The sequence below is a fragment of the Lynx rufus genome, unplaced genomic scaffold (assembly GCF_022079265.1).
Source record: "Lynx rufus isolate CCGP_SWC_20201006 ecotype Redwood Valley unplaced genomic scaffold, mLynRuf1.p SCAF_12, whole genome shotgun sequence".
Lineage (NCBI taxonomy): Eukaryota > Metazoa > Chordata > Mammalia > Carnivora > Felidae > Lynx > Lynx rufus.
Genome location: NW_025814826.1, coordinates 13,637,198 through 13,781,376, shown reverse-complemented (window position 1 = coordinate 13,781,376; position 144,179 = coordinate 13,637,198). Strand labels below are relative to the sequence as shown.

General features: G+C 41.4%; 1 protein-coding gene and 1 long non-coding RNA gene across 2 annotated transcripts; one reads left to right on the top strand and one right to left on the bottom strand.

The window, feature by feature from the left end:
- Nucleotides 1-26,611: 26,611 nt before the first annotated feature.
- RAB2A (RAB2A, member RAS oncogene family) lies at nt 26,612-113,330 on the bottom strand. Its single transcript, XM_047073972.1, has 8 exons — nt 113,055-113,330; nt 80,730-80,801; nt 70,692-70,759; nt 59,657-59,739; nt 59,177-59,269; nt 50,830-50,941; nt 30,012-30,080; nt 26,612-27,940 (listed from the first exon to the last, which is right to left on the bottom strand). Exons 1-8 carry the CDS (start codon nt 113,098-113,100, stop codon nt 27,845-27,847), a joined length of 639 nt encoding a protein of 212 aa, XP_046929928.1. The 5' UTR covers nt 113,101-113,330; the 3' UTR covers nt 26,612-27,844.
- A 207-nt stretch (nt 113,331-113,537) lies between these two features.
- On the top strand, nt 113,538-120,083 carry LOC124507403 (uncharacterized). Its single transcript, XR_006961026.1, has 3 exons — nt 113,538-113,965; nt 114,546-114,611; nt 119,564-120,083. It is a non-coding gene; the product is annotated as an uncharacterized LOC124507403 (long non-coding RNA).
- Nucleotides 120,084-144,179: the final 24,096 nt, after the last annotated feature.

The window sequence follows — 144,179 nt, the reverse complement described above, 5'->3', positions numbered from 1 at the left end:
AGCAGATCTCTCATCATAATAGTCTTTCCTTCCACTGTCATTATTGGGGCATTAGGTTCAGCTCAGTTTTAAAGTTTCAGAGTCTGGGCTCAAAATGAACATTTCTGCCTGTTTGCATTGAACAGCGAGCCACTGTTCCAGAATTTCACTTCACAAACCACACACACTATCGCTGCTAAAAGAGATTTATAGTTAATTGTGACAAAACCATCAGAATGGTTTAAGTAAAATTTATTGTCTCGTTTTTTAAAAACGTTAACTCTTATGGTGAAACTTGCGGTTAAGAGAGGAGGAATTCAACGCTGAGAAACACAGCAATGCAAAATAAATCCCTCAGTAGATCCCTAAGGCTACCCTAACTTTTAGTCTCCCCGCTGATCATTGTGCATTCTTAAAGGGTAACTGGGCTCCGACCAGGATTGCCTGGGACCATGTTGGGAACTGGGAACAATAGTGAGCAGGGCGCAGCCCCCGCCCTGAAGAGCTGACGCGGGATGCAACACACAGACAGCACAGCCGCGCAGGGCTCTGGGCGCCCTGAGAAGGCAGGGGTGCACTTGGTCCCTCACTTTGGGGTTAGGAGGTGAGGGAAGGGAATGAAGCCACCTCCCAAGAAAGGAGGAGACCGGGGCCGTGTTGCAGAAGCTAGAGAGGACTCTCACCTTAGAGAACTGGAAGCAATTCCGGGAGGCTGGGACTCGGGGCAAGGGTGGGAGGAGTGGCCGGGGGGTTAAAGATCCAGCTGGAGATGAAGAGGGCAGACAGGATTGGGAGGGCCTCGCAGGGCGAAGTTAAGGAGGGAGGACTTGTTCCGAAGGCAGAGGAGAGCCCCTAAGAGATTTCAGCCAGAACACGATCGGATTGACCTTACCACAAAGTGTCTGTCTGGTGGTGGCAGTGTCGCGATGGGGGAGGGGCACAGCCCGGGGCCGAAAGACTAGTGAGCAGAAAACGACGGTTCTCCAGGTGGAAGACGCTGGGGGCCTGCACGGAGGAAGTGAGAGCGCGGCAGGAGCGACCGCAGACGACCCGAAGCACGGAAGTAAACGGGCCCCGGGACTTGATGCCTGCGGGGTGGGGCGGGGGGCTGACGGCCAAGTAAAGCGGTTGCTAAGATGGGAGACGCGGGAAGTGTGCAGGAAAGGTGCGGAGCTCGGTTTAGGACACAGATTGTTAAGATTTCTGTGGCACCCTAGTTAAATATGCCCGGACCTCGGACCAGGGCGGGGGCTGCGAGGGGACCAGACGGCGTCCGGAGGGCGCACAGAGGGGAAGGCGCCCCAGGACAGCTCCCCAGGGGTCCCCACCCCACAACCGGACAACTGCTTACAGGCCACTTTTCGTCCAATGTACGCTGCGAGACGGGGAGGGGAGCTCACTGCTCTCGTCTTCCAGGTGAGAAAAAGGAGACTTTGGGCTGGGGCTGGTTCAGGGTCACCTTCCGGTGGGTCTCGACCTCGCGTCTCCCGGCCAATCCCGCCCCTACTCTCCCCTGAAAGGATTGACCCTAAAAAGTAGCTCACATCCGATTGCCGAAACATAGTCTTTCTCAAATTTTCCCTCGAGTGGATCCCATACGAGGAATTTTCATTTTGAATGCCTTTTGTTCTTTTTCTCCCAGTCCTCATACAATGTTAAATGGTCAACTCTTCCCCTTCTAACAAATATCACCAGACACTACAAATATGTAAAGAAATAATAAATAAATAAATCGCAAAGAGGCAAACGTTGGAACCTATCTCCGCCCGCAAGCACACAACTTCTCGAAGTTCGCTGAGCTGCATAAATAAACCTTGACAGATTCCGGCTTTACGCCTATTAACTGGGCACGTCCATCCCGCGTCCTCCCGGCTCGAGGACGTGCCGAGTCGCTCCCCCCGCCCCGTCCCTCCCGCCCCCGCCCCCCTCCGGCCGCACCACCTGCTCCCGGCGCCTCCCCCGCTCCTCCCGCTGGCCCGCCCGCGCCGGTTCTCACGCGCGAGCCGCGGCCCTCCCCGCCGCTCCCGTCCCTTTCACTTCCTCGGTGCTCCGGCTTCGGAGCCGGACTGCAGCGCGCCCTGCTTCCCAGCCCCGCCCGCACTCCCGCTTTTCCCCGCCCGCCCCGCGGCGCCGCGCCCCCCACGAAGCTCTCCCTCCCGCGCCGGCCCCCCGCGAGGCCTTCAGGGGCGGTCCCTGGCCGGCCGGCGCTGATTGGCCGTCTCCCCGGCGCCCCGCCCCCGTGCACGCGCAGGAGGTGGGGCGGGCCCGAGGCGGGCGCGCGCGCGCGCGCGCGCGCGCGGCGCGGCCCCGCGGGCGAAGCGTCCGTGACCCGCGTGCCGGCCTCGGCGTCCGGGCCCCCGCGTCTGCGAGGCGGGGGCGGGCGGTGGCGGGGTGCACTGGGGCTGGGGATTCACGTGGCCCCTCAGGCTCCCCGCCCCGCCCCCCCCCCCCTTGTCCCGGCAGCGCTCCCTGCTCGCAGCCAGTCGGGCGTCCCGCGGGGACTGGGAGCTGCCCGAGGGGCCGTCGTCGTCGCCAGCCCGGTAGCCCGGATGTCGCTGCCCCCCGCGGCGGGGCGGCCGACGCTTCTCTCGGCCCCGGGAGGAGGCTCGTCTTAAAGGGACAGCGCCGAGTTCGTGCCGGAGGGGGCGGGGCGTCCTGCCCTCCGTGCGCGACCTGTGTCCCGCGGGGACGCCGCGGCGCCCGCGCCCCGGGCCCCCTGCTCCGGGCGGGGCGCACTTGGGGCGCGGCACGCCCTGCCCCGGGATGGCCGCAGATGGCCGCCCAGAGGCCGGGTTTTCTCGGGCCCGAGCCGTGGCCGGTGGCGCCGCGCGGGGCCGGGAGGCGCCGGCCTGTGATTGGCCGAGGCCGCCGTGAATGCAGGACATTGTCTGGTCGCAGCCGTCTCTGTCCCTGCCCGCCGCCCTTCCACCGCCCGAGAAGGGTGCGGAACGAGGGCCCAGGTTCTCAAGGTGCCCCCGGCCAGGGAGTGCCTCCAGGGGTGGAAGCACCTAACTTTTCCGGGATCGTGGATTCTGGGAATGGCAAGAGGTGCTGTTTGAAAATACATCATTCTCAACAAGGAAATAAAATCGTCGTGTTTGATACAAGGGTTTCCTTTAAGATTAAAAATATTAGGGTCATTGAAAAGGGCCAGCTGGTAGAAAATCGGGTTAGTTTTGTGTTCCAGGGCCTTTTAATTAGGATCTATGATAATTCGTCTGAATATCCTTCATAAAATTTTAAGCTGTATATCCATACATACATATTCATGTTTCTATGAAATAACCTTGTTGTGGTCAGTACAGCCTCTCTGGGTCTTAGTTTACATACTTGTAAAAAAGACACGCTCGACTGGTAGCTTTCCAAGTTTGTTTCTATTGTTAAAATAACTCTGATTCTGACTCTAGACTTAAAACCCTGGTATGTCCCGTGTGTGGGATCACATCTCAAGGTCTTGGAATAGAAGAGATCTTTTAAAGAGCCACGGAGGAGATTTAGGTTCTCAGATCTAAATGAATATATGTGGGAGTTATTTAAGTGGAGTTGTAATCTTTCAGTGTGTAATTTTGGAGGAAAGGAAAGTGAGAGCAGTAGAGAAGTGTATGCAGATGAATCAGTTACCAATCCATGTGAAGAGCAGGATTTTCTTTCATCCCGAAGAAGTTTCCTAGGTAATGGAATATTATAATAAAGAATAACCATCTTTCTTATTTTGTTCCCACTATCAAAGGAGTAGAAAGATGGCAAAGGAAAGAAGACACATATGAATGAAGAGATCACAATTAGAAATGTTTGTTGAGTTCTGAATGTAACTGAATTATATTTGCTTTTTAAAAAGCTGGATAGGAAAAATTATTGTAGAGTTAAAAGCAGTCTTGTGTTAATACAGATTGTGTGTGTGTGTGTGTGTGCGCGCGCGCGCGTGTTTAAAAATCTATTTAATTTTTTTTAAGTTTTTATGTTAAATTCCAGTTAGTTAACATATAGTGTTATATTAGTTTCAGGTGCACAATGTAGTCATTCAACATTTCCATACATCACCCGTACAGATTATATTTTGTAGCATCAGTTTAATGCTGTCTTCAAAATTAAAAAAAAAAAATCAATGATTTCATTTAATTGAACAATCAACAAGAATTAGAGACTTGGAAATGACAAACGAAGGAAGGAAAACATCCAGAAAACGAGATGAATCTAACGGACATGATTCACTGCAAGAGACATGACCTCATTTCTTATTAGAGGGATTTCCACTAAACCAGATTTGATGTTAAATAAATTTATTTTACAGACTTTCCTCAAAATTATACTAATTTAATATGAGGGTTTTGTGTGAGTCTGTGTGTGTGTGTGTGTGTGTGTGTGTGTGGTCATTGTTGTTTTGTGGTAGGAAAAAAAGAAGAGACACAGTGAAAATTTTAAAACATTGTTGCAGCTTCCTCAGTGGCAACTGTTCCAGGTCCTCAACCTCACCCATCACAAAATAGGAATAAAAAAGCAGAAATCGTCAGCAAAAACATTCTAGCTGTCACCAGAACTGAAACACAAATAGTTGCGTGGATGTCTGTGAGTGATACAAATTGACCTTTGATTATTTAAACTTCTAGCATTGAAATTGTTAATTTCTAGGGGCACCTGGGTGGCTTAGTCGGCTAAGTGTCCCACTTGCAAGCAGGCCATGATCTCGCAGTTCGTGAGTTCGAGCCCGGCGTCGGGCTCTGTGCAGACAGCTCAGAGCCTGGAGCCTGCTTCGGATTCTGTGTCTCCCTCTCTCGCTGCCCCTCCCCTGCTCCCGCTGTGTCTCTCCATCTCAAAAATAAATAACCATTTAAAAAATAAAAAATAAATTGTTGATCTCTATAATTAAACTGAATTTACTTAAAAATTATTGAATAAATGATTAACATTTAGGGATTAAGCTGAGTGAAATAAGCTGTTTATAATCAACACAAGCAGCAGGTTATATAATATAGTCTATAAGGTATGAAATGACTAGCCAACTAAGTTTGAGACTTTTCCAGCAAGTCTTTTCCTTAGGACTTTTGCTTTGGTATTCTCTATATAATTATAGACCAACCTATAGAGAGTCATAATATTTACAGAACACTTGGTATATGCCAAACAGTGTTTTCACTATCTTCTTAGATGCTCATGAAAACCCTAGGGGGCGGTGACATTATTATCCCCATTTTACAGATGCAGAAGGTTAGGTAGCTTGCCCAAAGTCCGACAGTTGGGGTGCAGTGCTGGGAATCGGGCCTAGAATCCTGCCTGACTCTGCTCAGAGCCGTGTGGCTGTGTGTTCTCAATTGCTCACTAAGCGGACCTAGTCATTTCTGAGGATACGATTATTAACTCATTTTTGATCAGATTTTTTTCAAAAGTCATGCATTTAACTATGTTAGCCCTTTCATCCATTTATATTTCAGGTAACCCTGTGGATACAAGCGTGCCATCTGTGTGTGGTTTGCTGCAGAAAAGTGAAGCATGCCTAGCATCTTGAAGAGAGGCACCCCCTCAAATCTGCACCTCTGTTCTCTTTCAAACAGACACGGACACGGGCAGTAGCACATGGGAAAGTCTCTCACCCTCTGCTTTTCCGTGTTTTCTCTTTCTCTTCTTTCTTTGTCTTTTTTCAGGCGCACGGCTTCGTAGCACCCCTAAAATCCCCACTGGCCGTGCTTGCTGTGTCTAATTGGTGTCGGTCCCGGAAGAGGTGCTGGGGTACTCAATCATCCAGTTATTGGCTGAATGCTGACAAGTCAGTTCTTCAGAAGACGGACAAGAGCGGAGGAACCAAGGATGCATGGCAGGAATTTGGGGATTCGGTAGCATAAAACTGAGAGAAAGGGCCATATCTTCAAGACGCCCCCCCCCCACCTTTCTTCTTCAGTCTGTGCCTTTGGCTGAGAAGTGGTACATCCTTAATGAGAGTCGAGGGTAAAGGGTCTCTGCCCCTCCCGTTTTCCTTGGCCTCTTTAGGCCTGCTTCTACAGGTAGTAGCCAGTGCTGGGCCCATCTGTGGCTCTGCCAAAGACAGGGGAAAAGGGACAGTCAGCCTCAAATCAGTCCCTGTCATTGCTTATTCACAGTGCCCGTATCAGGAGGGTTAAGAAATCAGAAATAAAATTATTCTGAAGGGGATCGTTTTCGACTCATTAATCCGTGTGATTTCTGATGCTCATTATCACTGAAAATTGAGTTGGCTAAGTCTGTTTAACTTCTGTGATTAAGGATCAGAGTTAGGATTTGAGGTTCCGGGGACTGAGAGGGATAAAAGGATTGTGTTCAGCCGTCCTCCGCCCCCACCCACCCCACAGCCAGCACCCAGTGCTCTTTGTCCTTGGCCAACAAGTGCCTCTCCATCTCCAGTAAAACACTGACAGGGAGGCTGACAGAGCAGCCTGGGGGACGGGACAGCATCGGGCCAGCCCTATCCACCATGTCCCACTGCCATCAGGGGACACGACAGGTGCACCTGCAATCAGAGTGTTAATACCTAAGGGGCCAGTCGGGGCAGGGAAGATGGCTCCGCAGACCTGACTGAAGACTGGCCTCATTAGCCAGTGGTTGTCTTTTTATTATTCTGTTTTTACAATGTCCCATAACTAAGCTCTTGCCATCTGATATTTGTCAAGGCTAAATATTTAACCATCTTACAAAAGTGTGACACTACTTTAAATCTAACCGGAAGCACCTACTCATTTGTCTTCCTAGTTCTTCACACTCGACAGGTGGCCACCCTCTCTTCCTGGGTTCCAGCACACGACCGGTTCCGGCGTGTGCCATCTTTCTTTAACCCCTCAGCCTGGGGGGGGGGGTGATGGCTTCCCACGGCGGCTGTCCCCCGAAGCCTTACCTCGCTGATTCTTTTCACTCTGCCCACACTTCTTAAGAGTCTTTTCCAAAGTCCCAGGGAATGTGCCTTGCCTTTCCTCCTTTGATGGTGCCTGCCCCAGACATCCATCATGGCCCGGCTCCTACCCACACCTCCAGATTCATCTGTGGCCTTTCCCTTCTGCATGTTTTTACTCTCACACAACCAACTATCCCCCCCCCACCCCTCCCCACACACACTTTGCCCCCAGAGTATGCTGTTCTTTATGTCAGAAATACTCTCTCAAGACTTCCTCAGTTCCTTCCACGTGGGCTGCCTCTGTTATTGCCTTTACAAGGGCTTTGCCCTAAAACTGGAAGTTCCTTGAGGTCGGAGAGCATGTCTTATGCATCCGCACACATAGGTGCTTAGCACAGTGACGAACACACGGGAGAACGTGATGAAAGAACGGTCAATACAAACTGAAAACGTTTCATTTCCTCTGTTGACTCTTTTTCCAGATCGGCTGTCTAGCTTTTCAAAATTTCATCAATTCAAAATTGAAGCTTCATTCATTTCAATCTTGTCAATATTTATGTAGATGAAATTATACCCTTTCATTAACATTTCCATGATAGCATGCTTTTGCTACACTGTATAAACAGATATGCCCTCAAAACTTGAGTACATTAATATTTCTAATTCAGCTGTTTACAATTTAAGGTAAGTTGATTTCTTGGTTAGTGCTGAAGGTTTTCGTGTTGTATAACATTTTTTAGGTTATGTATTTTATGTATTTTGCCTTAAGAAAAGTAGTCCTATGTTGTCCTCTACTGCATAAGTAGATTGAACTGAGAAGTATCACTTTACTGTTTTTCGCCTGTAAACACAAAAACAACGACGATGATGTCACAGTCATATTCTTTTCAAGGCAACTGCATCGTCTGTGTGTTTTCGGGAGTGAGAGGAGGGGAAGGACCAGGTTCTCCTCTGTCCTTTCCCCGTGTTTCTCTCTAGCTGTCGCAGAGACGTTTTCTATAATTGGTTTTCCACGTTTGCCAAGAGTCTGTTTCCTCTTAACATTCAACATGTTTAACAGAAGTCTTGTAATAGTTCCAAAAATAATAAAGTTGGTCCCAGGCATAAAAATGATCCATACACAACACGTTTGGTTGTTTTTTTTTTTTTTTTTTTTTTTTGGTCATGGCTTTGTTTGTTAAGTTCTTTTTAATAATTTTTAGTGTCAAATCACGTGGCAGTAATAAAAAGGTTTTCTTCACAGTAATAAAGCCCACTGAAGAAATACAATCATTGGCTTGTGCAGAGGGCAAGAGTGACCTGCACAAGGAGCTCCCCCCCCCGGAGGGCGTGGCCACGTCAATGTCACGCACTTCTGGTTTTGATGGAAGGGGGAGGTTCCGGTGAAATTTAACTCTGTGTCCTCAGAAGGAACGGAAGCTTAATTCGAGGTACATGCTTCTGATATATTGGTAAGGCTCTTCTCAGTCTGATGAAATGTATTTCTCACATTGTCAAATGCTAACGTAAAATACGCTTTATCCCCTCCCCGTCACTCCTAGAAGGTGGCTACGGTGTCCCAAAATAACTTTCTCTGCTTTAATAGATATTTGACAAGTGAAAAGATGTAGTTTTCCTCTAACAGTGGTAATTTGTAATTATAATAATAATAATTATTATTATAGCATCTTTTAATTTTTTTAATTTTCAATTTTATTTATTTATTTATTTTTACTTCTTTATTTTGAAAGAGACGGAGACAGTGTGAGGAGGGGAGGGGCAGAGAGAGGCGGAGGGAGAGAATCCCAAGCAGGCTCTGCACTCTCAGCACAGAGCCTGATGCGGAGCTCAAGCTCATGAGACTGCGTCATTATGACCTAAGGCGAAACTGAGAGTCAGTTGCTGAACCGACTGAGACACCCAGGCGCCCCAATTATAGCATCTTTCAATGTTTAGGGCATCTGGACTTGGAAAGAGCTTTAAAACCCCGGAGAGAAATCAGAGGCGCTGGCAAACCGGCGGCTGTGGAGCTGACAACAAAATCTCTTACGATTTCGTGCAAGGCCTTTTAACCGTTTCTTCGTCTCAGGATGAATTCAAGTCCAAAAGATAAGACCAGGGAAATAAAAATAAACAACCCTGAGAAGGGATATCGCCCCCTGCATCACTGTTTGAGAGCGTGTCCCAGAGCTGGCAGTGTTTTCCCCTGATTCACACCCGGGTCTGGGAAACCCGTTTCGTGCTTGTCCCGGGTCCCCTTCTCTCTTCTGAAGGAGCCCAGTCTTTCCCACGGGACCTGGATGGGCCGTGAGCTCAAGGTGTTCAGGGGACCAAGGGCAACCCCGATGTGAGAAACCTGACTTAGAGCACCCCCAAATGAAGATAAACCGAGAGTGCCACACCTGGTGAAGTGGGAACCCCTTACGTATTCTATATTTTACCCCCTTGTGTATTAATTTTGGGATAGATTTCCGGGAAACAGAAAGATTTGGGGGGAGGTGTGCAGATAAAAAAGTACTTCCCTCCAGGGCTGGATCAAGACGCCTAGTTCAAATTATGTTATCACCTTCGTGGTAGAAACAGAACAAAACAACAGTGTGGGGGGTGCAATTGTCACCCAGTGGGGAAGTATTGCATTTAGAATCAATCTGTACTCGCTTCCTAGGGCTGCCGCAAGCAAGTACCACAGACTGGCCGGCTTAAAGGAGAGGGTGTCCCCTGGTTCTGGAGGCCGGAAGTCTGAAACTCAGGTATGGGCAGGGCCACGCTCCCTCTGAGCCTCTGGGGACAACCCTTCCTTGCCTCTTCCTAGCTTCTGTGGCTCCTGCTTGGCTTGAAGCTGCCCGGCCCAGTCTCCGCCTTGGGGGCCACAATGCGCTCTCCCGGGGGCCCGTCTCCTCAATGGATTAAGCTCCCTCTCCTCCAACTCCAGTACGACCTCACCTGCAACGATGTCATTTCCAAATAAGGCCACATTCCGCCAGACCTGGGGATCCTGAGATGAGGAAGAGGTGGCCTTTGGAGGAGGTCCAAGTCAGGGGGAGAGGGCAGAGGAGTAGGAGGGGCTCACAGGGTGTCTTCCAACCACATACCCGGCTACCCCCAACTCCGATTTTGAGTGCATGGCCCTGGAACCTGGGTTTGGAACCAATCCCAGACATTCCGACCCGGGCAGCCTCACCTGTAATCCACTGCCATAGGTGGCAAGACCCCAGGAGGGCTCCACCCCTCCCAGCCTGACCAGAGCAGCCCCCCCATGTGGGCTGCGTGTGTGTGTGTGTGTGTAAGAATTAACCTACTTATGGGGCGCCTAGGTGGCTCAGTCGGTTGGGCGTCCAGCTTCGGCTCAGGTCATGATCTCCTGGTTCGTGGGTTCGAGCCTTGCGTCGGGCTCTGTGCTGACAGCTAGGAGCCTGGAGCCTGCTTGGGATTCCGGTGTCTCCCTCTCTCTGCCCCTCCCCCCTTCATGCTCTGTCTCTCTCTGTCTCAAAAATAAATGAACATTAAAAAAAAATTTTTTTTTTTAAAGAATTAACCTAGCTGTGGAGAAAGCAATCAGGAAGTTGTTGTTAGAGTACAGTGACAGGTGACAAAAGCCTTTAACGGTGTCATGACAGCCATTTTTACTGTTGTGAAGTCTATAACACTGACCTCAAGCATTTCAGACCAGAGCTGTTCATTCATTCACCAAATATTTCGGTGCCAAGTCGTACTCCATGCTTTGGGATCGGGGGGGGGGGGTTTGCTCTTAATTTGAAAGCACCAAATTCAACAAATTTAGGAAATCAACAGATTACAATTAAATTTTTTTTATTTTGCCAATTATGGACATTTTAAAAATTGCCATCCTAACGGCAAGGACTTCAATTATTTTTGGGGGGGGGGACTTCAATTATTTTAAATTTGTCTTTATTTATTTCTGAATTGGTAATCCCAAAAGGTACAAAGGATGACAGGGCAAAGTAAATGTCTTTCCCACAAAGGCGACTGCTGTTACTTGAGAAAAGCCATTTTAACACCAAAAAAAGTAAAAAGGACAGAATCTCGGAGGAAAAGAGAGCCTTTTCCAAAAGAGAACAGGTAATGGAAAAATATGAGTCTATATTTTTCCTTTTTTTATTCCTCCATTAATTTTTTCCAAGTATCTTCAACACTTTTTTGTTGTTGTTTAATGAATGAAGCATCGTTCCAGGTGTGAGGCATACATCAGAGAACGAAACACTGAACAAACCGTCCCCTGCCCTCTTGAACTTAGGGGAACTGCGGGAACTGAGTCTGAAATCGGGACACAGAAGTCCAGGCAAATGAACAGGGAGAAGCCAACAGAAGCGGAAGTCCTCTGGGCACCAGGGGGGACCAAGGTGGACGTGCCTTTAGTCCCAGCCACCTAGCCATGCCCAGGACTGATCAGAGGCCTGGCCAGCCGGCCCGGCAGAAGGACTTCCCGTCCGGGTGTCATCGGGACTCCAGAGGCCGAGTCTGACAATCGAATTCGGTCCAGACGTGAGCAAAAGTGTAAGAGGTGTGGGGAGGCGAAGGGGATCTTGAGGAACAGAGAGGAGCGTGATTTTAATTTTTTGACGGGGTTTCTGTTCATGCAAAGAAACCAGCTAAATCTGTTTGCCATTTATTTGCAGGCTTCGTTCTTCATTCTTCCAGCATCTGAACACGCCTCCGAACCGAGGGGGCGCCTGAGCCGTGGTAAATGACTGGGGCTCTGCCTCTGGCTCTCCTATCAGGACATCCGGTGGGAAGCATAAACTGCAATCTTTACACTTTTTTTTTTTTAATTAATAGACTTTTCAAAGTAGTTTGAGGTGTAGATAAAAGTTTTGGTATGTGCTCTCATGCGTCCCAATTTCCCCTGTTACTAACATTTTTCATTGGTTGATGATTTGTTATAATCGATGAATCCATATTGATGCGTGATTATTAACTAAAGTCAACAGCTTACATAAGGCCTCGCTCTTTGTGGCGCACCTTCTGTGGGTTTTGACAAATGTATCATGACACGTATCCACCCCGTAGTATCACACAGAAAAATTTCGCTGCCCTAAAAATCCCTTGTGCTCTGCCGGTTCAGTCCTCCCTCCCGCTTAACCTCCGGCGACCAATGACCTTTTTTTTTTTTTTTTTTTTTTTTGTATGTGTATTTTATTTTTGAGAAAGAGAGAGAGCATGAGTGGGGTAGGGGAAGAGAGAAAGGGAGGCAGAGGATCTGAAAAAGTAGAGAGTCCAATGCAGGGCTCAAAGCCACAGTGAGATCATGACCTGAGTGGAAGTCAGATGCCCAACCGACCGAGCCCCCCGGGCACCCTGACCATTGATCTCACCGTCTCCACAGTTTTTGCCTTTTCCAGAATGTCATATAGTTGGGACCATACAATGTGTGGCCTTTCCGGATTGTCTTCTTTAACTCAGTGGTACGAATTTAAGGCTTCTACATGTCTTTTTGTGCTTAATAGCTCATTTCTCTCTAGGGCTATTTTCCATTCTCTGGATGGACCACATTTGTGGTTCGATTCATCCATTAAAGGGCATCTTGGTTGCTTCTAAGTTTTGGCAATCGTGAACAAGGCTGCTATAGATTTTTGTGCGCAGGTTTTTGTGTAAACAAATTTTCACCTCACATGGGAAACCACTAATGAGAGTTGCTATAGGATCGTATGATAACAGTATGTTTAACGCTTATATTTTTCTCTTAAGAAACTCTTACCTTTATGTAAAATTTTGAATGCAGGAAAAAAAATGCAGCGTAACATTTTGTCTTACAATACTAGGTCGCATGCAACTTATTTCTTGATAGGAGTCCGTCAGTTTGGGAATCTGTAATTCACATCACAACACAAAGCTACGAAAACTTTTTAACACAACTTCTTGGGCATTTGACTTTAAAACACAGACTTTATTTTTTAGAGCACTTTTAAGTTCACAACAAATTTGACGGTCCCATACCCCTCCCCCACATTTGTTTTTTAATGCTGTCGTTTATAAAAATATAGTTGCACGTATATTTGTTAATTAAAATGGTGATTTAAAAAAAAAAACAACACCTACAACTTTTAAAATTCAGGAGCAACAGCAACTCACAGAAACCGGGATAAGCCATGCACACTTGTGTAATGGAAACATCATTTCTCCTGCCTCCCACCCCCTGCCTTGGTCATCACTCAGTTCACGTGTAAACTTGGTGACATCATTTTTTCCAGGCTTTGCAAGCATATTTACACTGAAGTAGGATTTTCTGCTTTTGTCATTATTTTCACAAAAAATGGGATCTTACCATAAATATTGTTCTGTAGCCTAAATTTTTTTCTTTATATTATGGATTTTTCAGCTTAGTGCATAAAAACTTTTTTTTTAAGTTTCTTTTTTTTTTAACTTTTTTAAAAATTTATTTTGAGAGCGAGAGAGAGAGAGAGCACATGTGCACAAGCTGGGGACAGGCAGAGAGAGAGGAAGAGAGAGAGAGAATCTCAAGCAGGCTCTGCATTGTCAGCACAGAGCCCCATGTGGGGCTCGAACTCATGAACTATGAGATCATGACCTCAACTGAAATCAAGAGTCAATCGCTTAACTGACTGAGCCACTCAGATGTCCCGTATTTCTTTTTTGTTTTTTAAGTTTTTATTTATTTTTGAGAGAGAGAGAGAGAGAACGAGATCAAGTGTGCATATGCGGGGGAGGGGCAGAGAGAGAGGGAGAAACAGAATCCCAAGCAGGCTCCATGTTGTCAGCTCAGAGCTGGACTCAGGGGTTGATCTCACGACCCTATGAGATCATGACCTGAGCCAAAATCAAGAATTGGACACTTAACCCACAGAGCCACCCAGGTGCCCCCTTTGTGTTTTTTTTTTTTTTTTAAGATTTTCTTTTTAAATAATCTCTATGCCCAACATGAAGCTCCAATTCGCAACCCCTAGATTGAGAGTTACATGTTGTACTGACTGAGCCAGCCAGGTACCCCAAAACCTTATTTTTTAAATGGCCTGTAATATATTCCCTAACTTATCCCTTTTCCTAGTGTGGAAATGCAAGCAATTTTGCTTTAAAAATCACGTTTAGGTAAATATTCTACATATTCACCTTTATATATTTATGCTATAATTTTTGTAGGAGAGAGTCAGAAGAATAAAATTGTTATCATCTGGTCATTTTACACACACACAAACACACACACACTCATATATATGATTTCCCCATTTTAAATCCTTCAACATTTTATGAACAAGTAGATCCTTAATCCTGGATGTTATGAAGCATTTTTATTTTTTGCCCATTTGACGGACAAAAGTGGTATCTCTTTGTTTCAACTTATATTTGACTGATCTTGGCCATCTTTTCATATGCTTGGAAACTATCTGTATTTCTTCTTTTGTGAATTGTCTGTTCATACCGTTTGCTGATTTTTTCTATTAATATAATTTTCATTAATACAAATACTATATTAATGTAATATTATTATTTAAAAATTCAACCAGTATAGAAGATAAAATTAAAGATAAAATTCTCCTTCCAGAAACTAGTTATCATAGTCCAAAGTTGGGAGGTATTTCTCTACATAATTTCGTATTTCTCTACATAATTTCCTCTGTGTGTGGGATACATACGTTTATAATGTGCATATGTGTGTATATATGCATATGATTGTAATATGTATATTATTCTGCATCACACTTTTTAGTTAACAATATGTTTTGCATAGATTTATATATTAGTTTTACTAAATAATATATTATATACATATACATATATCTGATTTATATTGCCATTGTTTAGTATCCCACAATCTTTTTTCTTTTTTTCCTTCTTATTAACTGAACAAGCATATACTGCTAACTGTTCATGAAGCACTCTTCTGGTGTTTCATAAAAATCAGGCCATTTCATCAATGATCTCATGGAGTATTACTGGTATCCCCACTTTTATCAAGGAAACTAGGTTACAGAAAGGTTAAGTACTTGCTCAAGATCGCACTGCTAGTCAGTTGCAGAATAGATTAAAATTTTACTTGAAAATTCCCATATCGATAGGCTTGAGGTGTTCCCAATTTTTTGCTCTTTCGCATTGTGCTACAAGAAACAGCCCAGGGACCCAGCAGGAAGCTTGAGGAAGGGAAGGGCAGGCAGTCAGGCCCAGGGGGCTGAGAAGCTTGGAAGGAGGCACCAAAACAGGCCGGAGAAAGAAGGGCTAGGGCACTACACAGGCGGCCTGCAGAAAGAACACGTCTGTACAGCTTTTCTAACGAAGGAGTAGACCATGGAGCCAATCAAGTGCAATTTGTCTTGAGGACAAGGTTCAAAGAAACCAACAAGAGCCAGCCTGCTGGGAAGAATACTATGTGGAAAACGTGATTATTAAGCCACAAGCAAGGACTCCAGTAGTCATTATTTTTCAATAATTTGGACGCTCCATATGAAAGAATATCACATGGTGTTATCAAGTAGCATATTAATATGATGTTACTGTATTTACTTGGCAAATAGTAGTTGCTGAATGTTCACTCATATTGAATTGGATCAAACGCATACAGAGGGAATATTTGCTGTTTATTTTTGGATGACATTTTATAGCTAAAAGAAGAGAAAGGCTATTTGTTAGGGCAAAGAATTAAGCGATGTGTAGAAGAGAAAATAAGCGGTTGAAAAGTAAAAGTAGACTAGAAATGATAAAAAATTAGTAGAAATTGCGCAGTGCCTTAGATTGGTCAAATAGCAAAATGGGCAGAAATTTCCTCCCTAAATTGCACTGAATTTGAAAATTCAGAAGTGAGATTAATTTTAGGTTTTGAAAACGAATTGAGCTCCTCAAAATTCTATTTCTAGAATGAATATCATTACCTTAAAAGTCCTTGTTAGGGGGCACCTGGGTGGCTCAGTCGGTTAAGTGTCCAACTTCGGCTCAGGTCGTGATCTCATGAGTTCATGAGTTCGAGCCCCACATGAGGTTCTCTGCTGTCAGTGAGGAGCTTACCTCCAATCCTCTCTCTGCCCCTCCCCTGCTCGTGCTCTCTGTCTCAAAAATAAATAAACATTAAAAAAAAAAGTCCTTGTTGCACAGATAGACATATATTTTTCCTGGATGGGAACATTAAATATCACAACAATATCAACTTTTCCCCAAATTAAACTATACATTAAACCCAAGTTTCAAAAATTCCAATAGAATTTTGGGTGTTCTGAGGGGTGGTGGTAACAGAAATGTAGAAATCTGTGACACAATAAAAATATCAGAAACAGGCCCGAAAATGCACAAATTTTGCCATCTGAAATTAAAGCATTTCAATGCAATGAGGGGGAAAAGGACTTACTAAGTGCCACTGAAACACAAGATTTGAGAACGGCCCATCAAGTTGCCAAAAAAAATTTTTTTAATAAAAATTTTCATTGCTGGTAATCCAGGACAGAAAACCGAATGCGATCAAGGTCTAGGTGGAATATAAAATGGTGCATTTCTGGAGGAAATTACATACGTAGAATCTTTAAAAATGCCTATCCTTTATGAACAAGTACTTCTACTTCTAAGAATATATTCTAAAGAGATCATTGCTTATGTGTCCAAAGATTTAGCTGTAAGAATGTTAACTGAGCCTTTCGTGTGTGTGTGTGTGTGTGTGTGTGTGTGAGAGAGAGAGAGGGGGAGAGAGAGAGAGCACGCGCGCACGCACACACATATGCATGAGTGGGGGAGGGACAGAGGGAGAGAGAGACAGAGACAGAGACAGAGAGACAGAAGGGGAGAGAGAATCCCAAGCAGGCTCCGTGCCCAGCTCGGCCCGACCCAGGGCTTGATCTTACAACCGTGAGATCATGACCTGAGCTGAAATCAAGACTCGGTCGCTTAACCAACTGAGCCACCCAGGCGCCCCTTAACTGAGTTTGGGTTATTGTGCCGCAATTATTTACAGAGCTAGTCATCAGAAGGAGATGAGTAGATACATTTTAGCACATCCACACAATGAAGTACTACACGGGATTAAAAAATTAGGGAGGAAATCAGTGAGGTAACATTTAATTCACCTTGTGCCAAGTAAACGCCTAAGAACTTCACTCGTCACGGTGTATTTCACCCTCCGCGCCACCCTACGAGGCGGGGCGATTATTACTTCCGTTTTATAGATGCGGAACCCGGATGAGGGGCTCCAATCCCTGCTGGCAAGTGGCAGAGCCAATGTGTGAACTGGACAGCGAGGCCCCTGGGCTACACTCCCGATCACGACGACTAAGGAGATTATGTAACAACACCGGACCATTTATTGGAAAACAAGCGATGGGCACAGTGTGACTTCCTTTTCACAAGAGGGCACGCGTGTGTGCAATCAGAGAAAGAAGCTGGACAGCAATACAGCAAGGTGCTGAGTTGTTTTCTCTGGGTGCTAAGATGCTAGGTCATTTGAGCGGATGCTTCTGGTGCCCTGGTCCCCACCCCCAGATCATCACCTGGAGTCTTTGATCCCAGGCCACAGGTCTCCGCGCGACTCTGCCTCATGGCCTGTCTGGTGGTGTCCAGGGAAGGCTGCATTGCCAGGGAGCTGATGTCCCCAGAGCAACTCCCACCAGTGACAGAAGTCACCTTTTGCTGGGGTGCATCCTTGTCAGTTTTTTTTTGGGGGGGGCTCCGTGGGAATGAGCCCCGGGGTACCCAGAGCAGTAAGACTCCCAGCACACCTTCGTTAGCTTCCTCTCCTCCTCTCCCCGTCTCACTTCTTCATGCCCTCTCTGTGCTCCTGGGAGCATTGTCCCCCAAAATTACTTGCACCCAAATCTTGTCTCAGAGTTGGCTTCACGGGGAACCACACTTGGAGAGTACTTTTAATTCTTCACCTTTTCTTTATGTTTTCTGCAGCAAACCCTGCATTTTAACAAGTTATAAAGGAAGACCTTTTTTTTTTTTTTTTTTTTTTTTGTAGAAAACGAATGTGAGTGGAGAGGGGCAGAGGGAGGGAGGGAGAAAGCCGGGGTGGGGGGGGGGCGGGAGAGAGAGAGAGAGAGAAAGAGAGAGAGAATCTTAAGTAGACTCCATGCACTGACAGCACGGAGCCCAACACAGGGCTCGATCCCACGACCCAGGATCATGACCTGAGCCGAAATTAAGAGTCGGACGCACAACTGAGTCACCCAGGTGCTCTGACAACTTTTTTTAAAGGAACTTACTGGACTTCTGGGTAAACAAGGTGCATTGAACACATGCCTTTATCTCCTTCCCCCAAATCTTGATAAATACCATTAAAGGAATAAAATTTACAAACACACAAGGGAAACAAGGCAAAGGGATTGGCAGTAAGAAGTGCCAATATTACGTGGACTTGGCAGAGTGTGATGTCCATGACCGGTGAGCTGAGGTCACCACAGAAGGTGGGCTGCAGGTGTGGGGCCGGCCTCCGCATCGCCTCTCAACACTGCCCCACCGGGGGTCCAGCCTCCACGCGTCCTCCCATGAGAGCTGGAGGTTGACCGTGGACGCAGGCACCAACGAGGGGTGAAGGCAGGACTGAGAACTCTGGGGAGTAGCTTGTGAGGTGGGGAAAGGCAGGACGAAGGGATGGTTGCTTTTATTATGAGCCTGCCATACTATTCGACTTTTTGGAAACTATGTGCATATACAATTTTAGTCATTTTTTGAATGCTTATTTATTTTTGAGAGACAGTGAGAGCACAGGGGAGGTGCAGAGAGGGGGGGGGGGAGACAGAGGATCTGAAGCAGGCTCCACACTGACAGCAGAGAGCCTGATCTGGGGCTGGAACTCAGGAACCATGAGATCATGACCTGAACCGAAGTCAGACGCTTAACCGACAGAGCCACCCAGGTGCCTTTGGGTAATTTTTAAACAAAACACCGAAAGGATGTTTTTGTTATTTAAATGTGGGAAAATCAGAGCTAGGCTGTGGACACGTACTCTTGGATAGCGAGTCTGATACACGTACACGTACACACTTATTCGTGGCGGCAGCGGCCCTGATTGTCGAAAGGCGGAAACAGGCCAGATGTCCATCAGTGACGGAAGGGGCAAGCGAAGCGTGGTAGTCCCGTGCAGTGGAGTGTTAAGGCAGGAAAAGGAATGAAGTGCCGATATCCACTACGACGTGTAGGGACCTGGAAAACATGCTGAAATAAAAAAAACCAGCCACAGAAGGCCACCTGTCGTATGAGGACATTTATATGCGACGTCCAGAACAGGGAGATCCATAGAGAGAGAACACAGATTCATGGTCACCAGGGGCTGGGCGGAGGGGCTAATGGGAAGTTAACTGCGGAATAGGTCGAGGGTCTCCTTTGGGGTTTTGAAACTAGAAAGACGGGGTGGTTGTATAGACTGTGAATGTACTAAATACTACTGAAATGTTCACCTTAAGATGGCTCATTTTATGTGTTGTGAATGTCACTTCAGTTTAAAAGAAAGAAAGAGGGGCACCTACCTGGGAGGCTCAGTCGGTGTTTAAAAAAAAAAAATCTTTTTTAAGTTTATTTATTTATTTGAGAGACAGCATGAGCAGGGGAGGGGCAGGGAGAGGGGAGGAGAGAGAGAATCCCAAGCGGGCTCCGCACTGCCAGCACAGAACCCGATGCGCGGCTCGAACTCCCGAAACCACGAGCTCACGACCTGAGCCGAAAACGAGAGTCGGACGCTTAGCCAACACTGGACGCGGTGTTCAGGCTCCCTGAAGGGAAAGAAGGGGGGGCAGCCGGGAGGCTCGGTCGGTAAAGCGTGGGACTCTCGATTTCAGCTCAGGTCATGACCTCGCGGCTCATGAAATCAAGCCCCGCAACGGGCTCTGCGCGGACAGCACAGAGCCTGCTTGAGATTCTCTCCCTCCCTGCCTCTGCTCCTGCCCCACTTGTGCGTGCTCTCTTTTCAAAATAAAGACGTCAACTTTTTTAAAAACGCAAGCAAGCGAGCCAAAAGTATTCAGGCTGAGAAAGAAGTGGGAAGGCAAGGAGAACTAGGGAGCACGGCAGCACGGCACATGCTAATTTCCTAATTTCATCAGGCAGACGGGTGACGTTGCCTGGCAGGATGAGCCCAGGCCCTCAGGCCCTCAGACCAGCCAACCCCACGGAGACATACACGTGCCGCCAAGTCATGGAGCCTCAGGTGGCGAAGGGCCCGGGTTCCCGTAGGTCTTTTTTTTTTTTTTTTTTAAGTTTATTCATTTATTTTGAGAGACTAAGAGACAGCATGTGGCGGTGGGAGGGGGAGAGAGAGAATTCCAAGCAGACGCCATATCATCAGTTCGAGGAGCCCGACACAGCCCGAACTCGTGAACCTGAGATCATGACCTGAGCCAAAATCAAGAGTTTGATGCCCAACCCACTGAGCCACTCAGGCGCCCTGCAGAGGGTCTCGATTAGTAAGATATTCAGAATTAGAAAGAGGATTACTCCATTTGCTGAGTTTTTCTCTAGATTTAGTAGACCCAGAGGAACATAAGGAACATTAAGGGACCATTCTTTAACATCTCTTTGCACCTAGCTTGTTCATGTCCTGTGGGGCATTCCCCAAATCCCAGCTTCGTCATAAACACATACTGGGCTGCTTAAAGAGCTGAGTGCTTTCTTACTCTCTAAATCCATAATCCACAGCCGCATTTGTTATGCTCTGAATTGTGTCCCCTCCTCACCTCCCAAATTCGTATGTTGAAATCCTAAACCCCAGGACAGCAAACTGTGACCTTTTCTGGAGATAGAATCTTTACAGAGGAAATCCAGTTAAATTGAGGTCACAGGGGTGGGCCCTAATCCAGTATGTCTGGTGTCCTTATAAGAAGGGGAAATCTGGATACAAAGACACACATAATGGGAAGATGATGCGAAGAGACACGAGGACAGATGGCCGTCTCCAAGCCAAGGAGGGAGGCCCAGAGCAGACTCTCCCTCACAGCCCTCAGAAGGGACCAACCCGGCTGATACCTTGGTTTCAGATTTCTAACCACCAGAACGGTGAGACCATACATTTGTTGTTTGAACCACACAGTTTTGTTTTGTTTTTTTAAGTAATCTCATCCAACGTGGGGCTCGAACTCACAACCCCAAGATCAAGAGTCACACGCTCCACTGACAGAACCAGCCAGGGGCCCCTAAACCACCGTTTTTCATACTTTGTTATGACAACCCTAGCAAACGAATACACCATTGTATAATAGTCCTCGCTTTTCATCCCTAATATGCCCAGTCTGCATAAATACTTTCCCCGTCGTGCAGTGGCCGGTCGCATGTAAGAACCTCCCTGTCCTTTTAGACTGTAAGTTTTTAATAGGACAAGTCCTAGGAAGAGAGAACTCTGTGGCCACAGCCCCCGACAGAACCGTCTATGATGACAGTCCTCAATGAGTACTTTAATAGTACTAACTGCAAAGAGGATGTTGGGATATCAGTGCTTTATCAGAATTGCCCCCTGCTTGAGGGAAAGGTACAAAATGGAGTCTGGGGCACCTGCATGGCTCAGTTGGTTGAACGTCCAACTTCGGTTCACGATTCATGCGTTCGAGCCCCACGTCGGGCTCTGTGCCGACAGCTCAGAGCCTGGAGCCTGCTTCGGATTCTGTGTCTCCCTCTCTCTCTCTCTGAAAAATAAACCTTAAAAAAAATTAAAAATAAGCAAATAAAAAAGACGCACTGGAGTCTGGCTAACTTGTATGCCAGCCGCTCCCAAGTCATGCCCGGGCACATGTGACAAGACGTCGCAGGGGGGCTGACTTTGTGGCCATCTCCCAAGTTCCTGTACACGTGAATTCTCCTGGGGACCGGAAAGTGGCCATTTTGCGCAAAATTGTCAAATGTAAGACTGCAGCGGCCTGCTCTTTGGTGACTGGCTCTCCCTCCGGCTAGGGGCTTTCACTCTGTCCTCAATGCTCGCTAGCAACGCTCAGGTTCTCTTAAACGATTTCGGGAGCCCAACCCCCAAATGCAGCCCTCTTGGTCAGCTGCCACCCACTGTCGTTTCTAGAACTTGGGCACTGTCCCCACTTGGATCTCATTGTCCCAGTCCTCAAATCACACCTCTACACCTTGGACACCCGCTTCAATTTTAAGCTGAATTCTGGGGTAAGTAATGATGAAAATTCTATCTTTAATGTCATATCGAGAAAGACCTATGTGTTGTATCTATGATCTTTCATGAAATCTCCATGTACGAATATCTCACATTCCGAATGGTGTCTGGATGTGTCCTGTAACAAAGGGCCACACGCTGGGTGGCTTAAAAAAGAAACTCAACTCTCTCACAGTTCTGGAGGCTAGACCAGCTCCAAGTCAAGATGTCAGCAGGGCTGTGCTCCCTCTGAAACCTGGACAAGAATCCTTCTTTGCCTCATCCTGGCTTCCAGTGGTTTGGTGGCAGTCTTAGGCATTTGAGGCTGAGGTTTGTGGCTGCGTGACTCCCATCTCCGCCCTCGTCACACGATCTTCTCCTTGTGTGTCTCTGTCTTCGAATGGCTACTGTCTTCTTCTAAGGACACCGGTCATACCGACTTCATCTTAACTGATTAGACTGGAAACAGTCCTATTTCCAGATAAAGACAAATTCTGAGGTGCGGAGACTTCAGCATATGCTCTGGGGGGTGGGCACAATTCAACCCAGTTGAAGGGGACCAGGTAAACATCACACATTTAAGTCTTAAGGGCAGCTCACAAAGCAGCATTTTTGTTTCATGAGACAAAATCTTATTTACAAGAAGTACAGAAAACACATAAGCATAGTTTCAAAACTGTCAGGCAAATTTCCACATAACCCCTGTTCAGGTTATGAAACAGAATCATGCTAGTAGCAGAGAACCCCTCTGTGCACCCCTCCTCCGTCAGAACCCTCCAGGGTCCACCCAGCCTCCGACACTGAATTCAGTGGTCATGTTTCCTGGTCTCCTTCAATCTGTGACGGTTTCTCATTCTTTTATCTTTCATGACCTTGATATTTTGGAAGAGTTACTGGTCACTTATTTTGTAGAACGTTCCTCAATTTGGATTTGTCTGAGGTTTCCTAATGATTGGGTTGAGGTTATGCATTTTTGGCAAGAATCTCGCAGAACTGTGCCCTTCTCAGCGCCTCCCATCAGTTGGTACACGATGTCCTCACATCTTATTGACCATTTGATGAAGGTGGCATCAAGTTGGCCAACCATCAAGTTAGTATTTTTCCTTTTGTGAGAAGATCTTGTGGGGATACACTGAGCCTGTGTACATATCCTGTTTCTTGTCATGCTTTTGCCCACTACATTTAGCATCAAGGATTCCTATCTTTAACAGTTACTCTGTTTTAGAGGATCTTCTGTTCACATTATGCCTTCTAGCTCTAGTTGGTATTCTACCATAAAGAAAAGCTACCTCTTCCCCTCATTATTGATGTCTATTCCATGGTTTATAATCCATTACTAGCACGAGTTGTTTCTTCAAATCGTTCCAGATTTGGCCATCGGAAGAATTAAATTGGCTCTGGAGTCCTTTTTCATGTTCCCCTTTCCATCCCCGTGATTTTACGAGCACTCTCTTACTTTTTTGGCATCACAGATATTCCGGGTTTGTTTTAGAGTTTCCCTCCTCCAGCCCTGGAATCAACTATTTCCCCTAGGAGGACCAGTTCCCTTTATAGGATAATGGTATTTAGAAACCAGTATCTCAATACTTGGTGTGCTCACTGCTGCGGGGTGGGGGGGGGGGGGTCTTTACTTTTAGACCCTCCTCTCAATAGACAAAACTAGGAAAGGTGTATATCTATTCTATCTCTATATCTCTATGCACCTGTACATATACAAACCATGAGTTCCTAACATCTTCAACTTCAACACCACAGGGTTCGGTCTAGTCTTTCCCAACTTTTATTTATATAGAGTCAAATCCTGTTTTCCAAAGTTGCCGGCTGTATGCTAGTTTTCTCTCCTATTCCCCTTCAGTGTGGTACTGTCACTCATCTGTAATATAGGCAGGTTCATTCATTACTTTGTATTTCGAGTTCCCTGAACATGGTTGATTTTAATTATTTTTGGAGTATTAGAAACATTACTATGGCTCTGAGTCAAGAGCTAAACAAAAATGTTTACTGAAAGAGGGGTCACTTGTCCTGAATACCTCATTCCCAATCCTTACTTTCCACACTAAACCCACTAGTAACCAGTCTCATTAGTTTCTAGTTTATTCTCCCTTCCCCTCCCCACCCCCCCCCCCCCTTAAGTTCATTTATTTTGAGAGAGAGTGCACATGTGACCGGGCCAGGGGTAGAGAGGGAGAGAGAATTCCAGGCAGGCTCCACACTAGGAGTGCAGAGCCCGACACAGGGCTTGAACCCATGAACTGTGAGATCATGACTTGAGCCAAAATCAAGAGTTGGACGCTTAACCAACTGAGCCACCCGGGCCCCCCCATGCGTATTTTCTTATATTGCCTTCTTTATCACATGATGGTAACCTGTAGACACTCTTGCACTTTGTGTTTCTGGCCTCGTAGGTCCTGGAAATGACATCAATTCATAGACCTCTTCTCATACTTTTTTACATCTGTAGGACTCCCTTTGCATGGAAGTGTCATGCTTTACTCAATCACTGTGTTTAGACATTAAGGTCACCTCCAAGTATTTTGCAGTTACAACCAACGTTGCAGTGAGCAACTCTGTGCATATGTGCTTTTGCATTGTTGGAAGGTATCATCAGGGTATTTTCCTAGAACTGACACTGCTGGGTCAACAAGTGCGTGTGTTCTTGGTTTTATTAGTTTATGGCCAAGTTCCTCTCCAGAAAGGCAGGACGAGTTTGCACTTCACCAGCAACATCTGAGTTTCACCAATGGAATGTGTTGTCAAATTTTTCTTAACTTCTGCCAGTCTCCAACCTCATAGGTGAGAAATGGTATCTGTTTTAATTTGAATTTCTCTACATTTGAATTTTTAAATTATATTTTAGGGACATTTAAAAATATTTTTAAAACTTTTTTTTTTTTTTGCATTTTCTAGGATTTTAAGTTTATTTATTTTGAGAGAGAGACAGACAGAGAGAGACAGAGAGAGAATGCAGGGGAAGGGAAGAGAGTGACGGAGACAGAGAATACTGTATATATGCACGGGCCCTTTGAAGTTTCCCATCGTGACTTCAACCAAGTAAGTACTCTTATCTAGTAAATACCAATACAATACGAGATACTCTACTATGGGACTAGGTTCTATTTTCATTTGAACACCAAAGCACATGTAAATTCTTATTCCCAAGAAACACAGGCTAGGTATATCTGTTGGACTCTCTGTATAGTCAATTGTTATTTATTATAAAGCAGGGTTTTCTTTGCATTATTGTCATTTATTTATTATATTTCATTATTTTATTATTGACTGTAATCAAACCCTATGCTGTCAACCTTAGTACTGAGCTTCGATACGGTTTAACTAGCTGTAAGAGAATGAATATTTAATATGTTCCAAAGCCAGACATAATTCATTGTTTGAATGATTAGACACATTTTGGGATCATTTACCTTCCCACCCTCTTGACTGTTAGAAGATAAATAGGGACTATTTTATCCTGCTAACAGGCTATTTTAAAATTAAAAACAACCTGTGTATGAAGATCGAGTTCAGCTCCCATGTTGTTTGAATTATATTATCAAATTACATGCTACTTTTTCACAAAGCTGCTCCTGATTCAGTTGTCTTTGATTCGGAAGACAGATAGTAACACTGCCTTTATGAAGATGAAGTCCAAAGGTAACTTTGGAATGTTACCTGTTAAGACATTGAAAGTTGTTATTTATTTTGTTAGTGACTGATTTTCTAGCTCTTGAATGTATCCGCAGATGCTGCAAAAGTTGATCAAAGATCAATTAAAGACTCAATGATGGTATTAAACATTCCATGACAGGGGCCAACATCACATGTTCATGACAGGGATAAGAAAATGAGCAAAGAGTAGAAACCAGACACTGACACTGCTCTTGTCAACTGATGCGGAGGGATTTGTCGCATGTATTTCTGAAGGGCAGATGAGATTCGCAGAGAAAGTAGTAACGAATTATAGAAGTCTACTACTCACCCCTGCTGCCCAAGACTAAAGCCGACTAAGGTTGCTGCGGTAGGGGCCGTAGGAGGGCTCCGTGTTTCCTTAGGGTATGAAAATACATGTGCTCATCTGCTGTTGTTTTTACCAGGAGTTTCCCCTCTTACGCTTAGGGGACACAGCGTGGAAAAGAAACACGTTAAGCTTTTGGAAAAGTTAACAACGGCTTAAAAACAGCAGTTTCCAAAGACGCATCCCCTTCCTGGCGTAGAGCATAACAAGCCTGTGTTGCCCCGACTTCTTCTACTCATCACTGAGGAGCGTGAATTGTTAAGAGCAGTACATTTGAGTTGTGCACGTTAAGGAAAGACAAGTTGATAATAACAATACTCGGGAAACTTGGTTTTCTCTCACCTGTCCCTCTGGCTTCCAGGAGCTAGTGAAAACAAACCTAAGATAACATTAGGTGATTTCCCGCAAGAGTGATGTCAGACCTTTGACAGAGTATTGCTGAATCTTCAGGGAACACCTGCGGAGAGTTGCTGAAGTAAGTGAATTCAAAGTAGGTTCATACTCAGAACTTCTTTATTAACCCTTCTTATAGTTTGTATGCGCTTTTGTGCTCACCGAGAAGTAGGAAATACTTCCTTCCATCGTCAGCAACCAAAAGAATTTCAGTATTGAAGAGGGTGATCACATTTAAGCAAAATTTTTACAAAGGGTGTTAAACATGCTGACCCTTTAAAAGATCTGCTTTTTAAATAAGCGTAAAAGCTGTGGACTACAAAAAGACATTAAAAAATGATGTGGTCATAATAAAAAAGAACACTTTTATACATAGGATTTTATTTTGCACTGCTGTAACAATTTCATTATAGACCAAGGGAGAGAGAGAAAAAAAAAAAAAAAGGATAAAAACCACCACACTGAGTAAATTACTAAAGCTTTTCTACTTTCAACAGGATTTTCCATCTGGTAGATTTATTGTCGTATCCCCTTCAAAACCGACAAGATGCTTACCATATTTTAAAGATTATAGGTTGCCACTGAAAGAAAAATTTTACACAGTCACTGTACATCAAGGTTGAAAAACTGTCCTGCATGAAAAATATACTTAGAAATCATGGGAATAAAAGCAAAAGAAAACATTATTGTGTTGAAGGAAAGATTAAAGTCCTCACAATGCGCCATCTAAATGTGGACATTCATTCTTCTTGGAGTCGCTCAGGTGTAGGGAGTTCGTGCTTCTGCCCAGTTCACTCATTATACTGTGTTTTTACCCAACAGTATTCATTAAGGCAAACAAATCCTTTTCTGAAGAGATCTTAAAGAAACAGTGGACATACAGCAAACTTTTGGCATTAAAACAGGTTAACGCACACATAGCCTTTAGTAAATGTACATTAAGCATATTTTCTTGGACTAGTGACAAGAAAGGATGAACATGCTTGTTAACAATGTCAAAAAGTTTAAAATTCAGTGTCCGAGCAATTCCTAACAATGCTTCTGTAGCTTTAAGCTCTAAACAGTATAGAATTTATGCAAATGCATTAAAGAATTCAAGCTTGGCAAATTACACCCAAGCAGGTTAAACTGTATGTACAGAAAGTAAATGATAAATACAGAATTAAAGGAGTCCTGGTTTTCCTTATAGCCTTGAAAACTGACAAACTTCTTGAGGACAGTTCTGTAATATTAAACATTAGGTCACCACGGGTGTTGGGAAACCTAACCACACAAACTGATTTAAAATGCTCAAGATGACTCTGTAGTGTTTAATACAGTTCAGTTCATAGGTAAGGGCACAAGACAACATTTAACAAAAATAATCACATCAATTGACCTAGAAATCAAATGCAAATAGATATGAATACAATCTCCAAAATCTGTCTTTTTAAGTGAACATTAACCATTTATTCAAAGTTATACAAGAATTTGAAGGATTAAAGTCTCCTGTGACATAAAGCCATTTCAAACAGTTTCATGTCGCAGCTGAGCAGGAGGACAGAGTGAAAGAGGAAGTGAGTAGCCGCATTGGGGCAGCGAGACAGTAAACAGGGACTCAACAGCAGCCGCCCCCGGCCTGCTGTCCTCCCTGATTGCCCGCGTGTGTGGCACTGGTAGCAGCGTGCTGAGGGCCAATTTTAATGCCGTTTGCCTGAAATAAAAGGGGAAAGGGATTAAAAAAAAAAAAAAGTTAACGGGATCCAACCAGATAATACGGTTTAACTAAATTTAAAGAACCCCGTGGAATTCCCAAGGACATGATTTTACCCAACAACTCAGAAAAACAATACAGATGAAGCAGATTTTCGCAACACTGGAAGGAGTGTCTCCCAGGGGCTGGGGATGTTCCTTCCTTTTAAAAATAATCCTGTGGAAATGTTTCTGAAAAGAATTCCTCATCACACCAGGTACTTAGGAGTAAAGGGGAACCAGGCAGCACTGCCCTTCAGGGCATTCTCACGATGGAGAAACCGTCTGAGAGCAGGTCTGCCGGTAACCTTTGAGAGAGAAACGCAGGCAGAGTCTGCGCGGCTCCACGATACAACGTAAGGCCTTTTCTCTGGACGGCATTTCTGTTCCGTGTTGAGTCAGCTGTACGGGCTAAGGGCATATGAGTGTTCTGTGTCATCAATAATTTCTATGATCCCCAAAGACATGGCAGCTTGCCAAGAAGCCACACACAGAGTAGTTCTTTCATTCATCAAACTCACACTTCTGTCTTAACCCACACTCCCTCAAGTGGGTTTTACCTAAAAATACAACACTTTGAGCAAAGTAATACGGTAGCTTCAGAAATTAAGCTCTTAAGGAAACTTGACGTCACAGTAAATCTCAGATTTATAGTGCTTGGCAGTTGTTCTGCAACGGTAGTGGCCTTGGGGTTTCTGGCACTAGCTCAGTATTGACAGCAGCTGATGTGGTTTCTTTTCGCTCTTTTGACTCCTCTTTAATAAAAAGCATGCCCTATGGCTCATTGGTTTTGCCCCCTCTGGGCTGGTAGCAGCTTCTTGAGGAATCAAGGAGTCAGACTTGGCACCGGGCCAAATAAATCGCACGGCCTGTTGGCTCCTGACAGCACATTACAATCAAAGCTGCGGCAGGCACAGCAAAGCAGTCAGCTACTATATGAAACCAGGCAGAAACAGTGAGCGTGCCCTTTGAAACAGAGGCCCAGTGGCTGTTCAGTTTCTACGGCATTAGTCTCCGCACGGTGTCGTCTTTAAATTAACTCAAAATCTACTGCCGCGTAAGCTCAGAAGATAGGATTGAGAAAACATACTCCTCCGAATTAAAAGAAATGAGAAAATCGAGTACTTTCTGGAAACCTCAGGCAAACGGTCGTCTGTTTTAGCAAAGAATATGGAGGCAAATAATGAAGAGCCTCGTTCATGTACAGGCCAAGAGCCACACGTGCAGTAAAGGATTTCTAACACAAAGCTTTCCTAATTGCAACTGTAGGAGGAGTAAGGGCTTTTCTCTTGGAAGCACGAAGTCTTACCATGGGAATGGCAAAAATATTTATGTAAGACTAAATAATACACTACATATTCACATAAACATTCTGAAATAAGTAAGAATAAATGCATAGTGGGGATTTAGGTCAGAACGATGCCCTTCGGTAAACACTCTGGATTGTATGCTTCGAGGCTTTGTATTTTATCCTAATCATATTCATCAAAACTGGCTCAAAATAATTCTACAAAAAGGACAAAAACAAAACCAAAAACAACGCTAATTGCCAATTACATATATTAGTCTCATGAAAACATACGATACTATACAGGGAGTAATTTCCAAACTAGATATGTCCCTCTTTCATACTAGACAACAGAGAGAGCATCTTGCATTAGTAGCATAGTATGGGCATTTACACACTAGAAAATGATTCCCCAAAGCAGATGACACCAGATGGACGTGTGGATGAAAGTGGAATTTCTCCTCTCTTTGGAGGATTTATCTTATTTTGCATTGCTTGCAATAAATGGATAGGGTTACTTATTTTAATCCATCTTCAGAAAGTGATGCTCTATTAGAACATAAACATTTACCCATTAGAAACATATAACAAATTTTTGGTTAGATGATCATAAACTTAGTGTGTTAACTGACGTCATAAATTCATTTTAGGAATTAAAAAGAATAGAAAATCATGAATCTATGTAGTAACTAAAATTCAATTCTAAATTAATATTAGCCAATAACACACACACACACACACATACCTCATTATTAATGTCAAAGACTCCTTCTTGGATTTTTTCATAAATTTCTTTCGCTGTATTAATAAATGCCTGAAATATAAAGTAGAGAAACTGATTCCAATTATATAAAACCACAACAGTAAAACATTATATAAAAACTCTGTAGAATATCATGATGTTCCATACAAGAAAATCAACCAATGTAATACACCATATTAACCAATAGAATAAAAGAGAAAACCCATATGATCACTTCAAAAGAGGCAGAAGCCGCATTTAACAAAACCTAACAACCTTTCATGATAAAAACACTCAACAGAATAGGACCACAAGGGGATTTCCTCAACCTGATAAATAGCATCTATGAAAAATTCACAGCTAACATCACAGCAAGTGGTGAAGACTGAACATTTTCCTAAAGATCAAGATCAACCACAAGGCAAGGATGTATATGAATGTTCATTATTTGTAACAACAGCCGAAAAGTGGAAACAACACAGATGTTAGTCCACTGATGAATGAAAACCAAAATGTGGTATAACCTTATAATACAGTATTACTCGGCCTTCAAAAAAAAATGAAGTACTGATTCATACTACAGTGTAGATGAACCTTGAAGACATCATGCTAAGTAAAAGCAGCTGCATATAAAAGACCACGCATGGTAGGATTCCATTTACTGAAATGTCCAGAAGAAGTCAACCCATGGAGAGAAAAAGTAGATTCTTGGGATTAGGAGAAATGGAGAGTGACTGCTAATGCATACGGGGTTTCTTTTGGGGTGATAAAAATGTTCTGGAATCAGACAGTAGTGATGGTTATGCCACTCTGTGAATACACTAAAACCCACTGAATCGTACCCTGAAAAAGGGCATATTTTATGGTGTATGAACTATATCCCAAAAGAAAAATTCATCCCTGGGGGACGGGCAGGGGATGTGCTGCAGAAATACCATAACATGAGAAGAGCACACATGAGGAAAAGACGTCAGCGAGGATGAACTCCAAAGGCTTCCATGTTGAAACGAGCTTACTTTCAGAGGCCACTGTTCCATACAGGATCGTTTTTGTCAGGACAATGTATTACTTAACACACAGTTTAAGAGGGAAAGAATCGGGGCGCCTGGGTGGCGCAGTCGGTTAAGCGTCCGACTTCAGCCAGGTCACGATCTCGCGGTCCGTGAGTTCAAGCCCCGCGTCGGGCTCTGGGCTGATGGCTCGGAGCCGGGAGCCTGTTTCCGATTCTGTGTCTCCCTCTCTCTCTGCCCCTCCCCCGTTCATGCTCTGTCTCTCTCTGTCCCAAAAATAAAATAAAAACGTTGAAAAAAAAAATTAAAAAAAAAAAAAAGAGGGAAAGAATCAACGGAAACTTACGATAAAGAGATAAAAAGCTGTTCAACTTTTATGCCACACTGAATAAAGTTTCACCCTTTTTCCACATAGCAACTACTAAGTTGACAAAAAAAATCAGTGTTAAAATACTAAACCAAATTAAGCCTCTAAATACCAAAATTAACCCATAAGCATTCTATATTTATATAAAATATTAAGCAGTCAGTAGAGCATGTGACTGACCCTTGATCTGGGGCTTGTGAGTTCTAGCCCCACGCTGGGGGTAGAGATTACTTAAAAAATAACTAACTATGGGGCGCCTGGGTGGCTCAGTCGGTTGAGCGTCCGACTTCGGCTCAGGTCATGATCTCACGGCTCGTGAGTTCGAGCCCCACGTCGGGCTCTGTGCTGACAGCTCAGAGCCTGGAGCCTGCTTCGGGTTCTGTGTCTCCCTCACTCTCTCTCTGCCCCTCCCCTGCTCACCCTCTGTCTTTTTCTCTCTCAAAAATAAACATTAAAAAAAATAACTAAAATAAAAAATAAATATTAAGGCATTTTACATAAATATTGCCAATGCTACAGAAGGGGTTTATAAACTCACGTTCTAACCAATCCGACCTGAGAGGTCACAGATCATAGTATTAATATTATAAACCAGGTCCTCTTCAGTGGGCAGTCTATGAAAATCCACAAAACCAGGCTATTCTCCACTAGCACTGATACAGATTTAATTCCAAATTTAAAAAGTAAACAGGTTCATGGAGAGGAACCAATCATACCTTTCGTCTTTTCTACACTGGAAACATCTGACTGCTGAACTTGCCACCGGAGCTTTTGTTTCCTAATTAACAGGACTGATATGTTTTCACCTTTAAAGGCCTTACAGCTCCCCAGAGTAATCAATCTACTGCGGCTCAATTACTGCACCAAGAACACACCAGTCAGCGAAGGAGACGTGAGCGACTGCGGCAGGAGCGCAGAGATATGAATATGCATAAACTCTAAGTGGCTGATCGAATCATCAGAGAGGGTCATGAGAATTTGCAGCAAAATAATGAGAAGAATTAATCACTGCAGATTCACAAGGCACTTAGGAAGCGAGTGCGCTTTTCGTGTGTGTGCTGAGTTACAGCGACGTGAAGGAGACACTGGCTTCCGGCCAACTATGAATTGATTCACGTTCTTCAAAACTGAAGTTAACCCTTATAAATAAAGGAAAACTTAACTTTATTTCCAATAACATGTCAATTATGGCGATGACCTTAGAAACCAGGCTAACTAAATATTGAAGTCAACAGATTCGTAAATTCACAGGGCTGGAAATCCTTGAAGGGACACCCGCATGTGTACATCTCCCTAGAACATCAGACAGAACTGCAGGATCCCATAAACGAGTTCATACAAACAGGCATTTGTACCATGAAAGTCATTACCTGTGCCAATTTATGTAATAAATGGACGTTTTTCCTAATCTGTTGATGAATTATTTTAAAAACTGGCTCCAGAGAGATATGCTATATGAAATTTCCTAAGTCACTTCTAATTTTATTACATGAATAGTACTTAATACTTGATTAAGTAGCTTTAAGAACAACTGTACCCAATGAACTTAAGATGTATTTTGGATCTGAAAAAACGTAGTTAATTTCATCACAATTGAAATATAACAAATGGTTATATTTTCTTTCATGATTCCTACCATCTCAATGAAATCGTCTTCAGACAATGCTACATTTACTTGCCATCCAACTCATGATTATATATTGCAAACACTGAAATATCTTCCACCCCCTCCAGGCATATATTGTAAGAAGAACACTATATATATATATATGTTAGAACACTAACATATATGGTGTTATAAATATATATAAGAACACACACACATATATATGGGTTGTTTTATCTACACGGCAGCAAAATTAGTAATACTTAATATGTATTATTAAATGATTAATTAATGATTAATTTTAAGGAGTCCTCAGTTTAAAACCCAATATAATAAATATAGACATCAGTGCACGTGTTTTAAAAGTCTGCGGCTATAGACAAATTGTTGAATCCCCAAATATAATGAAATTACCCAAACACTGTTAAGGCTTATTCGCCATGAAATGCAACTTCTAAGATACGAGCCTTGGGTGTTACAGACAATAGCTGTCCCTTAAAGCTGCAAGCACGTTAATAAGTCGGAAAGACAAGACATACCTCTTACAATAATTGGCTAGTATTTTAATTGCTCATTTTGTTCTAGTCACTAAAAAGCAGTCCCCATATGTATTTTTCAAGGTAGAGATGTAACAATGTGAAATGCCTCTAGAACACAGACAAAAATGAGGCAATGAGCAATGATTTAACTAGATACTACTACAAACCTTTACATTAAAACTCATCGTGCTTTCACAGGACAGTCTTAAACTTGAAATTCCTTCCAATTTTAACCAGTTTCACTTTTTTGATTTCCCAAGCTATACAAACAAATTCTGAGGTGGGGGCAGGGGGAAGAAAAGGGGAGCCTGTGTGAGGGCGTGTCTGGGAGTGGGAGGCGGGGATGAGCATGTGCAGTATCAGAGGCAGAGGCAATGGGGGAGCCTGCATAGGGCGGCAGCTGTGGGGGCAGCAGACTTGTGGAATCTCACAGCTCCTGATGGTGGATGGAGTACGGCGCTGTTGATGATGGCTCGTCTTTAAGGAGAGGCTGTAACCTAGGGAATTAATCTGCAATACCTATTTATTATCAGAAAAATGAAGCAAGCTGATGGCACACCTACAGAAAAGTTTTAACATTAGTGCAATACTTTCAAAACAAGATCACCGCGGGCTTTGTGACCCATCAGTCAGAACGGTAAGCAGGAACATCAGAACGACAGTCAAATCTGAGTATTAATAAAGAGGTTGCGGAAGAAGAAGAAAACATTTGCTGAGAAACCCAGGTCAAAGGATTTTGTTATTAGCACTGTGAAACAAACACTATCTAGGCAGGTCCACAATTATGAAGTAGAAACAGATTTCCAGCTAGCCAAGTGCATTTGGTGGGCCTCTTGCTTTCCTGCCAGGGACTCACGCCAGTATCAGAGGCCCGACTCTCTCTTCATTTCACCATTAGCTCTCCCTCTCTGCCCTACTTTGATTAATTGCCACGGTCAGTCCTTCACCTTCGTTAGCCATTAATTGCCTTCCACCTCTGACACTAATCTTTCAACCGTTGGCAGTAGTTATCTAATGGTCCTAATACCCAAATTTAAGTAAATTTTCAGTGACTTCCATAGCAAACATTAAAACAAACATAACCATGAAGAAGTACAAATGCATTAAATTCAAATAAATATTCAACACACAAGCTGATGCATAGCCTATCATTTGTCATTTCACCCTTGGGTGAAAGGGCACCTATTAAATTGTTACCTTAGACTCAGCACTTCCCTAGGTACTATGGAAGATACAGGGAAGAGGTGGATACAATTCCTACTGCTGCCAAACTAAAACAATTTAGTTGGGAGAATCTGAGCACAGGGGCTTAAATCTCTATTGAAGATGCAGGAAAAATACACCTTCCGCGCTGACAGAGGGAGAACGTGTGCAGGACGGGACTAAGGCAGGCCCAGATGCAGGCCAAGGACAACGTGCTAAGAGAGCCTTTCTTCACAGCCGACGAGACAGAATAGAGGCAAAGGGGAAAATAGAGTAATATGTCATTTTTCTTATGGTTTAACAGTTTTTAAAGCAAAATAGTGAAAATAAATTGTCTGCAACAGAGTAGATTTTAAATTATTTCCTTATGTAACATGCTGCCATCTGGTGGCAAGAAAAAAATGTCTAACATCTGTGAGGTAAGAATTCCAAATAAATCAAAGTATCTTAGTTTCATTTAAACATCTTGAACAGGTGCACTCGGCTGGCTCAGTCGGTGGAGCACGCGACTCTTGATCTCGGGGTTGTGAGTTCAAGCCCTATGCTGGATGTAGAGATTACTTAAGAATAAAATCTTTAAGAAAAAATAAACATCTTGAATAGACGCTAGACAGTAAAGTATCCTGTGAAATTAGTGAGTCTAGTTTCTTTTTGAGAACTGGGAAACAACGAAGTAACTAAAATGCTGTTTAATTTTCTTCTCATTTCCTAATCAATGCCATGAACATTACAGGTGTCCATCTGACCCCTGAATCTAATGACAACCGGTATTTACTAAGTACTCACTATGGGCCAGTCAACCTGCTAAGTCATTTGCACAAGTTTGCATTATTTTTGAAAGAAATTTACAGTATGTATAAAAATAAGGAAATGCATTTATTTTCTTTCATTTGTTTCTAAGAAACTCTGTGGGATGAAGCAGTTATGCCAGGAAGGCTAGCGGAATGGCCACAAGTGGGGCTCTAGAACCAGACCGTCCAGGTTCAAGCTCCAGTGCCACCTCTTACTGGAGGTGTTGCTCTGGACCCACTGCTTCACCTCTTGTTAACTTGAGGATAATAATGGTGCCTATGTCATAGAGTCTTTGGGAGGATGAACGCAGACCACTGAGAACAGTGCTTGGCGCATAGTTAAGAACTCACTTCTTGCTAGCTTTCGCCATCAGGAAGGTGTGCGGGCAATGGCGTGTGGGGACAACAGAAGAGGGTACACGTGCTGTATGTGAATGTGCCTTGACACATTGCAGACTAAAGGAAAGAAACAGTGATTGATACTTTTCGGTGAATTAAAATAAAAAGCAAACATTTAAAAAGTAAGCAAGAGGGGCGCCTGAGTGGCTCAGTCGGTTAAGCGTCCCAACACTTGATTTTGGCTCAGGTCATGATCTCATGGTTTTGTGGGTTTGAGCCTTGCATCAGGCTCTGTACTGACAGTGCAGAGCCTGCTTGGGATTCTCTCTCCCTTTCTCTCTGCCCCTCCTCCACTTGCTCTTGCTGTCTCTCAAAATAAACTTAAAAAATAAAGTGAGCAACATAAAATGTGTATAGTGAGTACTGAAGAATCAAATATATGGAGAGCAGACTTAAATATGCAAAGACAGGGAAGTCTTGTGAAAAGAACATTAGACTAGAATTCAAGATTAGGCAGTTTAAACACAAAACTCCTTCAAATTCTGTGGCTTTAAAATGTTCTGATTCTAGAGGCGCCTGGGTGGCTCAGTTGGTTAAGCATCCGACTCTAGATTTCGGCTCAGATCATGATCTCACCGTGAGACTGAGCCTCGTGTCAGGTACTGTGCTGACAGCATGGAGTCTGCTTGGGATTCTCTCTCTCTGCCCCTCCCCCTGCTCTTTCTCTTGCTCAAAATAAATAAATGAACTTAAAAAAAATGTTCTGATTCTATTTTAGTTTCACTGAAAGAGAACTCATACATACATTATCCAATACAATGGCTTTCAAATTATATTTCATGCAGGGGCCACCTCTTGGGGTGAAGAAGGAAGTAGGGAGAGCCCTATGAACCTCCTCTTTCCTCATTTTTCATGGCATATCCTTCTCTGTCTTTATTTTTTTAAGTTTATTTTGAGAGAGAGGGTATATGTGTGTGGGCAGGGGAGGGGTAGCAGGAGAGAATCCTAAGCAGGCTCTGCAGAGCCGCACAGAGCTTGATGTGGGGCTCAAACTCACTAACTGTGAGATCATGACCTGTGCCAAAATCAAGAGTCAGTCGCTTAACCGACCGAGCCACCAGGCGCCCCTCTGCTTTTTTTCTTTCACGGTTTTCTGTGTTTCATTAGAAGCAAGAGGGCCACTGCTAAACCCACTGATCTACAGAAGCTCTCACTGTATAGAGGGAGGACTCTCTAAGAGTGGGCTGCAGAAGGAGAAATGACTCGCCCAAGACCACGCACAACTGCAGCAGTAGCAAGATTAGCAGGATTAACGTCCTGTCCATATTTATCTTCCTTTTATCAGGATCACTTCTTAGCTTTAACACAACTCAAGGGGATTTTCATTTATATTATGTTTCATTTTATTTTATTATTTTACTATGAAGAAAGGCTGGCTGACAACAAGGAGACCAGTACAGTCTAAACCAATAACCCGGGTAAGAAATGAAGGCCTGCCAAATTAACAGTGGTGACAAGAATGGAAAGTAAAGATCAAACTTAGTATCTACTTTGGAGAAATTAACAGGACTTGGTAAAGAATAGGGCAAGAATGGTAAGGTGTTTAAGGATGATTCCACTTTTACCTGAAGTGACTGACATGGAAGGGTACGCTGTGAACTGAGGTAAATAAAAAAGGAAAAAAAAAAATCACATTTCAAGGAGAGAATGAAGAGTTTGTTTTAGACACATGGAATTCTAATGCTTATGTCACATGCAAGTGGGAAATTCTTGGTAGTTGATCTACATAACTGTGTGCCTATGTATGAATATGCACAATGAATGTGTGAGTGTGTAAGTGTGTGATATGCACTTATCAGCATGACTTTCTCCAGTAATGTTTAGCTACCTTGGCTTAGGAGAAAAAATGGTTATTAACTTTCAAAATCAGCTTGGCTTAGATGATCCTTCAAGTTCCCTAAGGGTGATGGCCAAACAAGGGGGCGAGGAACTGATGCTAGTCAGCAAAATCTTCTAACCAGGCGAGGAGAGTAACAAACATTTATTAAATTAAACACTCCTCAAAGGATGCTGGAAGCCTCGTAAGGTCAAGTCAAATTTCCAGTGGAAAGCTGTGTGGTAGCCTTGGCACTGAGAACAGGGTTAAGGGGAAAACAAAGCCTTCAGTTCACACCACATTCCAGCTCTACAGCAACGCCTGTTCCACCACTTAGAAGGCAGCCCAAGGCGAGTAAGATGTCCTCTCGATGCAAATTGAGTCTGTTGGTTTTCAAGTACTGGGGCAGGACACAAATACTAGCGAAGGGCCTTGAAACTGTTCATCTTTCTAGTTACACAAGTCACGTGTTTTCCCTAGACATAGAAATCCACCTATCCTATCTGTGTGGATGGCTTGGCAAGTTGCTGTAATCTGTCTGAGCGTCGTTAGCTGACTGTGCTTTCAGCTATTATCTTGGCTCTATCTTTTAGGACGTTAGCAGCTAAGCCAGGAATTTCCAGTCTTGATTTTCCAATGTTCCATTTTTTTTTAAGATTTGATTTTTTACAGTTTATTTACTTAACTCATCTCTACCCCAACATGGGGCTCGAACTCATGACCCCTAGATGAAGAGTCATATGCTCTTCTGAGAAGCCAGGCACCCCTAAAGATTTTATTTTATTATTTTTTTAAATGTTTATTTGTTTTTGAGACAATGTGAGAGACAGAGTGCAAGCAGCGGAGGGGCAGACAGAGAAGCTGAAGTGGGCTCCAGGCCCCGAGCTGTCAGCGCAGAGCCTGATGCAGGGCTCGAACTCACGAACCATGAGATCATGACCTGAGCCGAAGTCGGACACTTAATCGACTGAGCCACCTAGGCGCCCCTAAAGATTTTATTTTTAAGTCATCTCTACATCCAAAGTGGGCTCGAACTTACAACCCCAAGATGAAGAGTCACAGGCTCTACTGACTGGGCCAGCTAGGCACCCTAATAGTTTAAGATATTTTAAATTATTAGACTTTTGCCTCAAAAATTTTTGATGTTTATGTACTTTTCTGATTTCCCATAAACTTTCAATTCTGAGTAAAATTGATGAGTATAGGGAAAAATAATCCATCAAATGGCTAAGAGAGTGAGAATATCTGATAAAGAGACACTGTTTAGAAAATGGAAAGTCTAGGGCGCCTGGGTGGCGCAGTCGGTTAGGCGTCCGACTTCAGCCAGGTCACGATCTCGCGGTCCGTGAGTTCGAGCCCCGCGTCGGGCTCTGGGCTGATGGCTCGGAGCCTGGAGCCTGTTTCCGATTCTGTGTCTCCCTCTCTCTCTGCCCCTCCCCCGTTCATGCTCTGTCTCTCTCTGTCCCAAAAATAAATAAACGTTGAAAAAAAATTAAAAAAAAAAAAGGAAAGTCTAACCACTATTCACACCACAATCACCAGTAGGTCTCACAGGAAATATAATACTGTGAGTTTGGGTAATGTACAACTCTGAGAAAATGAAATTTTACTTTATTGCAAAAATACACAGAGAAAATCAGGGAAGGAATTACAGGAAAAAATATATATTTATATATATTTATATAGAATTTCATATATATTTATATATGAAATTTACAAAACTATTAATTTATACAGTTATATATAACTATATATATACACATCCACAATTATATATATAATTACATATATATAATTATAATACATCACTTCTGGGGTATTGTGAAATCATCAGAAAGTTAGCATGAGTCTTTTTGGAAGGGGTATTTTTCCTAACCTGCCATAACCTTTGCTACATTTATCCCTGGGTCTAAAAAAAATCTTTTCGAACTACAAAGACCCTAGGCAGCTACTGAAGGAAGCTCCTGATCACAGGAGGAGCCAATCTGATCATTTGGGTTTTCAAAAATCACACAGCTTTCAGAATGCTTAGGGCAAAGTAAATTTAGGACAGAATTCCACCTACATGTTAACCAGTGGGACCAAAGCATAACCTGATTAAAGACTGAAGTAAGAGAGACAAGGCTGAAGTAATGAAATAAATAGTGAATCATGCAAACATTTGTTGTCTCCCGTGCAGGGGAGACCCTGTGCAAGGCGCTGGGGATGCAGAGATGAAGACAGCCTGGGTTTTCAAGGAACGTGGCCAAGTGTCATGATAGAGACCTAAAGATAAATTCATGCGCAGGAGGAGACTGGAATGAGCACAGAGAAGAGAGTATACAAGTTTTAAGTGTGTGTGCACGTACGTGGTGGCTGGTGGGGGGGTGGGGGCAGGGAGGGTGTGTCATGGCATTCCAAGAGGAGGTATGAGGCTTCATTATATCCCTGAAAGAAACGGTAGGAAGAAAGGGCATTCCAAGGGCAGAGAGCACTTTCTGCGGTGGTGGGTTTAAAGAGCGCCACCCAGCTGATAAGCTCGTAGTTTAATATAGAAAGCACATCACATGGTGTTGGCAAATAAAGGGACTTGTCTTCCAAGCTAAGGAGTTTGATTCCGAAGAGGTGGAAAACCCACCACACGCTTTTAATAAAATTGGGGAGCGACACTCAATTTTCATGTTTTGAAAGATCTCAGAGGTACCAGTGTAGAGGACTGAAAAATGTACAACCTGGAGAGAGATTTAACAGTAGAAATAACAAGACACAAGCAGAAAGCAATATACATTAACTGAATACATGACTATGAAGGCGTAGGAAAAAGGACATAGGCTACTGAAGATTCAAATATCCCTAAGGGACTGTTTAAGGTAAGAACAGAAAAGCATTTGTTAGGATAGGCAATTAGGAGGTCCAGGGTGACCTTGGCCAAGGTAGATGAGTCGACCTGTGAACTGAGGTGTCAAAAAGAATGAGGAAACAGAGATGGAACTTACTAGAGGATGGAGGAGACCATCCAAGAACTGGGAATGATAGGTTTTGCTTTTCAAATGGTTGAAATTTGATTATGCAATTACGTGCTGAGAACCAAGAATCACTAGAGAAAAAGGATGAAAACGTTTGAAGGAATGTCTCTGAGGAAGAGGAAAGGACACTAGTGGGCCAGGTTCTTCTGTTAGGTAACAGAGCTGAATGAACTTCATGGTCTCTACACTCCCCAAAGCCCGCCCAGGAGCAGCAGCACGATGACGCTGGACCACCACTTCCAAATGCAGGCTCTCAGGCCACACCCTGACCTACCAAATCGGAATCTGCATTTCAACAGGATTCCTAGGTGATCTGAGAAGCACAGCTCTAAACACAACTGACTTGGCAAAAAAAAAAAAAAAAAAAAAAAAAAAAAAATCCTTTCCTTTTAATTTATTTATTAAAACTTTTTTTTTTGGTAAATGTTTAGTTTTGAGAGAGAGAGAGAGAGAGAGAGAGAGAGAGAGAGAGAGAGAAGCGAGTGGGGGAGGGGCAGAGAGAGAGGGAGACAGGATCTGAAGCAGGCTCTGTGCTGACAGCAGACAGCCTGTTGCAGGGCTCGAACTCATGAACCGTGAGATCATGACCGGAACTGAAACCAAGAGTTGGATGCTTAACCACCCAGGGGCCCCTAGAATAGCTGTCTCATTCTTTTGACTCCTCATATGATCCACTTTCCCAGAAATGGGCCCTCCAAGGTTAGGCAGTAAGCTGAGAAGAAATTCCTGTCTGAGCCCAGAGCATGAGGTTCAACCCACTGTGTTAAACTGCCTCTCTCCTGGAGGATGGCATGATTAGGCGAATCCAAGTCCTTAGAAAGTAAGAAACAGAAGACACTGTATTCAGAGCAAACGTCCCTGAAATTAATTTCCTATGTGCTCCAATGCCGAGTCTGAGCCACTAAGAATCTATGGACCCCGTAAAAGTAGCATATTTAGCTCTTATGTTTCATCGTGATTCCTCTTTCGCTCTAATTCTAGCTGGCTAATTCTTGCTCACATCTTGGAGACAGTATACTGCGATTTTATGAGCTGTGTCCTTTCCCACTGAGGTGTTGGCTTTCCTGTCACAGGCACAGGCACTGGCACTGAGCACGTATCACAAGGCAGATGCCGGAGAAAGGCTTAGCTCTCCTCCTTCCCTCTTCCCAGGGCAGACACAACACCTGTTAGTCTTTTCTGACCTCGGAGAAACTAAGTACTTGTTTTCCAACATTAATTGCTGAATGAAATAAAAAGCATGCCATTCATACTTGATATCAGATATTATCAAGGAATTACTGCTATGTTTGTTAGGTATAATAATGGTATCGCGTTGTAGGTTTTTAAATTACTGCCAATGAAATATTTATAGGTAAAATATTTCTGGAATTTCTTAAAAAACAGAGGACATAATAAAACAAGATCATCAAAATGTCAAAATGGTGATAACTTCTAAAGCCTGATGACAGATATATGGGTTTACTTTTTTAAATGGTGACAACTGTTTAAATTGATTTAAAGTAGCAGTGCCATGAATCTTATTGTGAGCTGACCAAAACGCTTTAATACAGCTGATGTAGAAAAATAAACTCATGCATAAACATATACCATCATAAAAATGCTCTTTAATGATATACCTAATTGGGTTTTAAAGTGTGACATGCACAAAGGTCATGAATGAACTGAGTTTGCTTTAAATATTAATATAATTCCTTCTTTGATTACTTCTGAGCAATCTTACTAAGAAAGTCTATGTATGCATAATAATCCCAACAGTAACTTTATTATTTGTTAGGCATAAGCTAAAACACATAATGTTTAACATGGAAGAACCTGGTTGTTTGTATAAAAATCTGCTCTGTGCAGAAATGTGACAGAGACTCATCAAAGAGTCATATTTAACAAAAAATTAATAACTTAATAATTTGAAAAAGAAATGTGTTCTTTGTAAATTCAAAAAATATCACTTAAGCTTTTATAACTGTGCTCCATATCCTCAAATTAGTATTTTTAAAAAATTTTTTTAATGTTTATTTATTTTTGAGACAGAGAGGGACAGAGCATGAACGGGGGAGGGTCAGAGAGGAAGACACAGAATCTGAAACAGGCTCCAGGCTCTGAGCTGTCAGCACAGAGCCCAACGCGGGGCTCGAACTCACGGACCGTGAGATCATGACCTAAGCCAGAGTCGGACGCTCAACCGACTGAGCCACCCAGGCACCCCTCAAATTAGTATTTTTTAATAGAACTGTGAGGCTTCTTAATCTTTAATTTTTTTTGTTTTAATTGCCACTATGATCTTTAAGAATAGGTTAAAGTTGTTTGTATGTGGTTATTGTGTATGTGTATTTGTATGTATATTTTGATCAAACTTTTTGAGATAATTAGAGATTCACATGCAGATTTAAGAGATAATACAAAGAGATCTTGTGTAACCTTTCCCTGGTTTCCCCCAACGGCAGTATCTTGGAAATGTATAGTACGTACGTTGTCATAATCGAAATGTTGCAAAGGGATACAGAACATTTCTGTTATAAGGATCCCTCATGTTGTCTTTTTACAATACACACTTCTCTTCCACCCTCCTTAAACTTGGCAGTGACTAATCTGCTCCCATTTCTCCAATTTTGTCATTTCAAAATCAAAATCATATAAATAGAACCATACAGTATGCAACCTTTGGGACTGACTTTATTCACTAAGCACAGTTTTCTGGAGACTCATCCGAGTGGTTGCATGTATCAATTGTTCCTCGCTTTTTACTTGTTGAGTAGTATTCCATGGCATGGATGGATGTACTGTTATCACTTTGTCTAACCATTGGTCTGTTGAAAGACATCTAGGTTGTTTCCAGTGTTTGGCTATTGTGAATAAAGATGCTATGAACATCTATGTACCAGTTTTTGGGTTAAACAGAAATCTTCATTTCTCTGGGATAAATGCTCAGAGATACAACTGGTAGGTAATTGAATGTCTAGGTTTATTTTAAATTTTTAAGTAATCTCTACACCCAACGTGGGCTTGAACCCACAACCCTGAGATCAAGAATCGCATGCTCCACTGACTGAGACAGCCAGGCACCCGTAGTTTTTTTTTTTAGACGTTTATTTATTTTTTATTAAGTAAACTCCACCCCCAACAATGGGGCTCAAACTCAGGACTCCTGAGATCGAGTTGCTTGCTCTGCTGCCTGCCAGCCAGGCATCCCTAAATTGTTTGCAGAGTGGCCATATCATTTTACATTCCCACCAGCAATGTAGGAGTGATCTAGTTTCTCCATATCCTTGTCAGCATTTGATATTGTCGCTTTTTTATTTTAGCTATTCTAATGGGTGCGTAGTGTGCTATCATGGATGTTTTAAGTTGCATTTTCCTAACAGCTAGTGATGTTGAATACCTTTTTAAGTGCTTATTTTCCATTTACATGTCCTTTGTGATGAATCTCTGGTCCCAACTTTTGCCCATTTTCTAACTGGACTGACTTTTTTTCTTTTTTTTAACTATTGAGTTTTGAGTTTTTTTATTCTAGATACTAGTCTTTTGTTGGATATTTGGTTTATAAGTATTTTCTCCCCATCTGTAGATGCCTTTTTGTTCTCTTACCACGATCATTCACAGAGCAAAAATTTTAAAGAACTTACCAATTGTTCCTTTTATGGATTATGCTTTTAGTTACAAGCATGCCTACCACTAGATGAAGATTTTCTCCTTGCTCCCCATAAAAGTATCTGAATGTTTTACATTTAAAAGTATGATCTCTTTTGAGTTAGTTTTTGTGTAAGATGCATTTTTTTTTTCTGTCTATGGATGTCCAATTGTTCCTAGAACACCATTTCTTGAAATGGCTATCTTCCTCTGTGAGTTGTTTCTGCACCTTTGTTAAATCAGTTGGGCATATCTGTGTGGGGTCTATTTATGGATCCTCTATTCTGTCCCACTGCCGTATGTATCTGTTCCTTTACTGGTATCACATAGTGTACATTAGGGCTTGAAATCAAAGAGTGATTCCCTTATTATTTTTTCAAAATTGTTTTAGCTACTCTAGGTCCTTTGCCCTTCTACCTATATTTTAAAATAATGTTGTTAAATATCTACAGAAAAATCTTACTGGAATTTTGATACGAACTGGGTTAAACCTCTATGTCAATTTGTGAAGGAGTGACATCTTTATTAGGTAGGATACTCCAAACAACGAACATAGTATGTCTCTCCATTTATTCAGATCTTCTTTAATTTCTTTCATCCGCATTTTGCAGTTTCGAGCACACATGTCCTGTCCTGCACGTGTTATTTTTAGATTTATACTAGGTATTTCATTTTCTTTTTGCGGGATTATAGATGGTATTGTATTTTAAATTTTGGTGTTCATTGCTATACACAGAAATACAATAGATCTTTTTAAAGTAAACTCTATGCGCAACATGGGGCTCAAACTTATGACCCTCAGGTCAAGAGTCACATGTTCTACTGACTGAGCCAGCCAGGTGCCCCAGAAATACAGTATGTTTTTATATATTTGTCTCGTGTCTTGTAATTTTGCTGAACTCACTTACTAACTAGCTTTTGTGTGTGTATGTAAATTCCTTGGAATTTCCTAGAGACAATCCTGTCAGCCACAAATAAAAAGTTTTACTTCTTCCTCTCTGCCTTTATTTCCCTTTCCTGCTTTATTGCACTAGCTACGATTTCCACCAATATCTTGAATAATGATGAGCACAGACATCCTTGCCTTGTTCCTGATCTACGGAGTAAAACATTCAGCCTAATGTTAGCTGTGGGTTTTTGTAGATGCTTTTTAGTAAGCTGAGAAGTCTTCAATTCCTATTTGAGAAAGTATAGTATGTTGTAGTTCATTTTCATTCAAAGTTCAATGTATTTTTAAATTTCCTTTAAGGCATCCCCTTGGCCCAGATTATTCAGAAGTGTGTGTTGTTCAGTTTCCAAATTTCTGGAGATTTTCTTTCCAGTTATCACTTACTGATAACCAGAGCTAACAGAATTGAAAGGAGAAATAGGCAAATCCATAATCATAATTGGAGGCTGTTATCGATTTCTAGTTTAATTCCACTGTCTAGTTTATTTCCAGTTGCTTTATTGGTTTTTGCTTCACATTATCTTGCAGCTGTATTCTTTGGTACATACACATTTAGGATCGCTAGGTCTTCCTGGCAGACTCTTCTTTTATTATTATATAACGTCCTACTCTGTCTCTGGCAATTTTCTTTGTTAAGTCTAAAGAGAGCCACACGTGCCTTCCTCTGATTAATGCCTGTATGATCTATCTTTTCCAATCATTTTATTTTCAACTTGCCTGAATCATTATATTTGAAGTGAGTTTCTTGTAGACATCCAGATCGTTGTTCTTTAATCCTCTTTGCCAATGTCTTTTGATTTGTGTATTTAGATCATGTACATTTCATATAATTATTGCTATGTGAGGGCTTGAGTCTGTCATTTTGATTTTTTTGTTGCTGTTTTTGGTTTTCTTTTTTCTGCCTGAGGGTTAATTGAACCTTTTTAAAAATTCCATACTGATTTATCTATTTTTTAGTGTATCTCTTTGGAAATTTTTTAGTAGTTACTCCAGGAATTGCACTTATATGTATAAACTTTATATAGACTTTACATATCTACACATATATACCTACACTTTATATATCTACACATATAACTAACTTATCACAGTCTACTAGTGTCATTTGAGTGTCACAGGAACCTTACCTCCCCTGATGTCCCCTTTCTCTGCCATGGTTTATGATATTTCCTATATATATACCATTATCCATACTTTTGGTTACTGGTATTCCTTCAAAGATTCCTTCTTTTATCATTTCATTTGTTAGATAACTTCCATTAGCCACTGTTTTTGTAGCAGATCTTGTATTAGTAAATTCTTAGTTTTCTTTCATCTGATGTTTTCATTTTTCTTCATTCTTCAAAGGTATTGTTGCTAGTTCTAGAATCCTGAACCCTGTTCTCTTTCAGCTCTTGAAATTGCTGTGTATTTCTGACTTCCATGGTTTCTAATGAGAAATCTGCCGGCATTGAATTGGTAAGGTGTTTCTCACTGCTCTCATAATTTTTGTCTTTAGCTTTCAGAGATTTGACTATGGAAGAAGTTTGGCTTGGTGTGAATTTGTTTGGGTTTATCCTGTTTGGAGTTGGCTAGGCCTCTTGAATCTGTAGGTTTGTATCTTCTGCCACATTTGAAAAGTTTTCAGTTGTTATTTCTTTGAGTACTTTTTCAGGACCATCTTTCTTCTCTCCTTCTAGGAATCTGGTAACACAATGTTAGAATTTGGGTTATGGCTCCACAGGTCCCTGAATCACTGCTCATTTTTGTCTTCCAGTCCATTTTCTCTCTGTAGTTTAGACTGAGTGGTTTCTATTAGTCTATCATCCAATTCACTATTTCTTTCCTTTGTCCCCTTCATTCTGCTGTTGATCTCATCCACTGAACCTTTGTCAATTATTATATTTTTCAGTTCTAAAATTTCTATCTGGTCCTTTTTACCTATATTTCTTTGTTTTAATGTTTATTATTATTATTATTATATTATTATTATTTGACAGGGAGAGAGAGAGAGAGAGAAGGAAAGGGAGGCACAGAGAGAGAGGGAGACAGAGAACTCCAAGTAGGCTTCGTGCTGTCAGTGCAGAGCCCTATGCAGAGCTCAAGCTCACAACTGTGAGATCAAGACCTGAGCCGAAATCAAGAGTCAGACGCTTAACTGACTGAGCCCCCCAGGTACCCCTTACTTCTATTTCTATTGCCAAGACTATTTTTCACTTGTTTCAGGCATGCTCCTGTTTGTTAAGGCATTTTTATGATGGCTGCCTAAAAAATCTCTGTCAGATGGTTCCAACGTCTCTGTCATCTTACTATTAGTATCTATTGATTTTTTTTTTCCCTCATTCAGTTTGAGATCTTCCTGGTTCTGGATATGAAGAGTTATTTTCTAATGAAAGATGGACATTTGGGGTTCTACATTATGAGACTCTGGATCTTATTTAAACCTATACTTTTGGGGTGCGTGGGTGGCTCAGTTGGTTGCGCGTCTGACTTCGGCTCAGGTCACGAGCTTGCAGTTAGTGAGTCTGAGCCCTGTGTCGGGCTCTGTGCTGACAGCTCAGAGCCTGGAACCTGCTCTGGATTCTGTATCTCCCTTTCTCTCTCTACCCGCTCACGCTCTGTCACTCTCTGTCTCAAAAATAAACATTAAAAAAAATTTTTTTTTAAACCTATACTTTTGCTGGCTTCCTCTGACCCCAATGCCACAGGACAATGGTGAGTGTGGGAGAACCTTATTACAGCAAGCTGATGGTAGAAGCAGCACCATCATTTTCTGTCATGTCTGGCTGTAGTAGAATGGTTATTTTCTTGCTAACAGGCTTTCCTGGACCTTTGACTAGAAGGTAGGCTTCTCTTTTTCCCCCTGCACCTGCTGGTCTTTCTGGATTGCCAGTTTTTCTAGCGCCTGATCTGAAGAAAACCAAGGGAAATCACTGCTGTGTCACTTTCCTCAGATCCCAAGGTCTCTAGATGGTGTTCTCTCCACCTTCAGGTCTTCTTATTGTTTTATATATAATGTTCAGAGTTTTAGCTTTAGTTGGCAGGTGGAAGAGGTGAGGAAGTCCATTCCTATTTTTTCTAGATGCAGAAGCCCTTTGGTTATTGCTTTCATGGTCAATAAGTTCCTAAGTCATGTAGAGGTTCAGGTTTGATTTTGCTCTTTGTGGATCACAGAATGGTCCTCCACCTTCTCAAAATACTTTATCATGAAATATTTTTAGCTATTAGGTAAAATCGCATGGATGATTATATTATGTAATGCTTGTCTATGATCTTTTAAAATGGGATTTAAAAAGATTATTTCTTAATATCCTTGGCTTCTCAGAGACAAATTAATTTACATAATTAAAGTTCTCTCATGAGTATGGGAAATTCCTGCCCAGATTTATTTATTTATTTATTTATTTATTTATTTATTTATGTTTTTAATGTTTATTTTTTGAGAGACAGAGCATAAGTGGGGGAGGGGCAGAGACAGAGGGAGACACAGAATCTGAAACAGATTAATTTACATAATTAAAGTTCTCTCATGAGTATGGGAAATTCCTGCCCAGATTTATTTATTTATTTATTTATTTATTATTGTTTTTAATGTTTTTTTTTTTTTTTGAGAGAGAGACAGAGCACAAGTGGGGGAGGGGCAGAGACAGAGAGGGAGACAACAGAATCTGAAACAGGTTCCAAGCTCTGAGCTGTCAGCACAGAGCCTGATGCAAGGCTCTAACCCACAGACCGTGAGATCATGACCTGAGCCGAAGCTGGGACGCCTAACCGACTGAGCCACCCAGGGGCCAGCGCCCCAAGACAAAATGTATGTAATTATTATTAACCACATATACAGGATTTTTGTATAAGTGCTGCCAAAACATTAATGGAATTTATTTAAGTGGTCAGCTGAATGTCAATAGCAACAAATACCTATGGTTTCTGGTTACGAATAAGGAAAATGAACAAAATCATCAGAAACAAAGCCAGAAATCTGGGAGTACTTTATAGTAGTAGATGCTCTGTCATCCGACTTCAGAGTAGTTTTATTAACTTAAGTATCTCTACACCCCATGTGGGACTCAAACTCACAACCCCGAGATCAAGAGCTGTATGCTCTTCTCACTGAGCCAGCCAGATGCCTCATAGTATGTTAGTTTGTTTGTTTGCTTAACTAAATGTAGACAGTTTTGGCTTTAGGGCTCTCAAAATAAATAAGAAAATCAATAACAATCAATAAGGATATGTTTCAGAGGTCTTGAAATCTCCACAACACATTGGCCCTTATGGTTTCAAATATAACACCTCTAGTAAAGGAGTACCTCTCTGAAACAGGTGCCTTTACATGTCTATTCTAAGTTGAACAAAGAGGCAGAACAAATTTCTGGATTTGCTGTGCAAAATGCAGTATTACTTTTGTACGTTATCAAACTGTAATTACTGGCAACTGGTAAAGCATTAATTGGTGGTTGTAGGAAATGTAGGAAATGCATTGAGGACAGTCATAGAGCACTTCTTCAAGTAGAGATAAAATCTTACCTAAGAAATAATTTTCCAGCAAAATTATCAATGCTGTTGAATAATTGTAGTCTATTTCTGGGTTCAAAAGTTAATTCAAAGAGCTCCAAGTACATTCTTAATAAATATTTACTCACTGTTTACTACATGAGAGGCATTGTGTTAGCTACTGTCTAGGACCTCATCTCTGCTATCCTTAGAAAAAGGAGATTTTTAAATCATTTAGTTTCTAGAGTCCCTTTTTGCAGCTGCTGCTAAGATTCTTACCCAGAAGGTGGCATTACTCTAGGCAAATTACTTATTTTCTTAGCCTCTTCCCTGCTTTTTTTTTTTTTTAAGATATTGTTTTTAAGCAATCTCTACACCAAATGTGGGGCTCAACCTCACAACCCCAAGATCAAGAGTCACATGCTCCACTGACTGAGCTTGCCAGGTGCCCCAGCCTCTTTCCTGCCTGTTATAAAACAGAATGTGGCAATACTTTTACCTTAGAGAGAATTAACTGCCTACTCATCTATGTATAGTATATAAATACCATACCCAAATACAAAAAGCATAAAAGAACATGATGTGTTCAGAAAACTTGTAGCAGTTCAGGCTGATCAATGAAAATCACGGAGACACTTTAAATTTTACTAAAGATGGCAGAATTCCCATGCTTTGTATGCTACATAGTAAGAATACTTTCCCTATTTAAGAAAAAGTAGATACAAATAGCTACGAATGTTTAGTGTCTTGATACCTTTCTAAATTTCATTAGTGTTATTTTTTCCCTCTCAGGATAAATATATAGAAAGATGTGTTAAAGCATTTTGGCTTAGAGAGAAGGTTCAGAATATAATTTAGGAGTCTGATTTAAGACGAACGCTGTAAGACAAGGCATTTCAAACAGAAGGAATCTTCCTACTCTATGATAATAAAGACTAAAAAGGTTTAGAAGAGACATCAAAAAGTGAATATGAAAGCATACAATACATTCCAATTAAGTAAAAAAGATGACGAACATTTAAATGGGCCATTTATTTACCTCTTCTACATTGGAAGCAGTTTTAGCAGAAGTTTCCATGAAGATAAGTCCATGTTCTCGTGCAAAAGCTTCACCTTCTTCTTTTTTTACTTCTCTTCTAGATTCTAAATCACTAAATATAAGGAAATAAAAGGCCACATTATTAACCAACACAGTATAAACAGAGGCATTGGTGGAAAGGGCACCATGAGATTCAAAGTTGTGCCATTTTTTCAATTAATTTTTACCACATAACCATCAACTGCATTATTCTAGGTCTTATGAAGGTCAAAACAGTTATAGCATAGTGCTCAGTTTCAAAGAACAAACAATCCAACAGGAGAAAGATTCTGAGTCAGACTTCTAGAACGTTAAAAGTGAGGGAAACCTACTTGGAGCATCTACCCAACACTCTGCTTTCGAGTATAGTGGGTTCCCAAAGAAGGCAACAGTTTTATTCAAAATAAAACTTTGAATTACACTAGTCTCATCTTTCAGTCAGACTGAGTTTCTATGAATGTGATTAAAAAACAAATCGCACAGTTTTCAGAAGCTCTAGGAAATTGCTCAATAAAATCCAAAGCACTAAGGAAACACTAACTAGATTATTAATCTCACTTGGTTTAACTCCTAATAAAATCGTTAGCAGAGATATAGAGAAAGAAACGAAAGTCTAGGCCAGGAGTTTTGGGGGAAAGCATGGGATTCATTTTTATCCTACAGGAACCGTTCTGGTAAGGTGGGGGGAAGAGTAGCAGTCTTTCGAGTGTGTTTTACTGTAAAAAGTTCTAAGCTTTAGTATAAAATGTTTTCCTATTGCAAAAGATTTTAAGCACGCAGAAAAGGACGAAGAACAGACTCCTCAGACTTCCACCTAGCCCTGACATATTAGTTTGACATTTGTATTAAATTTCTTTCCTGATGAGAAATAAAATCGAGTTACAGTTGGTTCACCTCCTGTGTGCCTGTCTGTTCTTGATCTCATTCTTTTCCCTCTTACGTCTAAGGTAACCACTTGTCTGTATTTGGTGCTTTCACTCTCATGCGGGTCTTTTATATGTATACTTACGTTTACAGCCATACAATAAAGGGGGTTTTTTGCACATTAAAAAAAATTCAGGTATAGCTATCATTCTACAACTTGTTAATTTTGGTCAACATGATGTTTTTCAATTATCAACACAATATATGTAGATCTAGTTTCTTAATGTTTTACTGCTGTATCATAGTCCATTGAATGAATGCAACATTTTTTTTTTAAATATTTGTGTGTGTGTGTGAGAAAGAGAGAAAGAGAGAGAGAGAGAGAGAGGAGGGGGAGGGGCAGAGAGGCAGACACAGAATATGAAGCAGGCTCCAGGCTCTGAGCTGTCAGCACAGAGCCCGACGTGGGGCTCAAACTCACAAACGGTGAGATCGTGACCTGAGCCGAAGTTGGACGCCGAACCAATTGAGCCACCCAGGCGCCCCAACACAATTTGTTTTTTAATTTTCCATTTGACAAAGTAATTTCTAATTTTTCATTATTATAAACAATGCTGCGATAAAAAATTTTCACACATGTTGGTGTACACGTGCCAGAACTTTTCAAAGGTAGTGTTTTTCAAACTGGGCCATGACTCAGTGAAATAGTAAGGAATAAAAGAAAGTATCAGAGTGCATCACCCACTGTCTCATGGAATTTGTTTTTACGTAAGTACACACATACTAGGGCATGATATAAAATGCATTTATTTTAAATCAAAAAGCTCAAAAGCCATTGTACTTGAATATATACTTAGTATAAAGTTGCTTCCCAAAACAGTTGTATAATTTATACTCTCAGCAGCAGTGTTTGAAAGTTCCCACTGTATCACAATCCTCATCAACACGTGATAAATTCACACCCCTTTAGATCTGGCACTCCAAAGAATGTGACCGGTATCGCACATCTATGTTAATTTTCCTTTAGTTCAGCATTAGTTTCATAAATGCCTAGTATCATCATTATTAAATTAGAAATACAGAAACATCCAAGAAAAGGAAATCATTTCATTTGACAAATATTTACTGAATGTCTTTTATAAGCCAGGAATTTTACTAAGTGTGCTTGGGATGTACTAATGAACAAGTCAGACAAAAAAGGGCACATTCTGGGTAGAGGACGGACTAGACTACTGAATAAAGAATATAGTGTGACCGAGTGGTCAATGCAGAAGAGCAGAGTAAGCAGAGTGAGGAGAGCCAGGGAGAGGCGGAAGGTTACTCTAGAAAGTAGGGCAGTCATCCCCAAATCGACTTACTTCTAATTTCTTTCTTCTTAGTCCTGGTTTTCTACTCCACAGTGACCTTTGTCACACATATGCATAACCATGCTCCAGCTGCAACTTTGCGCCCTACTTTCCTTCACCTGTCCCTGTTGCCTGTGTCATGACCTCTTTTCCATAAACACAATTTTTAGTGACGAATTAATAATATGCATCACAATTCACTTAACCATTTTTACTAATGGATGAGGAGAGTGACACGGAATGAACTTGGTACTGTGTGAAGTGTTTTACATGGATTATCTCATTTAATTCACTTGACAGATGAGGAAACAGAGGAACAAAGAGGTGAAATAAAGCATCCAAGTTCACATTCTCGGAAGAGCTGGTAGAGTGATTCCATCCAGACTACTATTATATAAGGATTACTATTCCTGATAAAAACTGACTGGAGAACTTTTTGTCAAATATGGAAAAATACAAAGAAAAAAATTACCCATAATTTCACTTTCCACAGGTAATGAACACCTTGGTGAACATAATTCTAGATTACTCCTTTATTATTGTCTATTTCTTCCCATTGGAACATGCTCATACCCACTGTTGTATTTTGCCTTTTTCTTCATTTCCTGTATATTGTGGATCACTTTCCCATATTATTTTGCAGTCTTTCACAGCACTATTTTTACTGAGTGCACAGTAAAGAACGTTAGTATTTTATGCAGATTTACATTACACAAATTAGAGATGAAACAAAGATGTTTCCTCTATCTAATGTTAAAGTAATATCACTGTTTCACCTTTACAAAGTTCACCAAGAACTGGATACCTTTCAAGCTGGCTGACCAGAATAAGCTGTCAATTATGTTTACAAAGTTGTTACTCAGGACATCATCAGTCACCACTGTTTATGTAATTGAACCTTCTGAGTGATTCTGTAACTATCACAGTTGTTACACGTTTAAAGTAATTTACAATTCATAAAATGTCATCTAAGCATTCGGTGGTGCAAGTCTCAAAAAAATACTCCTGAAAATCTGAAATGTTAGAAAGTTTGATATAGAATATTACAAAGGGAACCACAAGGATATGTCATAGTACTGTTCATTTAGATGCCATGCTATGAGATATTAGTGGTAAGATGAGAACAAAAAAGGAAGGCAAACTAAGTTTACAAATATTATAGCACAGGCAACTATCCAACTATAATCTGAGGGCTTCCTGTGTGCCAAGCCCTTTCCTACATTTGGGGACAGACCACTCAGCAAAACAGACAAAAATCTAAAAACCCCTGGCCTCATGGAGCTTACGTTCTAGTAGGAATAAAAAATGGGGGGAAAACACTAGCAACAGTGATGTCGAAACATGTTCCTGGAAATCAGCCTCCTCTTCTATCGTTCTTAAGGGAGTATTAGCTTTGAATTACACGAAATCTTCAAGAAAATACCTTTCCCCTCAAGTACCTTAATCCCATTTTAAGCATAAGCCATATTTAAATAATACCTTATTTTGGGATAAAATTACGGTTTTCCACTCCCGCTATCTCTGATTATGTCTGCATTTGCAAATGTTATCTTAGCAAAGAGGATTAAAGACATGCACGTTTGAGAGAGTGTTAAAAATAAAAAAATAAATAAGTGGCAATTTAGGATGCATGATCTTTTGGGGCACCTGGCTGTATGAGTCAGTAGAGCATCTGACTCTTGATCTCAGGGTCATGCTTTCGAGCCCCACGCTGGGCATGAAGCCTACTTAAAAAAAAAAAAAAAAAAGGAAACATAAAAGAAGGCACAACCTTTCTTTTATCACACCCTTCTTTACTTGTTTCCTCAGTTTTCCAGGTATAAAAATCATATCGTTGTCTTTGACTTTCATTCCCAATAATCCCATTTAAATGGTTTCCATTACTTAACTATCCTTCCTTCCTAAGGCATTCATAACCCATACCCCCTTTTTCTTTAGGGCTTGTATTATAACCCTTGACTACCAAGAATTTTTCATCTTTGTAGGCTCTGCTTCCTATTTCTTGTGTAACCAGTTTAAAATGCCATAGTAAGAAAAATCTGTGTCATCTGTCACTCTGACTAGGCCACTGCCCTTCTCAAATCCCTTCACTGGCTCCCTACTGCTTAATTCATCTAATTCAAAAATTGCCTACTCCCTGTTCCCATGTCTACCCCAATTCACCTCATCTAATAATAATTACCTCATTTATCTCTGTTCATTCCTATTCACTCTTTGCATGTCATACATTCTTTGTTCCTTTCTCCTAGTTTCTTCCTTAAAATGTCTTTCCACAGCTACTATGCTTAAATTATAAGGGCCACCCATCTCTACTCATTAGAAACACCTCTTGTATATACTATGCTTTTCCTTTTCACTTAGACTATAAGCTCCTCATGGGCAGGAACAAAATTTAAGCCATCAGTAAGTGGCCACCCACCATGTTTGAGACACAAGGAAAACACTGGTGAGATTACAAGTATGAAAATTCTCTTTATTCTCCAAAATTCTTCTCTTATTATTTCATACCTCACCACTGAATGGTAGTAAGAATACTTCCATACTACAAAGACTAAAGTTTCCCTACAAAAGCCTTAATCTTAAAAGGTTTAGTGAAATAATTTAAATGAAGAATAACCACGAAAGGCCTTGGGCAAAGGCCAAGATGATAGACACTTCTAGTCACAAAGAAGTAACAATTGGCCTTTTATAATTGAAATATTACTTAAGTAAATATTTTCTCTTGACAGCAAACCTTGATTTCTATTAAAATAACTTTTTCTAAAATGAAATCTATACAATACAATGCTATTTGCTATCTTACTGGTTTGTTTCTACAACTTTATTGTAGTATAACTGACACAGAAGAAACCGCACATTTAGTATAAAATGGTGAGTTTGACAGGTTGACATGTTTACCGTGAAGCCATTCACGTCTCCTCCTTTTCCTCACACCCCACTATAATCCATCCTTTCTTTCCACTTTACCCTAGGCAACTTATGATCTGCTTTCTGCATTTTCTAGTATTTTATATATGTCTTCACTACTATAATTTATATAATTACACATCTTCATTTTTGTCTGGGTTTTTTCACTCAGCATAATTATTATTATTTTTTAATGTTGATTTATTTTTGAGAGAGAGAGAGAGAGAGAGAGAGAGAGAGAGAGAGAGAGAAACAGTGTGAGCAGGGGAGGGACACAGAGAAAGAGGGAGAGACAGAATTTGAAGCAGCCTCCAGGCTCTGAGCTGTCAGCACAGAGACCAACACAGGGCTTGGACTCAGGAACCGCGAGATCATGACCTGAGCCCAAGCTGGATGCTTAACTGACTGAGCCCCCCAGGCACCCCTCAGCATAATTATTTTGAAATTCATCCACTTTGCTGCATATATCAATGGCTCTTTCTTCTTTATTGTTGAGTGGTATTCCATTGTAGGACTGTATCACAATTTATCCATTCACTTATTATTGGAAGTGTGGGTTGTTTCCACTTATGAGCTATTATAAACCAACCTGCTAGAGTATTTGTGTGTAATTCTTTGTGCGGCCCTATGAAAACATGTTTACATTGAGTAAATACCTAGGAACGGAATGCCTAGGTGTTTTATCGTATGCATGTTTAATTTCTAGAGAAACTACCAAACTGTTTTGCAACTGGCTGTATCATTTTACATTCCCATCTGCAATATGAGAGTTTCAGTTCCTCTACATCCTTGCCAATACCTGCTACGTTAATCTTGTTAATTTTAGCCATTGTAATGAGCGTGAAATGACTGAGGTTTTCTTTAATGTTTATTTATTTTTGAGAAAGAGTGAGAGACAGAGTGAGAGCAGGGGAGGGGCAGAGAGAGGGAGACACAGAATCTGAAGCAGGCCAAGGCTGTGAACTGTCAGCACAGGGCCCGATGTGGGGCTCAAACTCACAAACTGTGAGATCGTGACCTGAGCCGAAGTTGGACGCTTAACCGACTGAGCCACCCAGGCATCCCGTCTCCCAGATTTTTAAAAAATGGTTACTTATTTTGCGCGCAAGAGAGAATGCACATGCATGAGCACCAGGAGGGGAGGGGCACAGAGAGGGAGAGAGAATCCCAAGCAGGATCTGCACTAACAGTGCAGAGCCCAGCATGGGGCTTGATCCCACCAACTGTGAGATCATGACCTGAGTCGAAATCAAGAGTCAGACTCAGCCACCCAGTTGCCCCCCACCTCCAGTTAATTTTTGTATATGGTGTGAGGTAAGCGTCAAGGTCCCCCCCATTCCCCTGCGGCTATCCAATTATTTCAGCACCATTTGATGCTTTCCCCCACTGAACTGTCTTGGCACTTTTGCAAAAAATTAATTGACCATATATGTATGAATCTACTTCTGGATTTCTCACTCTCTTCCACTGGTCTATGTCAATACCAGACTAAACTGATTGTAGTACTTTTATAATAAATCTTGAAATCAGTACAGTGCAACCCCCAACTCTGGCTATTCTACGATCTTTGCATTTTCATACACATTTTAAAATCAGCTTGCTAGTTTCCACCTTCTTAAAAAGCCTAAAGAATTTTGATTGTGGGGGGTGGGGAGCACCTGGGTGGCTCGGTCGGGTAAGCGTCCGACTTCAGCTCAGGTCATGATCTCACAGTTTGTGAGTTCGAGCCCCATGTCAGGCTCTGCACTGACATCTCAGAGCCTGGAGCCTGCTTCGGATTCTGTATCTTCCTCTCTCTCTGCTCTTCCCCTGCTCACATGCCGTCTCTCTCTCAAAGATAAATAAAGATGAAGAATTTTGACTGGGAACACAATGAATCTTTAGATCAATTTGGGAAGACCTGCCATCTTAAAAATGAGTTTTCCAATCAATAAGTACAGTGTTATCTCTCCATTTATTTAGGTTTTGTTTTTTTTGTTTGTTTTTGTGTTTGTTTTGATTAAAGGACTCTACATATAAGAAAGTAATCATCTAATATTGGAAATTTAGGAAGACCATGGTAACTAGCTTAGAGTTGGGGGGATCAAGTAGATGTGACGAAAATACTTTCTTAAGAATTGTTTAGGGATTATTTTTTATTGAGATATAATTGATACATAATACTGTGTAGGTTTAACCTGTACAATGTGCTAGTTTGATACATTTATATGACACAGTATGATTACCACCAAGGTGTTAGCCAACACCTCCATAATCTTAATTATCATTCCATTTTGTAGTGAGAACACCTTTGTACATATTATGCTTTTCCTCTGCATACTGGGACTATAAGGTCCTCAGAGGCAACAACCAAATTTAAGCCATCAGTAAGTTGCCACCTACCAGGTTTCAGACACAAGGAAAAACACTGATAAGATAGAAGTCTGAAAATTTAGAATACTAGTTTTATTTATTGCCACTGTAATTTTCTACTAAAATTAGTGAAGCCTTTCCCACACTCTGTAAGTTTAGAGAAACTATGGCCAAAAAAGTTTTCCCGTGTACTATTATTTTAAATGTAGAACACAAAGACGTTCGGTGCAAATAATGCTCCTTAGAGATATAAAATGAAATGAGATTAAAAAAACAACATTAGGATAACATGAATATAAAGCCTTAGAGGTAAGTTTAAAAGTACTAATGTGATATCTACTAAAGAGTATTAGAAGTGTTTCAGGGCTTTCATGAAAATACACCTGAATAATATATGTATTATATGAACTTTTAATGCACATTAAGTCATTAAAAAAAAGAAAAATATTTTTTCTTAACTCTGCACACATTGTTACTTCTACTGTGAAGTATTTAAAATAATTTGGATAACATTTAACAGTGATCTACAGTGTTTTATTTCAATTATGAATCAGATGAACTTCCTTCAGATTATTCTTTAAAGTTTACCTTCCAACCAAAACTATTTCTAATAATAATAATAACAATAATAATAATGACAATGATGATGATGTCCCACAAATCGTATCATCTGTATTTTAAAACTGAAAGAATCACCTTAGGATTTTCAAAATTTTGCAATTTAAGACACCAATAACATTTGGACAAACGTAGAAGATAAGCACTCTAACAGTTATCACACAAACTGCTATCCACAGTCTACATCATTAATGCAAAAAAGCTTTAGATAATCTTTTTACCTTTTATTTCCAATAAGCATAATGACCATGTTGGAATTGGAATGCTGGCGGGCATCTTCTAACCAGGTTGTTAAGTGGTTGAATGTATCTCTCCTAAAAATAAGAGAAAATTTGACCGCTATTTTCAAAGTGTTCTCCCTAGTAGTGTGCAATGAACAGCACACATTCCATTCAAGGTAACTACTTTTAGCCATATCCACTTACGTAATGAGAAACAAATCTCAAGTACAGTTATCTGGAAACGAAATGTAACCCCACTTTAGAAAACTCCATGTGTAAGTAATATTACCAAATTGATTAACTTAGGTGTTTATTTACATAAGAAAATAATTTAGTTGCAGATTTCTGTAGTAAATTTAAATTCAAGACACCTCAGTTTTAAGGTCAAAGGCAAAGCCATACTCTGATAACTGGCAAGTGTATTTACTTAGAGGAAGTCTCTGCACTGACCAAATGGATGGACACATCCCACGTTCTCACCTTGTAATATCATACACTAGCAAAGCGCCTGCCGCACCTCTGTAATATGACCGTGTGATGGAACGAAAGGACTCCTGCCCTGCCTGTGAGGAAAGAAAAGGTTGAGAGTTTTCTTTAATATACTGTCCTCTACGTTTTCTTTTCATTCATATACAGAATATGGGCAGGTAGGGAATGAGCCTGCAAAGGGAAAGAAAATCTAACTTCACCAGTCTTAGGAAAAAGTCACAAAATACTACCACTACTGCTCAAGTCAACCAGACACACATGCCCCCCCACCCCCCCACCGCCGCCCCCAACAAGACCTCTAAACCTTTTTTGGCAATCCCTGACAACCCAATTTACTGAATGGCTTCACAATACATGAATCATTATTAGAACACAGAATGGACTCCTAGCAACTAAGCTCTGAAGACAAATTTGAAAGGAAGCAAATAACCCAGAGCCTCACATTTGAATTCAATAACCCACTCCCTGGGGCAGCTGTTGACACTAGAATAAATAAAAGTCCATTGTAAATAAATGATGAATGACATCTTTACGCCCACCATCTGCTGGTGTAAAGGTTGTTGGAAGGCCAAGGATGCAGATTTTATCAGTTATATCATAAACTGCAGTGAGCTTTCAACAGTCATCAGATGGAATTCTTTGAGCAATCATTTTATTATGAAAAACAGAAAATGGTTCTGAATTTAATTTATATAATTTTTTTCTCCACACTTAATCAATTTCCTCTGTATTTGATATATAATGCTTGTCAAAAAGCAACAGGATGTAAAAGTCTTCTTTTATCCACTTGTGAAAACAGACTTCAGAGATTATGCAAAATTAGCTAATTTCTCTCTTTTCCGGGTGGCACTAAGGCTGGTGAGGGATATACGGATTGCCTCAGGGTTTAAAAGTGAGACAGGTCTTATCAAAAATACTCACACAGTCTTAATCACTTTTCTACCTTTAAGAAAAGATACGTATGTAAAGTAAGTAAACACAAAGCCAGTTTTCACAATGTTTTATATTTAAAATCTACTAACATGAAAAATATTCATGTTTGTATTCTGAGTTCTTACCTTCCAATCTAACTACTCAATCCTTCCAACCCTCAGAATTCACACAGCTCAAGTTCTGCCTTGTTCTAACACTCAACACCGTCATTCCTTGTCTTCTTGGCCCTCCCACTATACTCATCCCCTCCGGTGCTCCCCCGGAGACGGTGCACCCAGCGTCTAGAACCGGGTCTGGCACACAGGCATGCGGAGAAAGCCTCTCAAATGAAAGAATGAATCCTAACGTCTTAATCAAGTACACAAAATGGTCATTACTCCATTCCACCTAAATAAGAGGACACTGGTAAATCCTAACATGCTAACATTCAGTAAAAATAACTTCCCCTATGTGAAAACTAAAAATGAGACCTTCTCTTGGTAACTTGCAAACAATTCTGGCACTTTTAGAATAATGTCTTATGCTAAACTGAATACGGAGAACATAAAAGAACTGTACAAATAGCCAACTCAGTTCATATAGTTTGAGGTTAAAACATTAGATGATACTAGCTGGAAGCATGAAATTCATTAAAATTGTTTTTATGTAATTTATTGAGATGTATCTTTCCAAAGAAGTCCTTTCAAATCCAAGTTCAAAATGTAAGCATTGTGGGAATTTTTTTCAACTGCTTGTTAGTGTGGGAAAACTAAGGACTACATTTTTAAGAGAGTCATTCACTATGAATTATTTATATATACCAACACAGGAGTCTTGGTAAATAATACAAAAAAAAAAGATTTTTAGTAAAAGGGAAAACAGATTTTTAAAAAGAAAAACAAATCTATACACCGTTTCCATTCTTCCCGTATTGTTTTACCAAAAACAAATGTTCCAGTATGGAATTTTGTACACGATGCATCATTTTATACTGAATCCATTCAATCTGGTTTTGCCTACCGTTACAAATTAAACAGAAACTCGAGCAAATAAAAAGCCAAACATCCCCAGTGAGGACTATGAACATAACTATACATCTTAAAATCTAGATTACTTTATAACAAGCAAAGATCAGTATTCAGAATAGTTCTGAATTCTTGAGACCTGACTGGTAAGAAAGACATCCTACACACTGGTCTAGTGTGTTACTGGCATTGATGGCCTTGAAATAAATCTTGCCCAATAAAGTTTTTTTTTACTATGGCGTCCTTAACTATTCACAAAATGTTTTAACATTTAACAACTACCTGCATAAAGCTAGCCCAATGGTTAATTACCTTGAACATATTAAGGCAAAGTAATCTAGTTTTTAAAAAATACATTAAGAGGGGCACCTGGGTGGCTCAGCTGGGTAAGCATCTGACTCTTGATTTCGGCTCGGGTCGTGATGTCATGGTTCATGGGTTTGAGCCCCATACCGGGTCCTGCACCGACAGCGTGGAGCCTGTTTGGGATTTTCTCACTCCCTCTCTCTCTGCCCCTCCCCTGCTCACGTGTTCTCTCTCTCTCTCAGTAAATAAATTAACATTAAAAAAATAAAAATAAATAATTAATATAACCTGACCAAATGATGATCAACCTATAATGTTTCACACAAAAATGAATGTCAACTTAGGGAATATAGATGTTATTTTGATCCTCTTCAATATAAGGTGTTGGCCTCAAGAAATTTTAAAAGCTTGAAACTGAACAGCATTTAGCATTATTTGTAGAGGGACTCCTAATAGTAGCTGAAGGTTTTAAAAAAACAAAAAGCATTTAATGAAACTGGAAATTGGACGATTGGCTAAGTGAACAGCACCAAAAAAACCTGGTTAGAGCGGCCATAAGTTTATCAGCTCCCAATATAGCTGTTTGAGTTCTGTAAAAAATCAGCAAGATGCCCAGATATGCAAAAAAGAACCGAGCAAGCCAGCCTTGCCAGATAATGGGAGGTGCTCATTTTCAGTGATGCTTAGTACGAAACAGTCATAGGGCGTCTGTGAAAAAGAATCTTTACAGACCTTTGTTTTCCATGTGAGGATTGCTAAATCAAATAAACTTGATTCTTTAGCCCATTCATTCATTCATGTGTTAATTTTAAGTGCAGTCTCCCCGCAGTGTGGGGCTCAAACTCATGACCCCAAGATCAAGAGTTGCATGTTCTACCAACTGAACCAGCCAGGTGCCCATAGCCCATACCTTTAAAACTGACTTCGGTTGGCAGATAAATATCCCCCAAATTGGCTTCTCCATGTGCCTGTCTGTCGCTAACAATTTTTGTGGTAACCAGGCCGGGAACTTAACTCCTCCTCCTCTCTTGTTACCTCTAGAACATACAACTTTACACACATTAAGCTACCGCTCAAAAATTCCTAACCACCCTGAATTTAAGTCTTGATCTCTTGGGAATCTGATCTGTTTCTCTAGAATTGTATCTTCTTATTCGATAAAAGTCTTGTTCATACAGCCAACTTTTTTTTCCTACTGATACTCTGCCTATCTTCTGAACGTTCCTGCCTTTGTGCCTGTGTAACTCTGCCTGAAGAACTGCTTTCCTCCACCTCCCCAACTTCCATTTCCTCTGAGGACCAGTTCAAGCCCCCTGATTCTCTCACAAAGCTAGGAAGCTAGTCTACCAAAGCCCGTAGTTATCTAGTTCTCCTCACACACCCAAGAGCACGTCCATGTGATCATTTGGTTCTGGTGTTATTGATTATATAAAAGGCACACACTGTTCAAATGCTGGTCTTGTTTCCTCTTTAGTTCTCCTTGAGGGATAGCCTAACTCAGAACACTGAAGTATATATGGCAGGCTCTCAAATTATGTTACCTTGATTGATCCCAAAGGGCTGATAAGGTTGGAAAAATAAGATTTGTGACAATCAGTATTATAGTAATACCTCCGTTCCCTGTTAGTCATTTGTCTAACAATCCCAGCTATATAGAACCCAGCCAAGCACCAAAAAAGAAGAAAAAAAGGATTTCTAAGTAGCCAAGTTAAGTTGTCCAGGCCCAAGAATGAAATCTCAGGTACCTGACTAACAGACTCAACCTAAAAATCTAGACCTGTGATCAAGGAACTGCTCTCATTAAGGAAAAAGATTTTGAAATCTACATGCATGACCAGACTTCTGTTTTGGATGACAATAATATCAGTAAAAATCAAAGTGATTTTTAGGCTGCCTCAGTCGCCACAGCAAGGACACAGAAAAAGTCAACCTGCGCTATTTAAAGCTTTTTAAGGGAGTTTCCGACAGAAACCAAAGTAGATCATCTTGAGAAGAGAAACATGGTTGTGAATATCTATGTTAAATTCTTTTTAAAAAGTAAGAATATTTACTTAAAAAAAGAGAGAGGATTTCAGACTCTTTTAACACCGTCACTTAAGAGAAACTGGAGACCGCAGATGGGAGGTAAATAGGAGAGTAGAATGGATGTCTAAGGTATTTTCCTGCCCCTGTAGTTGTTCAAGAGAAGGTTGATGACAACTTCTGAAGGGGGCAAAAGCCTCCCCACTCCCGGGGCGGGTGGGATGGGAGCAGAGAGGAGGGGCAGAGGCAGGACTGTGTCCCAGTGCTTGGTTCTAGGCCCTTTGCCTGGTCCCACTGAGTTCTGGTCATCCATCCTTACCGCCGCACTGAGCTATAAAAAACACCCATTGTTTTTGGTAAGAAGTTGAGTTATAAATGGACACATTTTACAAAGGACCAAAAAATGCCTGTGAAGTGCTGAAAAGGTACTTTTTAGCATGCAGGCACATGACTTCGCACATTTACCAATAACACTAGTTCCAATGTATTGTTTGATGTATAAAATATCTGTAAACTTAAAGTATTTTGAGGGACGCTGAGAAGAAACCTAGACTTAAAACATTTACGCTACAAATTTGGGGGGAGAGAATTAAATTTTTTTGGATATACCAGAAAAGGTAAATGAATAAAGAAGATGTGGTATACATATACAATGGAATACTACTTAGTGATCAAAAAGAATGAAATCTTGCCATCTGCAAGATTTAGATTCCATCCAACATGGACAGAACTAGAGTGTATTATGCTAAGCGAAATAACTCAGAGAAAAACAGATATCATATAATTGCACTCACATGTGGAATTTAAGAAACAAAACAGATGACCATACGAGAAGGGAAGGAAAAATAAGATAAAAACAGAGAAGGAGGCAAACCATAAGAGACTCTTAAATGCAAAGAACAAACTGAGGGTTGCTGGAGGGGAGGTGGGGAGGGAGATGGGCTAAATGGGTGATGGGCATTGAGGGCACTTGTTGGGATGAGCACTGGGTGTTATATGGAAGTGATGAATCATTAAATTTTACTCCTGAACCAATACTACACTGCAGGTTAATTCGCCTGAATTTAAGATAAATACATTTAATTAAAAAATACACTACTTTGATACATTTTCCACCTATCAGACTGCAAAAAAGGACACCCAATATTCTGGCGGCTCACTGTTGACAAGGCTGTGGGAAAACAGCACTTGCTGTATCAGTGGACGCGCGGAGTGGAAGAATCATGGGTTAATCTCCAGCAAGACCGCCTATGCATTTATTTTGTGCCTAAACAATCCCACTTATAGGAACCTACCCCAAAGACATACTGGGTGAAATGCAAGTTAGAGGAAACAAAACAACTTCAGAAGGTCAATGGGGCTGGGGTGGGGACTGTTTTAGATTAAAAGAGTCACGATAATCAAATGCAAGGGAGATCTTGATTGAACCATGGAATGTTTTTAAGTGAAGGTACATTTTTTTTTTTTAATGTTTATTCATTTTTGAGAGACAGAAAGAGACAGAGCATGAGCGGGGAAGGGGCAGAGAGAGAGGGAGACGCAGAATCCGAAGCAGACTCCAGGCTCCGAGCTGTCAGCACAGAGCCCGACGCGGGGCTTGAACTCACGAACTGCGAGATCATGACCTGAGCCGAAGTCGGGCGCTGAACCGACTGAGCCACCCAGGAGCCCCTAAGTGAAAGTACATTTTGAGAACAACAGGAAATTTGAACACTGGGAATAGGAGACTGGTATAGAAGGCAATTTTAGTGTCTTCGTTAAATATCTGTGACGGGATAATGGTACTGCGTTTAGGGGGGAGCATATCCTTAGAGGATGTGTGCCGAGGTATGAAGGACGACGTCTGGAACTCTGAAATAGTTCAGAAGGGAACACGGTAAAAGGGACAAGGATGGAGGCCAGACTGCTATGAATGCACACGGTTTCACATTCTGCACTGTGGAAACATCTGACGTTTCGTAATTCAAAAAAATAAGAAATGAGAAATCCCTAAAACTTGAAAACAAACAAATGAACCTAACTATATCAAGTTGGTGGCACAACCGATTCAGATGAGAACTGTTCCAGGTTAGGTTAAAATAGTACTTTCATTTGATGCCTCCAGGGGTACATGTATGCTAAGGGAAAAAGAAATGCAATAAAATCTTAAACTATGAAAAGAAAAGAAAAGAAAAGAAAAGAAAAGAAAAGAAAAGAAAAGAAAAGGAAAGAAGGAAGGAAGGAAGGAAGAAAGAAGGAAAGAAAGAAAGAAAGAAAGAAAGAAAGAAAGAAAGAAAGAAAGAAAAAAAGAAAGAAAGAAAGAAAAAAATGTGACAAAAAACATAAAGAAGAGTAAGAACACAAAACAAAGTGGGTAAAAGCTGGATGAGGGTGTGAGAGCGAGAGTGGACTTCTTACGTCCTCCTTCCATCAGTCATGGAATAAGAACTGGCTACAATTTGTTTTCTTCTTTGATTTACCCTGACAGAGACTAAGAATATCACACAGTCGACTTCTGATAAAAGAAAAAAAAATCTGCACAGGGCCCAAGGAAAGTGCTTTAAGGGAGGGACTGTTACACTGTTACCACTGCTTCCAGCAAACCCTCCGGGGACTATCTGCTGGCAACTATACTTACTATTTTCAAAAAGGCAAAAAAAAAAAAAAAAAAAAAAAAAAAAAAAAAAGCAAAGACGGTGGATGTGGAAATTCTGGGAGAAAACTCCTTATTTTGTGTAAATGGAAATGGATATACAGTGGATGACAAACATCCTAAGATACTGAGTCACTGGGGAAAAAAAAAATCACTTCTTTAAGGCTGATGAAACAAATAATTACATTTGGCATATCTTTCCCTGAAGGCTCTAGGATGGTTTTGTAAATGTTCTGAGCCAGGAATAGACACGATCCTTGCTACTAAAAATGTAGTTTCCTATCCAAATGTATAAGCACGCTGCAAAACATTAACGATACGGAAACCATGTTCCATTCAGATATAAAACTAAGCGTGGAAAGAACCATAATGTGTGTAACAGAGCATCTATTAAAACAGTTTTGGAAGTTAGGTACGAAAGTAAGATGAAAACCTCTAAGGCAGAGATTCAAGAAGCAACTTTCAATAGTAGTAAGTTAACAAGAACTACCTTATGACCGAGCAATTGTACTACTAGGTATTTATCCAAAGGATACAAAAATGCTGTTTCAAAGGGGCACGTGCACCCCAATGTTTACAGCAGCACTATCGACAATAGCCAAAGCATGGAAAGAGCCCAAATGTCCATCGATGAATGGGTAAAGGAGATGTGGTGTGTGTGTGTGTGTGCACACACACACACACATACATACAATGGAATATTACTCACTGATCAAAAAGAATGAAATCTTGCCATTTGCAAAAATGTGGATGGAACTAGAGTGTATTATGCTAAGCGAAAAAGTCAGAGAAAGACAAGCATGACTTCACTCCTATGTGGAATTTAAGAAACAAAACACGAACATAAGGGAAGGGAAGCAAAAATAATACAAAAATAGAGCAGGAGACAAACCATAAATACTCTTAAATACAGAGAACAAACTGAGGGTTGCTGGCAGGGTGTTGGGTGGGGGGATGGGGTAAATAGGCGACGGGCATTAAGGAGGGCACTTGTAGGGATGAGCATTGGGTGTTACATAAGTGATGAATCATTAAATTCTGTTCCTGGAATCATTGTTACACTATATGTTAACTAACTTGGATTTAAATATATACGTAACAAAAGTAGTAAGTTTTCTGAACACTCTTTAAAATCTGAGACAGGCTACTGGTTCCTAGCACCTGCCACGCGGGAGGCCTGGAATTCTTTCCTGGGAGTCATGATGTCTTCAATGGTACCAGTCTCTCCGTTTTAGATAGAGGAAAGAAGACTATCACTCTGCCTTTCTAGAGGAAGTATGAACAAGGAACAAGGTGTTGTTGTTTTTCTAATTCTCTTTCATGCTGTCCAAAATAAGCAATTATGACAGCAATTATTAAATAACCACAAGAACCTGGAGATCAATACATAACACAACAGATTTCTTCTGACAGATCACTGAAATGTAAAATAATCAACTCATAAGCAAGGGGGGGAAAGACAGGACTAGTTAACCTACAACAGAAACAACTGGGGAATGAATGACTTGTTCAAGGTTCAAAAACTGGAGGGCAGGGAATTATTTAAGAGAACACCTCAAGGACAGAAGGACAACCGGATAAATGAGAATAAACCACAACAAGGTGCTTTGTGTCTATAATGTCACATAATTTTCACTATGAAACTAACCTTCCCTATGGAACTATGTACGTTAGCAATAACGTCTCTTGAATGCATCCAATGATCCTACAGACTGTTTAGAATGAGATTCTTTACTTACTCATTCAATAAAATTCACCAAACATCAGCCAGTACACTATGAATGCAAGATACAAAGTTGAGTAGGATACAGAGGGTCCTTTCCCTCATGATTATTATGAGGTTGGTGAACAAACAACTATGATAACAACAGGAGCAGAGCTGTAACAGAAATATACATAAATTATGGGGAGAATCAGCTATCTCATGGGTGTCACAGAGGCTCCAGAATTGACATCTGAGCTGGTCTTAAATGGAAAACAGGGGGAACATACTTCAAGCACAGCAAGTATTCATGCAAAGCGCAAGGTATGAAAGGCATACTTATTACAGAAGAGCAAGTGGTTTGGTTCACACAACCCTACACGGCAGGATGTGTCCTGCACGAGTTTATTAGCTAAGAAAGCAAGCTAGCTTACATAAAACCACCCACTTCTGAAAAAGAAGAATAAACTCTTTTAACACAGGAGAGAATACTTCCTTTCGGCTGGAGAGCATTAATTTTAAATCTCTAGGAAGGAAGGGACTTTGCATATTTCATTTTTCTCTTTTCCAAGCAGTTCTGAAATCATGTCACCCGAGAGAATATAAATCAAAAAAGTTATGAGACACTACAGGCTCGGGGTGGGGGAGGGGAATGCTAAGAAACAGTAAAAGCATAAATCTTCACTTAAAAAGAAGAGATAAGAAACCACAAGAACCTGGAGTTCAATATATAACTCTGGAACAGAGCAAGATAGAGATTTAGGGGTTTCCATCTCAGGGATTTACTATGTGATATGTAGGAAGTATCAGGGAACCTAGGTGTCACAACAGCCTGCAGCAACTGGCTGGGTCTTCTTGTGAGATGTTCTCCAATCTGTGAGACCGAAAATCCTCCAAGGTTCCTTTCTTCAATAACTATTATAGGTGACAGCTAAGAAACTAAGACTGAGCGACAAGAGAAAAAACGGACAGGGGAATATAATGATAAAATTCCCCATCTTTTAAATTTCATTTACTAGTTTAGAGAATTTGCTTTGTCATAACAGGCGACCTTTTGGGTTTTCTCAATTAGGGTTCTGTAAAGAATTAAGTCCTAATTGCCCTACGCAGTGGTTCTCAAAGCGTGATCCCAGGACTCCCGGGAGTCCCTAACCCTTTAAGGGTCCATGAGGTTCTCCATTTCCCAACTACTTATTTGTGTGAGGTTGCATTTTCTTTTCTTTTTTTTAATGTCTATTTCTGAGAGAGAGCGCATGCTGGGGGAGGGGGCTGGGGGGGGCGGGGACAGAGCATCCTAGTCAGGCTCTGCACTAACCGCTCTACGTGGAGTTCTAGCTCATGGACCATGACATCATACCTGAGCCAAAGTCGGACGCTTAACCGACTAACCCACCCAGGCACCCCGAGGTTATATTTTCTTCATATACTCCAACTAAACAATACACATTAGACCCTATGCAGAAGCAGGTATGAGAATTCAAGCTGTTTTCTATTAAGCAGACAGTGAAGAGGTTTTTCAAAACGTAACAAAATGACACTCTTCTCACTAGAAAAATAAAGTTTTTGTTTTGGAAAACCAGTCAATTCTCATAAAAATTGCTTTGTTGATCCTAACACATAAGAAGTTTATTATACTTATCTTCAAGTGAATTACTAATTGGGTATTTATAAGTTTCTCAGTTTTGTAATGTAAATATTGATAGCTATAAGGCACATAAGCAAAGGCTCTTTGGAGTCCTCATTAATTTTTCAAAGTATAAAGAAAGGGATTCTGAGACCAAAAAGTTTGAGAACCGTTACCTTAAGGTATCCATTGTATGTAACAAAGTAACTTCTCTATTATACACTTAAGTCGGGAGGAAAGAGAAAACCGTATCCTGTTGTGCGGTTTAGATCACAAACTGGTACTAAAAACTCTATAGCACAGTATGGAACAGACACTCGGTGAACATAAATGGGAGGGAGAATTAGGGCTGGGAGCAAGGCTGCTTCAAGTGGTTGGAACTAAATCAAACTTCTTTTTTTTATGTTTTAAACCAAACTTTTAAAATTAATAAGCGGTCAGATCAAGTGACTCTATCGTGTTTACATTCATATTTTATTTCGTAGGTGTACTTTAGATATGCTGCTTTATTTTCTTAAAAACAGTTTCTGGAGCATTTCCATTTAGACCACACAGCATGAGCATGTGTTCAGACACGTTCACCTACACCCAAGGCCTGTGATACACCTGTTGAAAACACTGCATAAGAACACCTAATCTTTTCTGGCACCACATTTCATCTCACGGCTATGTGGATGCTGGTGCCTAACAAATCATAATAGGCATAAAACGACATTAAAACAAAACAAAACAAAACAAAACAAGACACTGTACTTTCATAGAACAACTTTACTGAGGGCATACAATGTATTTGCTATACTTACCGTATCCCATATCTGAAGTTTTATCTGTTTTCCATCAATAGTTATCATTCGAGCACCAAACTCTACACCTGAACAGACAAAAAAATGATTTGTTACACAAACTAGTGGGACTATATTTCACATTTAAGGATTTTTTTAAAAAAGGATGTTTATTTCCAGGACATACTATCCCAGATGATACATAGATGAACTTTACCAAATATGGCCCCTACCCTGAGAAAACAAATAAACTAAGGCAGAGGTGCTAAAAGGCGTAAGTTAAAGACACAATTAAAATACTAAGATATTCAAGTCTAGTAGAGTTAGAAAACAAACTGTCGTCCTCATGTTTTCATAGGTTCCATAATATAAAAAAACTAGAAATGAGATTCAAGAACCGTAATTATTAGTAACAATATTAAAATTCCTTGAAGACTATTAATATGGTATAAAAATCACTAAAGGGATAGAGGCCCTTCAACATCATAGCTTTGGTTCCCAGCATGGGTTATCAACTAGTAAAGAACTCTCCTAATCCCACTCCAGATAACCACTGTTTAAACATACTTCGAGACGTTGCTCTAAGGGAAGATACGCACAGAAGTGTACGTACACTCTATACAGATGGGGGCACATAAGTGCCGCTCTGCAATTCGCTTCTCAGACAATAACAAACATTACTCCGTATCACAAATCTCATTACAAATCAATCAGTCAATAAACTATGCCATTACTTTTGGTGACTGCATATGTGTGTGTGTGTGTTGTGTGTGTGTGTGTACACACACTTTACTAAGTTGGTAAGCTGGTTACAAATACAGGTCATTGCCGAATTTTCTCTAAGTAGCTAAAACTGAAATGAACTTTCTGCATACATCTTTCAACTAAGGATTATGACTAAAGGCAAATTATACGAAATAGAATTGCAGGTCAAAGGGAGTACAATCTTTTTTTTTTTTTTTAAACATTTTTTTTAATGTTTATTTTTGAGAGACAGAGACAGAGCATGAGCAGGGGAGGGGCAGAGAGAGAGGGAGACAGAATCTGAAGCAGGCTCCAGGCTCCGAGCTGTCAGCACAGAGCCCGATGTGGGGCTCGAACTCACGAACCATGAAATCTCGACCTGAGCTGAAGTCGGCCGCTTAACCGACAGTGCCACTCAGGCGGTCCTAGGAGTACAAACTTTCTTAACACAAGTTAACTACTCTGGCTTTTCTCCTTCATTTATCTTTTTTTTTCCTCCTCCCCCCTTATCATCTTTTTTTGAAAGTACTCAGTCTGGGTGGCTCAGCTGGTTAAGCAGCCAACTCTTGATTTCGGCTAATGTCATCAATTTGCAGTTTGTGGAATCGAGCCCCACGCTGTCAGTGTGGAGCCTGCTTGGGATCCTCTCTCTCCCTCTCTCTCTGCCCCTCCGCCACTCACATTCTCTCTCACTCAAAATAAATTAAAAAAAAAATTTTTTTAATCATAGGAGGAAAAAAAAGGGATAATTTCAGAGCAGCAAACAGCTGTGAAGGAGACTCTGAAAGAAGTCTATCACTTCTATTACACTGAGTCATTACTGCTTGGAGTGCGCTCCATCAGTATTTAGATCAGAGTCGGGGTGAAGGGAAGACACACATGGTCCTCAGAAACCAGATGTCAACTTGGCAGAAAAACAGCTTCTAGTTGCCCAGGGGAGGGCATAATGCCCAGTGTCAGAATTCCATTTCAGCAGCTCCTGTAACTCCCCCGACCATGATCAGGAAGATGGGACAGACAGGTAATTTGTTCTTTCGTGATACGTAACTCGGTGAAGTTTTTACTCTACATCTTAACAATGATTCCATCCCGGGGCCAGAGTCAATACCAGGCAACTAATGGTACATTTCTCAGAATCAGAAATAAAGAAGAGATAGACTCAGGAATCATGATGTACTAGAATGAAAAATGCAAAACTGCAAAATTCTGCCACACAACCATTTTTTATACCTGCCAATCTACATATTAATTACAAGTATATACATATATAAATCTAAAAATCTATATAAATACATACATACATATTCACACGTACTCTGTGCCACAGGGTGGGAGACACAGAAAACAACCGCCCACCAGCTTACCATTAACATGAAAATGGGAGTAGCTGAAGGGAGAAACCAGCGGCTAAATATTATACAAGTGCTCTTTGAGGTATCTGGTATTTAAAAGGAATGTACTAATGTACAATATTCTATGTAGCTAGATATTTAACAAAGTGGAAGCTTTTTCGTGAATCTATTGTTTCATTTCTAGCCACAAACTAGAGAGAGAATGCCTACTTTTCCTTCCATCATCACAGACGGGCTTTTAACCTCAATCTAAAAATGCTGCATCACTCACTGGGATTAAAGATTTCTTCAATCTAATGCATAATGTCAAATTGGACAAAAAACAACTACAAACTAAAAACAGACCCTTGACTCGTGTTGGATGGGCAAGGCCCAGGGACTGACATCTTGGGCAGAGGGACACAGATCTGAAGAATGACTGGCATCCACTGTGTCCTGGCAGATGAGAGGCTAAGGACACCTGTGCTGCGGGACTGTTGCTATGGTTCCTGCTTCCTGACTCCAAAGATGCTTCATTCCTGCCCATTCCCAAGTGTAAGTCTTCACTCTCCTGAGGGTTCCATGTAAAATTCAGGAATTCTAACATATCCCCTTTTGCTTTCCCTAGCCACACTTGGGTTTTGGTACATTTATCTCTTTAGTCAAAGTAAGCAAAGAAAGGTTGTTGAAGCTTGAAGTCTTTTAAACAAAGATTTTGCCTGTAAAAATATATCCAATTTTATTATTATTTTTTTAAGTTTTATTTATTTTTGAGGGAGACACACACACACACACACAGCGTGAGTCAGGGAGGGGCAGAGAGAAAGGGATACACAGAATCCGAAGCAGGTTCCAGACTCTGAGCTGTCAGCACTGAGCCCTATGTGGGGCTTGAACTCACAGACCAAGAAGAGATCATGACCCGAGCCGAAGTTGGACGCTTAACCGACTGAGCCACTCAGGCACCCCAAAATATATCCAGTTTTTAAGATGTTAAATGAAAATCGTATCATATGAAAATCAGGATTTGTTTCTAAAGCAGGGAAATGTCATAATAAAATTGATGTTTTAATATTATTTATCAATAGGGTCAGGATACAGAATTTAAAAACAAGAGGTAAAGAACTAACTAGTTCTTAACAAGACTACTGTACTCTCCAGGAATGAGATAAAGAATGATGGAAGGAAGAAAAATACATCTTTTTTAAAATTTTATTTTAGAGACAGAGTGAGTGTGTGAGTGAGGGAGAGGGGAAGAGGGAAAGAGAGAACCTTAAGCAGGCTCCATGCTCACTGCAAAATCTGATGAGGGGCTCGATCCCATGACCCTGGGATCATGACCTGAGCTGAAATCAAGAGTCGGATGCTCAACTGACTGAGCCACCCTGGAGCCCCTTTTTTATTTTTTTTTATTTTCTGAAAAATACACATCTTAGAGGAAAAACTGACAAGCACTGATTACTGAAAAACTATGATTTGTTTTCCTATCAAATGAAACAAAAACAGAATCTGATTTCAGTTTCAGAACTGTAACTCCTTCTCATTAACCTACTTGTAACTGGGCTCAATACATTGTGTGACTGGGCTCAATACATTCTGTGTGGCAAAAGAAAATGCTGAAACTTAAGTGCACTATAAGACTCAGAAACAAAAACTGAAAACCTTATTTCTTTTCTGGGTTATTGAAAATTTTCAATCTTTTTTCTTAAGTGTATATGGGTGTGTGTGTGTGTGTGTGTGTGTGTGTGTGTGTATATTTATATATATGCTTAAGAACTCAATTTAGACACACTTTCCTATCTTTTTTTCAAGGGATAAACCATCATCCCCTATGCCCTTGAGGTTCTCTTCTCAGATGCATTTTCAATTAACAGCCAATCTGGCTGCCAGAGAGATGGTCTGTGGAGCCAAATGCAAGAAGGCCTCATTTACCTGATGTTGTTAGGGAGCGATGCTTATTTTTTCAGTTATGTTATTCACTTGCAACCTTCCAAGACAAAATAGTCTGAATGTAAATAGATACTTTTTAACTGCCTCTAGATCATTATCATCCTTGCGTAGTAAGAAATGTGAAGCCTTGCAAAAAGAAAAGAAAAGAAAAGAAGAAAAAAGAAAAAAAGAAAAGAATGTGAAGCCTTGCAGGGTAACCATTTATTGAGCAAAGGTCAATGTCTACTAATTGTGGGACTGTGTGAAAAATGTTAAATCTCTTCTGCGTCAGTTTCCTTATCTGTAAAATGATATTAATAAAACCCATCTCACAGGATTTTTTTCAAGATTAAAGGGTTACTACACACAAAACAAGAGCGGGGCTTGGCATACAGTAAGTACTCAGTATGTGTGAGCTATAATTATTATTCCCTACTCTACACCAAAATTTCTATACCACCACTCACATAACTAATGATGCCAAGCCGTTTGAGAAAGGGCCACTTGTCAGAGCCAAGTGACCATGGGGCTGTCACAGCAGAGAGCAGAGCCACAACAGCAGAACACAGGGACCTGTGCTGGGACCTAGACATTGTGGAGGTTCAAAACAGAGACTTGTGGGAAGAAAGCTTTATGTCCCTAGTTCTAGAAACAAGGGAAAAACTAGATTATTGAAGAGTAACTTCCTTAACTTTCCATGAAAAAATGAATAGCACCTTTAAGGTAAACCACTAGAAGTTTCCAACTGCAGAGAAAAAGATCATCATGCCCTCAACTTGTAAACTATTTCAGAGATTTTGGTCATAAATTACACAAACAAAACAAAAAGGTGCAAATATTAGACAAGGAAAAATTTATGACTTACAGATAGGCCAGTCTGGGCCAGTCTACCCAGAGCATGTAAAATAATTAATTTCACAAAAGTAATGGTGAAAAAAAAAAAAACCCTACCCACAATAGTAACAAAATAAACTTACAAAAAAAAGCACAAGGCGTATAAGAAGAAAATTATAAAACTTTACTGAAGAGCATTTAAAAAGTTGGGGGGAAATGGGGCACCTGGGTGGCTTGCCTCAGTCAGTTAAGTGTCCGACTCTTGGTTTTGGTTCAGGTAACAAAACCCACAGTTTCATGGGTTCGAACCCTGAGAGTCAGGCTCTGCACGCCCTGCACACTGGCCATGTGGAGCCTGCTTAGGATTCTCTCTCTCCCGCTCTCTCTGCCCTTTCCCCTCTTGTGCTCTGTTTCTTTCAAAATAAATAAACTTAAAAAAAAAAAATAAAAACAATGATCAAGAAAACTTCAAAAAGGAAAAATGTCAATCACATATTAATTATACTACCAAGTTACTATAAATATCAGTAGTATATTTTCTCATGAAATAGAGAAAAACAGAAACAAAACAAAAACCCAAAACATAAATGGAATAGATTTGAGAGTCCTCAAACAGACTTGCTTACCTATGGAGACTGAGCATATGACAAAGGTGATGGTTCAAGCAGGAAAGAAAGATGGATTATTTAATTAATGGGTGTGGGGCTACACGTTATATATGGATTAAAGAAAATCATATACGTGGCCATACACCAGACAGGGTATGAATTTACAGTATTAGAAAAGTACTTAAGAGAACAGGAAGTAATTTTTGTACTGGGGAGCCTTCCTTAGTGAGGCCTGGAAGCCAAAAAGAAAACCATCAACAGATTTGACAAAAAAAACCCCGCAACAACAACAAACCAGTAATAGAAGGGGCAAAGATAAAAACAGGTAATTCAAAGAGAAAAGACACAGAAGTGGATCTTAAACATATGAAAAACGCTCAGCCTCACTAAAAATTAGAGAGCAGGAAAGTAAAATAATCACTATTCTCTGCCCATTTCACGAAGAGCAAAAACACAACTAAGCCACAGCGGAGGGAAGGCCCAGGAGAAACGGGCACTTCAGTAGCCACCGGTGGAGGGAATGCACATCAGAACAGCTTTGTGTGTGTGTTTGTGAATACATTTAAAACCCTAAAAGGCTACAAACACATCAGTGGTTGCTGGAGGGCCAAAGGAGTATTATATAGGGAATTTAACTTTCTCTGGAGTTTTGTACAATGTTTTCATAATAAGCACACCCTGTCAAGGAAATACATTTTACTATTCCAGTAACATAGACTCTGAGATCTAAACTCGATGTTCACAGAGTGCTTTTAAGCTATCTCCCTAGTTCTTGGCAATGTTATCTCAGAAAAGTGAACCCCAATTAAATGAGGGGTATTTGTAACTGATCTGTGGGAAGCCTGACACAAGAAATGATGCTTCAATTCTACAACCTTTACCCCCAAAGGACACTTTCACTCCTCAGTCATTTCTTATAGGACGGCTGCTTTAAGGATGTGGGGGAGTTAGGCAGGAAGGTGGTACAACATATGCCTAGCCTCTGTATCACTGTTTGTTGAACTGTCCATTAATAATAGATAGTGAAATAAATGTAGTGGGCATCAGTGGGCTATAACTAGAATTATTTCTACACAATATAATTGAACAGCATTAATCAAATGTATGCATCAAGCACTGTAATGTGAAATGTTTTTGAAACTTTCTCCCCAGAGAGATAGTATATTAATTTAGAAAACATTTACAGAGTCTTTCTATGTACCAGGCACTGGAGATACAGCAATGAACAAAACTGATAACAGTGCTATCACGAACTTTACTCTTATCCTGGTGGGAGACAACATTCATTTACAATCACCTGTATAAAAAGTTAAGGAGAAAAATAAATCTAGGCAAGAGGATGGGTTTGGGTGGGGGGGGGGGGGAGGCTATGTGTGTCCACGTGCACTTGTAAAGGCCTAGGAGGGAAAAAATCAGGAGCTATTTGGAACACGTTAAGTTTGAGATGCCTAATAGACATCTAAGAAAGGAGATGTTGAGTAAGCAGCCGGATATGTGCACATGGGGAGAAGAGAGCCTCATTGGAGTGAGTTCCAAAAAGAAGGAGGGGAAGAGAAAAACCAGAGACAGAAATTACGAACAGTCCTATCTGAGGACTTTTGCCAAAAGGAAACAGAAGGACTGAAAGCTGGAAAAGATAACAGTCATGAAAAATGACAATCAAATGGGGAAAAATGAGTGACATTCGGGAAAAAAAGAACTGCTGAAGCAGTGTTCTTGAGTGGGCCTTGGCTAGCAACTTGGAGTTCATCCACAATAGCGAGGAGAAGGCTGAGTTCATGGGCACAGCGCAGGTAGGTGGGTCTGTGTGGTGATGGAAACCTGTGAAAATGCTCCTGTTCGCCTTTGAAATTTCCTGAAATAGAGACCAAGGCTATCACATGAGAATGAAGACAGGAAAGGTGGTGCCTGATTACAGAGCAAGAAGGTGTAACACAGTGGTACAGGGAAGTGGAGAATGAATGGATTGGAAACAAAGTGTAACTGTCAAGTGGTTAGAAGTTAGTGTCCAAGAAACTAATGAGACTAGTTAGCCGGGCTCTGGGTTTTTCAACCAGCAGGATGGAGTAGATAGTTAGCGTTGACCTATGGGTTAGCCACAAAAGTGTGACGAAGCAAGAGAGGGGGCAAGAGTTGAGTGTGCATGCCGGGGTGATGAAAATGACAATTATAATGGTTAGAATTAAAGCTGGGCAAGGAGGAAAGTAGGACCACAAGAGGGGTGAGAGTACAAAGACAGCAGGACCAACGGATTATAGAACTGATGGGACAAATAAATCATTAGTGTTAGCAACCAGAGGGCGTGAGTTGGAAGGATGGGAGGACAACCAACCAGATGCATGACACTGAGATTCTGGAAGCGGTGCCAGGTACCGGTAACGACCAGGTCCTGGGTGTGACTATGGGAGTGAGTAGCTGAAGTAGAGAGGAAGCAAGAACGGAGAGGCCAGGATGTGTGTGGGGGTGCACTCGCATGTACGGACAGGTCAACTGGTTTACAAAACTGGTAAAAACCACTGCTCCAATGCTTCTCAAGCTTTTCATACGAGTCACTGGGAGATCCTGTTCAAATGCAGAATTTGACTCAGTAGACTCTTTAACAAGCTCCCAGAGAATAAAGATGCTGCTGGTCCAGTATAACAGCACTTAAATACACCCAACGTTCTACTCTGGACCTTCAGTGTAATTATATCCGGGAAGCTATCTGTAAATGGCCTCTTTGATTACTATTGTTAACAATTCTCACTGAGAGAGTAGTCAAAGGGTAATGAGGAGTATTTCACAGACTCATCCTTGTCTTTTATTTCCTCTGTTCCATCATTTAATACTTGGTCATGACCTGACCTTAGCGTTCTCACCTTCTTCTATTCATCAGGCAAAGTATGCAGCAGAATCAAGATACTGTCTTACTCACATCTATTGCAGCAAACATTCCAATGTTCCTTGAAAACAAATACATGCTAATGACCAGACAAACTGTCCGGACCGGTGTGGCAAGGTAGAGCAGTCAGGGTGGAACCAGAAAAACAGAAACCATATTTAAATATTTAAAACAGAGGCAATTTAATGTAGGGAGTTAGTTACAGGAAAGAAAAAGCTGAGAAGCTCAAAGAAGGGATGGTAAAGAAGCGGAGAGACTGGCACCAGCCGGAAAGTGCTGCCATCTCTAGGCTGGGGGGACACAGAGAGAAACCAGGGTTAGCAGAGCTCAGGAGACAGACCATCAGTGGGCCTGTCACCACCAGGGGTGGGGCTGGAGTCTTACGAGGAAGAGACTGAAAAGAAGTCCCTTGGCTTCCCTTGTGCTTTTAGCTTCCTACCTCCTGGAGGGAAGCCACTGGTACAGCTGCCTGAGTTGCAGTTTTCCAAACAGCTCCCTTTGGTCCAACCCCTTCTCTCTCCACAAGTATAGCCCATGCCGCTTTCTGAAAGTAGGCTCAGGCCCAGCCTCTCCATCAGATGTGCCATAACACCTTAGAAATTTCTATGAAAGCTTCAATGAGAAAAGGAAGACACTTTTGTTTAATTCCCTACGCTAAAAACCACTGTGTGGTTAGTTGTGTCAGGACTGAATCAGGCTTAAGACACCGCTACCGAGGTTCAGACTTACTGGGCGAAGAGCAGATCGTACACAAAACTGAGCTCACCAAAGTTAACCTATGAAATGGGGACCAGCATGAAACAACAGTACCTGTCTCACCCTTCATTACTGTATATACTTAAAACGGAATTAAATTAAATCAACTAAAACGGAATCGGAATATTCTGACAGGATAGCCACCTGGGAAAAGATTTCAAGGTATCTACAAAATACATGTGGCTTGATTGACAACTATTAATTTATCTAATAATTTGATTAACAAACTCTGTTTGATTTGGTATTTTAAAAATACACAGGACATGAGACTCAACTTGCTTAATGGTGATCTAATGATACCTGTGAAAAATAAGCAGTCACTGGCTGAGAAGATACACCAACCTCTTAGTTGTAAAATCTAAGTAGATTTCAGTCTAACAGTTACCGGTAACGGTCTCATTTATTCTTTGCAACTTAGGACACTAAAACTGCCTCCTGGCAGTTTTTCTCGATTAATAATTACTATCTAAGTAAACCGAGAGCGTGTATCATGCTGCCAGGCACTGTTCCAATGTTTCACATTTATTAACTCATTTACTGCCCACAGTAACTTTGTAAGATTGGTACCACTCTTATTCTCATTTTACAGATAAAAGAATCTGAGGCATGGAGTGGTAAGGTGGATTACCAGCTAGTTAGTGGCACAGCCTTGATTTGAACTCTGGCAAGCTGGTCAGTCTCTGCTCTTACCCCTGTGCTCTCTTGTTTTGCAATCATTTGTTTCACCATTAAATACAATCAAAATCTTAAATATGTCTTCTTGCTGTTTTCTGACCATTTTTATAAAGTTGGATGATATTAGTTTCACTATACTTGTATTTTTTTTTAAGTGATGAAACTAACCTCTGTACAGCAACAAATCTAGTGTCACTGACTCTTTCTGACTCATCACTAATAGAATGGATCCTCTCTAGCACATTCCATTTCCACTCCCCCCCAAATTTTTAATGTTTCTCATTTCTTGTAGAACACTTACCGATAGTAAGGTCATGCACTGGCTGAAACCTCTTGTCTGTAAACTGTAGCAATAAGCACGATTTACCAACACCTGAAAGTTAAAAAAAAAAAAAAATCATGAGACAAAACTCACAGAAATTAAGAAACACTTTACAAAAGCACACAGAAAAGAGGCAGCCAGGGTTTCTGGTGCTCTGTGAACAATCTATCAGAATTTCTCGGTGTTATAATTTCTTGGGAAATTACGGGATTGATGATTTATTTGAGAGACAGAGAGAGAGACACAGAGACACAGAGAGAGAGAGAGAGAGAGAGAGAGAGAGAGAGAGAGAGAGAGAGAGAAATATCTTAAGCAGGCTCCATGCAGTGTGGAGCCACGTCAGGCTTGATCCCAGAACCCTGGGATCATGAGTTGAGAAGCTTAACCACCCAGGCCATCCGGGCGCCCAGGGATTGATGATTTAGGTGGAAGGTGTTAATCAATCCCAAACACCTTCTCATCCTTTGTTATTCATTTGATATTGTAATCTCAAAGGTAAGTGGCAGGAACTCCTTCCTACAAGACATCTAGCTGGTCCCCCTAGTAGCCTCTTTCTACCACAGTACTCCAGCCATTAAGGGTTCCTGCACTTTGTTTTTCCTGTCGCAGTGAAAATAAGTAAAAACAAAAGTAATCTCTTTTTGTAGTTTATCTTACTTACCTACGAACAAACTAGCAGTTAAGTGTGGGATCTACTTCGGTCTATTTTCTGGCTAGCTCATTTCAGGATTGACTAATCTGAATTATGTCCCTTCAGGGGCACCTGGGTGGCTCAGTCGGTTGAGCGTCTGACTTTGGCTCAGGTCATGATCTCACAGTTCATGGGTTCGAGCCCCGCGTCAGGCTCTGTGCTGACCGCTTGCTCAGAGCCTGGAGCCTGCTTCGGATTCTGTGTCTCCTTCTCTCTCTGCCCCTCCCCGGCTCACGCTTTGTCTCACTCTGTTTCTCAAAAATAAATAAATGTAAAAAAAAAAAATTGAATTGGTCCCTTCCCTCTACTACCAAATTTCACGTCACTAAGGTCATGAATAACTTCCTCGGCCCTAAATTAAAGACAAATTATCTGTATTCATCCTACCTGTCCTATGAGAACTGGTTTACTGAACACCACACCATTTTCCTACTCATTTTCAGGCCCTTTTCTTCATATATGCCTCCGACTGCTTCCTTGAGAGCACCCTGCACTTGGTTCACCCTTTCCCTCAAAAGGCTCTACTGAATGTTAACTGTGCTCTGCACTTGGGACTTGAAGACACAATCCTGTGGAATGCTTCCTTCGAGTACAGGTAGAGAAAAAAAAACAGAATGAATGCCAAGTAATCTATATGCACTGCAATTTAGAATTACAAATATTGCCTTTTGAAAGAAGAGAGTACTGTGAGGAAGAGTAAAAAGATACTTAATCTAGACTGAAGGGCTGGAGAAGGTCTTTCTGGAGAAGTGACACTTGAACCAAGATGTTCAATGTCTTCTAGATTATAAACTCAACGCAAGAAGGATGACGAATATCTTGTTGTCCTATGCCAGAGATAAGGCCATTAAATGACTCTGGTGAACAACTGGCCCTAGTGTCAAATGTCACAAAGATTGTCAAAATGCCCAATAAACAAATCAAAGAAATTTGTGTGTGTGTATGGTTATGGTTTGGGAAATACTTTATTTGTTCAATGTTTTTGGAATGTTTTAACCAAAATAAACTGGAATTTCAAAACATCTGACCTGAGTTTTCTTCTCTTTTCTTTGATCTATGATTTCTTTTTTTACATTACAAAAGATGTAAAGCCAAACTCATTTTAGCAGATTTCTAGCTTCTTTGAAAAGCCTTTCAGGTCTGCGACAGAAAGGAAAATTATTATTTTTTAGGTGTCAAAGTACAAAATAAGTGAACATTCGCGATATGAATCTTCAGGGTTATTATTATTATTATTTTTTAAGATTCAGAAAAAAAAATTAAGTACAATCTATACCCCAACATGGGACTCGAACTCATGACCTCAAGATAAAGAGTCACATGCTCTACTGACTGGGCCAGCCAGGCACCCTGAGGGGATTTCTTTGTTTTTTAAAAATATTTTTCAGGGCAGTTATTTCGTTTTACAGCAAAACTGAGCAGAAAGGACAGCCAGTTCCCATATAGTCCCTGCCCCACAGGAGCATAGCCTCTTCCACCATCACCATCTGCACCAGAACTGGAACTCTGACTACAATCCATGAACCCGCAATGACACGTCGTCATCGCTCAAAGTCCATGGTTCACGTTAGGGTTCGCTGTGGTGTTTGCCTATTCTATGGGTTTTGACCAATGTATAATGTGTTCCCCGTTATGGTATCATACGGAAGAGTGTCACTGACCTAAAAATTCCCTATGCTCCCCGTCCCTCTCTCACCCCTAACCCCTGGCAAGTGCTGATCTTTTTACTGTGTCCACAGTTTTGCCTTTTGCAGAATGCCACATAGCTAGAATCAGCCTTTTCAGACTGGCTTCTTTCACTCAGTAATATGCCTTTAAGATTCTTGTGTCTTTTCTTCATTTCTGTTTTTTAAGAGCCCAAATTTTCCCATACAGAAAAAACACGTAATTAATTAAACATCACAGATTTTATTACTGGGAGACCTCAAGAATCACCTAACAGTCTGGTAAGCATGTAAGTGATACAAGAGCCTGAAAACCGTTTCTTACCGCACAACGGGATGTACTGTTTTAGTACCACTAACACCACTTACTCTGACCAGGTGCAACTTACGGATAGAATAAGGCTTGCTCTTTGGTTCTTCGTTTAAAGACTCTGTATTCTTTCCTCAGGTAACCACAGTACTTTTCAAGTTAGAGGGTTTTGGTAATTTGCATACTCTGCAGGACATCCTTTACTTAATATTTGTCCTCTTTATGATATAAAATTGGCAAAAAGCTCCAGCGTTTCTTTCACCAATTTTCCAGAGTCTCTCTTAATCCTTGATATTCAGAAAGTTCTTTAAAAGCATCCTCCCTATCCTTTCAGCCGTTTGTTAGTCTAAATGTCAGATCCCCATTCATCAATGGCAAAAATGTGCTCCGACATTTTTACATACTTGATGAAATTCTATATATTTTGTGCAATCTGTAACTGATTTATCTTTCATTTTCATGGAAAATAATAGTCAAATATGTTGATTTTCCTGGAGGGAGACACTTACAAAAAATAACTGAGGAATAGTTTAAGTGGCCAACGAATATTTTCATGTTATTATAACTGTATTATCAAGAACTTTGAAATATTTAATAATTATGATTCCCAACAACAGATAAACTTGTACAGAGCCTCCCTCACACCAGATATCATTCTAAGCAATTTCCATATGTCAGCTCATTTAATGCTAAGAACAGCATAGCATAGGGGTTAGATTTCTGACTCCAAAGCCACACCACACTCCTTGGGTTCCAATCCCAGCCTCGCTAATCACTATCAACAGAACCTCAAGTGAGTTACCTTCTCAGTGCCTCACTTTCCTAATGTGTAAAAAGGAGGAGAATAATAGTACCTATCTCATATGTTTATTGGAAGTATTAAATGAGTTCATGCATTAAGTGCTTACCACAGTGTCGGGCACATAGTAAAATTCAAAAAAGAACTCAACAAATGTTTGTTACCATTACTACTACCACTATCATTTATTACTCTATGTATACTTTAAGCTCCCTAAAAGCATGAAGCACCTTTTATTCATTTTCAGTTTGACCACATGTACTTCCAACGATTTTCCAAAATTCAACCTTGCTAGAAATACTTGGATACGTACTATGTTCTGAGGTTAAGCAACTGGAATGTATCAGTCAACAATAAGATAAAGGCCCTGACCTTCTGGAGAAGAGATCATGAACAAACTTTCTTATTCTTTTAAGTGTGTGTGCGCACATCTGCACGTATGTGTATAGTGGGGGAAGAGGGGAGTGTGACGGACGGACGGATGGATGGATGGATGAAGACGTGGTAGTGCGGAGTGTTACTTGGTATGGTACAGAGAAAAAGCAGAGCAGGGGCGGCTGGGCGGCTCAGTCGGTTAAGCCTCCTACTTCAGCTCAGGTCATGATCTCGCGGTTTCTGAGTTCGAGCCCTGTGTCGGGCTCTGTGCTCACAGCCAGGAGCCTAGAGCCTGCTTCGGATTCTGTCTCCTGTCTCTCTGTCTCTCGATAATAAATAAACTTTTTTTTTTTTTTTAAAAAAGGGGGGGGAGAAAAAGCAAAGATATGCAATGCTGGGGGGAAGGAAAAAGAGTGTGGTGTTTAAATGAGGTGGCTGCTCACTGAGAAGGTGAAGTTTAAGTAACAACTTGAGGAGAGGAGGAAGCAGGCAGGTGGATTACTGAGAGAAGAACACTTTAGGCTAAGGAAACGGCCAGAGGAAACGCTGTCTGTGGGATGTGTGGGAGAAACTGCGATGAGGCCAGATATGGCTGCAGCTCAGAAGGCAGGGGAGAGTCCTGTACCTAAGAGCAGAGGTTGCAGGCATCATAGCGGCCTGGTCACACAGACCCCACAGGACTTTTAACATTTACTCGTGATAAAATGGCCGACTCTCTGGAGGGTCTTGCGCAAAGGAGTGACAGAATTGGAAGTAAATTCTAAAATAGTCGTTCTGGCCGCTGCAGTGAGAATAACCTGTGAGCACAAGCAGAAGCAGAGAGACTGGTTAAGGCGGCTTTCCTCAGTCAGGCAAGGAATGGTGTCTTGGACCAGGGCAGCAGCAAGGAGGGGTCTGAAGTGACTGAATTCTATGCCGGTTTGAAGTAGAGCCAGGATAATCTGTTGGTCGTGTGGATGTGGGTTTTGAGAGGAGAAAAGCATGAAGCACAGCTCCAATGTTTCTGCCTGATCAATGGGAGAATCCGTGAGATGGGGAAAATTCTCAGGAGAGCAGGAAAGATCATCAATTCCAGTCCAGTTATCTCGAGTTGGGGTGAGCAGGCAATAGAATATAGGAGTTTGGTATGTAAGTTTAGACTACAGGGAAGATGTTGAGGTCGGAGATATAAATTAGAACTGTCAGCATAAGATGGTATTTATTTTTTTATTATTTATTTTTTTAAATGTTTATTTATTATTGAGAGACAGAGAGGCACAGAGTGTGAGCAGGGGAGGGGACAGAGAGAGGGAGAAACACAGAATCCAAAGCAGGCTCCAGGCTCTGAGCTATAAGCACAGAACCTGACGCGGGGCTCGAACTCACAAACTGTGAGATCATGACCTGAGCCGAAGTCGGTCGCCCAACCAACTGAACCACCCAGGCGCCCCTTTAAGATGGTATTTAAAGCCACAGATAGAGAGGGACCAGCAAAAAGACACGCCGTTTTATAAAAGCACGTTTGTTTTGTAACAGAATTAAACAGAAACCAAGCAAACATAAAAGCGGCCCCTCCAAATCCAACTACTACTGGTTTTCATTCTATACCTGGAACCTGAGAGGCCTTCCTGCGTCCTCTTCTCTGCCTCTCCATGCAGACAGACTCCCACGGCTGGTTTCTCGCCACCACAGACGCCTTCTCTGGCCATTCTATGTGAAGTAGCTTCCATTCCCAATCGCTCTCTATCCATTAGAAGTTTCTGATCTTTACCAAAAAATCCCCAAATCCACATTCGGCCTCACCCCCAGAGGTTCTGACTGAGCTGTCAGCATTATGCAGTGGTTACAAGCACTACGTGGGTGGCCTTGGATGAAGCTCTAACCTCTGTGGTGTTTTTGCCATGTAGAAGCTTTTGTAGTTTCAGTGTCCTGCTTGTTTACTTTTGCTTTTGTTGCCTTTGCTTTTGGTGTCAGATCCAAAAGTCATCTCCAAGACCAGTGCCAAGGAGCTATGGCATATGTTTTCTTCTAGAAGTGTTATGGTTTCAGGACATTCAAGTCCTTAATCCGCTTGAGTTAATTTTTGTGTGTGATGTGAGACAGTGGTCCAGTTTCATGCTTTTGTATGTCGCTGTCCAGTTTTCCTTACATCTTTTATTAAAGCGACTGCCCTTTCCCCACTGTATATTCTTGGCTCTTTTGTCATAAATGAGCTGACCATACATGTGTGGTTTATTTCTGGGCTCTCTATTCTGTTCTATGGACCCTCGTGTCTGTTTTTATGCCAAGACTCTACTGTTTTGATTACTACGGCTTTGTAATATAGTTTGAAATCAGACAGCATGATGCCTCCAGCCTTGTTCTTTCTGAAGACTGCTTTCGCTACTCACTCTTTGATTAATACAAATTAGTGTACTTAATGCCACTGTCAGAGTTCCTACCATGAAGTCACCTTAACTTTTCCTTTTACTTTGGGTCCAAGTCACCATCATCAGTAGGACAGTATTGTGGTGAGGACTGAGTACCTAAGTCCCACACGAATGCCAAATAAATACAAGCAATACTCATTAAACTGCATTCCTAAAGCCTCACCCTAGAGATTCTGATTCAGGAATTCTTTGGATGGACCCCAAAGTCAAGTTAATAAGCCCCCTAGCGAGTTTTAGGCCATGTGTCCTCCACAAAAAACAATGGCCCTAGTGCCAGGTGTTCTACTGAGATTTATTTTCTTAGTTGTCAATTGACCTCACCAAGTTCAAGATAATTTTAAAAAATTGATAATGGCTCTGTTTTTAAAATCATAAGGCACACAGTTTATTTTAAAATAAAAATTAAAAAATTTAAGGGGCACCTGGGTGGCTCAGTCAGTTGAGTGTCTGACTTTGGCTCAGGTCATGATCTCAGAGTTTGTGAGTTCGAGCCCCACATCAGGCTCACTGCTGTCAGTGAGAATTCAGATCCTCTGTCCCTTTCTCTCTTTGCTCCTCCCCTGCTGGTGCTTGCTTTCTCTCTCTCTCTCTCTCTCTCTCTCTCAAAAATAAGCATTTAAATTTTTTTTAACTTAAAATTAAAAAAAGTAAAACTTGAAAAGTACCAGAACCAATTCCTAACCACTTTTGTCCAACTATCATTCTGAAATCATGGCTGCCTATTTATATCTATTACACTTATAGATGTAACAAAATTTAACAAAAATTCCATGAATGAAGGACCTATCTCATGACTAAAAGTAACTCACTGAAGAACTATGTATTTTATTTTTCTGATTTTGAGTCTTCTCTTTTTTTCTTTTTGATGAGTCTGGCTAAAGGTTTATTGATTTTGTTGATGTTTTTAAAATTTATTCATTTATTTTGAGAGAGAGAGAGAGAGAGAGAGAGAGAGAGAATGAATGAATGCGAGTGGGGAAGGGCAGAGAGAGAGGGACAGAGAATCCCAAGCCAGGCTTCGAGCTGACAGCAAGGAGCCTGATGCAGGGCTCAAACCCATGAACCGTGAGATCATGACCTGAACTGAAACCAAGTGTTTGAACTCTTAATTGACTGAGCCCCACAGGCGAACCCCAATTTTGTTGCCCTTTTCAAAGAACCAGCTTCTACTTTCACTGATTTTTTTTTTTCTTTTAGAGAACTGTATGTTTTAAAGTCATACCAAAAAACTGACAGACCTCCGACACAGATCATTCAGAGATGTGGTGAACTGGCTGAAATATTCGTAGCTTCTTTTGCAAACAGAAAATTGTATTTTTCTCTGCACAACATTCCAAATTGAGAAACACGAAAAAACAATAAAGTCTGTTCTTTTTAAACAGAAAACTAATAAACTCAGCATGGTATATTAGAAAGAACACAAGCTCTACAGTTGAAACACCAGTGTTCAAATCATCTATATCATTTTATAACCTGTGACCTTGGACAAATTACATAGAGAAACTGAGCTCCATTTCCACATCTGTAAAATGGGAAAAAGAAAATAAAAATATAGTATTCCTACTTCAAAAGCATACCATAAAGCTTAAATGTGGAAACTTCAAATTTTGCAAATTCACAAGTTAATAAAAATGTTAAGTTGAGAATTCTTTCAGATGAGTATAGCTGAGGAGCAAATCTCCAACCAAATCCACCTGATCTGGAGTTCAAAATTTTAAAAACACATTTTCTACAATTAAGTGAAGAAAACATCCATAATCTATAACTTTCTCTCAAGTAAAATGAATTCAGAGTCACTCTTATGCTACTGGTTTTCCACACACTGTCCCCCCCCTCACAACTAAGACAGCAATCCTCTTGACCACTTCCATTAGGTACTGATCTGGCCCCTTATTGTAACAGGCTGAAGAGTGGCCCCCAAAGAGAGATGTCCAAGGGCTAACCCCTAGAACCTGTGAATGTGACCTTGTTTAGGAAAAGGATCTCTGCAGATGTAATCAGGGATACTGAGATCATTTCAGCCTGGATTTTGGCTGGGGCCTGAACCCAGTGACAAGTGTGCTTACAAGAGAAAGGCAGGGGGAGGCAAACATACACACAGGTGACAGGCTATGTGAAGACGGAGGCAGAGACCGGAGCTGCGCTATCACAAGCCAAAGGACACCTGGAGCCACCGGGAGCTACAGGAGACACGGGAGAAGTTTCCCTGGAGCCTTCAGAGGGACAGCGGCCCTGAAGATACCTGGACTCTGCACTTCCGGCCCCCAGAACTGTAAGCGAGTTTTGTTGTTTGAGGTCCGAAGGCAAGTTCGGGGGCATTAGTTACAGCAGCCCTAGGAAAGCAACCTGCTTCTCCAGAGTCATCGTTCTTTCCTCTCCTCTTCCTGGGACTTTTGTGTTGTTAGTCTTCCAGGTGTGTGGACTCCACCTGTAATAATGTCTACCGTAATCAGTAAAGTGCCTCAAACACCAGAAATCGTAAGAGCAGTTAAGGGAAGGGGAAACAGGTTCTACAGAGCACTTATGTCACAAATCTATCAGTGAAGGCTAGGAGGAAAGGTGAGAGATGGCCGCTCAAAAAATATTTACGGAGTACTTATATTCCAGGCACTGGTAAAAATAAATGAATAAAAATAGAGAAATTAGACAAAGTTTCCAAGAGGATGTAGCTTTCAAAATACAGGATAGCTTTTCCCTGAAAATGGGAGGTACAGAAACAAGTAGGCTGATGACAAGGCTGAAAGAGTTGCTGAAGAATCAATCAAGTGAAAAGGAAATAGGAAGTTGTGGGGATACAGCCCTCTTTCCCCTGAAGCAAATCATCTGCCACTACTTCTGTACCTCTGGTTTACAATATTAAAGTACTTCGAGTACTTTAAACACTTCTGGGATGAGACCAAAACCATGAGTATGAGTAGAGCAGATCATGTCAGTTATTTCTCACACATCCAGCCATCTGCACATATTTATTTAGCATACTTTAAGTGTTCTTTCCCCAAATACTCAGTGACTTTTTTCCATTTAGGTAATGGTTACTTATCTTTACAACTTAACTCAAGTGCCTTAACCCCTAGGGAGCTTCCGTAATACTTAATAACTTCCCTTCACAAAGTGAGTTAGGTATTCTTCGGATTTTGAAGTATGGAGACTTTCTGGCTGTGTGTGGTTTCAGAAGAAAAAACTAGATGCTCCGTTGTAAACGCTGGAAAAGAAGAACACTAATGGCCTTCTGTGATGATCTCACTCACCTTGGGCATGGCATGGACTCTACGAAACCACGTCTGGACCTGAGCTCAAGACCAAGAGGTGAAGAAGTCAGGCCTCACGGAGGGCAAAACTCATTTTAAAAAACAGGCTTAGGAAGAGCACCAACCCTACTCCTTACTCAGCTACTCTTTGCTGAGGACCCACGACGGACACCTAACAGTGAGTGGAGAAGCCTTAACTTGATAGCTTACCCCTTACTCTGCATTCTTTATGAAACCTCTTTGCTTTGACCTCTCCCATTGTATTGATTTTTTCTCCCCCTTAGTTTTCACCTAATGTCCTTTTCTGACTCAGGATCTCATCAAGGGCACCATGTTAACATTTGGCGATGATGTTTCCTTAGGCTCTTCTTGGCTATGATGGTTTCTCAGACTTTCCTGTTTTTTGACCCTGACAATTTTTAGCAGGACTGGTTAGGGTGCCGTAGACTGTCCCTCAAATGGAATCTGTCTGACTTTTCCCCACATGACTGACTCAAGTTACTGATGTTTGGGAGGAAGACCACAGAGATAAGAGTAGTTTCTCACCTCTACAAAGGTACCTACTATCATAACAAGGGTACATACCATCAACATGACTGATTATTCCTGATCACCTGCCTGAGGTAGTCTGACAGGTTTCTCCACTGTGAAGTAACTCTGTTTCCTTCTCTTTCCATACTATACTCTTTGGAAGGACATCACTACGCTTAGACCACCCCTTGGGGAGTGGATCTTACCAAAACTGTAACTACTGATCTGTTTCTCTTTGTATGTTGTCATCTTTCACCACCATGTCTTCTGCCCTTTCATAATGCTTTAACATTACCATTGTATTTATTACCTTTATATTCAAAAATAAATTTAAAAAGAGCCTGTATTTGACGTACTCTTCTGAAATAGAAAAGTACCTGAAAATTACCTTCATCTTTAATTTTTGCTTCTTTAAGTTTATTTATTTTTGAGAGAGACAGCGACAGTGCGAGTGGGGGAAGGGCAGAGAAAGAGGGAGAGATAATCCCAAGCAGGCTCTGCACTGCTAATGCAGAGCCCAATGTGGGGCTCGAGCTCACAAAACCGAGAGATCATGAGCCTGAGCCAAAACCAAGAAACAGACAGATGCTTAACCAACTGAGCCAACCAGGCACCCCTTTAATTTTTCACTCCATGCAACATTCTTTCCTAAATCCTGTTAATTACTACTCTCATCAGTAACTACTTCATTTTCACTATCACTGCCTTAGATAAGGCCTTCATTACCCCCTACCTGGACCACCATAATAATCATCTAACTATACTCCAGCTTCCTAATCTGTCCTATGTATGACTGCACCAGGGATGAATGAGAAAAGGAAGGGATTACATTTAACATCCAGTATGTCTCTGCCACTGTACTACAATATGAATATATACACGTGTGTGTATTTAGTATCTTTAACTAAATTTTTTTGTTTATTTACTTTTGAGAGAGAGACAGAGACACAGACAGAGTGTGGGTGGGGGAGGACAGAGAGAGAGGGAAACACAGAATCTGAAGCAGGCTCCAGGCTCTGAGCTGTCAACACAGAGCCCGATGTGTGGCTCAAACCCACAGACCATGAGATCATTACCTGAGCCAAAGTGGGACATCTAACCGACTGAGCCGGCCAGGCGCCCCTTTAGTTTCTAATGTAATCATAATTCTAGTCTGGTATTCCTTTCTTTTAAAAACTTCCACCTATTCTACTGTCTACAGAATAAAGTTCAAATTCAACCATACTCTATCACGATTTAGGTCCAACATGTGTAATGAATTTATCTTTCCGAAAATCTTATTTCCAGTAACTATCTGACACGGGACTATACTACAGTTAAACTGGATAGTTTAGGGGCACCTGGGTAGCTCAATCGGTTAAGCATCTGACTTTGGCTCAGGTCATGATCTCATGGTTCACGAGTTCAAGCCCCCCCCACATGGGGCTCTGTGCTGTCAGCTTGGAGCCTGCTTCAGACCCTGTATCTCCCTCTCTCTCTGCCCCTCCCCTGATGGCACTATGTCTCTCTCTCTCAAAAATAAATACACATTAAAAAATAAAAAATAATAAACTGGATGGTTTATACTGAAGAACATATAAGGCGTGGCACTTAACACGTGTACAATAAAAGACCACTAACTTGGTTTTTTCCTATTTGTACATTCTGATTATTTACCATTTCTACTTGTCTAAATAAACCCTACCCATTTTTCAAGAACCAGCTTGAACACTATCCTTTTTTTTTCTTTTCTTTCAATGCTCAATTTTTTTTTCCTGAAATGCCATCTTACTCTGAGGTTTCCAAGAAGAACCGGCATTCTGGATTCTGGAACTTCTTTATGATAATTCCAAGCTTTTCCCAGTACCTCCGTCAGAGCCCTTGTCACATTCTATCAGCACTGCTAGACTACAGACTCCTTAAGGGCCAGGACATACCTAATTCACTTTTAAATCCTTCACAGTAGAATCTGGTCCTGTGCTTTACATTTGGAAACTTTTACTGTAAAAGCCTTTTGCATTTCAAAGTACATCGCCAGTTTAAGAGAGAACAAATGTACCGGACTAGATCTGGATCCTGTGCAGGACCCTGGAAGGAAAAGCTGTTTCAGGTCTCCAGGCCTTGTTTGCTTGTCTGTATAATGGCAACCATACCACTTACCTTATCCGTAAGGTTATTTTGAGGAATGGAAGAGAGAGCACACAGATCACGAGTCTGTGCTTCTTTTCCCTTCCCCAGCACTGAAAGGCAGGTTATCCCACGCTAAGGCATAGTACTCTACATAATGCTTTAGTAAGCACTTATCCCCTTACACTTTTATTATTAATTGACACATCTACTTTCCTCCCTCAGGAAGAAATTCACCGCTTTGTGTTTTGAAAACCACCTTGCACTGTGGCCCGGCCTAGAAGACACATGCTTGCTTAGTGCATGTGGCATTCATGTACTGCCTGCTCACTGAAAAGGTCACACGGTGAGACTAGCCTTTTCTATGTAATGACAAACTCTAGTAGTCTACATTAAAACAACAACAACAAAGGGGCGCCTGGGTGGCGCAGTCGGTTAAGCGTCCGACTTCAGCCAGGTCACGATCTCGCGGTCCGGGAGTTCGAGCCCCGCGTCGGGCTCTGGGCTGATGGCTCAGAGCCTGGAGCCTGTTTCCGATTCTGTGTCTCCCTCTCTCTCTGCCCCTCCCCCGTTCATGCTCTGTCTCTCTCTGTCCCAAAAATAAATAAACGTTGAAAAAAAAAAAAAAACAAAACAACAACAACAACGATTTCTCAGAAAATAATTTACTAATAATAAATAAAAGCTTTTTACTCGACAGTGGGTTTTTCAGGGAAGAGATGCTAGAGAATGAAAACCTTACTGTGCTGAATTAGAATCCCCTCTCTGATTATCATCTGCCAACCTCAGTGTAATTTTCCTTTGAAAAGTTCAGCTTTTTAGTGTGTACACAAGTTATCAATCAAGCGCCTCCTAGCTCCAAACCTTCACTGCCTGCTGGAGAGACCAGAACATCTCTCCCTTGCCAGCTGGCGTGACAGCAAGTGTCGTCGGCAGAAGGCAACACTCCGTAGCTCTCCTAGGCCAACCTTCCCTAGTGTTCCTTCAGGCTGCTTTCCCTGAAGGTCCCAGCACAGCTCCTCCCCATGGAATGCTTCCCAACAGCACACGGACTGATGGCAGCTTTCTAACCCACCATGGCCCGTGGGTGAAATTCTCTGCCACCCAGTGGGCCTCGGCCATGCCCCTCCAAAGAGGTCTGGACTCCAGATTGGCTCCTTCCTTCCACGCTTGGAGGATGTGCCTCTGTCTGCCACAACTGTATTCATCGGAGATCTTTTTACCTCGTAGCCAACTCCCTGTTACTCTAATCCCACGGTATAGTTAATGATTCTTTACATCAGACTTTCCCTGCTCAAATTCCTATGCGGTCTCAGTCTCCTAGTTGGAGTATGACTGATCCAACCAGTATGGTTAACAGAACCTTCATTAAGACAAACCAAATTTAATCTGGTGAAGTTGAGGGTTTCTGAATATAAACCAAGTTTAGATTTTCTCAGGAAAGGCCTAGTTTGTCTTTTTTGGGGAGAATGCAAAAAAAAAAAATACAAAACCAGATGCAATTTAAATTTTAAAAAACTGTAAAATAAATTGGAGCATCTGCTAATTTCCATGGGGAACAAATAAAACATTAAATCTACTAGCAAGTAAGACAGCATAATGTGGTAAAAATGGCATACCTTTCCTTTCTTCCAACTCCTGGGACCTTCCCCCACTCATTTTAATGGTGGAAAACGGCTAGAGTGTTTGAGAAGAATCAGAATGAAGAAAACTGAAGTATAACTACCTCTCAGAATCTTAAGAGTGTCACAATTTGCTAGAATCATAGAGGTCCTCTCTGCTCTGTTTTGTAAACAGCAGGCTATAGCCAGTTAGGTCATGAAATCAATTTAGTGGATCACAACCAGCATAAAAAAAAGAACTAGAAAATAGCAAATATTAGACCGTATGTACTGTACAAGGGTAAGTACTGTTTGGAAACATCTGTTTTAAAGGGATGTATGCATTGGGGTGTCTGGGTGGCTCAGTCAGTTAAGCATCCGACTCTTGACATCAGCTTGGGTCATGATTGTGAGATTGAGCCCGTGTTGGCTCCCACTGGGTGTAGAGCCTGCTTTAGGATTCTCTCTCTCCCTCTCCCTCTGCCCCTCCCGTGTGCACACACACGCACATGTGTGCTCTTATTCTTTTTTTTTTTTCTTTTTTTTTAAGAGAGACAGATGCACTTACACGTACATCTGAACCCTGGGCTGCAATCAAATATGTACCTATTACTGTGACTTACAAAAACAAACACCTACCCAAATAAATAAATACAATTTAGGTATCATGAGTCATCTACCAGATGATGATTCTATTACAGAAACCTCTTTGTAAAAAGATTTTCCTGTTAAATGAAATTAGGATGACCCCATCCCTGCTTTGCCAGGGGAAGGCTCAGTTGTTTTCCTGACAAATTCTGAATCCGTTTGGATGATAAAATTATACGGTTTCTCTAAAGCAGGGATTCTCAACGTATGGTCCTCAGACCAGAAGCTTTGGCCATTACTCGGAAACTCGTTGGAATGCAAACGATCAGTCCCACCCCAGCCTTCCAGAATCAGAACCTGTGAGGCAGAGCCCCGCAATCTATGTCTTACCAAACTGTCTCAGTGATGCTGATGTGCACTGAAGTCTGAGAACCGTTGCCCTAGATATAACCAACTAAAATACTGCTTTCAGCGTCTAATTGTCTTTAGTTTAGTTTTCCAGTGATAACTAATCTGCAGCCCCTACGTGGTCGGTTTAACTGAAAATGCTGGAGATGTTTCCCCACGGTACAGGTAAAGTTCAAAACATGGTTAGCCTGCTTTCCACTTAGCAGCTTTGGTAATTACCCAGCTTAGAACAACTGGGCTCCCGCTACCTGTCAAATACCCAACGGACCCACTTCAATGCAGATACCCTTCCTTCCGATTTTATTGCATCTATGGGCTTCTGTACTCAAGATATGCTCATATGCTTTTGCCTTGTTTAAAATATCTGCATGGTTTTTGACAGTCTGAAAGTGAAAACAGGCTCCCTCCTCACACACAATCTTATTTGATCATAACAGTAAGCCTATGAAGTCAGTCAGAGCAGAAATGATAACCTCATTTTGAAGATGAAGAAACTGAGGTTTAAGTGATATGCCTCAAGTAAGAGGCAGAATTGAAACTCCAAATCGGGTTTTCAGATTCGAAATCGTATTTTTCCACTATGCCATCCACCCTCCTCATTTTGTTCTTCTCAGATACCTCACAACCAATACCCTTCCTAACTAAAAATAATGTTATCTCACTTTCCGGGTATTATTAGTAGTAATACTAAGTGGAAGAAGACAATATTCTATAACTAAGTGACTCTGACAGGGCAGAAATTTAGTGAAGAAGGTTTTAAGAAAATGAATACTATCTCCTTGACACTGACTTGACCCCAACAATGTTTCCGTGAATATATCAGGTATATTACACTTTAATCTGGCTATTTTCCTAATCCTTTCATAAGCAAAGATTCCAAATGTTTTAAGAACTGCAGCATCTCAAGAACACATTTCAATGAAGCAGCTTGCAGAGAACACTTTTCCATGACGTTACGGAAGAAGATGTTTACGGATATAAATATACACTACAATTATTACACAGTAAATTTACTGTCTGTGGTCTCTAAATAGTATGCTCTGATACAAATGAGATCAAAGTTCAAGGCTGTAAGCAAAAAAACAAACAAACAAAACAAAACCTATTTCATGTAGTTTCTACATTATATTGGCAAGAGCCCACGGAAGTACATGGTAACAGTAACTAAATCAAACTGCTACATTCCTAAACATAGACTAGGCACCAGTCAACACAGACAATGCTGAGATTAGCCTGCTGAATTTAAGTATACAAAATATTTATCAAGCTCAAAATTAGATATTCTAAGTCCGTATTTTTAGTGAAAAGTGATTTGGCAGTATCTATCAAAATACAAATATAAATCCTAGTCAGCCACAAATTTTACTTCTTCCAAAAACCCACGATTGTGTTATGCTGTGTATTAACAATATTCACCAACAGGTGTAAGTGAACATTTATTTCTGGCAACCCAGCATCAGAGCACCTTTCTTTGAACTCCCCAGTAGCCAGGGCACAGACATGTGACCCAGACTCAGCCGGTCAGATGCTCTTGTCCAGAATCTGGACTTGAAGGAGGGCTCCAATAGCAGACACTATAAAGAGAGAATCTGTGGTGCCTACAGTGGAGAGGAGATATATGCTGACACATATCCAGCGTCTTCTTTAGCAACCTATACTGAAAGCAGGAATTTGGCTATGTTTTGCCTTCCTTGGTTTTGCCATTTTCAAGCTTCATTCTATTGCTCTCCTATCAATTCTATGAACATTCAATCTTTCCAATAAAATCTTCTGCTTAAATCAACCATGGAAGGTTTCTGCTGTTTGCTATGACAGACCAGGAAAAACAGAATGAGGAACTGAATAAATCACGGTTCAGCTATGCAAATGTTTAGAAAGAATGAGACAGATTTACCTGTGATGATATGTTAAGACACCTAAGACGTATCAACAAGAAAAAAAAATAAAGGTGTAGAACAGTACTAATTATACAATCCTATTGGTAAAATAGGGACACATATATACACGCAAGCTCACAGATGTACAGAAAATTTCTGCAAGGATACATAAAACCATTGTTTACCATACTTACATAAGGCAGTATTTAATTTTCATTTTTCATCATGAACATTTATCACTTCCATCATTAAAATACATACATAAGTTTTTCAAAGGATCTACTTTAGCAGCAAACACTATATAAGCAATACTTTTACCAGCCTCATCTAAGATCTCCATACTGACGCGGCTTTTAAATAACTAGCAAAACTTCTGGCGTAACCAAAAATAGTTACGTTAAATGTTGGTCTGTGGGGAAAATTACAGGAGAGCCTGTGAGTAAAATAATGTGCTGTGAAAAAGATTCTGATTTCCTTTTTTAACTCCTAAAAGCCACAAAAGAATACTAATCAGTAGTACTTTTTAATCAGACTTACTTATAGCTAAGCCTGAAAATTCACATACTCCTGCTCAAATCCAACATGGTCTTTCCCTTTTTTTTTTCTTTAATTTGAGAGAGAGAGAGAGAGAGAGAGAGAGAGAGAAAGCACATGTGCTCAGGGGGCAGAGGGAGAGAGAATCTTAAGCAGGCTCCTTGCTCAGCGTGGAGTCTGACATGGGGCTCAATTCCATGACCCTGGGATCGTGACCTGAGTCAAAAATCCAAGAGCCAGATGCTCAACTAACTGAGCCACCCAGGTGCCCCCGTCTTTTCACTTCTTTCTTTCTTTTTTAGTATTTATTTATTTTCGGAAGAGTGCAAGTGGGGGAGGGGCAGAGAGGGGACCAGAGGATCCAAAGCAGGCTCTGTGCTGACAAGCTGACAGCAGCAGTGAGCCCTCTGTGGGGCCTGATCTCACGAACCGTGCGTAGGAAGCTGAACTGACTGAGCCACCCAGCTGTCCCAGTGTTCTCACTTCTAAGGTAAATTCTCCAAGAAAGGAAATTTGAAGCCAGAAAGAATGGAGGAAAAAAGGCCAAGAAAGACAAGAAGATTAGAAGTTGGAAAGGGATCACTAATTACTGTCAGAAATCTGACTTAAGGGTAAAAATTTATCCCATATACTTGCTGCTGTCAGCGCAGAGCCGGCTTCAGATCATCTGTCCCGCTCTCTCTCTGCCTGTCCCCCCACTCACACTCTCTCAAAAATAAACATTAAAAAAAAGTCTTATCCCACTTAGAGATGGGGAAGGAGGGTTCTTTGAAGCTATCCAGAGGATAAACTAACTCTTTATTAAAGTCTGTCACACAATGCTCTTCACAGTATGGCCCCAGATTCCTTTAGTTTTAAGCCCCCACAAAATCCCGACAAAACCCCTATCCTGCCACACTCTGTATAACCTTCCTGGCAAAGTAAAAGCCTGAGGAGCTCAGCTCAATTCTCTGTTTTCCACATAAACAAATATGAAGTAGGGGCAAAAGCAGAGATTCTACAGGATTGTTAGGTGGGGGGGATTACTGAAATAAATGAGATCATGTCTGCTGGTATCATACCTGATATATCACTTGTAAAACAGAGTCAACAGGAACCTAGGATTACTGTGAGTACATGGAAGGCCATTACACAGCACTCGGCACACAGCCGGTGCTCAATAAATGTTTGCTGGAAGTCTGAGTCTGTTATGAGCCATTCATTCCAGTTAGAACGAATCCTCTCCATGCTCCGTCAGTACTCTGTACCTATTGCTATGCCACTGTCTTGTAATTATTATGGCAAATTGGTTCCCCTGTAGGGTGGAATAGTTTCGTTCATTCTTCTAATTCCAGCACAAGAACTGCCTAAACAGTATCTTAAATTTCTTTAACAACAAAAACAAATCCAATTCTCTACTCTGCATAAATTCCATCTTCCAAGCCTTAATACGTGTTAATCAAACCTCTGTTTGAACAACTCCAGTAACAAACCGACTCACGACTTAACAAACTCTTTCCATTTCTTTTTTGTTTTGTTTTATTTTATTTTAAAAAATGTTTTAGTAATCCCTACACCTAACGTGGGGCATGAATTCATGACCCCGAGATCAAGGGTCACATGTCCTTCCAGCTGAGCCAGCCAAGCATCCCACTCTTTCCCATTTCATAGGGAGTCCAAATCTATCTCTTTTACTAACGGTCCTCGGGGCACATGGGCGGCTCAGTCGGTTAAACATTCGACTCTTGATTTCGGCTCGGGTCATGATCTCACAGTTCATGAGTTCCAGCCCCACACTGGGCTCTGCGCTGAAAGTGCAGAGCCTGCTTGGGATTCTCTGTCTCTCCCTTGCTGCCTGCCCCTCCCCTACTCACATGCACACTCTTTCTCTCAAAAGAAGTAAATACTTAAACAAAAAAACCTAACTGTCCTGGTTCTGCCCATGAAAAGCCAAAAAGTATAGGTTTAAGTCGCCCTTATCTGACAGTCACCCAAGTATTTAAAAGTCATTATTATATTCTCCTTTAAGTCTTCTCTTTTTGGGGGGTTAAAATGTTTCTGTTACTTCGGTGGGCAGGGGGATAAAAGAAATGTTTCTGTTATTTCAGTTGTTCCTACAACGTCATGGTTGATACAGCCATCACAGTACCCTGATTAGCCTCCCGAGCATACACTTCAGTGTAGACATCCCCCTGAAACAAGTTTCCATAACTGAATTGCAGTTGAGTTCTGACAGAATTATTACCCGTCTTGTCTGTATATTATACCTAGCATCACATTTATTCCTTTGTTGGCTTTAGTACTCATCTGAGTCATACTGAACCAAGTCATATAAAACATGAAGTGTTTAGACATGTGCTATTTACCAGCTGACTTCCATCTTGTATTTGCATGGTTGTTTTTAAAATAAATATAAGGCTTTACTTTCATTAATTTCCATTTTGCTAAATTTAGCCAATCATTCGGCCTGTCAAGGTCATTTTGGATTCTGTCTGGTATAATCCACACATTAGCTCTTTCAACCAAACTGGATCTTATCCAAGTTGTTACTAATGTGAAATGTAAAAACAAAAGCCAGGACTGAATGCGGAAGCGTGCTCCCTACAAGGGCAGCCCTTTATGGATACAGTTATTCAACCAGTTAAAAACCCACCTAGCTGTGGAACCGGTAGAATTTCTTCACCTTATACCAAAGGTTATATTGAACAAGGATAACAAATACCTTTACTTAAAGAACAGGTGAATCAATTCACCATGTATATAGTTATTATTGCTTTAATTTATAATAACTCATTTCCCTACTTATTAATTTTTATATCAAGTTACGTAAAGCTTTGCGCATGAGTGATTTTGGAAATGTGTACTTTTCCTTTGACCTTCAAAATGGTTAAAACTGAACTAACGATACTTTGCCCAAGAAGATAAAAAGATATTCTTTGATCGACAGATTCACTAATAGCGAAGACTTCTGAAGATCTAAAAAAAACTGCCCGAAGGGGTTCAAAATCAAGATAACCCATTCAAGAGGTATCTCAGGTACCAAGAATGAGTGTAAAAGAAATTGGGGTGGAAGATAACCATAGACCTTAATAACCCTTTCCTGAACCAAGGTGAAAAAGAGCACCTCCTACCTGATATTGTTTCAATCTCAAGTGGCCTGTGAGGCTACCTGACACAGGAAAGGACTTTCCTTTATGGAGTCCAAAGAAAATTTCAGGATCAAGGAACTGCCATTTTGCAGATTAACATGTGATCTTGTTTCCCTCAACTTGAGTAATTACAGTTTGAAATAACCACAAAGAATAGCTTTTTCTATAGCCAAGACCTCCTCCACTAATTTAATTTTACGATGCTCAACAGATTCGAAAAATTACCTCTAGGGGTGCCTGGCTGGCTCATTTGGAGGAGTGCACGACCCTTGATCTCGGGGTTGGGGTGTAGAGATTACTTAAATAAATAAAACTTAAAAAAAAGGAAGAAGAAAAATTATTTGTAAGGCATTACTATTAATAAAGTACTTTGCAGCTTACAAGACACCTGCACACATTGCTTACTTCAAACACAAAAATCCTGTGGGATAGATATTAGCCAGGCATCCCTACTGTCTTTTTCTAGATGAGAAAACTGAAGTGGAAGAGGTCTGAACTTCACCAAGGTAACAAGTAAGCAGAGGAGCCCCCGCACTACTCAAGATATTGTAATTACAAATACTAGGCTCTTGGAAAGTTTTCAAGAGTGCTGCCTAAGCTAAAATAACCAGAGGACTTAGAATAACAGTACAATTAACTCTTGAACATGGGTTTGAATTGTGCGAGTCCACTCATACATGGATTTTTTTCAATAAATACAGTATAGCACTGTAAATGTATTCTCTCTTTATAGTTTTCTTAATAACATTTTTACTTTAGCTTCCTTTATCATAGGAATACAGCGTATAATACATGTAACATACAAAAACGTGTTAATTGGCTGTTTATATTATTGGTGAGGCTTCTGGTCAACAGTACGCTATTTGTAGTTAAGTTTCTGGGGAATCAAAAGTTACCTGTGAATTTGACAGTGGGGGTTGGGGGGTGCCCCTAATCTTTATGTTACTCAAGGGTCAACTGTCCTGGCCTCCTAGATGCATAGTAATTATTGCTAAAGGTCGACAAATGCTGAAGGAGGAGCTATTCATCAACATTAGTAACACTGGGGGGCCTGGGGGCAGCAGAACAAGCGTGAATCCGCCACTTACACTGACATATAAACTAAATAAATGAAAGGAAACAAATTACTGACACATGAATTTCAAAGACAGCTATAAAGTTTGAAAAAAAAACAAAAACCAAAACCTACAGCATTGGTGAACAAGCCTATAGGGTGCGCTCGGCAGGTACTATACTCATTTTACAAACAGGAAACTCAGGAGTTTTAATTAATTGTTCATTTGCACAAATAGGAGTTAGTGGCAGGTATGCTCTTTCCATTAGACTCTTTCTACATTGTCGTATAAGGAATAGGTGACACTATACACGCTTGGAAAATGTGACCACAGTATTGCTTCCTATGTGGGACACCCTGGGACATGTCAGGACACAGTGCTGGCCTTATCCAAAAGCCCATGGCAAATGGGCATGCCTGTGATCTACGCCTTGATCCCTGCCCATGCGACTGAACAACAGTGAGGCCTCATAGTATAAATTAATTCAAATTCCATCAACGATTAAATTCTCCTAGTAAAAGCCTCTCAGAATTTTTAAAAATAATATAGCAATGGGCTTTATAAAAAACACAGGCCATGGGGCGCCTGGGTGGCGCAGTCGGTTAAGCGTCCGACTTCAGCCAGGTCACGATCTCGTGGTCCGTGAGTTCGAGCCCCGCGTCAGGCTCTGGGCTGATGGCTCAGAGCCTGGAGCCTGTTTCCGATTCTGTGTCTCCCTCTCTCTCTGCCCCTCCCCCGTTCATGCTCTGTCTCTGTCTGTCCCAAAAATAAATAAACGTTGAAAAAAAAAATTTATAAAAAATAAAAAACACAGGCCTTAAAAAAAAAGACAGCTTAGTAGGGCTGAAAGAACAAAAATGAGAGTTAACTATCCTGGAGAATGATTTAGATTTGCAGGTAAAGCAGAAGATGTGCACGCCTTGCACCCACAATTCCACCATAAGGTAAATCTCCAGAATGTCAGCATATGTGTTCAAGGAAGCAGGCACAAAAATAATCCACACAGTGTACTGTCTTTTGTAACACCACAACCAAGCCGGCCTAAAATTTCCTTAAGGGAAAAGAATGAGAAAATTGTGGTATAGTCAAACAACAGAATATATTTAAAATTAAATCAAAAGAATATAATTAAAATTAAACTAATCTAACAATACTAACAAAACAGAGCAAAATACATTAATACCGACAAGTCTCTCAAAATAATGCTGAACAAAAACATTTGAGCAAGTACACTAAAATTCCATTAACATAAAGTTGAAAAAATACATAAACTATTGTGCACTGCTTACAAATGCATATATACATATGTAATAATCATTTGGAAACCTTCTTAGAAATAATAAACACTAAATTCAAGAGAGTGGTTATATCTAGGTACAAAGGGAGGTGCAAGATATACAAGGGGCTTCAACTGTATCTGTAATATTTATTTCCTGAACAAAATAACAAAATAACCCCGATTCCAAAGAAAAAAGGAAAAATGATGAAAAAGTACATACTAGGCAAATATGAATGAAAAAATAATATTCAAAATATCAAACACTTGCGTGCCGAAAATTACACTACCAAATAAACAGTATGTAAACAAAACAAAACAAACACCCCACAGCACGTAAAAAAGTAGAGGGTAACTTAATGACCAAGAATAACTAACTCTTCAGCGAGATGTAAAGACCTGAGCCATATACACCTTACAAATTAGCGGTGAAATTTGCTGGGGGGGGCGGGGGGGGGGGAGGGAATCAATCTAACAGAACATAAAAAAAAAAAATCCATTCTCATACTAGATGTTAACATCTACCTCAAGACTCAAGAAACTATTAAGAATATACAAATAGCAAGTCTGATCTAATGAACACGTATGGAACCCTGAACCTGCAACATACACAATACACTTTTCAAGCACACACGGAATATGCATACACACTGACCAAGTACCTGGCTACAAAATTGGCCTCAAAAACTGAAAAATCAACGCACATAGTCTACACGCTGTTACCTATATGAAATAAAGTCAGAAATTGATAATAAAAAGATTGTCGGGGTGCCTGGGTGGCTCAGTTGGCTAAGCGTCTGACTCTTGATTTCAGCTCAGGTCATGATCTTACAAATCATAAGATCGGATCCAGTTGGGCTCTGCGCTGACAGCATGGACGGAGCCTGCTTGGGATTCTCTCTCTCTCTCCTGCTCGCACTCTGTCTCTCAAAATAAAATAAATTTGAGTAAAAAGGGGGAGGGCAGCTGGGTGGCTCAATCGGTTAAGTGTCTGACTCTTGATTTTGGCTCAGGTCATGATCTCACAGTCCTGGGATCAAGCACTGTGCTGAGCTCCACACTGAGCCTGGAGCCTGCTTGGGATTCTCTCTCTGCCCCTCCTCTGCTCATGTTCACTCACTCTCCCTCTCAAAATGAATAAACTTAAAAAAAAAAAACTATTTTTAAAAAGCCAAAAACCAAAAAACACACATCCCTAATTATCTCAAGGATTGAAAGAGAAGCCATAAGAGGAAAACATTTCTGAGTGACCTGTTCTCTAAGACTTGTTTACAGTTTTTCTTAGATTCCTATGGGCACTCTTTAAATTATTATCAAAACTTCTTTTCTGGAGCTAGTTGGAGAAAGTCTCTCTTCCTTATAATCAAACAGGTCCTTCCAGAACAAAACTCTATAGAGTCTTTCTAAGTCATTACTGGACTTGAATGGTCATGTAGACTAGATTAAGCAAAGCTGCTAAAAACACAGGTGTCTGGAATAAAATAAATCTTGATAAACAATTTTGGATCTTGTTAAAACAATGCTGATAAAGTAAGGAACTTTCCATAAGAAAATGTCTGTACACATGCAAACAAACATACTAAGCGCAAGAAAACACCAACATAGGTTAGGAAAGAAACAATTCAAGTCAAGGGTGGTAGACTCCTCGAAGTTATCAGCTGGCCACAAACTAGCAAGCTAAGCAGGGATTTGGGGGAGAAAAAGACCAACATACTAGGGTACATGGAAGACAATTATTTTTGCTATGCCAGCATTACTCAAACGCTACACAGCACTGGCCAAGTTTGTGATACTTTTTCAATGCACATGGGGAAATTATGGTAACATTCAGAGAGCAGAATAAAAAGATGAGATAGTAACTATTTCTTACTCAAGTCAGTATTATATATATTATTTATTCATTCCATTTTCTAGATGAGGACACCAAGGTAGATTAAGGATGTAGCCCAAGCTCATACAGCTGGTAAGGAACACAGATGGGATTTTATTCTTGTTTCATATAGGATTTTATGGTTGTTTTACCTTTTCTCCCTGTTTTGTATGAGCGGAGGTGGCATCTGGTCTAGTAAAGGGGACTGAGGGACTATGTGCTCCCACAGCAACTCAATAAACCCAGAAGTTGGTAAGCCAACAAAAGAAGTCTGATAGAGGTCATTTGTGGGAATCAAGAAATACGTATGATATGAAAGAGCACAGACTCTGGAGTCAGAAAGACCTGGGTTCAAATTCCAAATTCCAGCTTAGTCAGTTACTAGCTGTGTGATAGGACGATTAGTCTCCCTTTCCTCACCTGTAAAATGGAGCCTTCATCATGGATATTACTGCTCAGATTCAATGAGTTATGTTAGAAAAAGCCTCATATGTGTAAATATACTGATTGTATATTTACATTCTTCCCATCACACTGTGGTCTTTTAAAGAGGAATCAGAGGAACAATGCCTTTCAAGACCCACTATCAGAAATAAATCAACATATGTATATCTACTTTTATTAAAAGTAATGCATACTATCATTAACATAAATGAGAAGGGTTCTCTCTTTGCACTGCTTAATACGTGCCCACTTCAAAAGGTGTATACAAAGTCAAGTATTAATGTTGCTTTTGACTTCAATTTAATTTTCTCCTTAGCCCTCTATGGTAGGCAGAATAAGGCCACTCCCCACACATAAAGAAATGTACACCCTAATCCCTAGAAACCGAGAGTGAATAGGTTACTCTAGTGGCAAAGGGCACTTTGCAGATGTGATTAAAATTACAGACTTCGAGATGGGATTATCCTGGATTATCCAGACGGATCCAATCTAACCACACAAGATTTTACAGGCGGAGAACCTTCATGGGCTTCGGTCACAGCAGAGAGATGGGATGACCCAGGAAGAGTCAGAAAGTCGCAACCCTGGAAGGAGGAGGCCTGCTGTTGCTGGGCTTGAAGATGGAGGGAGGGGGTGAGGGGCCCAGGAATGTGGGTAGGTGGTGGGCTCTAGAAGCCGGGAGCGGCCCTCAGACAGCCAGCAAGAGTATGGAGATCTCAGGCCCACAGCTGCAAGAAAGGATACTCCACCAACAACCTGAAGGAGCAAGACCCTCAAGAAGGGAAGCCAGCCCTGCTGAAACCTTGATGTCAGCCTGGCGAGAAACACATCAGACTTCCGACCTATGCTGACACGCACGTGAACTTCTGCAGAACTTTAGAAGTGGAAGATAAATTTGTGTTCTCTGAGCTGCTTTAATGTGTGCTGGTTTGTTATGGTAGCAACACAAAACTAATGTCCCTTCTCTCTCCCATTTGAATTAATAAAACCGCCCCAAATTTTAATACAAATGCCCTTAAATCCTTTTTGAAACCAAAATAAATTGTCCAAGGCATGTAGCCAACCCAGTAGAGGCTACCTAGCACACATTCATGACGTTCTGTGCCAGGCACTGTCTTGTGCCTGCAGCATGCATCCATCCGTATTCATCTTCTTCCTTACTTCCTCAGATTTGACTGGAAACACAGTAACTGTCAGCTATACCTGAAAACAGGAACGCTTGGGAGAGCAAACTGGGAGGAACTTAAAGAGCTACACCGCAATTACGAAGACTAAAAACTTCTAAGAGGTGGAGGCATGGGAAGAAATTCATAAACAACTTGCCCCAAACGATGCAGCTCAGTTTTTTTCATTTACAAAATGGTAACCTCCTGTATCTCCTGACAGAATAGAAAATGAAAGCTTTTGATATTGTATACAAACTATAAAAAGTGTGAAGAATTGCTCATGAGAATCTACTACATAGTGCCAAAAACTAATGCGATGAAGAATTCCATATAAATTCAGCCTGGATATACCTTAGGGATTAACTTAAAATTCCAGAAAGCAAAAAACTGATAATCAAAAAAGAGAATAAATTCTAGAAAAACAGACACAAAAGGCTCATGACAGACTTGCAGAGGAATGTCACAGAACGACCACTAAAAAACAGCCCTTTTAAAAAATATAGACGTATAGATGTCTGGGAATGCAAGCTGGTGCAGCCACTCTGGAAAACAGTATGGAGGTTCCTCAAAAAACTAAAACTAGAACTACCCTACGACCCAGCAATTGCACTACTACGCATTTATCCAAGGGATACAAGTGTGCTGTTTCGAAGGGACACATGCACCCCCATGTTTATAGCAGCACTATCAACAACAGCCAAAGTAAGGAAACAGCCCAGATGTCCATCGATGGATGAATGGATAAAGAAGATGTGGTGTGTATACACACATATATATATATATGTGTGTATACACACACACACACACACACACACACACACACACACACACACACACAATGGAGTATTACTCGGCAATCAAAAATGAAATCTTGCCATTTGCAACTACGTGGATGGAACTGGAGGGTATTATGCTAAGTGAAATTAGAGAAAGACAAATATGACTTCACTCATACGAGGACTTTAAGAGACAAAACAGATGAACATAAGGAAAGGGAAACAAAAATAATATAAAAACAGGGAGGGGGACAAAACAGAAGAGACTCATAAATATGGAGAACAAACTGAGGTTGCTGTAGGGGTTGTGGGAGGGAGGATGGGATAAATGGGTAAGGGGCACTAAGGCATCTAATTCCTGAAATCATTGTTGCACTATAAGCTAATTTGGATGTAAATTAAAAAAAAAAATAAAATGAAAATAAATAAATAAAAAAAACATATAGATATCCAGGGGCACCTGGGTGGCTCAGTCGGTTGCATGTCCATCCAACTCTTGATTTCAGGTCAGGTCGTGGGATCCAGGGTGGTGGAACTGAGCCACACGTTGGGCTCTGCACTGATCTCTCTCCCTCTGCCCACCCCCCCCCCCCCCGCTTGTGCTCTCTCTCTCTCAAACAAATAAATGTATGTATATATGTATGTATGTCTGGGACTCACTGCAGATCTTCTAAAACAGCATGTCCAAGGATAAGACCCAAGTTGTTTGAGTTGAGAAATACTGCAGGAATTAAAATGGGAGTGACCACATGTGGATGATAGCAGAGGGAATCCAGCATCTTTCTGTCAGGTGTCTTTTATTTCCAAGTGAAGAGTAGCTGGCATGTATTGTAAAACTTGCAAATAAACAAAGCTGATGAAATCAAATGGGAAAGTTTCATGGAGAAAGTTAGAAAGGGGGACAAGAGAGGTCAGTCTGTGGCTGCATCTTTCGTAGCAAAGGACACAGCCTCATGGACCAGGATGAGCAGAGAATAACGAAACGGAGCAAGCACAGCTGGGCCAGAGTGAGAAAAACAGCTGAGCTGGCAAAGTAAGGATCTGCTCAAAAAACCAGCAAAATTACTGGCTACTGCAAGAGGCGGCGAACCGGCGAGATAAAACCAGGGAGAGGGAGCCGTGGGGCAGATAAAGGAGAAAATTAATTTCATGTTGGAGCCAGGGGCAGGAACAGAATCAGAACGAAGGGGACAAGAGCACTGAGGAAGAAGTGAGGGGCATTATTTGAGATGAGGCGGTGACAGGTTCACCAGGCGAGGACACGAGGACTATGGCCTTTATGGTTCAATAAAAAGTCTCAGTAGCAATATAAAAGTTAGGGGAAGCAAGCAGCAAACAAACCAATTAGGAGAGAAAAGGAAAGGGCTCGTCAAAAATCTTGAAAGACTACAAATAACATGTATAAAACAACAATTGAAGTAGACCAGAATACACTGTCTAATTTCTAGATGATGTTGAAAGGTATGTTTCAGACATGTTTCAGCTTTCTCATTTAATAAAACTAACACAGCTAAAAAAAAAGGCAAAACTAAACAATACAGAGATCCACAAGCTACACAACTATGAAGAAAGGCAAGGAAGCTAATGAAAGCCTGGGAATAGAAACAGTGGGTGATGACGATCTGTATTTCTTTAGCATGGGTGTATAATTTATTACTGTTCCTTAAAGCTATTAAACTGTGAGGGTGCCGGGTGTCGGTTAAGCATCCAACTCTTGACTTCGGCTCAGGTCATGACCTCACGGTTGTGGGATTGAGCCCCGCGTCGGGCTCCACGCTGGGTGTGGAGCCTGCTTAAGATTCTCTCTCTCTTTACCTCTGTCCCTCTCCGGCTCATGCACACTCTCTCTCTCTCATAATACCTACTGTGGTGATCAGTGTGCAATATATACATAAGCAAAATCATTATGCTCTACACCTAAAACTACTACAATGTTGTAGGTCAATTATATCTCAATTTAAAAAATACATTCAGGGGCGCCTGGGTGGCGCAGTCGGTTACGCGTCCGACTTCAGCCAGGTCACGATCTCGCGGTCCGTGAGTTCGAGCCCCGCGTCGGGCTCTGGGCTGATGGCTCGGAGCCTGGAGCCTGTTTCCGATTCTGTGTCTCCCTCTCTCTCTGCCCCTCCCCCGTTCATGCTCTGTCTCTCTCTGTCCCAAAAATAAATAAACGTTGAAAAAAAAAAATTTAAAAAATAAAAAATACATTCAGATGACACTGATAATGTGCAACCAGGCTGCTCTTATTTACTTTCTTATATAGCACCTGTCCTTAAAAAGATTTTAAGGAAAAACAAAAAAAGCACACGGGAGTGGGGAGCAGGGGGAACAAACGATGAAGGAAGAGTGCAGGGGAAGAGTATGACGCAATAGGGAGCAATGGGGTTTGTTAACAAGCTTAGAAGAACGGATGAGTAAGAATGGGTCAGGTGGAAAAGCTGTGACCTAACCTTTCTTTTCATCTTTTTGGGGGTACGGGGAGGTATTTCAGATAGAACACAACTGGGTTTGTGCTTTGTGTGCCTAGTTGAGTGGCGTGGAAGGGGTGGGTTAGTGATGAGGTTAAAAAGGTAGGCAGCTGCCAGCATTTTAGGAGCAACAATTAAAGCTTTATTATAATTTTTTTCTTTTTCCACATTTGGTAATTATCTGATTATGCTACCAGGCCAGGCTTGTTAAAACCCAATTTCCACCGTATACCTAGATTTAAATGACACATTTTCCTAAATGACTTTTCAGGAACAAGACACTGCCAATGAAAAATTTTAAAGCTCTATTTTAACTGCATTTGGCCACAGAGTAAGAAAACAATTTCAACAGTATCATCATCACGTAAAAAGTTATAAAAAAATCTCTTCTATGAAAAGGGACTTCTGAAAGACAAAATGTGCATGGTACTTTCACATTTGTCCTCATTTTATCTCATTACCGAGAGAAGGAAAGGCTAAAAATGACCATTTATCACAAACTAGGGAAAGTGAAAAACAGGAAAAGTAGCGATTTCCTTCATTCTAAGGTATGTATTTTTCAGACTACAACTTATATAAAAATCAGGATAGATATCACACTACTGATTTAACATCATCTTTCTTGTGGGAAGGGCCACATTAAATGTATTTTATAACCATGCACATATTTTGAATTAAGGAAACATAGTAAAGGATTTCGGCCAAAATCAATTAAAAAGGGGGCAAAATCGGGCAAACAAAACCCACCCTGCAGTCGAGTTACTAATGTGTATTAACATGAACCTAGCGGCCTGTCTGGCTATTCTTTCCCGAATTTAACGAAATGTACAGGGCCTTCCTTCCACTAGGCTCTTCCTGAAATGCAAAGCTATACTAAACGTCTTCTCTGCCCTCTAGAAGTACATAATCAAATACAGATGACTACAGAAGCATCTACGAAACAGTCTGGCATTAATATCAGAAAAATATGAAGTGTGACACATCCAGATAAGGAGTAGAAGTCATTGCCAGCCAGGATACCGGAAAAAACCGGAGACATCAAAAGAGCTTAATATATGTGAAAGCATTATGGGAGACCTGGGTTAGACTTTGAAGGACTGATGGAATTTCCACACAGAAGGCACTCCAAGCAGAGGGAGCAGTAGGAACCAGGAAAGAGCACAGAAATCATCCACTGGGCCTCACTGGCAGAAGGTAAGAATAGTGGGAAAGAAGGCGAGCAAAGTAAAGGGAGGCTAAAATGTGGAGTTCCTGGAAGGTCAACTAAAGAATGTGAGCAGACAACAGTCTCCCCTAACAGCCAGGGTTCGGGAATATTAACCTGACAGCAAACTACGGAGACTGGAATGGGGAGAAAGTACTGCTGCATAGTCCAGAGTCAAGTATTCAGGGCCTGAAGTCGGTGAGGACGATGGCAAAAGTCAAGAAAGGAATGTCTTCCCTTTAAACCGCCTGGGGTTGTTTTTGAATGAGGGCAATTCCAAGAGCACAGAGCACCAGCTTGCTAATCTGCGCAGCTCCACGACTCCCAGCACAACACCCCACGCACAGTAGATGCTCAATAAATAAGCTGAAGGAAGGCAACCTGCAAAGGCTAATTTGCTAATATGCTAAATGTCCATAATCACTCTTCTTTCTACTTCTCGCATTCATATAGTTACTTCCTCTCCAACTTGGGTTTACAGCCTAAATAAAAATTTTCCAATAGGTGCTGGACCCAATTACTTCTCCTTCAAAATACGCGACAGCTTTTTAAAAGTATGTAAACTTGCTACTGAGCATTTGCAAAACACTGCTCTACCCAGGACTTTACACAGAAAACCATCTAGACTCCATACAGACACATATCAAAAGATCTTGCTAAAAAGGAGTATTTACAGCAGCAAGTTTTTCTTTTAGGCCACAATCAACATGCTTCTTGTCTAAGTGAATTTGCTACATCACTAGTGCAACCACAAACTGCTGCTTACATTTCCAAAGTTGTGCAAAGGGCCCAAAGTTGTGCAAGAGTCCTCACTGAAATCAGACTCTGGTATATAAATAGTTATAACACCTGAACAAGCCTTGGTTTTATTATTAGATTCAAAGTAATGCCAAAATCACAAGGATTAAAAAATATTTTATGAGTTTATTTGTCTGTGAAATATACTCGGAGGTTGTTTCAAGTGAAAATAGCTGAATTTCTTTCTGCTTCAAACGTACATCAGGTCATCTGAAAATTGGCAGTCGTGACCCTGCCCCTGATGTACCCAAGAAATCAGTGTCCCTGACACACACAGGCACACGCACGCGAGCACACACCCAGAGCACTGAACGGCCTTGCATCACTATCAGATAACCCGTTTACACGTGGCAAAAGTCGACAGAACTTTCACGCTTTAATGACCTCGAAAGGGATTCCCCAGCCGCCCAGGTAATGGAACGTGACTTACTCTGAGTTGGGATTTGAGAGTGTTAAAAAAAAAAACAAATTTTAAAAAAATGTTCTGTTCTCTCTTTCTCAGCTGGCTGTCCCACAGCACGAGCAGTTTGCCCAGCCCCTGACAGATGCATGTAGGCTGAAGAAGGTGGGACCGATCAGGAAACCCAAGACCCTCCTCCCATCACCTCCTCTGCCTCCCTTTTTCTCTCCCGAGGGCGGCGAAGAGGCCCAAGGTGAGGGGCGGCGAAAGAGTGCAATCATCTAAGTCAGGCCCTGGCGGCCCTCGGCTGGGCCCGTTCCCAGATCTTGAGTCGCAAACGGCTGCCGAGGCCCCCGACTGCAGGGCAGCCCGGGGCGGGGGCCGCGGCCCGGGCCTGGCCAGGCCGCGGCCGCTCGCAGTGCCCACGTCACCAGCTCCAGCACTGCGGAAATGGAGCGGCGCGGCCGGGAGGGAGGCGCCGGGCGGCGTTGGCGCCCGCGCCGCTGCCAGACGCCGTTTACCCCTGAGCCCGGGCCCGGAGGCCGCCGACACCCGCCCGGCCGCGCCCCAGGCCCTCACCTGTGTCGCCGATGATGATGTACTTGAAGAGATAGGCGTACGCCATGGCCGCGGCCGCTCGGTGCCAGGGCACACGGCTCCTCCTCCTGCTACTGCTCCTCCTCCTCCTCCGCGCCCCTCACCCCGGCGCCGCTCGGCCTCGAAACGCCAGGCCCCGCCCGCCGCAGCCGTCACCGTCAGCCGCCGGGAGTGAGGGGCCGAGAGGAAGCCGGACAAACTGACACTCGCAGAGCCGATTGAGACAGCACCCGACCGAGCTCCCTCGAACAATAACAGCCGCCGCGGCGCCTCCGCCCCGCCTCCGCGTCGACCCGGAAGTGCTGCGGCCGCCGGCGCCGCCGGAGGAAAGAGGAGGAGCCCCGCACGCCGGCCGCGCCCCGCCGGCCGGAGCCCCGCCCAGCCAGAGCCCCGCCCCGCCCCGCCCCGCCCCGCCGGAGCCCCGCCCAGCGCCGAGCCGGCCGCGCCCGTCTTCCCGGTCCGCCCCGAGCCGGGGGAGGCTGGGCGCCGGTCGTTCAGGCACGTTTGAGCGGGCGACCCCGGCGGCCGGGAGACCCAGGGGGAGGGGAGGGAAGTGGAAGGTTCGGTTCCGTCGCCGCGACGCGCATGGGCGCCGCGTCCTTCCGCCCTGCGGTGGGGGCGCGGGGCACGTTGTGGGAAGGCGGAGGTCGCGTTCCGTGCCGGGCCCGGCTTTGGGCCTGTGGAAAGGTGTTTTGAGAACGCGGGAGCCGCCGGGGTGGGTGGAAGGGCGACGGTATTTCCGTCTGGGGGTCGGGGGCCTGACAGTGAAAGTGGAATTTTTTGTAAATTAGAGAATGTGAAGAAAATTATGGTATGCCCCTATGGTGGAATATTACGGCTCTTAGAACAAAGCCTGACAAGCAAAAACACGGCACAGAAATCGGTGTATACATGTATGTTTATATTCTGTGTAGTATTTATATAGAAGATATTCAGTGTAACAATTATATGCTAAATATGTCCGTATATTTATAAATTGTATTTTATTGTTTTATAGATAACGCGTATATTTCTACCATTGTGTTAAAAAAAATAAAAAGGCAAGAAAACACTGAAATACCCGTATGTGGGTAGTCACACTGAGAGGAAACACAACTGGTTCCAAGGGGAGGACGGATGGGAATGGAGGAAAGAGTTAGTTTTCTCTGAATTTTTCATGTGCAGTTTGAACTTTTTTGCAGTGTTCTGAATTACCTATTGAAAAAATAGGTTTTTTAAGAAGTGTATTTTGAGAGAGAGCATGCACGAATGGGAGAGGGACAGAGAGAATCCCCAGCGGATTCCACACTTGTCAGCGCAGAGCCAGATGCTGGGCTTGAGATCATGACCTGAGCTGAAATCAAGAGCGGGACACTTAACTGTCTGAGCCACCCTGCCACCCCGAAAAAATATATTTAAAGGAAAAAGCAAAGTAGCTTTTTTGCTCATTCCATTAACCTTTATTGAGTTCATGTTCTGTTTCTGTATTGCTAGGCACCGTAACTGAAGGCAGACCCTGTTCTAAAGGAGCACAGTTTTGGAAGAAGAGGAAGTGTCAGGGTAGGTTGCCTAGAGAACATGATGTTTGAACCAGGAACATGAATAATGAGTAAGAGCTTGCCAAAAGGACGAAAGTTTGGGAATGGGAACTGAAAAAGGCACAAAGGAGCACAATGTGCAAAGTTCATGGCTCTGTTGAAAGAATTTAAAGTTGTGCCCGGAAGCTCGTTCACTAACCCATATCCTCTGATGTTGGCAGTGGAAGGACAATCATCGCGGGGGGGGGGGGGGGGGAGTCCCTGGGATTTAGTGGTCCTGGTTCTCCCTTTGGGGATCTCTCATTATGTAATTCTACTGACCCCTTCATGCTGAGCCGGCTATGGCTGGTTGCTTACAAATACATGGTTTGAATGGCCTCATCAAGTATGAACTCACAGGTTGTTTTTGGAGTATTTGGAGGGGATTTTTTTTTTAATTTTTTAACGTTTATTTTTGAGACAGAGAGAGAGACAGAGAAAGACAGAGCATGAACGGGGAGGGTCAGAGAGAGAGGGAGACACAGAATCTGAAACAGGCTCCAGGCTCTGAGCTATCGGCACAGAGCCTGATGCGGGGCTCGAACTCACAGGCTGCGAGATCATGACCTGAGCCGAAGTCAGAAGCTCAACCGACTGAGCCACCCAGGCGCCCCAATATCACTATCTTAATACCACTTATTTATACTTCTTTTTTTTTTAATTTTTTTAACCTTTATTTATTTTTGAGACAGAGACAGCGTGAATGGGGGAGGGGCAGAGAGAGAGGGAGACACAGAATCGGAAGCAGGCTCCAGGCTCTGAGCCATCAGCCCAGAGCCCGACGCGGGGCTCGAGCTCACGGACTGCGAGATCGTGACCTGAGCCGAAGTCGGACGCCTAACCGACTGAGCCACCCAGGCGTCCCTGGAGGGGATTTAACTAAAGTTTCAGGGACAGCACCCAAGAATTTGACACGATGGTCACCTGGGTGGCTCAGCAGGTTGAGCATCCAACTTTGGCTCGAGTCAGGATTGATCTCACGTTCGCGAGTGTGAATCCCACACCGCGCTGATGTCAGTGCAGAGCCCACTTCAGATCCTCTGTCCCCTTCTCTCTCTGCCCCTACCCTGTTCACACTCTCTCAGAAATGAATAGACATTAGAAAAAAATTTTGACGTGAAAAGTTACCCGGCATTGCATAAACTGGTTCACACTCATTTTTACTTTAGGAAAGGGGAGGTCCCTGCCTGAGGCCTCCAGGTTCCAGAGGCCGTTTTGTCCTTCCCATCTGAGTGCCTTCACTCAGTTCTTTCATGGGTGGTGGACATCTAGAATGTCTCCTCCTTCCGGGAGAGACTCAGTTGCTTTCTACTCTCAGAGGCGTGGCCTTTAGAAACAGCCTCAACAGGAAAGCTCTGTCAGGGTGACACAAAAGCTGAGCATCCTTAAGAGTCCGAAGCATTCCCATACTGTTAGAGGAGGGGAGTTGCTGGAGAAGTCACTGGGGCCAGGTCACGCAGGGTCGTGTAGCCATGTGAGTATGCCTATGGTGCTTTACCAGATGGACACAGGGGAAACAGGAGAAAGATCAGAGTTGAGTGTGTAAAGAAATCAGAGAAGTGAAGGTAGAGCTATGAGAGGCGGTGCAGTGTAAAACAAAACAAAAACTTAGGAAGCCTGGCCTGTGACGCTGCCATAACTTGTGAAAAATCATTTGGCCTCTTAGAGCTCCCTTCCCCACTTGTGCTCTGTCTCTGTCACTTTCAAAGATAAATAAACATTTGAGGGGCGCCTGGGTGGCTCAGTCGGTTAAGCGGCCGATTTCGGCTCAGGTCATGATCTCGCGGTCCGTGAGTTCGAGCCCCGCATCGGGCTCTGTGCTGACAGCTCAGAGCCTGGAGCCTGTTTCAGATTCTGTGTCTCCCTCTCTCTGACCCTCCCCTGTTCATGCTCTGTCTCTCCCTGTCTCAAAAATAAATAAAACGTTAAAAAAATTTTTTAAAAAGATAAATAAACATTTGAAAAAATTATAAATAAATACATGCATACATAAAAAGTGAAGGAGTTAAGTGTTAAAGGGCTATTCCAAAGTCTAAAGTCCAATATTATGTCTATCCAACCTCCAGGTCTGAAGCTACCTATAAAGCATCAGTAATCCTTCTCTCATGACAACGTCAGGGCCACATGAATCAATGCGTATTGTTCTTGCACAGGACCGATGTGCGTTACTCCACTGCTAAGATGCACAGAAGTAATGATCACTTGCTACCTAGCAGTATAATCTAATGCAAAGAGCAAAGACTCGATTTTCAAGTCTTTCTTTGGGCCTCATTTTCCTTATCTGGAATATGTAGATAATAGTTGCCTCACAAAGTCAATTTAGGATCAAATAAGATGTTCTATGTGAACGTATTTTATAAATTATGAAAAATATATACTTAACACATAACTCTTAGTATTGCGTAAGTATTTAAAATTACCGTGAGGGACTAAAGGCCTAGTCAATAAATGTATAACTTCATATTTTAAAAGTCACTTCCATTCCATGCTCTATTTTATGTCTCTACCTTTATTTTTTTCCCACGTGTAATTCATCATGTTTTGTTGTATTTTCTCATATGCCTGTATGCTATCTTAAATCCTCTTTGAAACAATACAGAGTATAAGTAAAAATAATAGAAACTTCATTTGAAACATTTTATTTAGCCTCCAAAATCCGAAAACATTTTTCAAGAAAATTCCTCAGGCAGAATGATATAAATAAACCTCTTTCTCCCTAAGTAGTGGTATACTTCCTGGGATTTTCCATTCAGTTTGATTATCAGCTATTTCGCTCCTTTGGGAATGAATTCTGATAACGTCATCTCTCAGTCGTGCATCATATATGGTCTGAAGATCAAAACTGAAATTTAAAGATTGTTAAACCACATTTTCTAAGGTCTCCTCATTGAAGTTCTCCATGATGTTTTTTTTATAACAATTTTTTTTTAACGTTTATTTTTTGAGAGACAGAGAGAGAGAGCATGAGCAGGGGGAGGGGAAGAGAGAGAGAGAGGGAGTCACAGAATCTGAAGCAGGCTCCAGGCCCTGAGCTGTCAGCACACGGCCCGAGGTGGGGCTCGAACTCATGAACGCTGAGATCATGACCTGAGCCGAAGTCGGACGCTTAACCGACTGAGCCATCTGGGCACCCCAACATAACATTTTAAAATACAGTGCTAAATCGGAATTTCGCATTTACCATTCTGAACCACACTTTTCTTGTGTTTAAATTTTCTCTGGTTTTGATTGCTCTCAGACTGTGGAAGGAGGGGGAGCTGTGAAGTGGTTTGGATGGAAGAGGGGTGGTTAGAAATACTGTAATCCACAGGTTCTTTAGTTTCCATGGCCCCTTAGCTAGTCCTTGATTGCACTCAGAGGCTCTGTGATCCTCAACAAATTGTATGCAAAATGTTGTATGTATTTGCATATGTGTAATTTCATGAGAGAGATTCTTGCACAGGTCCATGACCCAGAAATAATTAAGAACTACTGTGAAATATTTTCTTTCAGCCATTTTTAAATGCCATGATGGAACTAATTTTCCAGCAAATACTTAATATTTATTAAGTATTACTGAGCTTAATAAGCTCAGTGCCAGTGTTGGAAAAAGAAAGAAGTAGGTTCAAATCCTGATTTTACTATTTATCAGTTGATAAATTGATAGATAAATTACTAACCGCTCTAAGCCTTAGCTGAGATGACACAAAGTGTCTAGCACAATGTCACGTTCATAGTAGACATTAAATAAGCACATTATTTCCCCTTTCCTTTCATCCTCTCCCAGTCTCTCACCTCCAACCTCTCACTAAGGATGGTTAGAAGTTACATGAGCCCAAAGTAGATTAGTCCCCTTGCGCGAAGCCATGGATAGCTTTGGCCTACAAAGCCTACAGGAGAGGTAATGTATCATTTTAGAGGACAGAATTTTGTTCTGGGAAATGAGAGTACGTTTTTACAGAGGGAGAGCCATTTAAGTTGGGCCTTAAAGGGCATCATCATCTTTCATAGTGATTGCTTTACCTGAGTCATTTCAGATACTCCAACAGCCCTCTCCTTTGTACTTTGCTCCCTTTATCCGCCTCATCTGCCATTTATATCCTAGTTGGGGGCGGACTTAATATTCCCTGTTTCATTTTCTATTTGTGGCCTCTTCCTGACCACTTGTCAAAGCCAGAAATGACTATTTTCTCTCTTCCACTCCATTCTGCTCATCTTTCAAAAGCTTAATTGAAGAGTACACATTTAATGATCACAAATTCATATCCTCAGTCAATGTGTGTGTAGGTGTTTGAAGAAACTTTCTTTTATGTGTAGGCTATTGTTTTTCCAGTGGACTGATCATTTGTAATAGAAAGGACGTAATAAGTGCACAGACAAGAGGAACAGTGAATATTGGAATAATAATAAGCTTATGTTATAAAATAGTAGCTTAAAAAGTATAACTACATAGAATAATTTAATAATTAATCTTTAAAAAACTTTAAACTGAGTTAAAACCCAGGGTAGTGTTCTTAATTAACTACTTTTCTAAGTCCTTTACATCTGCCTCATGCTTTCAGCAGAGAAAGTGGTGTAGAGACGGCCCAATGTTGAATTCCAGGAGGCCTCTGTCTTCTCTGCCACTAACTGGCTGATTTTGAGAAAATTCTTCAAACTTTTTGTCATCTGCTCAACAGAGATAATAATTCTGGTCGCTTACATAATGAACTTGCAGAGAGGTAGATGCAAGAACACTCTGAAAAGCATGTCATTACCAGGAGTAGGTATATATGCCAAATTGCAGGTGAATGATTTTTTGCAAATGTATATAAGCATAATAAAACACCACCTCCTACAGAGCCATATACCATCAGCAGTGTGTTATTATCTGCAATGTTAGTTTTTTGGTCAGCAGAGACTAGAGCATGAAATTGCTTCAAACCCTTCTCTCCATTTGTCTCTAATGTGTTCCAGGTCCCGGGTTAATTGATAGGTGTTCCTTGCTTTGGAAAAGTTGGGTTTGGAATGAGAACAGGGACGCATGAAGAGTTTGGCTCATATTGGCTGAAGACAGAACCGCTCCCTGTCCCATGAGTGCTTCCATTTCTTTTCATCTTGCTCCCTAAAGGTCTTCAAATTTTGAAAAAGAGAAATCCATTTTCTCTCCATTGTTGAAGAAATGATAAGCTAGCTGTGTCCCAGTGGGAGATGTGGACACAGAAAACCTTCTGTCACTGATGTCTTTTGAGTGAGAAGGGATCTTAAAAATTAAGTGGTGCAGGGAATTATGAGATCACATTTCAACCCTCTGCTGTCTCCCCCTCCCACCTGTGTAATTTTTATCTCTGCTTCTCACAATCTCACTATTAGAAATTTCAACATATGGACAGAGGAAAATGATCACCACAGAATCATATTTCACTTGTAATCTAGAGAAAACAGAAGTGTATTTCCCCAAAGTAATTTTTAAAAATAAAAGGGGGCACCTGGGTAACTCACTTGGTTAAGTGTCCAACTTCAGCTCAGGTCATGATCTCGCAGTTTGTGGGTTTGAGCCCCGGGTCAGTCTCTGTGCTGACAGCTCAGAGCCTGGAACCTGCTTCAGATTCTGTGTCTCCCTCTCTTTCTGCCCCTCCCCTGTGCACACTCTGTCTCTCTCAAAATAAATTAAAAAAAACCCAAAAAACATTAAAAAAGAGAAAAAAATAAAAAAGTTATTATGGGTCACCTGGCTGGCTCAGTTGGAAGAGTGTGTGGCTCTTCATCTTGGGGTCATGAGTTTGAGCCCCACATTGGTCTAGAGATGACTTAAATAAATAAAATTTAAAAAATAAAATAAAAGTTATTAAAAGAATAAATATGTTCTTCAAAATTTAGATTATACCTGAAGACTCATATTAAAAAACTTGCAAGGCTATGGGGCGCCTGAGTGGCTCAGGCAGTTAAGTGGCTGACTCTTAGTTTCAGCTCACATCATCATCTCATAAATGGAACCGAGCCCCACATCAGGCTCTGCACTAATAACACGGAACCTGCTGGACTTCTGTCTCTCTCCCTCTCTCCTGGCCCCTCCCCCCATCTCTCTCAAATCAATCAGTCAATGAATAAACTTCTAAAAATCTGCAAGGCTAATAATTTAGGTTTGTGCCAAGAATTACTGCTGCACTTCTGCTCTTTTAAATTCTCAACTTGGGGAATCTAGGGATCGATTCTCAAGAACCTCTTCAAATAAACATAATGAGAAAGTACAGTACAACCTTAAAACAGCAATAAACATTTATTGTCGTACAATTTTTGTGCATTAGAAGTCTAGGAACAGCTTAGCTGGGTGGTTCTGGCTTGGGCTCTCACGTGGGGTTGCAGTTCATCTTTCAGTCAAGGCTGCAGTCCTCCGAAGGCTTGGCGGGCTGGAGATCCACTTCCAAGATGGCTCCAGCACTGTTGGCTGTTGGCAGAAGCCCTAGTTCTATACCACATGGACCTTTCCACAGGACTGCTCGAGTGGCCTCCACATGGCAGCTGATCACAAGCCCAGAACCCTAATGTCTCCCATGACCCAGCCTCAGAAGTTGTATACCATCAACTTTCACTTCTGGTATATTTTTTTGGTCCCGTGGACGCACTATGATAAAATGAAGGAAAGGACTACACAGGGCATTCACACCAGAGGCAGGGGTCACTGAGGGTTATCTTAGAAATCATCCTAGAAGCATCACAACCTGAAGAAATCAAGAAGTGAAAACAGGAATCTAATAAATGTCTCACTCTCTGAAATCAGATACTTTGGGGTCAAATTAGGTCCATTTAACCTATCTGCAATAAAATTTTGCTCTGAATGGATGTGTTGATGAAGTTTATTCTGGTTTTGGCACTTCTAAAAACATTTTCTTTCTTTCTTTCTTTCTTTCTTTCTTTCTTTCTTTCTTTCTTTCTTTCTTTCCTTCCTTCCTTCCTTCCTTCTTTCCTTCCTTCCTTCCTTCCTTCCTTCCTTCCTTCCTTCCCTTCCTTCCTTCCTCCCTTCCTCCCTTCCTTTCTTTTCTTTCCTTCCTTCCTTCCTTCCTTCCTTCCTTCCTTCCTTCCTTCCTCCCTCCCTCCCTTCCTTCCTTCCTTCCTTTCTTTTCTTTCTTTTCTTCCTTCCTTCCTTCCTTCCTTCCTCCCTTCCTCCCTTCCTCCCTTCCTCCCTTCCTTTCTTTTCTTTCTTTCCTTCCTTCCTTCCTTCCTTCCTCCCTTCCTTCCTTTTCTTTCTTTCCTTCCTTCCTTCCTTCCTTCCTTCCTTCCTTCCTTCCTTCTTTCCTTCCTTCCTTCCTTCCTTCCTTCCTTCCTTCCTTCCTTCCTTCCTTCTTTCTTTCTTTTCTTTCTTGTAGGCTTTGTGCCCTGGGTGGAGCCCAATGCAGGGCTTGAACTCATGACCCTGAGACCAAGACCTGAGCTGAAATCAAAAGTCAGACACCCAACTGACCGACCCACCTGGGCGCCCCCTAAAAATATTTTATTTATTTGTTTATGTATTTATTTTTTAATGTCTATTTTTGAGAGTGGGAGAGCACTTGTGCAAGCATGCATGGGGGGAGGGGCAGAGAGAGAGGGGAACAGAGGATCCGAATCAGGCTTCTTGTGGACAGCAGAGAGCCCAATGCAGGGCTCAAACTCACGAACCAAACCATGAGATCACCCCCTGAGCCAAAGTCAAATGCTTAACACACCCCTAAAAATATTTTAGATAAAGGACCTGAAAAATAATAATTTTACAATTGGAAAAGGTAGAGAAAACATATTTTTCAGTTTTTAAAAATTATTTTTCAAAGCAACTGTTTTGAGGACAGAATACAATAACAAAGTAGCTCCCAAGTAGGGTTTTATTTTTAAAGTTGCTGCTTGCTTCTATCCCAAGTCCTTAAGGATTCACGCGTTTCAACAGAATAAGCAAATTATCTCCATCTTGTCATTAACTTCTTTAAATAATTTTACGGGAACTCAGTAATTTTTCTACCTACAAGAAGTCTCGTATCCAAATATTACAGCAGTTGATTATGCATTTTAAGTTTCAGGTTGGAAAAAAATCTAGAGTAAGCAGGTGTAGGAGAAACCTTTAGTTAAACAAGTTTAAGGTACAAATAGAACTTGACTATCATCTTATCCCCTAAAAGTAGGGTTTTCTGATACCAGAGGTTAGTAATCTTCATTAGAAGAACTACATCAGTCTGGCATCTTATTTTGAAGTCTTCATTACTAGACAGCGGAGAACATTTTTTTTTTACCCTTAGTAAATGGGTAGTATTTAAATTTTCTTGATACAAATTACACAAAAGTGTCTGCTAGAAAGGCAGATTATTTGGCATTGATACACTGTGCTTTGTGTTACTTTTTCCTTTTGAAAAACCGATTACAAACAGAGAACTCTCTTTGGAACTAGAGGGCTCCTCTCTTTGAAACAACTGAATGCAGTTCTGTAAGGTCACGCTTTCATTTCACCCCAGAAGACATTCAATCCAAACACGAAATATGAGATTTCTCATCTGAACTCAGAGATAAGCCGTTTTGCTTCTTTATAGAAATACAGACTAATTACTAACTGAACCTCCCAAACTGAATTACTTACCTTTTCTTTCTTGGAAACAAGCAGACATGAAGAAGTAAATATATATAACGTATTCTATTAGGAGTGACCCAGGATACAGGAAATAGAAACTGGACTCAGTGTACAGACATCCCTCAGTTAACATTTATTCACTTTAAATTTTGAAGTCACTAAGTCGCTAAAGTAAACAACTAATGATTAATTTTAATACAAGAAAGAATTATTTGAGATCTGCCATTTACATGCCAGGAACTAAGGATACAGAAAGAGGAAGAGATTTATTATGAACCTAATAAAGCTTAAGTTCAGGGTCCCTCGCTTGCATGAAACCCTTCCAAGGTGAATATGTTCATGTGGATAAGTTTCTCTTTGGGGGGTAAAATTTGCGAAAGTAAGACATTTAAATTTTTTTTTATTTTTTTTTTTAACGTTTATTTATTTTTGAGATAGAGAGAGAGCATGAACAGGGGAGGGTCAGAGAGAGGGAGACACAGAATCTGAAACAGGTTCCAGGCTCTGAGCTGTCAGCACAGAGCCCGACGCGGGGCTCGAACTCACGGACCGCGAGATCATGACCTCAGCCGAAGTCAGCCGCTTAACCAACTGAGCCACCCAGGCGCCCCTTAAATTTTTTTTTAATGTTTATTTATTTTTGAGGGAGAGAGAGACAGAGTGTGAGCAGCGGAGGGGCAGAGAGAGAGGGAAACAGAGAATCAGAAGCAGGCTCCAGGCTCCGAGGTGTCAGCACAGAGCCCGACGCGGGGCTCGAACTCACAAGCTGTGAGATCATGACCCAAGCTGAAGTCAGATGTTCAACCGACTGAGCCACCCTGGCGCCCCAAGACATTTACACCTTAATCAGTAAATTCTGTTTTCACACTCATTTCAGACCTCCTACTAATCACATTTGCCCTTGTGTTGGGAGATACTACAGTATCCACAATTGTTATTATTTTGGGGGTACTGATGAAGGGAGAGTTGAATTGAGACACATTTGGCCTCAGAGGGTACACTTAATCACTTGTGTGTATAGCTGAATTACTGCAAGTTGTCCATTGTAGAAATGGCTTCCAGGAATACTGTAATCCCTAGTGTGCTGATTCATACCACGTCACATGGTGTAGAGGTCATGTCTTAATATAAGCAAGTCCTACTGGATTAGTGTTCTATTATGGAGTAACAAATAAATAACACATAGTAGCAATTCTGCCCTGCAGAACTGTAAGCCATCTGCATGGTGGTGATGTGTTCTCCACTCAAGGTCTCAAAAGGCTAAAACTAAGATGTCAGCTTAGTTGCATTCTCTTGTGGGGTCCTTTTCCAAGCTTACATGATATGGCAGAATTAAGTTTCTTGCTGTTGTATGATTGACATTCCTATTTCCTTGCTGCTGTTATCCAGGCACTGCTCTAAGCAACTAGAGGCTGCCTGTATCCATGGCTGACTCCATCTTAAAAGCCAACAATCAACAATCTGTTTTTCATTTTTAATATCTCATGCTTTGAATCTCTTTGTCAGGAAGGCAAAGTCCTTTTAAGGACTCAACTGGTTAAGTCTTGCCCACCCGGGATATTGTCCTCTCTTGAAGTCAACTTACTTGGGATATTAATTACATCTGTAAAATCCCTTCACTGCAGCATCTAATTTACTTTATTTTCCTTATATTTTAATTTTTTAAAAAATTTACATCCAAATTAGTTAACATATAGCGCAACAATGATTTCAGGAGTAGATTCCTTAATGCCCCTTTCCCATTTAGCCCATCCCCCGCTCCCACAACCCCACCAGTAATCCTCAGTTTGTTCTCCATATTTATGAGTCTCTTTTGTTTTGTCCCCCTCCCTGTTCATCTGTTTTGGTTCTTCCCTTATGTTCATCTGTTTTGTTTCTTAAAGTTCTCATATGAGTGAAGTCATATGATATTTGTCTTTCTCTGACTAATTTCACTTAGCATAATACCCTCCAGTTCCATCCATGTAGTTGCAAATGGCAAGATTTCATTCGTTTTGATTGCCGAGTAATAAATACTACATTGTGTGTGTGTGTGTATATATATATATATATATATATATATATATATATATATATCTTCTTCATATATATATATATATCACTTCATATATATATATATATATATATACATACATATATATATATACATATATATCACTTCTTCTTTATCCATTCATCCACCGATGGACATTTGGGCTCTTTCCATCCTTTGGCTATTGTTGATAGTGCTGGACTTTTATTGTTGATAGACATGGGGTTGTGTGTCCCTTCGAAACAGCACAGCTGTATCCCATGGATAAATGCCTAGTAGTGCAATTGCTGGGTCGTAGGGTAGTTCTATTTTTAGTTTTTTGAGGAACCTCCATACTGTTTTCCAGAGTGGCTGCACCAGCTGGCATTCCCACCAACAATGCAAAAGAGATCCTCTTTCTCTGCATGCTCGCCAACATCTGTTGTGGCCTGAGTTGTTAATGTTAGCCCTTCTGACGGGTGTGAGGTGGTATCTCATTGTGGTTTTGCTTTGTATTTCCCTGCTGATGACTGAAGTTGAGCATTTTTTCATGTGTTTGTTGGCCATCTGGATGTCTTCTTTGGAGAAGTGTCTATTCATGTCTTTTGCCCATTTCTTCACTGGATTATTTGTTTTGATTGGACAACTGGAAGAAAGTTTGTGTATAGAAGGGAGTGGAAGGATTGGGGGACATCTTGGATTTCTGCCTACCACACTTACTATGCCCAGCACTGGACATATGAGGGTTAGTGGAAGGTGTACCTCTTATAAAGTTTTTCAAAACAGAATATATATCTTCAAAGACTTGGAGGAAAAATTCAAGCCTAAATAAAATGAAAATTTATTCAAAAAGCTTATGCAGCTCTAACATCTCATTTTAACTGCACTTTTTTGATTAAAACAAAAACAGAATTACAGACTCCTAATTTATTCATTAGAAACCTAAAGGTTTTTATTTATTAAAAACAAAGCATTCATAAAAAATTAAGACCATGCAATAAAAAATAATAAAAAGAACTGATAACATTAATAAAAATTATCATATCATGGAGAATTAAATTGTAACAAAAGGTTTTACAGAACACACAAGTTGTTCATTACAAGGAAGAAGCAAATTTGGGGGCACCTGGGTGGCTCAGTCGGTCAGGCATCCAACTTCGGCTCAGGTCATGATCTTGCATTTTGTGAGTTCAAGCCCTGCGTTGGGCTCTGTGCTGACCCCTCAGAGCCTAGAACCTGCTTAGGATTCTATGTCTCCCTCTCTCTCTGCCCCTCCCCTGCTCATGCTCTGTCTGTCTGTCTCTCTCTCTCTCTTTCTCTCTCAAAAAAATAAACGTAAAAAAAATGAAAGAAATTTTGAGAAGAGGCAATAAGTAGGTTAAGTGCTTGTTTTAGGCTCAGAGGAGAGAGACCCTGCTCTGATCCCTCTACTTGAGTGCACCTTGCACATTACAAATACTGAAGCACAGAGATCGTGAGTTTTCTTTCTGACGTCATGGGAGAGGTTGGTAACCGGCAGAGGATCAGAGGTTATGAGAGGAGGAAGTGAAAGGAGTGCTGCCCCTGAGGCTGGAGGAGACAGACTGAGAGCAGAAGAGTGTTTGGGTGAGGAGGAGAGCTGCAACCCGGCCCATGGAAGCCAGGGAATGGGGAGCTGATTCAAGCTGGCCACCTGAAGTCACCCAGGTAGGTGTCTAGGCAGATCAGGATCCCTAGACACTTGTTCTTTTTTCCCTCTCTTCTCAGCTGGGGGAGCTTTGAGAGGTGAACTTCCAGAAGGGAATGGATTTTTGTGAGGTAAGAGAGAAGACAGGCGCCCACCCTGGCTCCATGAGGAACTTGACCAGGTCACTCCTCTTCTGGTGTCCTGGTGGGTCCGGGGACCACCCGAGGGTCCAGGTCTCGCCAACCCCAGCTTGCTGACTGTGTGTCCAGAAGGACCTGGAAAGAGAGAAATTAAGCACCCTTCCTAGGTATTCTGCCTGATGAAGAGGGTAATGCAATTAATTGAGGTAGAAGACCAGCGTGGGAAAGAGGGAGAGAATCAGATTCCGTTCTGGGCATACTGAAATGCCAACAGACATTTAAGTGCAGATGTCAAATGGGCACTTTGAGTCTGGAGCTTGTGGGGAGTGGTCTGAGCCAGAGACAGAAATACCCTGTAGCGGGTACTATTGTTGGAGACAAATGTTTTTTCAAGTGCTTGATAGACAGTTGTACTTCCTCCACTACAGATTATGTACTTGTAACGTCTACGTATTCATCTATTAAGTCTCTGACAATTATTGTTAAAAATTCCCTATCGGCTTTACACAACTGAAAATGTGTGCCAGACCATGCCAAATCATCTAATCTTCACGACAAATCTGATAGTTTATTTCAAATCTTTATTTTATAGAGAAAGAGATGAAGGCTTAAAGAGATTAAATAATTTCTCATGGCATGATAGCTATTAAGTGGCCGTGCTGGCAGCTGGATATACGGGTCTAATGAGAGTTCTGACCTCCACACACAAATTTAGAAGTCATCAGCACATAACACCTAAGAAAAACGTATTTGTCCTCCACAAGGAGGTGATGGATGTGTTCTGTTCACCAAGAAGGGATATACTGGGTCTCCCAAGAGAACTCACAGGATGGTGTGTATAGTAAATCAGGATTAGAAGCCTGATTTCTCTGCACATCAAGAGAGAATCCATCTTTCAGGAATGGACTCCCATTAACCTCATTGATGAGTCTGGTTTTTAAATGCAGAATGTCAAATTGCAATGAAAAATCACTGTCCCAGAACGACAGGAATATGTAGAGTCCGTGCAACTAGTTTGCTCTTATTCTGGACAAAGGAGAAAGCATATGGCCACATCCGATGACTTTAAGCTAAGAGAACGAGACGTCCCTCTCACTTTGGGGATAGTCTTTCCAGGGAAGAACATGTGGCTGATCAGCTCATTTGCTCTTTCATCCGATTGTCTCCTTCTGACCTGCATGACGTATCCATTTGGCCTCTGACGGCATTTATAACCCTGTCCCAATGTCCTTAACCAAGTGCCAAACACTTTGATGCAGTGAGAACTCCCCCGAGGCATATTTCAATAGAGAATGCCAACTTTTATCTCGGCGATCTTCCTTCTTCCAGCCTCTAAGGCTGACCAACCTTCCTTCTGATAGATAGTCACTTCAGATACTTGAACAAATTCAATCAAATTACCATCAAGCCATGGCCCTGGGATCCAATCTGGATCTTTAGGTCATTTCCATAACTTTATTTTGCAGTATATTAAGCCCTCAGCCTCATTAATTACCAGCCATGTGATGTGGCCAAGCCTTTGAGTCCATCTGCACCTTAGTTTCTTAGTCTACAAAGCGGGGAAAACAATATCAAAGTCATAGGGTTACTGTGCAGTTCCCGGGATGTGGGAAGCTCTCAGTAGGTTTTCTGCTATTATCATCATTATACGTTGAATTTTAACATTAGCTCTCTCCAGCACAGAGCCAAATACAGGGCTTGAACTCATGACCCTGAGGTCAAGACCTGAGCTGAGACTGAGGGCTGGACACTTAACCGACCGAGGTACCCAGGCACCCCAAACATTAGCTCTCAAGGTACAAATTTATTTCCAAGTTCTTAGGTGAAACCTTGACTATGATGGCAGTCACAGGTGATTTCAAGGATAAAAAATGAGGCAGTGGCTTGGTAACATGAGCTTTAACATTAAATGGAAAAACAAATATTCAGAGAAATTTTTAGAAATTAGGCTGGAAACATTATGCCATGTTTTATTTCTTTTTTTTTTTAATTCTTATTGTAATAGCCCCCTTTTAGTAGTTTGGTGAAGCTCATAGATGCCTTCTCAAAATGATTTTAAAGATATAAAATAAAATACAGCAGGTTACAAGAAATTAAATTATATTTGAATTATTACCCAAATATTACCCAAATTTGTGTTAGAGTAATATATGATCTTCCTTATTAGCACATTAAATAAAAAGATCTAACAAGAGGTCTAATAATGACCATAATTAGCAGTTGGGATGAGTGTATATAATATGACAAGAATCTGTACCAATTATATTGTATAGTGAAAACATCTATATTTCTATTGGTGATAAAGCCATAACTGCTGCTCATACTGTGTTTTGTTGACAACAATCATAATGGAAGAAAGTATTAAATTTCAGCTGAAGCTAATAAAAATAAAGGTGCAATTTCTCCATATTTATATGGTTCATGGACCTCAGTTTAGGAAACTACGTGTCAGAGGTTGGTAGTACAGACACCAAAAGAAGAGAGAATTTTTGAGGGAGGAACTGATTCATGCAGTCAGCGGAAAGGTTAGAAATTATGAAGATGAAAATGCTGATTGGGTCTATCATTTAGGAGATCATCGGTGAACAGCGAAGTTTCATCAGAGCAGTTGGGGGTATAAATCAGATAACAGTAGTTTAAGGATGAGTGGGGGAAGGGAGTAGAAACACGAGGAACTGGAGAAATAAACACAGACATCACTTTTAAGGGGCTTAGCTGGGAAGGGCTTGCGAGGGAAGTACCATAAGTATAAAGTGCATGAGCCCGAGGGAGGGTTTGTTTAGTAGGAGAGAGGTCTGCGAGCGTGCTTTGCGCAAAGAGCCACAGAAAGGGGGAGGTTGGACAGTCAAGACAGAATGAAAGTGCACGATGGAGAGAGACGTCTGATGAGGCAGGAGACGTGGGGACCAAGAGAGCAAGCAAAGGAATCCACTCTGGACTGAAAGAGGAACACTGCTTCTGCAGAGAGGACAGAGCCACGTGGAAGCCAACGCAGAGAAGAAGCTGGAGTGGCGACCAGAAAGGAAAATTTTGAAATCACAATCTATGCCTTTGTCCTACCCTTTGCTGCCATTAGCCCAAATGGGCATGTTCTCTACTCTACGTAGAGGCAGTAGGATCTAAAAGCTTATGTAGCAGGTGGGATGTTTACTTCTATAAACAACAGAAAGCCCAGCATTTGGGATTTATTGTTTAACTTTGTTGGCTTGAGGAATAAAGGTGATTTACTGGTTTACTCAACTGAGAAAGTCCAGAGATCAGTGAGCGGTCAGTTGTAGCATAGCTGCCTTTTTAAGAGCCTTTCAGCTCTGCTTGCCTCTAGGATTTGGCTTCAGGTTGGCAGCTGCGTGGCTGAGGAGGTCCAGGGTGCACCACACCCCGGTTCCAGGGAAAGTTCCAGGGCAAACAAGTTGCTTCCTCCAGGTGTGTTCTTTTCAGAGGACTCACTAGCAGACCTCCCCCTACAGCCCATTGGCCCAAATTGCGTTCCCATTCCTGGACCATTCCCTGTGACAGAGAAATTTCATTCCGTGGTTGGCTTACCAACCACTGGGTAAGTTCCTGAACCATTACCAGCCCAAGGCACCACACTCCCTAAGATGCCGCCATTCTCAAGCAGAGCATTGACATAGGCAAGTGTATGTCGGATATTTTGAGTTGTCAGAATGCTTTCCAGCAGAAGTCAGAGATGTAAAACATGCTAAGATAGATGGCGTAGTCCTGCAGAGTGAACAGCTGGCCAGCCTGAAATGGTAATTGTGCCCTGCTGCTAAGAAATCCTGTTGTAGACAAAGAGACCCACCCTTGAATTTCACTGGCTTCATAGGGAGGTGTGGTACAATAAAACATATATTTGGTCCTTGTCCCTGATTCCTGGCAGAGCTCCTAAAACCCTCGGAATTTCATGAGCAACAGGAGTATCTTTTGTTTTTCATAAGGAGCTCCTTTTATTACACTTGATAATGCTAATTGATGTGAAATTTTGTGGTCCTGGAGCAAATGTTCAATAAAGAATTCTTGAGATGTCTTCTGTGCAAAAAAAAGGTGGTGGGCAGGACCCGTGGGCAGAAAGAGGTGCACTGAGGCTGTGAGGAGTGACTGATTTAAAAAAAAAATTATGATTATTTACTTACTTACTTATTTTGAGAGATGGAATGCGAGTTAGTGGGGAAGGCAGAGTGAGAGAGAGAGAGAGAGAGAGAGAGAGAATCCCAAGCAGGCTCCAAGCTGTCACCATGTGTCACCACGGAGCACAACACAGGGCTTGAATTCATGAACCATGAGATTGTGACCTGAGCTGAGATCATGACGTGAAACCAGATCAAGAGCAGGACGCTTAACCCACTGAGTCACCCAGGGGCCCGGGAGTGATTGATTATATACTTCCAAGTTGGGAGGGGGTTAGGGGTAGAGTAAGTCTCTAAGGGATTAAGAAGCAAGGTTTCTAGGACCTTGAGGGGTCATTTACTACTGTCTAGTAAAATCTTCACCATGAGACCCTTCAGATGTATGTCAGTGGGCCATATGCTTGGAGGATGTTTGCTAATCTCTATCTTGGTGTGTAGAGAGACAAAGGAAATTTCCAAGGAGATTTTTATATGTTAATGAAGACTTCCAGGATCCTGGAGGTCCAGCTAATGTCAAGCTAAGGTTGCCTTTTGACCCTAGCAAAAGTATTAACATTGAGGCAGTTGAGTTCATGGAGGAAGGTACACTTAGCCTGTCTCAAGGACTTGTCAATGTGCTGTGAGTTGAATAAGGAGAAATCTGAGGGGCTACTGGGTTGGTGAACACATGGAGGTGCTGGAGGCTGGTACTTCCTGAAAGTGCTTCTCTTTCAATTGGCTGTTCCCAAGTATTATCCTTTTATAATAAAAGGGCAGGGGCACCTGGGTGGCTCAGTCGGTTAAGCCTCCGACTTCGGCTCAGGTCATGATCTCGCAGTCCGTGAGTTCCAGCCCCACGTCGGGCTCTGTGCTGACCACTCAGAGCCTGGAGCCTGTTTCGGATTCTGTGTCTCCCTCTCTCTCTGACCCTCCCCCATTCATGCTCTGTCTCTGTCTCAAAAATAAATAAACGTTAAAAAAAAAAATTAAAAAAAAAAAAAAAGGGCAAATGCCAGTGAATGTTTCCCTGGGCTTTGTGAGGACTTCTAGCAAATTATCAGACCCGAAGAGGGGGTCCTGGGCAGTCAGCAATAGAGGTGGCTCCTGGGACTTGCAATTGGTGTCTAAAGTGGGGGCAGTGTCATGGGTCTGAAGCCCTCAAACTGTGAGATCTGGTGGTATCTCCAAGTAATGGTAGAATTGAGTTAAAATTTTAGGGTGCCCAGTTGATGTCTGCTGAGAATTGGAGAATTACTTGGTGGGGTTGGAAAACACCCTAGGAGGATATGGATATCTGAACAAGAATCTGGAAGGAGGGGGGTGAGCAGGTACAGGGGAGGCAACCAACAACAGCTACCATAAGTATCACAGACCTCAGAAGCCAAGAGCCTGGGGTTCAAATCCTGGCTCTACCTCTTTGCAGCTATGTGATCTTGGACAACTTAACCTTTAAAAGCCTTATTTTCTTTAATGAGAAAAAATAGAATAGCTTCCTCACAGATTAGTCAGTGGATTAATGAGAGAATGGATACAAAGAGTCTTAAATATCCTGGCCTGCAGAAGGGACTCGGTGCATGTTTCCTTCCTTCCTGTTCTTCAGTGCATTAGTTTACGGTTTAGCCACCTGATAATATCTGAAGGGATCAGCACTTTGCTGTTTCCAACAAATGTTTTTTGAGGCGCTAATATCTTCTAATGAGAGCCTGAGCCATCATTGAAACCATTAGATCAGGAACATTACAGATGGTCCCTGTACAATGTGTTCATGTCACAGATGGTTCACAATAGCAAATCTGTATTAATAAGCATGAATAGACATATCAGTTTTAGCTTTGGGCTTTCATTTCCTCCTTAAGTATACTATTGCTATATAAAATAAATAAAATATGCACACATATTTTCATATATTTCATCATTAGGTGAAGATGTATAATTGATGTGGAGAACAAAGACAGAAGAAATACAGAAAAAGCGGTTCCTAGGTGGCTCAGTCGGTAAAGCATTCAACTTTTGATTTCAGCTCAGGTCTTGATCTCAGAGTTGTGTATGAGTTCAAGCCCTGCATTGGGCTCCATGCTGGGCATAGAGCCTGCTTAAAAAAAAAAAAAAAAAATATATATATATATATATATACACACACACACATATGTGTATATATATATATACACATGTATATGTATGTATGTACATATGTGTGTCTGTATATATATATACACACATATGTGTATGTATATATCCTATATATAAGGAATTAATGAAAATTAATGACAACTAATTAATTAAAAATTAAACTTGCTTATAACTTACAGCCCATTGGCACGTACTTGAGACAGGCTGAGTGACCTTCCTCCAGGAACTCAACTGCCTCAATGTTACTACTTTGCTAGGGTCAAAAGGCAACCTTAACTTGGCATTATCCAGACCTGCGGGATCCTGTAAATCTTCTTTAACGTATAAAAATCCCTTTGGAAACTTCCTTTATCTCTACACCCCCAAGATGTTAGCAATCATCCTCCAAGCGTATGGCCCCCTGATATACATTTGAAAGGTCTCATGGCTAAAGTTTGCTAGATAGTAGTAAACGACCCTTCAAGGTCCTGGAAACCTTACTTCCAGATTCCTAACAGACTTATGCTAAGCCCTTCCCAACCTGAAAGTGTATAATCAGTCACTCACCACCCCAGTGCAGCTCTTTCTGCCCAAGGTCCTGTCCCGGTGCTTTGATAAAATCACCTTTTTTGCACCAAAGACATCTCAAGAATTCTTCCTTAAACATTTGCTCTGGGGCCCCAAAATTTCACATCATAATGACCCTCATTCTACTGCATCTTCTTGCCTTCAAACACAGGCTTTTGTGCATTCTGTTCTCCCTGTTTGGAAGGTAACCCTTACTTTTCTTTTGGAGTCCATGTAAATCATCAGTTTTTCTGGAAAGCCTCTCAGTTTTCCAGACTAGATAGGGCCTTTTGTTATTGTTTTCATAGCTTTGTGTTTTTGTTATCTATTGCCATGTCACTAACCAACCCCCCCCCCACCACCCTGAAATTCAATGGTTTAAATACTAATGGTATTATTTACCATGATTCTTTTGATCAGGTGGTTCTTCTGCTTCTCATGGTCTTTACTGAGGTGCTAAGGTAGCTGGAAGGTCACAAGCCTGGCATATCATGCTGGCCACCTGCTGGGAGTTTAGCTGGAGTTGTTATGTTTGTAATATCCCAATAGTTACATGGCCAAACCAATGTCAACATGGAAGGGGATGGTACACAGGGAAGAATACCAGGAGGCATGATTCCTTGAGGGCCACCCAAATCTAACCCATCCAGTGAACCTTTCCTTCTTAGTACTCATCATTGTTTATAATTATATATTTGGGCATGTTTTTTAAGTTCTTTTAATGTTTATTTTTGAGAGAGAGAGTGAGAGAGAGAGGCAGAGCAGGAGTGGGGGAAGGGTAGAAAGAGAGAGGGAGACACAGAATCTGAAGCAGGCTCCAGGCTCTGAGCTGTAAGCACAGAGCATGATGTGGGGCTCGAACCCACAAACCGCCAGAAGATGACCTGAGCCGAAGTCCAACGCTTAACCGACTGAGCCACCCTGGCGCCCCTACAATTATATATTTGGATGTGTTATTGTAATCTCTCTCTCAACAAACTCCAAGACCCATGAAAACAGGGTATTTTGGGGTTTTACTAACCACTGTGGAACACGCCGTTAAATGCACTTTATTTTTAATTTTTAAATTTAATTTTACTTTATTTTTGGCACTTTAAAGGTTTTGAAGAGACTCAAGTGACTGAGAACTTAACCACAGGTGCCACCATGCAGGGCTTGCAAAAGAGATTGGTCCACGAGTGACCTGACCATTGCTAGTTGATTACCCGCCTCCATACCATTCTGGAGACAGTTGCAGGTGTTCTGTGCTCCCTCCCCTTCTTGGCTGAGGGGTCGGGGGTGCTTCTCTCTCACCTCCAGTCCAGTGAGAGGGATTTCAAGAACTATTTGGAGAACTTAACATGTGACCCCTGGATTCTGATGCACCATCCCTGCTAACCTCTCATTGCTTGCAGGCCCCGGTGTTGTTCATGGGCATCAGATCCTGCAAGAAACCTTCAGGAACCTCTTGCCGGGCACTTCACTCTGAATGGAGGAATCTCTACGTGTCCGGAGCAGACACCCAATGGTGTCTTCTGTGAAACAACATGAGCTCTATTTACTGAGTTCCATCCATGTACCACAGACATCACATATATTATTTCTAATTCCTATGACAACCCTGCAAGGTGGGTAGGTTTCATTCACCTTTCACAGATGAGAAAACTAAGGTTGGAGTACTTATCCAAGATCACACAGCTAATAAGTAGCAGAGTGTGCTTTGAACCTAGGTCAATCTGTCATCAAAATCCATGTCCTTTGACTAATGCCCCACTGTCACAGGTCAGGCAGACGTGGAGAAGAGGTCTTTGGGAGAAGACACAGAGACCCAGTTTGAGATGCAAGATATTTACTAGGGATCAACACTCATGAAAGGAAGTGGGGAAAGCCGTACTAGCAGGTGGAGAGGCTATGCTGCATTGCAGGCCTCAGCTACCCTGTGGGAGCTCTGGAACAAATTTGTCCCCCTTCAGGTGGAAGGCTGGGCCTTATGCCTCTGCCTCACAAGGCCCAGGAAGCAGGCTGCCCTGACTTGATGGTTAGTTTTTGTGTTAACTTGACTGGGATATGGGGTGTCCCGGTATTTGACTAAATGTTATTTCTGGCTGTGTCTGTGGGAGTGTTTCTGGATGAGATTAGTATTTGAATTGGTAGAGTGAGTGAAGCAGACTGTCCTCCTCCGTGTGAGTGGCTGAGTGGCATCATCTCGTCAGCTGATGGCCTGAATAGAATGAAAAAAAGAGGGATATATATACATACATATATATATGTATGAATTCTACTGGTTGTGTTTCCCTTGAGAATAATATACCCAGGGAGTGCATGTCCTCGGGCAGGATGGCTCTCGGCAGCTGAGACCAGCTCCGAAGTGACTGACAGCTGGAGGCCATCTGATGACTGCACAACCCGCAGCTGGGCAGCTCATCCATCCCTGAAGGGCTCTTGGCAATATACATCCCCACATATATATGTGTGTATATATATATATATATATATATATATATATATATATATATATCCCCATGAACCGCTGAGCTGTTCATCTAAGTTTTCTTTCAGTATTTTCATAAAAAAAATCACACTATGTTATTATTCACTTTAATAATATTATCTTGAGGGGTCCCGGGGCGGCTCAGTCAGCCGAGCATCCAATCTTGGTTTCAGTTCAGGTCATGATCTCACAGTTCCTGAGTTCAGCCCCACATCAGGCTCTGCGCTGATACTGTGGAGCCTGCTTGGGATGCTCTCTTTCCCTCTCTCTCTCTTCCCCTCCCCTGCTAGTATGCACGTGCTCTCTCTCACTCTCTCCCTTAAAATAAATACACATTTAAAATTGTTTTCAAAATATAATAATAGTATCTTGAGATTCATTTAATAGCTTATCAGATTTGAGTATGTGACATCTATGTTTAAAATCTGACACCTGGTTAAAAATGGGAAATTTTATGTTATGTGTATTTTATGTTATGTGTATTTTATGTTATGTGTATTTGATCGCAGTAAAAAAAAAATCAAGAACAGCTACATATTACCTATACGCGGGTCTAAATCCCTTGTGGTCCACTAAACCTATCAGAATCAGGTCGTAAACTGCATTTACAAACTTTTGTTGAGAGCTCCTCCCTCATTCCCAGTTTTCCATCACTGGCTCCCTCACTTCTAGACAACGCTTCAGCAGTATTGAACTTCTCACTGATTCTAGAATATTCCATCTTCTATAACTATTCAGCATTATTGCACTTCCCAGATTATCTCCATCATGCTTCTCTGACTTCTCTATCTGAAGAAATCCTACTGATCCTTCAAGATAAAATGTAAATATTACTTGACTCCCCTAGCAATTTTTGTTGTATGCCTGTATTTTCCCACTATGTAGCTCCTAAAGTATTCTTGGCTTTTATGTACATGCATGTGTATGGTATATATGCATGTGCATGTATACGTACATGTTTATCATTGCATTGTACTAGGACGGTTTGGGCTGCAGGTAACAAAAAATAGGTCTTGCCTCTCACTGGCTCCGTCCCGTTAGCCTATAATTCTGCTTAATGTAGACACCACGAAATCCAGTGGATATGTTTCCGTTCTTAATTTACTTGACTTCTGTTCTAGTTATTTATTGCTGTGTGTGGTATAATAACAAATTTGGTTTTTGTCTCAGGTTCCCAGCATGGAGCTTCACAAATCCTTGGAATTTCCTGTGTGATAGGGCTGTCTTTGTTCTGCTAATGAAATGAGTCATGGTCAGACCATAGAGAGCTTCTGGATGGGGGCTTGTCACCAGAAAGAGCAACCACATGATTAGAGGGCTAGGGCATTCAGCAGCCTCTAGGGAGGGGAGCTGGAGATTGAATTCAGACACATGGTCAGTGATTTAATCAATCTTGCCTGTGTAATGAAACCCCAATAAAACCTCTGGACACAGAGTTTGGAGGAGTTTACTGGTTGGTGGACATATTAAGATGCCAGGAGGGTGATGTGCCCTCATTCCATGGAGACAGGACATAGAAGCTTGCATTTGGAACCCTCCCACATCTTGTACTATGTGTATCCATTATAATAAAACTGTAATAATAAATATAGCACTTTCCTGAGTGCTGTGAGTCACTCTAGTGAATTACTGAACCTGACGGGGTTGTGAGAACCTTTGAATTTGTATTCAGTTATTCAGCAGTGAGTGTGGCCTGGGGACCTCTTGAGACTTGTAGCTAGCATCTGAAGTGAGGGCTGTCTTGTGGAGGACTTTGCCCTTAACCTTTGAGGTCTATGCTGTCTCTGGATGGATAGTGTCAGTATACCAATTGGAATTGAAATGAAACACTGTATAATAAACCATTCAAACACAAATTTATTTAAAAAAATTTTTTTAATGTCTATTCATTTTTTGAGAGACAGAGAGAGACAGAGTACGAGTGGGAGAGGGGCAGAGAGAAAGGGACAACAGAATCCGAAGCAGGCTCCAGGCTCTGAGCTGTCAGCACAGAGCCTGACTTGGGGCTCGAACTCACGAACTGTGAGATCGTGACCTGAGCCAAAGTCACAGTCGCAAACCGACTGAGCCACCCAGGCGCCCCAATGCAAACACAAATTTAAAAATCACGATTTTTCACAGCTCTGTAGGTTGACTGAGTTCAGCTGAGTGGTCCTCACCTGAGGTCTCTGGTGCAGGTGCAGGGAGAATGGCAGCTGTGGCTGGGCAGATGGAGCCTGGGCTAGGATGGGTAGAGCAGCCAAGGCTGGCTGGACATTTCTCTTTTTGGCTAACTTGGGCTTTCTCACGGTGCGGTGATCTCAGGGAAGTCAGACTTCTTGCACGGTGGTTGGCTTTTCCCTGAAGGAGCATTGCAAGAGACAGGAATTGGAAGCTGCTCGTCTCTTAAAATCGAGGCCAGAAGACGGGCATAGCACCACTTCCATTGTATTCATTTGGGGAAATAGTCACAAAACCCACCCAGATTGAAGGCGGGGGGTACATAGAACCCTACTTCTGAGTAGAAGGAGCATCATAAATAATTTGTGGCCCTTTTCAACCTGCCTCATCTTCTCTTTGGCATTTGGTACTGTTCACCACAAATGATGTGACACGTCCCCTGGTTTTTCTTTGATCTCTGACTCGTTTTCTTTAGCCTTTTTCATTGCTATCTTCTTTCCCCTACTACCACTTGAACATCCTGTCCCCTTCTCTCTCTCTCTCTCCTCATTTACCCTTGATGATCATATCTACTTTTATGACTTCAATCACCACCAAATGGCTGATTGATCAGGCTGATGATTCCCCAAACCTCCAAAGAAGGTTACTCTAATCTTCTGATTCATATAGCCAAGAAACACGTACAGCACCTGAGGTAGGTGTCTCAACAGGCTCTGTGCCTTTATTAGGGCTCCCACCCAACCATGGTTTTTATCCTAGAGCTGCCTGAGTCTTCCTTGTTTTCCTTCCTGGAGAGTCTTCTTCCATCCAACTGTAACACATTCATGGCAACCTCTACATTGCCAGAATGACCCAGGTAGTAGGCAGTGGAACCCCCAAATGCCCAAAAGATATGGGAAGGCTGACTAGCTGTATGAACAAGAATGATTTACGTGAACCTTTAAAATATTTCACCGTAGAATGTGCATTTAGTGATTTCCAGGTCATTCAGCTATAAGAAGCATAGATATAGTTTGCATGTTTCTATTAATTGCATTTTATCATAATTACACTTTCACAGTTAAGAAGTGAACAACTCAATTGGCCAATTCATGATCCATAGCACCTATTCTTAAAAAAACCATGTCCAGCTAGACCCTTTCTCACAGAGCACATAGATAGGACATTCAATCATAAAAATAAGCTGTTAGTTGTCCCTGAAAATGTACTTAAAGACCGATACAGATCTGAAAGATCCATTTGCTTAAAAAACAAGAAAAAAAATTGACTATGTATAGTTTCAATGAATCCTAATTTTGTTTTACTCATACAACAAGTTTTGTTAACTTTGCTATATTTATACTTGAGTTTTGTGTTAGAAGCCCATTTCTGTGTCATATCACTTACTAGGTTCAAGGTGCAAGGACTTATGTGCTGATATGGGCCATCAATGTGGCTTCTTCCTTATAACCGGTCCAAATCTGGGACAGATCTTAGTAATCAGTCCACTGTACAAGTATTTCCAATTTATGGATGTTCCAAAATTTGGCACCTTCAATCTGGTGCCATCTTCAACAACACTTAGCAAACATTTATAAAGCACTGTGTTCCCTGTTACAGAGCCTAAGGAGTTAAGATCAATGAGGGAGAGAGGAGTCACAGACAACTGACAAGACAGTATACCTAGATGAGAGTGTCAGTGAAGAACAGGCTTATTGTAGCGTGCAGGGAATTAACTGTTGTTTCCCACTGGAGGCAAGAGAGGGATAAGCATTCTAGACAGAAGGGACAGAGCAGAGGCATGGATCAGGGAAGTTCAGGCTGTGGCTGGGAATAGTGAGTAAACCCTTTGCTAGGGCACGGAGTATGTGAAAGTGGGTACCGGGGAAAAAGATTGAATGAAAAATTGGGGTAGCATCATGGAAAGCTTCGTTCAGAAAGAGGAGAGTCATTGAGGCTTTTGAGCATAAAATTGGGATTTGCTCCTAACATCGCTCCATGACTGTGTCTCTCAAGGAGTGTCATGTCAGCGCTTGACTGCACAGGTGTCTTGTTCACACTCTTTCCTGACAGGAAAAGAATCAGCTTAAAAGAAGAAGCAAAACAAAACAAAAAAATCCTATCCTTGAACTCAGTTCCTTTCTGATAACTTTCTCCCTAAATAGCAAAGCCTATCAGAATAGGCTAGAATCTGTATCTGGATAACCCCCCCCCCCCCCGCCCCGATTCGGTTTTTAAAAACCTTTAACCCATCACCATCAACAAAAATCCTCTTTAAAAAAAGCCACATGAGATATATATTTATTGAAGAAAATTTAGAAAATGCACATACCCAAAAATATAAAATCAAAATTCACTCATTAATCAATGCCTCAAAAACAACTGTAGTTGAAATGTTGGTATATGTTCTTCTGTTCAATGTATTATGTATTATCTCTCTATGCACAAAATGCTTGATTTATAAAAACTAATACAGTTTATTTTATAATCCACTTTCTTCACTTATTAATACTCAGTGACCACCATTCCTTGTCATTAGATATTTTTCTATAACTTCAATTTTTTAGGTCAGATTTATTGAGGTATAATTTACATGCAGTAAAGCCCTTTTTAAGTGCTTAGTTTGATGATTTTGAAAACTATATACAGTCATGCAAGCCCCACAAAACCGAGATACAGAACATTTCTGTCATCTCCACGTTTCCTTTCTCAACCCCAGTCTGGCAACTACAGATCTGATTTCTATTCCTATAGCCTGCTTTTTTTCCAGAATGTCATATAAATGGAATCCTACAGAACATAGCCTTTTATTTCACTTAAAATAAGGCCTTTGAGATTCATTCATGCTGTTGAATGCATCACTAGTTTCTATTTATTGTTGAGTAGTATTCCATTGTGTGGGTATACGACGATTATTCATCCATTCACCTGTTGATGGACATCTGAGTTGTTTCTAGTTTTCGGTGATCTTTTGTAAAGCTTCTGTAAACATTCTCGTGAAGGTCTTTGTGTGAACCCACATCTTCATTTATCTTAGATAAATTCTTAGGAGTGAGGTTGCTGAGTCATAGGTAGGTATACATTTCACTCTATAAGAAGCTGATGAACTGGTTTACGAAGTCGTGCTACCATTTTGCATTCCCACCAGGAAGGTACAAGAGCTCTGTTTGCTCTGCATCCTCACAGCATTAAAAAAAATGTAGCCATTCTAGAAGGTGAGAAGTGGTATCTTACTGTGATTGTATTTTGCATTTCCTTGACCATCAGTATCTCTTTTTTAAACTTTTTTTTCCAATACGTTTTTCTCTCCTTTGTTTCTATTTTTTCTTTTTTAATTTACATCCAAATTAGTTAGCATATAGTGCAACAATGATTTCAGGAGTAGATTCCTTAATGCCCCTCACCCATTTAGCCTATCCCCCCTCCCACAGCCCCTCCCATAACCCTCAGTTTGGTCTCCATATTTATGAGTCTCTTCTGTTTTGTCTCCCTCCCTGTTTTTATATTATTTTTCTTTCCCTTCCCTTATGTTCATCTGTTTTGTCTCTTAAAGTCCTCATATGAGTGAAGTCATATGATTTTTGTCTTTCTCTGACTGACTAATTTCACTTAGCATAATACCTTCCAGTTCCCTCCAGTAGTTGCAAATAGCAAGATTTCATTCTTTTTGATTGCCAAGTAATACTCCATTGTATATATATACCACATATTCTTTATCCATTCATCCATTGATGGACATTTGGGCTGTTTCCATACTTTGGCTATTGTTGATAGTGCTGCTGTAAACATGGGGGTGCATGTGTCCCTTTGAAACAGCACACCTGTATCCCGTGGATAAATGCCCAGTAGTGCAATTGCTGGGTCGTAGGGTAGTTCTAGTTTTAGTTTTTTGAGGAATTTCCATACTGTTTTCCAGAGTGGCTGCACCAGCTTGCATTCCCAAAACTTTTTTTTTAATGTTTATTTATTTTTAAGAGAGAGAATCACAGATCGAGCAGGGGAGGGACAGAAAGGGAGGGAGACACAGAATTCGAAGCAGACTCCAGGCTCCAAGCTGTCAGCACAGAGCCCAATGCAGGGCTCGAACTCATGGACTACGAGATCATGACCTGAGCTGAAGTTGGACGTTTAACAGACTGAGCCACCCAGGCACCCCACCCCCCTGCCCCATCATTGATATTTCTTTTATGATGAAATGCCCATTCAAATAATTTGCCCATCTGGGGGAAAATTGTTTGTCTTATTGAAAGCAAGTTTATTTTTATAACTACATGAATACACCCAAAGGAGATCTGGGTTTGGAGGGGCCTACAGCATACAATTCAGAGAGCCCTATTTAAGGAAAAAAACATAAAATTATTCATCCAAAGCTATAAGGACCTTTCCCAGTGTTATAAAGGAGGAAATGAGGGGCCCAAAGCTTCACTTTCATTACCTTCACTGTAAATCTGACCTAGATAGGACATAACTGCTTTCCTTAATACTGTATTATTATACATTTAAATTCTTTAAAAAATAAAAACATTGAAAACCACATTCGATGAACATCTTACAGCTAAATCTTGGTATAGATATATTTTCAATTCCTTCGTGTAATTTTAAAGAAGTAGAATAGCTTGGTCAAATGGTATGATCCTACTGAAAATTTTTAATACAAGAATTGGTACTATTTATACTTCTTTTTTTTTTAATGTTTATTTATTTTTGAGAGAGTGTGAGTGGGGAAGGGGCAGAGAGAGAGAGGGAGACATAGAATCTGAAGCAGGCTCCAGACTCTGAGCTGTCAGCACAGAGCCCGATGTGGGACTCAAACCCATGAACCGTGACATCATGACCTGAGCCGAAGTTGGACGCTTAACCGACTGAGCCACTCAGGTGCCCCGATACTATTTTTATTTCTAACTATATGAATATCCTCCCCACCATCACCAATTATGGTTGGAATCTTTTTAAAAAAATGTTTACTTATTTATTTTGAAAGAGAGAGAGAGAGAGAGAACATGAGCAGGGGAGGGGCAGAGAGAGAGGAGAGAGAATCCTAAGTAGGCTTCCCACTGTCAGCTCAGAGTGTGATGTGGGGCTCAAACTCAAGAACCATGAGATCATGACCTGAGCTGAAATCAAGAGTCAGATGCTCAACTGACTGAGCCCCCCAGGCACCCCTTTTTGCTTTTGGTTTTTAATGATTCCTTCCCCATTTAACTTCAATGAAGTTTCTACCTTCTCTGTGTCACTGAACCTGGTACGTCACCAAACATCTATTTCTTAAACCCAGTGAATTCTTTTCACTTTTTATCATCTTGTATCTTCTTGACTTTTCTGTGTCACTTAACATTATTGAACATTTCAGCTTTTTTTTTTTTTTTTGTCTTTTGTGGCACCATTCCTTCAGTTCTCCTGACATCTCTGTGGCCAGTAGTCTTGTCCTTCTCTGCCCTGGACCTTATTTGCTTTGCCCAGCTCTTCAGTGTTGTTGCCCATTAGGGTTCTTTCTTCAGCTCCCTTCTTTGTCCTTTTCTTCCCTTCCCACCTGTGATGGCTAATTTCGTGTGTTATCTTAGCCAAGCCACAGTGCCCAGATACTTGAGCAAACATAATGCTGGAAGTTTCTGAGAAGGTATTTATTAGATGAGATTAACGTTTAAGTCAGCAGACTTGGAGTAAAGCATCTTATCTTCATAATGAGGTGGGCCTCATCCTTAATAGAAGGCCTGAATAGAAAAAAGGTTGATCACCATCAAAGAAGAAGGAATTCTGCCAGCAGAATGCCTTTGGACTCTGGCTGTATCACC

What these genes read in the sequence shown, in the direction of transcription:
- RAB2A (XM_047073972.1), bottom strand. Translation starts at nt 113,100, where the DNA reads ATGGCGTACGCCTATCTCTTCAAGTACATCATCATCGGCGACACAG. An exon ending in CATCATCATCGGCGACACAG is followed by an intron (nt 80,802 to 113,054) that starts GTGAGGGCCTGG and finishes TTTAACTTTCAG; the next exon opens with GTGTTGGTAAATCGTGCTTA. An exon ending in AACTTCAGATATGGGATACG is followed by an intron (nt 59,740 to 70,691) that starts GTAAGTATAGCA and finishes CTTTCCTCACAG; the next exon opens with GCAGGGCAGGAGTCCTTTCG.